Source organism: Astatotilapia calliptera, chromosome 4, assembly GCF_900246225.1.
Source record: "Astatotilapia calliptera chromosome 4, fAstCal1.2, whole genome shotgun sequence".
NCBI lineage: Eukaryota > Metazoa > Chordata > Actinopteri > Cichliformes > Cichlidae > Astatotilapia > Astatotilapia calliptera.
In genome coordinates, this window is record NC_039305.1 from 8,472,334 (window position 1) to 8,596,357 (window position 124,024).

Sequence of the window (124,024 nt, forward strand, 5' to 3'; positions counted from 1 at the left end):
CTGAGCTGCATCACAAATAACATCTCTCAGTCAAACAGGATATCTTCACAAGGGACAAATATATTCTCTTTTATTTATTATTTTTTTTAAATCTTGCTCGTGTTGAATATTATGCATGTCTACAAAATGAAAACACAATCTAAGGAAAATTTCACGGAACAACACTATAAGTTTCAGTCACTTCAGTCCACTGATACTGCAGCTGACTGCTGCCGCTGTGGAGAGAAGAGGTGAGATCATCCACTTAGCAGGGTTTTCATATTTGTTGATATTTCTGTGCAATGGAGCAGGGCTAAAGAGGAGAGACACTGAGAGTGAGGAGCTTTTGACCAGTGGCACTGTGGCAAGGAGTGTGGAAAAACCGGCCCACCTCCACCTAACATCCCACTCCTCCCACACACGCCCAACCGAGCTCCTCTCAGTCCTCAGGAGCTTTGCATCCAGACTTGGCTACAGAACCTGGATGTCTTGACTGATGGATACGAAGCAGAGGTGTCCGTGATGATGGAGAGAATTAGGAAAACTAGAAAGCATTCCAGGCTTTTAACACATACACCCCCCCCCCCCCCCGTCATACTACACTTAGTCTGAGTCTCTTCCTGTCTGACTGTCTCTGTGTCTGTGTGTTCTCAGTCTGCGTAGAGGATGAAGCCAGAGAAGGTGCTGTACTTGTTGTTGTTGCCACCGTGGGCTTTGCCTCCATCCAGTTTGATGTACACTTCGTCTCCTGCATCCAGATGGAGGATGACACTGTTGGAGGCGTAGTCATAGTTCTGGTCAGCATCTTGGGCAATGGCACTGGCACGAACCTGCAAGGCCAGGAGCAGATAAACACGTAAAGAAGAGGTAGCCTTCATAGTTGCTAAAGGTATCAGTACATTAGCTTAATGTATTTAGCAAATGCTATGAATCAGGTGTCAGTCTCTCATGCTAAGACAGATACTGTATTCACTCTTACAAGTCTATATTACTGTAAATCTAACCTAAAAGCACTTAGCGCATGTAAGTACTCATATATCTCCAAGGATGTACAGACATTACATTTGCTATTTTGAGCAGGGAATGTGTTTGGCATTTGAGCATAGAAGCTTGTAAGAAAATACACATAGCAAATACAGTTTTGATTACAATGGTGAATATATTCAGGAAACCCCAAGCTTACAGTTTTAAAATTACATTATTTTTAAAGTCAACTTAGATTAACATTTAAAATAAAGCTAGCATCCTCTTCCTGTCTCAATGGTCTAAAGTTCATAGAATTTTCTTTATTGATATTCTGCTAATTAAGAAGCAGAACTGCATTATTTATGACATGGAATAATGAAAGTGCAAAAAAGAGAAGCTTTTTTTTTTATCATAAGAGAGCAATAATGTTTATTCAACAGGAAGGTAATTTATCATTTAGGACATACATTTCGATTTGGTTTCATTTTGAAGTCGATTTTTTTTTTTTTGACAAATATATCTTTTTAATATTGATATTAAACATATAAAACCGACCCAAAACTTTAGCCTCTGTGTCAGGCAGATTTATGGTTTCAATCAAGCCAGGGGTCTTTTGCAGAGCTATTGTTCGACCTTGAAGCAAAATGCGCTCCAAAAGTCTCAGAAATGCAACAACAGGGCTTACTCTGGGGGGTCACAGTGTGGAGGAAATTAGAAGAAACAAAACATAAAAGATGTTTACTGAGTATAAGCAGAAATATCTGATAACTAAGAGGAGTGATGGGAATCGCTGGAATGAGTTTGCATCAAAAAGAGGAAAAAAGAACTTTGTTGTTGTTGTTTTTGGGTTTGCAGCTTCTGTCTGGCCACATGTGTGTATGTGTGTGTTTGTGTCCCTGTGTGCCTGTGTGTTTTGGCACTCTGTCTGCAGGACATTTGGAGCAGTTTCTAAATAACCTGTCCGGGGTAATTAAGACATCCACTACAAACGTGCTGTGTTTTTAAGTGTAGGTGCAGTCCCACATGAGTCTTGAAACAATAGCTGTGGTTTATCGCATGTGTGTACTTGTGTGTGTGGCAGAGAGCTGTTCTAACAGTGATTATTTAAGTAGGAATGAGTACTGCATAATGCTTTTCAATTCAATCCAATATTTATATAGCTAAATCACAACAAAAGTTGCCTCAAGCTGCTGTATAGTGTAAAGTAAAAACCCTACAACGATGCAGAGAAAACAGAGAAACCCCCAACAACCATATGACCCCGTATGAGCAAGTGCTTGAGCAACAGTGGGAAGGAAAAACTCCCTTTTAACAGGAAAAATCCTCCAACAGAACCAGGCTCAGGAAGTGGCAGCCATCTGCCACATCCTGTTGGGGTGAGGGGAGGGAGACAGGGTATAGACACGCTGTGAAAGGGAGCCATACTAATAATAACTAATGATTACATGCACAGAGATGTATAAACACATAGGGAGTGGAAAACGTGACTGAAGAAGAAATACTCAATGCATCATGGGAATCCCCCAAGAACCTACACCTACTGCACCGTAACTAAAGGAGGATTCAGCGTCACCTCATCCAGCCTTAGCTACATGCTTTTTTTTTTAAAGGGACAGTTTTAAGCCCAATCTTAAAACCAGAGAGGATATCTGTCTCCCAAATCCAAACTGGGAGCTGGTTCCACAGAAGAGGGGCCTGGAAGCTGAAGGCTCTGCCCCCATTTTACTTTTAAATACCCTAGAAACCACAAGTAAGCCTGCCATCTGAGAGCAAAGTGCTCTGTTGGGGTGATCCATAGCTATAAGGTAAGATAAGATGGGGCCCGATGATTCAAGAACTTTCTGAAGCTACATTTTAAAGACTAAAATCTTTAGCCTCCCTGTTTTCCAGCTGAAAGGTAAAGAGTGAAATTAAAGGCAAACCAGCTGAATGAAGATCCTAAGTTGGTCAACAACAGCTTTTATGAAAGCCTTATTCTCAATTCTCACTTCAGTCTGGCAGTAGTGCCATGCATTATTTTGTGTTGTTTTGCTTCTAGCACATTCGATTTTAAATTAAAAGAGTGCTCATCCAATTTATTATTACACTCCTACAGTGTCATTCTCATGATGGTCTTTTTTATGTCTGCAGCAGTAGCAGAGATATTGTTTGGTTTTTTTTGGTTTTTTGTTCACTCAACAGAGTCTGCTTCCTTGACAAAAATCTGGCACCAGTTCAGCTGGAGACAGTGGTGTGTTGCACAAGTAGCAGCTAATATAGCCTCGAGCTGTAAGCTTTAAGCAGAGATGAGGAGTGGGCTCAAAGGCTCTAGTATTCCAACTTCTTTCTAACTTCACACCTCCAAATTATTTTTCAGGTTTAAACTTCATTAGTGACACCAGTTGAAGAAACATAAGGCTTTATACAACCTTTTAAAAACACATTTAGAAATTATTCTCAAGATCTGAAAGTGTAAAATTGGCTTTAAACAATGAATATTAGCTCAGAGGAAGCGTTCGCTTTAATGTGGAGTTAACAGACTCATTGCTCTTCTTCACCCTCTTTTATTTAGGACTAGAGTAATAGGCTGGCAATCCTGATATACAAATGCAGACAACCATGTGGCTTTTACAGCTTAATGGTAGAATGATCAGTCACGATGACCCCTAAAGGAAACAGCGAAGAAAAGGAAAAGAAGAAGAAGAGGTAGGATGTTTTTTAGGATGTCTGTAGCTTCAATTATGCCAAATGCTGAAAATCAAACTTAAGGCAAACGGCAGAGAAGGAAGCAAGAAGTGGATGTGGATTCAGTAAATATACATAAACCGGTAATAGTAATCAACAGCAAAGGAACTGGAGCCAAATATTCTTTTTGTTTTATGCTAGAGAAAATAATGACACAAACACAATCAGCATGTCCTTGATATATGACACATGCCTCAAACAAGGAAGAACCACATCACTGGTAATCTGTGTTTGTCTTTAATCGCTTTCTTTTCTAGACTTAATTGTTATGTACATCACAAAAACATCACAAAAGCTGCGATGTGATGGCCTTTCCACCATAGACCTCAGAGCTGGTGTAGATCCCCATGTAACACTCTGACATAGAGGTGTGCCTATAACAAATCATTTTGTCGGTGTTTAAATGTAAAAAGTCTGTGATCTAAATATAAAGACAAAAAAAAACAGCTTTAATTTTCATTACATATTTACCACATATGCATATTGTCGACTTCGTATCAGGTAAATTCTCCACTATGCTCACCAGCTAATTGTGCAAGAACATGTCTACTGTTTTTTAGAAAACAGCTGCTTCTTACCTGAAATGGCAATAAGAAGGCAGTGTGGGTGAACTAAAACAGTAGATCTGAGGCCAGAAAGCTAAACAATGAACTGTAACTAAGTATAACACTCTGTAAAGCAGAAGTCAACTAAGAATTCTCTGCTTTTTCATTGTTAATTACGCTTGTCGTGGTTTTTAAATCGCTATCGTTTATAATCTTTTTCACTCAACCAGTGTTGTGCTTGGTGTAGAGGACAAAAACAAAGACAAAAAGCAAAACACACACAAAAAAAGTGTAACTCTCTACTTAGCGTCTGCATCGTGGCTCAGTGCTATTAAACAGTTACTAACTAGACAAACGACATCATATGTAATTCAAATGGAGCACAATCGAACAGGAAGATCATTAATTCTCTAGAGATGGAAAAAAAGAAAGCACTGTACATCCTTAAAAGTATCTTGTGGTTAAATAAGCCTATTAAGCACTTAGTCTGGTCAGTAAAGTTGAATCCAAATCAATAGTTCGTGTGCATTTGCAGTGTTTCTTGTGGCTCATTATGGGGTCTCCAAAGTCTATTTCAGGCCTATCTTTAACTCAGTGTCCACAAATCTTTAAATCTGGGATTTTTGAGTGGGAGTCGACAAGTAGCTCAACAGGCATGCCCAATAATGCCGAGAATGCCCAATAATTAGTTGCCCTGTTTAAAGGGAACACACACAACAGGCATATTGACAAATGTTTGGGCAAGCCAGCTACTGACAGAGCTCTCCTGCACAGAAGGTATCACTGGTGCCAAATCTAATGGGGAACCTAAAACAGATTTTCTTTGCATTTAAATGTATAAAATAATAATAATATATAGATTATTTGTGTAATTTAAGTATATACCATTGACTAATGAAGCATTTTTTAAATTAAAAAATGTTTTTCTATTGTCTTTCCTGCTACAACAGCTAATGCTGTCAGCACTAAACTCTTAGCTCATCTTCTGTTGATTTTTGAAAACCTGCTGTTGGAAACATAAAAGTGTGCAGAGGATGTGCAGAGGCGTACCAGTCTTATTAAAATAGCAAATGTAAAGCTTCATGAACTCAGCATTCAGTAGTTTGAATAACTGTTTCATGAGCTCGACCTGACAATTACGTGTATTTATAAAATGATTTAATTAAAATTCTGCATTTTTAAACTTTACATGGTTCAAGATTGAAAAGCTTCTGATAGAAACCACAAAATTCTTTCAGGGAAGCTTTTTGGAGCCAGTAAGGGCTTCTCTGCTGCAGCAATACAATGATGAACAGCCCGGCGTACACAAAAGGCTACAGTGGGTCGTGAAATCAAAAACAGAGGTGTTCTTTAACCGCAACTGTAAAAAGCATTTGAGTCTCAAGATGTCCTATTTAGGACACCGTATTTACAACCTGTTTTGTATGCTGTTAATGCTACATCTTACTTTAGGTGCAGCTACATTTCTGCTAATACCTCAAGAAATAATAATAATAATAATAGTACCCCCACAGTGAGAGAAATGGCTTGGTCAGTATTAACATGTGTGATAACGATTCTGCTATAGAGTCAACATAATGCAAAATCTTATACTTTGTTACTTGCAGATGCGTTTTATGAACTCTTCTTTGCATTACCTTTAGCTCACTGCTTTAAATTCAAGTCAAGACTGACACTTCTTCAGCTTTCCACTTTAAAAAAAAAATGTATCGATTAAACAAATGCTTGATAAAAGACTGTGAAATTCATAATTAACAAGTGAGATAGACGTAAGAAAGGTGGAAAGTTGTGGAGGGCCTGACAAGTTCTCTAACAGCAGTGTGGACAGTGTCACACTAGTACGAAATGTGCAAATAATGTAAAGGCTAATTTTGGATAATGAAATTCCGAGGAGAGGTTTTAAGATCCAGAAGTAATATATGGAATATTGTACATTTTTTTTCTTATTGTTTATCCTCCTGATTAAATCTAGCGCAGCTCATATCGATGTGCAAACAAAACCTCCTGTTCTGATTCTAAGATGCCAGTGTCCGGTGCATAGTAATACGAAATGATATGCAATGAGTGTGCAAAGTCAACACCATCTTATTAGAGGGTTACCGCCTTGGATTGTAGGGGAAGCAGGTGATGATGGCTCTGGAGGATTTGTCAGCTGAGATTTTTAATGAAACTTTACCAAAATATTTGCTTTGCAGGCAGTCGCACAGAAGCGGAAAACCTTTGGCAATGTCACAGATGTGTAATATCGTTAAGTTATTCTCTTTTCTTGCTCTTTAAAGGGCTAAATTTAGGCCATCTTGAAGTAAATGATTTATGGGATTTTTTTTGGGGGGGGAGATGAACAATACAAATATAACGGGTTTTTTTGGCAGAGATGGAATGAGCAAAGCCCTGGTGAAAGCAAACTTCCCTGAAATCCTTGTAGTTCATCCACAGTGATATTTTTGTTTTGTTTTGTTTCTTTGCTCTAATGGTTTTTATCCCCTTCTGAGACTAACTGCCGCAGTCTAGACCTCCTTCGCTTGCTTTCAGTGATAAGCATGCATGAATAAAACCTCTCACTATTTTTGAAATAATGATCAGGGAGCTCCTATTGGAGCTGTTTTTCTTTTTCTCTTTTCTCTCCCCCCCCTCCCGCTTTCACTCCTCTGCACAAAACTTGCTTGCGATATGAGCCAGAGGTCTAAATTCAGGGTATGGCAGATGTATAGCCAGAGATGAGCAGGACAAACAGCCAACTGGCAGTGCGTGACCTTGACACGGAATATGTAGAGGAACTTTGACAAGACAAACAAAGCGTGAGGCCGTAAGCGGCGGCTCCAGCAATGGTAAATGAGGTGTCAGGCGATGTTGTCTTCCTCGTGGCTGCTCGTGCATGTTTGAATCCGTCATATCATCAACATGATGGCCTTTATTGAATAATATTTAAGACAAAAAAAATACAGGGCTGTGCTTGGACTTAATAATACATGCCTGTAACAGTGCAGTTTCTCTTAAATGTGAATGTTACAGCTATCAGTAATGATAGCATTAATCTGAAGGATGAATTTGTGGAACATTATTAAAACCGTCACTCACCCTCAGTCACTTGGGATTTCCTTTACAATCAACCTATTATCTAAAAGGCGCTTTGCATTATTTGCATTCAGCTGGCGCAGCTTGCTGAGTTTAATTGTAAACTCTGTAAAAATTCAGTTTTTTTTCTTTGTCTGTTGTCTGCCACGAGACAGGCCTGAAACATCTCAATGGGACAGTGATCTTACAAGAGGCTTTGTCACCGTGACAAGGACATGTCTCGTGGCTTCTCTGACAGGGATTTGTTGACTTGATGTTGAGCCTCCATTTTGGATCAACGAGTCTATTGGTCCCCTTTTAAATCAAAGTGTGCTGCCATCTAATTGTGTTTGAACATTCCAGCCGTGAACCGCATGCCTAATGGCAGCTTAGATAGCACGCCATCTCTACCGAGCCCTATTCAACGCATTCCTGCGACACACGTGCAAACGCATACACGCACCATGACAGAGCGACACAAAGAGAGACATGCTACATGGAAATGCATTTTTATGCAGCCGCGTGCGCTAGAGACACAATTTTACTAAAGTAATGAGAACAGGAAAGTACGAGGGGTTGCAAGAGAATTGTACTGTCAGAAAGTGGCATGTGTTTACACGTTCATTTGTTGGAGACCTAAGTGAAAACATGATAAGAGAAGTGAAATGGTAAGAGCAGATTTGCCATCTGTCAGAAGCGAGTAAAAAAAGGTCTCCTGAATTAATTTCACCAGCTGTTCTCTTTGTACCTGCTCAACCTGCTTTGAAACGCAGTGACTTTACAGCACAGACCTCTCACTGTTTATGAAATTGCCTACAGTAATGCTTAAGGTGAGTTTGGTATCAGGTGTTAGTTCATTAGTTTATAGCATGTAGCAGCAGTACGTGATACAAATACCGTAAAACCTTTTCCCAGGGCCTGATTATTAGTATTGCAGTTTATCAGTGGCGACAAAGAGGATGAAACTCGGGCAGCTTCTCCTGAAAGAGCCACTGAAAGAAGCCTGTCAGAGGAAACAGTGGTGGGGGAGGAAAAAAGAGGAATGAACTTTGACCCGCAATCCAGCCACTCTTTTCTTTGTTGTGTCTGCTTCATCGCGGTCAGTTAATTACCGAGATACAGCACAGCACAGTCTGCCTCGAGCATCACCACCAAAACCACAATCACTGCTTCTAGCATTGTCTGAAAAGACACTTTCACTGCAAAATTTTCAACCTTTGTTCACACTGAGCCTGTTTTCCACTTTGTTTCATAGTAATCCTCGAGGCACCGAGAGTTTCCTTTATTCTTACCAAGAAAGCTACAAAAAAGGCAAAGTGGGTTTTTGTATATGTGTTGGATGAGAGCGAGAATGTCAGCTTTGTTATGACATGCATTTTTTCGTATAGTAGTCTGTGTCGTTCTTACTGGGCAGTTGTTGATATTTTACCCATACTCATTTTAAGGAGGGCATGAAGTGTTAAACGCGCTGAGTTATGTAGCAGACTGTGAGTCATTTGGAGCCATTGACTTGCTGCTTTCCTGTGAAGAGGGAGAGAATAATTGTGGGTATCGGTGAAGACTGAAATCGGGGGACGTCTAAATGTCAGGGGCGTGAGGAGAGAGAGAGAGAGAGAGATGTTTGCATAAGAGGGCCAGGGGCACTTGTCTATCTCCCATATGGCCCTCATTATAATGAAGAAGCCTTGTGAGTCAACACCATAGCATCCTTGAGTCAGCCAGTCACAGGAGACAATCCATAGCCTATTTTGGACCGTATGTTTCAGATCTCTCAGTACTTGAGATATTAGACATTATCAGTATTTCATGAGTTACTTAATCTGAGATGCCAGCTCAGATGGTCTGTGCACTGCTGAGCTGTAATAGCTCTCTATTTGAGAAGCTCAGTGTAAAATGTTTTAAAAGTAATTGAATGATTACTGACAAGTGGTGGGCAGCTTTCGAGCAACTTTTGAAACTTCACCAATAAATGATAGATTTTCTCTCAGTGCTTTCAGATGACAGCCCGATGTCATCTTGACATTTCCAATCTGTGTGGTATTTCCTAACAACGTGGGCCAATCTTCATTTAATAGCCCTCGCACCTAATTAGGCCAGCTCTAATGTTCCACTCGGCAGAGTGTCAAATCCAATGTCCAATTACACAGCAGATCAAGGCCAAAGGTCCGCCTTCACTACCTCTCAGGCTGATTATAGAAGAAGTGCCATGATATACATCACATTGAAACAGGTCTGTCAGAAGAAGAAAGAAATGCACATACATGGGCACACACACTTCCACACACACGCATAAGGGGATCAATACCGCAGGCAAAGAGGGACTGAGGGTAGCTCACTAAAACCCCGCCTGTCTATTTCAGACAGAGTCTCTCTGTTACACCAGGCGAACGCACAGAGGCCTCTCAGTGCTGAAGTCAGACCACGATGAAGAATAGCAGGTCTGAACATTACCAGAATGTTAAAATCAATCAAGTCGAAGTATTGCTGTATTTGTGTGCAGATAATCCACGAGAATGCAACGATTACTCCCTTTTTTACACTTTAAGAATGAAAATGACTGAAAATCTGCCTTATTTTCTGAAATCTTATTTGGTTTAATTAAAACTTAACTTCTTTGTTGCACCTTTTTTTCTTCTTCTAAAACATATGTCAATAATCGAATCAAGCAGAGCAGACCTTCTCCAGATGGCTCAGCTTCCCTTGTTTAATGTTGGGATTGACACCAGATGCTAAACACAATGCGTGGGTTTCACCTGGATACACAGCAACAAGATAAACAGCCTTGTGCTCATGTGTATCAGAGCTGAAGTCCCACCTGGAGGTGTCTTTATGAGAAGAGATGGGCTGAGGCAAATGGTTTGACTGAGAAATGACATGTGACTGAGATGGGTTTTGGTTAAAAAAAAAAAAAATACAAAGATTTTTCCTATGGATGAGTTGAAGGATGGTTCACTTTAACTTATTCTGTTGTAGTGCAATGCATCACTTGAAAGAACCGAAGAATATTGATGGCATTGTGTTTTAGGAAATCGATCCTGTGATACAGCAACCTGGATTGTCTTTTTAAAAAAAGTTTTTCTTTTTCAGAAGATGAAAACTTTCTGCTCCTTTAAAAACGTGAGCTTCTGTAGACCAGATGCAGAGGAGAGATGGAGGGCAGTGCACAGTTGGGGTGGGTTGAGGCTGTGGGTTAGAAAGGAGGGGCAATCATGCACGCGTGTGTGTGTGAGCATGTGCGAATGTGTGTGTATGTAAGGAGGAGACTGCTGCGGTAATTGCTAGGGAAGAGCCATGTGCACGAAGGACGTTGAAGCTTATTAAAGGAGGAGACAGAGTGATTATTCACTATGGTCCTCTTGAGAGACTGACGCTGAAGTCATTGCTTTTAATTAACTCTGAAACGGTTTTGCGGATTAATAACAATATTAAGAAGGGAACGGAGAGGAAAAGCGCAAACACATCCTGGATCTGGTTCAAGCTTTTTAATTACAATTAAATAGACTCGATGGCACAATAGCACAATAACTATCTCTTTTCTGTCCTCTTTCTTTCTTCTCCTTTTACTGCGTCTATTCAATTTATCTTCTTATAGCTGCTGCCATGTCTCTCAGGATGTGTCCAAGACAGGTTGTAGCAAAGCATTGATTTATTGGAAAGAGTTTAGGATCGGTTGGGATATTTGGCACAAAAATAAAAAGAACATGCAAAGAAGAAGCCAAAAAAAAAGTGTGAGAAGAGGAAGCTGGAAAGTGAATAAAGTGTGCTGTGCTGAAAATAGATTTTCCTTTTGTTTGTTTACCAAAAACTGCAACTTTTTGCTCTAGGTTGAAAAGTGTCAAAGTTCTGGAGACAGTGTTTGGATTCCACTTGGTGCCCTTTGCCAAGTTAAAACACAAAGTGGAAGAAGCGGAGAAGAAATAAAGTAACCTCTGGATGCTTATGTTCGAAACAGCTTGTAAGAACCCCAGGAGTAGGAGGTGCACATGCTGGAGTAAAACAGTTCTGCAAGGCCTGGAAACCCACCACTTCAATAACGCCAAAAGATGATAAAATACTAGTATTGTCTGCAATTCCCTGGCCTCCCCTATCCCAACTCACAGTGTAGCTTTTTGCTGCCTTAATGAGCTGAGTAAAGCACCAGTGTGACTGTAGGAGTTTCAGTTTGACTCTGAACACTTCAGCAGAGATGTAGCATAAGTTGCCCAACATTTATAACTATTCACAGTCATTTACACAAACTAAGTCTCTAGGGCGTCCTCCATCAGCCAAGCAACCTAATAAACACCATGGAAGGACTGAACATTTATGCATAAGCTGTGCATAGGACACAGGAAGACAGAGAAAGAGAAGCAGTTACCACTTTATAAACATTACGCGGGTCTCTGGTGATGCACACTGTGCGTCTAACTTAAGTACCTCCACACCCTCCTCTTGGGAGCACAATGAAGCGGGAACAGAAGGCGTTTTATAGGAACATATGTTCTTCTTCCCCTATTATATATCAATGCTTTTACACCCACCCAGAAACATTACTGTTGAGTGAGACATTATACTGTATATAGAAGGCAAATGTTGTAACTCTTTTTTTCTCCCTGGGCTTGAACTTGGTGAGGTTAAAGGATTTAACCTCTATCTCCCTGGGTGACACAGTAGTTTCACACCAAATCTTATTTCATCTCTAAATCTCACATATCATGACCACAGTACTTGTTATTGAGCACCCCATATTAACTATTGCATATTTACATTTTTTAAACAGGTCACTTAACATTATAAAAGGGAAAAATAGCCATTATATGTTTTATAGTATTTAATAAATGTGAAGCAGGTCTTTTAAATTGCATTTGGAGACTGAGTCTCAGAGGATCAATCTCATTGCTGTGTACCAGGCTGTGAATCACTGTGAAATTCTGAATGTGGTCCAAATATAATACATTTCATGTGACTTGAAACAAGTGTTCTCATATGATGTTAATTTAAAGCTGAAATGTCTGTCACATTTCCTAAACGATGAATATTGTGTCTCAGTTTGGGTAAAGTATTCTGACCATGCATGGTGGCAAGGAATTAAGTGCAGCAGAGCTTGTAACGCATCCAGTTTCAGCCCACATTAGTAAAGCATAATAATGTGTGAAGTGCAATGTGAAGGTTATTATTTTTATTATTGTTATTTGCCATGATTTCTTCTCCTATAATAGAGATTTTATTGTTTCGTGTGCAGGTTGCAGGTTGAAAGGTGAAATCAGGTAAAATAGATCTGTTTTTATAAACACGAATATTAATTTCTTTACTGCAAATAGTGCTTTTTGGTGTCTGTGATTACACTTGCAGCAAACTACAGTGTTTGATATGGGCTCAGCCACAAGCTGGTTAAGCAAAAGAAAGAATAACTGTAGCATGGCATCCGATCTGCTTACAGGCAAACCATTTTACTGAGCCGTTTTGAAGATAAGAGATCTGACGGCGGGTGGGAAGCCTGATCTGGTACGCATTGCCAACCTGAGAAGACCCTCCGGGGCGCACAATAATGTTAGCTCCCCATTAAAATGATGCATCAAAGAAAGCGATAATAGATCATGCAGACGTCCTAATGCATTTAATACGACTGTAAAGGCAGATGGATTGGTCCGCGGTGTCCGCTAAGCTACCACATGTAATGTACAGTTAATATGTTGTAAGCGAAATTTCACATTTCCCCATCTGCTACTTTCACTCACAGCGACTATGAGTATAAAGTTATGTCGCAACAGAATGTTATAATAATAATATTATTAATAATACTTACAATAACCCTCCCTACTGACATTTATATGGAGTATAATTCGTCCTCCGAAACTGATAAAATGAAAGTAAAGCCCTCTGGAAAATTCAGCCTTGTAGGTTAAAAAATACTTTCTACTTCTGCAATTTGATTTAATAAACACTCGAGCGTTTTCACTCTAAAACAATTTAGATACTCAACTCCTTCCTCACGTTGCTTCCACTTCAGGAAAATCGATACGCACGATAGTTTTTTCCTTTTTCTTTCTTTCTTTCTTTTTTTTTTTTGCTAATTTTACAGTGTACAAGCAAAAAGATCGGTCGCACCCCACGCTCAGTCCACACCGTGACCGTCCTCTAGATCGCGGGACGCGGCAGTGTCAGGACGCATCATGCAAAGAGGGGACGCACTTGCAAACGGTCAACACATCTTTATCTCTAGGCGCGGTGTATGCCACAGCTGCGCGCTCTAGGCTTTAGAGGCGGACGACAGATGCCCAACTTGTCTCGCAATGTCACTTTTTATATGCAGGGTGTGTCATGAAGCTACTTCTTTAAGCAGGAGAGCCACAGAGGAAGCGGGAGAGGACAGGAGAGTGAGCATCAGAGGAGTCAGATAGTCTTACGCTGAGAAAGAAAACTCAGAAAAAGTTTCAAAGCACTAACCTGGCCATTCTTGCAGAGGTCTGCCCACATGCTTGTGCCGTCCCCTCCTCTCATCAGCACATGGTAGATGAAGAAGTATGTACCCGGTATGCTGCAGATGAACTTGCCCGAAATGCCATCATAGTTGTTGCCCAAGTTGGTGACCACATCATCAAACTTGAGGATCTCGTAGCCTTCGTGGGGATTTTTAAGCCCTGCATAGAAGGCCACCCGAGGTACTGTGCTGTAGGTGGCTGTGCTGATAGCTCCGTTACCCCCCAGACCCAAAATCCCAGTCCTTCCTTGATCTCCTCTGTCACCAGGAGGTCCAGCTGGTCCTGGTGGCCCTGGTGGCCCTGGTTCTCCCGGCGGTCCAGGTGGTCCCGGCTTGCCTGGCCTGCCAGGCTTCCCCTGTGGGCCCTGCAGTAAGGTGGAGGGTGGAAGCACATTGCTGTGGTCACTCAACGCCTCTGCCTCAGCCTGAAGACCGGTGGAGCTCGTGCTGCTGGCTGGAGTGCCTTTGTTCATGTAGGGATCACACACCATACGGCAGGTTCCCAGCATCTCATAGTGGCTGGCATCTGTACCCACGGAGCTGACGAGCACGGGGATGAGCACCACCAGCACCAGGACCAGCATAACCCCTACGGCAGCCGCCACCAGGGTCTTCCTCCCGATGCTGAGTCGGGGAAGAGGCTGCGCTGCCAGCGTGGGTCTCCCGGGGGCGGAAATGGTGACTGCTTGGTGTGGGGAGCCTGTCACCGAGGAAAGGGATCCACAGATCCCAAGAAGAGTTGCAAGAGGAGCGGCGAGTGTGTGAGGGTGAGACAAAGACCCACATACACTTGATACACCTCACTGCTCCACTAACTCACTCTAAAGTAACCAAGCAGTCACTCACACACACAAAAAATACTTAAGGAAACCCAAACATCCACACGAAGACATTCAGCACGTACTTACAAACACAATCTGACTTGTGAGAAGAAGCAAGAAGGATGCAGAGCCCAAAGGAATGGAGTGAGAGACAGAGGGAGCGAGACAGAGAGAGTGAGTGAGAGAGAGAGAGAGAGAGGATGATGAGAGTGGGTGAGTGTGAGAGAAACAGAGCAGTCACTGGATCTCTGTGACTGTGTGTCTGTGTGTGTGTGTGTGTGTGTGTGTATGTGTGTACGTATAGTGAGTTAGTGGAGCCGGATTCTCAGGCTTGGCTTTTTATACGGCAGAGCAGCGGAGCCTCCCCCCTTCCCCTCTGCTCCCCTACCGAGTGAGGGGCTGGTGTGGCTACGTCCCCTTCTCTCTCTCTCTCTCTCTCTCTCTCTCTCTCTCTCTCTCTCTCTTTTTTTCTCTCTCTCTCTCTCTGGCTCACTCAGTAGAAGGACTCTCATCACACTGCATTTCTTTCAGCCACGCTCCGAAACCACAGAGGAACCATAACAACCCCCTGACCACCTTGCTCCCCCTCTTTCAACCTTCTCGTTCCTCCTCTCCTTGCTTTCCCTCCTTTCCCCACTTGGGATGTTGTTTCTCACTCCTTTGCTTTCTCCTCTCTCTCATCAGCATCCAGTCTCTAAAAATAAAGATGGAGCTGTGGAAAGCCAATCTTTTTTTTTTTTTTCCTGGAGGTGGGTTCTAAAGATTCATGCATATATGTGCAGACACAAGACAACATTTAAGTCTTCCATGCCAGGAAATGCTAGCAGCTTCTCAGGAAAAAAAAGGTGCTAATTATAAAAGTTAATGCCAAGAACAGACCAGTGAGCCAACAGAATGACCATACAACCACACATGTAACCTGTTCTTAAAGGTTTGAGTGTGTTTTTTTTTTTAATGATCTCAGTGGAACATCACATGTCTACCCCACTCTTCGGGGCAGCCGGCATTGATGCTCCTCTGCTGATATATTTTTTTTCTACTCCCCTTCCCCCTGTGTCAATAAGACTGTTTCTCCACCTGAATGTGCTGACACCATTTCTTATTTGTGTCTTTTTTTAGGTATCGATTTCATGGTTTTTATCAAATTAAGGGTCCTTGTTGGGAGGAAAAAAAATCCATATGCAGCAGTGATGTCATTTGTTTGACATTTTCATCCCTTGGTGTGATGAATGGTAAAGTAAGAAAGCAAATGACAAAGTTGGTAGATGGCAAACGTAGTCATCATGAAATGTGTGTTTGGGTTGCAGCAATTTTGTTTTGCTTGTTTTTGGTCAACTTTAAATCAGAACACAAAAAGAACTAATATGTGATGGATGGAGAAAATCTGGCAAGTCTGTTCATGCAAATGGAAAGCTATGAAAAATAGGATTCATAGGATTTTACAGAAGCAAGCGTAAAAACAGCAGGGGTGGGCTTATCCCTTTATATCTAAATGTATCTTTTATGTATTTAAGCCAATGCAGCTAATAGAGTAACAAAATGCATTTAAAGTTCAGATCCAGATCAAGTTGACTGAATTGAAAACATGTTACTATTATAGGTCTCATTGATAAAATGGCACAGTATGCTTTAAAGTTGCAGTAATCCAGCGTTCCCATTTTTAGATTATTTTTGCCGTGGCATATGCACACATATTTGGTTAAGGTCAAGTTTTTTTTAGTACACCAGGTGTTTTTATAGATAGATTCCACTAATCTGTTTAAACTTGTGTTAATTAGTGAAATCAGCCCATGTGGTCATTGGTTGGAAAATATTTCCAGACTCTTGGCTTTCTCAGCGTTGCCTATTTCTGGCTTTGATAGGACAGTTTGTTCCTGAGCTGGACTGCGCTCTTGTGACGGATTGAGATGGATCAATGAGCAGGATGCCTGACTATTTGTCATCACTACACTTGACATATCACCAGTTATTTTGCTGTATTTCTGACTCTTCATCATCATTAAACTTCAGGCACAAACTTATGGCATCACCAGTTGGTTGTCTAATTTATCACAGAGCAGAAAGCGTGAGACATATCCAAATAACTGGCACACCAGGTGCACCTGCAATGCATATTTGGCTGTTTTGTTCTATTCCTCATAACAGACATGGAGTTTGCCTATATGACGAAGTACACAGGGCCTAAATTGGTTTTGGGGTTTGCTTAAGGGGTCATTGTTTGTTCTTCACACCTGCCGGCTGTAAGTGACAGTCAGATCACTGTGCCCCAAATCTCTAAAGCTCTGCACCACAGAGATCAATGCACACTAGAGAGGACAAACAGAATGCTATAGTGATGAAAGAGAGATGAGAAAGACAGAGAGCCAACCAGTAGCGATGGGAGCAAGAGGTACAACATAGGCGGGCACTACCTGCTGTAACAGCTGAAATATCTGTCAGTGGAGCTGGTTTGTTTTGCATGATTGCATATAAAGAGATCATCTGTAGGTGTAATTAGAGGTGAAATTCAATTGAATGTTGCTGACATCATGCTTTGAGACCTGAATAGCAGTACGACAGAGAGATAAGTCAACTGAATTTCTTCTTTTTTTTTTAAAATTTCATAGTTATTAGTTGTTTAACCCTGTGATTTCTAAGTCATTATTGGTCGTGACCATAATCCTATGGTGTCAGAATATATAATTTTTGTCTTTTTTACTAATTTGTTCTCCATAGTCTGTAAAGTCTATGAACTGAAATGCATCTAAAATGTCAAATTGTTTTTCCAAAATTGACTTTTCACATCACTTTGAGGTTAGAGTTTAGAGGTAGGATTTGTGTCATCACCACTGACGAGGTTAGTTGTTGTTTACACTTGGATGTTAATCAGTGCTTCACTACCTGGCTAACTTGGAATCCTTGGTTGGGGTCTTTGTGGGGACTACTGGGTGACATTAATGTTCACATGGGCAAAGACAATGAAACCTGGAGGGACTGCCTTCCTGATCTGAACCTGAGTGGTATTTTGTTATGTTTGAGTATAAAGATATTTATAAATGCGCTTGGCAACATGGCCCCCTAGGCTGCAGGGCGATTAAATTTGTATTTGTCCAATAAGGTCTGTGGCTGTATGTCCTGGAAAGTTTGTTGAAGAAAGGAGCTGAGCCGTCAGATGACTTTGATGCCGAAGAAAATGCCAGGCAGGCTTGGTGCACCCAAGTGTGTAATGATGGTGTACTGGGTGAATCTGCAAAGCCTGGAACTGAAGATCTTCAACTCCCACATCTGGCAGGATATCAACAGCAGCAACTCCTGAATCCCAAAAGTGGAAAGAGAGTGGAGCAGGAGGTTAAGAGCTAGATTAGGTTATTTACCAATTAACCAATAAACATCAGAATCAGAATCATCTTTATTTGGCCAAGTGTGTGCACACAAATAAGGAATTTGACTCCAGTCTGCATGCAAAAACAGAAACATTTTTTTCTATCTTTTTCTAGATATTAAAAATTCAGGGAAAGTGAACCAAAATAGTAATGTTAATGTTGCCTTTGAGTTTTTCAATAACTAGATTTATTAATCTACATTCTCACTTGCTCACAAGATAATCCAAGTATTTTTTTTGACCTGGTTTATTGGAGGGAGTGGTTAGCACTGTCACTGAACAGCAATATAGTGCTGGGTTTGAATCCACCAGCCAGCTGGGGCTTGTCTTTGTGGAGTTTACTTGTTCTCTTGGGTATTTCTGGTTCTTTGCTCAGTCCAAAGACATGCTTGTTAGGTTAGGACTGGATATTCTACACTGGTAGTAGAAGTGTGAAAATGAGTGGTTGTCTATTGGTCTGGGTTAGCCCTGCAGTAGCCTGGCAACCTGTCCATGGTACAAACTCCACCCTTTGCCCCATGATAGCAAGGATAGGCTCCAGTCTTCTTGTGCAACCCTGAATTAGATGAGTTGAAGAAAAATGGATGGTTGCGTTATTGGAGTAAATGTCAGAGCGCAAAATATATCAAAGAATGGTGAAGACATGTTTAAGTATAACAAATATACATGTAATAGAAACAAATGCAATAAATAAAAATACAGAAAAATATGAATGCATTTTTGTGTAACCCTGCTATGTTACTCTGAAAGACAAAGGGGTTATCCTTTAAATGTACAGCATGCTTTTGGGGGTTTTTTGGGATGGGGTTGCACCGTTAAGTGTTGTTAAAAGGAAGCACAAACAGGTTTTGTACTGTACTACTGATCGAACTGTGATGAGAGCAAAAGCTTTTGAAATTTGAAACGTGAGCAGATGCGAGGACATGGCAAGAACAGGAAACCAGAACCTCAGTAGCACTGCGTCCAGACATCAGCCACATCCAAACACACCTCAAAAGCTTTTAATCACTTTGTTGTTCTCCCTGGTTACAAAGAGATGGGGAGGAAGAACAAATGTGTTTCCAAGAGTTTCAGAAGTGCACAAGGGAAAACCACAAAACATGGAAGAATAAAAAAAAATAAAAAAAAGACTTTCATGGATTTTTTTAAGAGTGACGTTTAACAGGTCAAAGAAACAAAACAACATCACAAACACACAAGCAAACACAGTAGATGTCTCATCTCTAGTTGAGTTTGTGTCTCTGATTGCTTCCCTTGTGTTGCTCCTGGCCGAGGCTTATCAAAGAGCTCCTTTCATAAGTGCCAGGATCAAGCCACTGCTGTGACTGCTTGGCACCCACTGAGGTGGTTTGGAGATGGGGAGGGGGTGTGAGCTTCAAAACATAGGCAAGGCAGAGGAAGTCAAAATTGAAGGCAGTAAGTGAGGGGGAAATGGTGCATTTGTGCATTTGAAGGAAAATGGGAAAGGAAAAAGGCTGATTTTAGGGTGGGGACATAGCTTCTGCAAAATGCCTGGAATAAGTGTGTGTGTGTTTGTGTGTGCATACAGTTTTGTTTATGACAGAGAGAGAGAGAGACGGGAGAAAGAGGGCAATCTTTCAGTCAGGGAGGAGTTATTTTATATATGTGCTGACAAAATTAATATGTATTTGCTTTAAGCTTTCTCTGCTTCTGTGATTTCTTGCTGACGCACACTAGAATGCACAGAATATCCAGGTGAATGCAGAAACAGTGAAGGACATGACTCCAGAGGAAAAGAGCAACACACACACAAATACCCTCGGGCCATGTGCTCCTCCTCACTACAGCAGCTACAGTCCTCACAAGCCCGATATCTGCCCTGTTTACTAAACCATGTGACAGCATCGCATTTTTACAAGACATAATAACTGACTTTGCAGACTAGAGCTCATCCACTAATTGGCGAGTCAGTCTGGTGTTCCTTCATGTTGGGGGCTCTTGTTTGCACGATAAATTCTGACACAGAAGTGATTATGACATGTTGTAACCACTTTGCATGTTATGTCACACGTATAGTTAAATCAGCCTTTTTGTATGCGCTTTTCAGTGCAGTGGGCTGATTATTGTTGCATGCTCTGAAAGCAAGATTATGAAATATTTACTAGCTGATTACACTGACACACATCACCATCCAAGAGTAGAATACTGTACAATTTAGACATTCAGGTTGAATTTTGTCATCCATAACTGTGGGTTGATTTTTAGCCTGCTTATATATTGTCTATTTTCTCTTTTTTACTTGACTGAACAGCAAAGCTTCAGGCAAGTTTCATTTATATAGCACCAATACAACTAAGGGATGATTTAGGGTCATTCATTCATCTCTAACTATAAGCTTTTTTACAAACTTGCTACTTCCTATGATCAAAATCAAAATCTCATAATGAATTTGATTGGTAACTGTGTGTGTGAGAGAGATTCATTTGTGCATCCTCTCAGTCTGCCCTGCATGCTGCAAGCTTGTTGTCTGCCTTGACTCCTCTCCCTCAAGGCTCCCAAATGATGAGGTGACCTTTCCACCTCATCCAGGACTGCAGTGTCACTCACAGCATGAACTGAAAAGTCATCCTCTCGCTAAACACCTCACATCGCTCTCTGCTTTCCTCCTCCACTTGCATCTGATTTGAACTGTGCTTTGCAAGAAAAGGTCAGAATTCTCTTTGGAAAATTACACTTATACTTAAAACTAAGCTAAGTAGAGTGGCAGCAATTAGTTGTTAAATGAATTACTATTGATTCACTAGTGGTAATAATTACTTTTTCCGAGCATTAAAAAAAAACAATTTCCAGAGTTCATGACCTGGTGACTCAAAACAGTCCATAAACCTCGTGGTGAGCAGCAGTAATGTACAAACTGTTTTCCCTTAGAGAACCGCGCCCTGTATCACTGTGAAGAAAAGAAGCATTCATCTGGGTTAATGCAACTGACAGCATGAAATTATTAATGGTGTCCACTCTAACCGCAGCTGCAATCATCGCTAGCTACATTCTTCTTTTGGTTGAAGGATTTAGACAGTAGAAATTGTGTCCTGAGTGTTGTTTGAGTGCTTTTTAGATTTAACGTAGACATGTGATGATTGTTTTGTGTTACTTTCTCTCTCTGATTGTTTTCCTTCTTCTTGCCCAACCCAGGGGATATCCCGGGGTGGCTTCCTTCATCTACCCATTGAAGACAAGAGTCTGTCAAAATCTCAGCTGGAGTCCAGCAAAGACTCTCTGTGGTCTGGTTTCGCTCCCAGCATGGCAAAGCTTGGGCAGAAACTCACAGAGGAATATTCTGTTGCGAGGGAAGAGTATGAGGCTTTGTGTGAAATAGACAACTTCCCCACAGGTGAGATAACAAGAGAAAAAAAGAGCGTTAGAAGCGTTAAAGTAGCAAATTTCCTGTGTTCTCTGCATTTGTTATCTTGTGATTTAGCAGGTGTATGCAAGAGTGAACAAGTGATATCTTAAGAGGTATTAAATGTTTACAGTTGGTTAATGCAGCACCAAAACTGTTGTTTCTGAAACTATGATTGCAACAATAAGATTGTTTAAGGTTAAATGAATAGTGTGACATTTTGAGGCATAGATTCTCACGCTTACTTTGCTTCTAATCATTAAGCGAGATGATTATTAGCATTTTAATCTCTGTGCAGTATCTACAAAGCTTTAGCACCACTAACAGTGGGGAAAAGCTTCCCTCATTCTGTCCAAAGGTAACAAAGTCTGCTCTTCTTCAACGCTAAACCTCACTAATTTATTGTTGTCATGTGTTCATTTTACATTACCTGTTGAATTGAATTCAATTTTATTTACATAGCACCCAATCACAACAACAGTTGCCTGACACAAGAGCTAAAGAAAATAATACACAGAAAACATCAACAATCATATGAACCCCTATGAGCAAACGCTTTGGTGACGATGGGAAGGAAAAACTCCCTTTTAACAGGAAGAAATGTCTGGAAGTGTCACAGTTACTTTGCTTTTTTCTTTCTATCCATCAAAGATCATATGTCACGTCTTTGGTATTTACTGTGCAGAAATATATGTAGTATTTGTCGAGTAACAAGCAGTAAGTCCCACAAGACAGGAGAATTTACTGACCATTTACCAGCTTGTAGTTTCCATTTTGCAGTGATTAAACACAGCTCTCAAGAGGAAATTTAGCAGTAACCCTCACACTCGCATGATTGCAAATAGAGACTATATAAAAGATGAATGTTTCCATCAAGATGCTGCCCAGTGGTTTGCTAAGTCCTATTTTTGTAGTCTTTTTGAAACCAGAAATCACAAAGTGACATGTCTGCACTTCTGAATGAGTTTTCCCCTGCGGTGTAATGTAAGCCTGCATTTCTGGTACACAGTGCTTGATTTGTTTAATGACTACAAAAACAATATGCAGAGTTTAACAAGAGGCTATCTGCTGGACAACTTCTTGACCAAGGAAGTTGCTGCTCTGGAGAAAAATCATGCAGTTTTGCACATAAAACCCTAGATTAAGCAGAAGGCACAACATCTTAATTAGAGAGGTTTGAGGAGCTGGCAGATGGGTTTTGTATTTGGCATCGGAAGCTATTCCTCACTCCCTCCAGTATTTATGGTAACTTCATAAATGACACAGCTCTATAGAAGCCAGTTTTTGGAGATTTCCATGGAGTGGTGTATTTTCATGTTCACAGTTTTTCTCCCCCCCTCTTTAATGCCTCTGTTCCTAACTAAAGTAAAACAGCGCAAACCCGAAACAACTATAAATTAAACATTATGATAAATGCATCACCTTGTAATATTATTATTAAAACAACGGAATTATAACACAATAACGGCATCCCTCTTTTAGCACAACTACAATAATTCTGCAAAAGTACACTAAAGGTCAAGGCTCTATATGGGAAACAGATGCATAATGAAATCACCCCATATTTCACTGCAAACCCACTGAGCCTGCAGGAGAAAATCGAGAGATGTGTGTAGGCACACTATGTGTGTGCTTTGATGGTAGAAGCAATAAAGCTGCTGGTAGAGCATCTCTTCATCAGCAAAAAAGGGACTAATACTGTACAGGAAAGCATATGATTTATGTAGAAAATAAACTAAAAGTAATATATCTGTGACTTCACATACACAGCGCTTATATTTTGTATAAAACTATATGATTTTCTTACAGTGGGATGTCACATGGAGTCATCCTCACTCCTTATTCCCCTCCCCACTATGTACCTTCTTGCCTCTACCCTTACCCATGAGCCCTTAACCTTGAACCTCTGACTCCAGCTAGCTATTTGAGCCACCCTGAAGCCGCTGTCTCAGGGCATAGACTAGCCACACAGCATTAAGTATTGTGCAACAAATATGCATTTAAGTGTATGAAGTCTAAATGAATTACATGTGTCACGGTGAAAGTTTCTGATGAGCTCTGATGAGGACTCTGTCCTTTAAGCTTTTATGTCAGCCAGCTCAGTTATATATCTTATTGCCATCAGGCAATAAATGGTACTATAAAATGTTATGAATAAGAAAATAATTAAAAAGAATGTCGCAGCAATGCATCTTAAAATAATTAGAAATCCATGATTAGTAATGCTGTAGCTCCACATTTCAACCAAATCTATTATTAATTATTCATAAATTAGTGTGGGAAACACATATACAGGGTATTTACATATACTGCGTTTTGAATGGCGTTTACTCTGGGTAAATTAAAGGAGTACCACGTCCAGCACCTTCTCAGCAGTAAGTGCTGCCCTTGACCTTGTAGATTTCCTTGTTATGAATCTGCTTACTGGAAGAAAAGAAAATGTTTTCATCGGACTGAGCATCTTTTCCTGTGAAATTTTTCAAAGTCCATGAGTGAACTGACCACCTGAATCCAAAAAGCAGTACAAATTTCCCCCACGAGAAAGAGGGAAACAAGACAGAGTGGGAGAGAAAAGACAGAGAGAGAGAGAGATTGAGAGGTGGAGTGCAAAGGGGAGCAACCCAAAAAGCAGTAGTAACCTCGATCCTACCTCTGTACAGCACGGCAGTTAATTTAAATTCTGCAAGGAGACAACTCATAAATCACCTCCATTCTGACTAATGGCTTCTGCACTGAGGGAAAACTTGCCTCTCTACCTGGAGACTTTCTGCATTGCAAAAAAATATAGGCTACATTCATTTTGTGTGTGGTGTGTGTGTGTATATATATATATATATATATATATATACTGTATATGAGCGCGTCACTCAGACAGACAGTTTTTGAAAGAGTCAGCAGCACGACTAACCCCACCACGTGAGCAGCTATCACTGGAGGCAGAAATCCCCCTGTGCTGGTCCATAATTAGCCCCCATAACTGCCTGACGTCAGAAGTATGTGACATAAACCTAACCTTGGACTGGATTCCAAAAAATCACCCTGGGTTAGCACACAAGCACAGCTCACCCAGATTTGTGAGTCATGTGAGTCATAAAAGCTTCTATAAATGTGCTTTTTAAGTGCTAGTACTTCAGAGATTTCGAGATGTTTTTTTTCCTGATTACTTAAGAGAAAATGTTTCTTTTGCTGTGTGTTTGTGTGATTTTGCAGTAATACTGTTTTTTTTTTCCCTTTAAGGTCCAACAGAATTACTTTAGATTTAAAAATAACCATAAAATTGTAGTTTTTGAAACCCTAATAACAGTTTCTTAGTATGAATATTTGGTTTCACTTTTCTGAAAAGATTTGAGGGATTTGGTAGTCTCAAACTTGCCCCTATTTTCGTGGGGGTGGGTGTAGATGGTCATAATAGGCTTGCATAGTTGTTGTTTAATGCTTGGTGGTGGCATCCTTCGTGTTTAGGGAATTGTCTTTTCGGGCGGTGATCCTGATCGCATTGTGTAAATTTACAAGATAAGCTGACAGAGTTTCAACTTGCAGCTGACTGAAGTCGATACACAACTCTCCAGACACATTTGCGAATGTTTCCGCTACAATAATACTCCCTTGCTCAGCTCCTACAGTCAATGCATCTCAATTTCCAACAGATTCTGTTTTTTTTATTTATTAGTAATTGCTGCTGTTCCCTGTAGCCGTTAGACTCAAGCTAAGATGATGTGAAAGTTATAGTCGTGTCAATGCTTTGTGTTTTTCAAAAGGGGAATAATTTTAGTATCTGAGAAACAAGGACGCGGAAAACAAAAATTCATACTTTTGCACTACTTCAGTTTGGTAGACAATTGTATACTGTATGTGTGTGGGGACACAGTGATGTCACTCACTTATGTTGGGGATATCCTGGCCAGAGTGGAGTAGACAGGGTGGGTTGGGGACAGTACATAACTTCTTGCTTGGGGCACGCGGTCACTTGCTTGTTTTTTTAGTTGGTTCACAATTTCCTGACAGCAACTGCCCTTTGCTCTGGGATGACACACAGTACCTTGGGGCCATGATTGCTTCTTTGTTGCTCCTTCATGAACTGTCACAACTCATTTGAGAGTTCAGTGGAATGACTAATTCAAAACATGCACCAGTCTTTCTAAATACATTTGTTCTATGATATGTCTAGACATCAAATTAAAAGACTGGAGTTGTTGTTGCAAACAAAAGCCACCTCGCTTCCCTTTATTCTTTAGTTTGGACTGGCACCTACCCAGATCTGGAAATAGCTTTTGTTCAGTGACACAGTATGGTCAAAGCAAGTGGAAAATCATTATGAAAATTCTCTAAACACCATTGATGGACACACACGCGTAGGCCATTTCATCAGGCTTGAATATCCATTGAGAGCCCAGTGGAAGATTAAACAGTGTTTTGTAATTTGTTACACTCTGTAGGCATTTAGTCTATACACTCCACATGAAATTGGGCAATTGCTTGTGCAGTGACCTGGAGTAACCGGCTGCAGCCTGCTTCGACTCTTATTCCATCCCAGTAACATGGGTGACCTCCAGCTGTGATTGGGACCACTGTTTCCCCTCGTGGTTAATAAATGTGCTTTAAAACTCAGAGATACGCTTTCCTTTCCCCACCTTTCCCTTTAGTCTGTTCACCTCCTGCTCCCCATTTTAACCCCCTTTTCTGGACTGTAGCTTAGGCAGGCACAGTTTACAGCTGGATTCTGACAGAGCTTTAGAGGAGGTTTCAAGCTGTCAGTGATGACACATAGCTAGGCTTTCCAGTGCTCTGGACCACAAGGGTACAGCTTTCTTACTTCCATGTCAATCTGTGGAAGAGACATATGACTGTGTCCTTAAGCTCCGCCCAGTTTTACCCACAGTTAAGGACCCTTACTGCCTTAAGATGACCTGGTATACTCTAGCACTCTTCAGTTTAAAACAGCTGGTCTATGTGCGACAGCCTAATGACTGTAGTAGCGGCTCATTGCAAAGAGCCCTTGCACTGCTTACCCATCCCACTGATTAATAATGACTATGATCAATCATATGTGAGACTTCACTGCAAGACTGCTAGATCACATGAGATAAGAGCCAATACATAAATCCCCACTAGCCATGCAGGTGCTGAGTTGTTCTGTCCCACTCAGAAAAACAGCGGGAAAGGCCTGTCAGGCAGCACATGGTTCAAGGTCATGCTTTGCATCTGAGTCCTCGCCCCTAGATTTTTCTTATTGTAAAATCTATTTTCTTTCTTTCTAGCTTTTTAAGTCTTGTAAGTATTCCCTCTGCTCTCTGAAGCCTTGGTCCTGTAATCCAATATCATTAGCCTTACGAATGGAAGGCTCTCTGCGTGAATCCATTAAGAAGGCTTCTCTGTTACTCCTTCTCTGTAATCTCTCTAACCCCGTGGGATTAATCACCCACAGAGAACAGAAATCGATCCATTTAATCACTAAAAGATGTGACAAAAACACTATAACTCGCGTATATGGTGGGAAATTATTGGCCAGTTGAAATCCATTGGGGAGAGAAGAGAGAAAGCCTTATAGAAAACAATACTCTGTTGCACCTTAATCAGGCAATCATTCCACTTATTTGTGCTTTGTATTTATACAAACAAAGGAAACCTTCTATTGTTTTTTGGGAAACCAACAGTGACGAAAGTAATACCTAAACAAATTAATGATTAAGAATTTATTTTAAAGCCCAGACTGCGAGTTTGACCATGAAACACCTGTCTTATTGTACAAACGGACAAGGTTTTCATGTAGGAGTAAATCATGTTTAGTGCCACTCACTTTGCTTGTGTATCTGCATGTTCAGCAGATGTATTTTAGAAATTAGGCCAGGGTCTGCTAAGAGGTATTGTAACATTTACAATTTGTTGATGCCTCTATGAGCCTATAATGATAAGGAATGAGGGTCGTGTGGCAGTGTTAACCCACTAATAAAATCTGCCTTCCTTTAAAAGGTGTTAGAAAACCACAATTACCCCCCTGACATTTTTTACTGCATGATTTATGAACTGATTATTGCATTTCTCTCTCTAACCCTTATTCTAGCTGCGGAGTAATAAAGGGAAGTTAAGGGGCAGTATTGATCAGGTAAAAAGTAGTCTTTGATTTGCCATAGATATGCAGCTGGAGAGGAGAGGAGAGGAGAGGAGAGGAGAGGAGAGGAGAGGAGAGGAGAGGAGAGGAGAGGAGAGGAGAGGAGAGGAGAGGAGAGGAGAGGAGAGGAGAGGAGAGGAGAGGAGAGGAGAGGAGAGGAGAGGAGAGGAGAAAGCTATTGATGAGTTTTTCCTCTCCCACGGCCCTCTACCATGCAGCCCCTGGCCGTCTGGACACCCGCCACGTGTGAACAAGCTTTCAGCTCACATCATCTTCTCCACTTCCACCTATAATTGGCCATATGTGTCACTAGCACCCTGCTGCTGCTGCCACTGCTGCTTCTAGAAGGAAAGAAAAGGAGATCACAGCTTTGACAAGGTGATTGTTGGATGGCTCTTGCTTTGACGTATCAGGTAAGCCTTGTCTTGGCAAACATTTACTTTTGAGCCTTTCTATGACATAAATTATTAGATACATGTTGTGTCACAGCAGTTGGCTTGATTTTAACTGTTGCTTAACTCCTCTGGTGGTAAAGTTATCTCCATATTATAGCATAAAAATAACACACCGAGGGTTTTTAAGTTTAAGTTCTTGTCCTTCACATAGAGGCTGGATATAACGAGACATTTAAACTGTCTCAGGAGGATATTTCTAGAAGCGCTGGACAGAAAATGTACAGTAGATCATCAGTCGGCCAACAACTGAATAAGCTGAATGCATAATACCCAAAAGTGGCCCATGGCATGTGGCATTCAGTGAGCATTCATTAACCTTTACAGCAGCTGCAGGAGTTACCTGAATTAAATAAGGTAATAATAAGGTATAGTGTTAAGATAAATAAGGGTAATTGAATCTATATGGGCCGACTTAAGCTCAAACAACAGATATGCTATTTTTTTTCTGGTGTCTAAAATGCATTCTCGCTTAATTGGCAGCAAACCTATTAGTGATGCCAGAGAGGAAGAGGGGGGGAAAGGTCAGAGTTTGGATAAGTGTCGCTCTGCCGTTGTCTAAAAGGCAAATGTCACACCATAGCAGGGAGGCTGCGGAGAGAGGGTGGTAAGTGAACAAGCTGGTAAAGTGAGTACAGAGAGTATGGTTAGGGTGGGGAGAGGAAAGAGAAGTAAGTGGAGAGGAGAGGTGAGGAAGCATCTCTTCTGAGATGCTACAAGGCACATGTAGATGCTAAGTGGTGAATGGGGATAGGGAACGTGCCGAACAGAATTCCAGAGCAGCCACAGGGCAGCCTGGGGTTTTGCCACAGGGGAGTTGGGAGGCAAATTTCATGTGACAAAAAGGCATTCACAGTAGCTCTAATGCTCTTTTCTTGGGGAAGACCACTGGTGTCATTTTTATCACGTGCAGTCTTCACCATCTAGAGTTGTTCAGGAATTGATGATGTCAAGCGCAGTTTTACTTTGGATTACAAGCGCAAAAAAGAAAGGAAACAGTCCTTGTGACATGTAAACAGTTAGGAAGCCGCTCTACTTGTCTCAGTCTCAGCACTTCATTAATTCATTAGACCTAAATGAACATGTTAGGGCTTGTATGATAAGTCAGACTTGCCTTTAAGTTTTAGCTTTTGAAGCAATTAACAAGCTTGATAAAGAATTGAACTGGTGCCCTCATAACAGGAGAAAGCTCCAAAATTAAAACAAAGCAATTACCCATATAATTTTCACTGTCACTAAAAAATAACAGTTAACTGTAGCTGTTTTTTAATATATAATTTTTTTTATAGCCAACAAGTCCTAAAAATAAGTTGATCCTGTGGATTCTTATTTTTCTGTACCTTTGAGCTCCACTGGTCTGTCATATCTTGTAGCTCCTGCAGTACAGGTTTCAAATCGTCTCATTCACCGGAGCTTCTACACTGCACTGGCATTGCTGAGTGGTGGATACATTGCTCATTGCTCTGCTGAATCTTTCACCCATACAAGTACATTGTGTGAGTATATCCCATCCAACTCTTTCTTCTTGTGAATTACACATACACATAGTGATCATGCATCTCCAAAATCATCAGGACACCAGAGTGTTGGAGTCCTATTGAAAACTGCAGCGCTGATGCATAAACATTGCCTACACTGGAGTCTTCACAAAGAAACCTTATCTCACCCCACATGATAAAAGTCACTCCTGGAGTTGTTTTAGGAAAAAAAAGGTTTTAGAGAGCTGAAGTTCTGTTAGGAAAATATTATGCTTTGGGGTTGTGCGGCTTCTTGTGGCAGACGAAATTACACCAAAATATCAGCAAATTTGGTATCCGAGTGCGATGCAGTTGGTAGAGAAATTGAAACTGAAAGGAATCTGGCTTCAACAGCAGGACAGTGATCCAAAATGCACCTCATAATCAGCAAATTCACTACAGGAAGAAATGCAAGCTGTAGCTTTTCCAGTGGCCCTGAAGCTCCCCTGATTTGAACCTTACTCTGTTTCTGTGGATATATCTCAATTATTTTGCACACAGGAGATAAGCAAATTATTTCAGAATTTGAAATAATCTGCAAGGAGCAGTGGGTGAAAAAAGTGGGTGATCTCACACGCCTGGATGAAAGCCAGCGGAGATTTTTTTTAACGATGTTGTTTACTTCCCCCGTTGTTGTCACATAGATTATATCATAAACCAAGAAGTGTGATAATGCATAATCATTTAGAACAAAAGTAGCAACTAAATAGTCGCACTTCTTTGCTTGTGCAGTGCTTCAGTACAAATATCTGTCTGTAATTTTAAATTGAGATGTTTAATTTTCAAAAAAACAAAGGGGTAGTCGAAACTCCTGTTGGAAAATTGCAGGTTCTGCATGACAAGCTAAAAGGGGAGAACAAATAGTTAAATAGTGATATCAGTAGGATGCTTTGATGGTTTGACACAGTTTATTTGTGCCATCAATGGCCTGTAATCACAGAGCACACAGCAAGTCCTTTGAGCTCCTCAGAGAATGATGAGTTGTTGTTTTTTTCCTTTGGTGCCATAGCAGCAATTTTCCCTGTCTCTGACACATCACAAAAGCATGTGGTATGAGGGATGTTGTGATGTTATGCTTGTTTCTTTCTCTCCCTTTTAATCTAGTGATTATCTAACAGGCTACTGCCTTTAACAATGGTGATGAGACATTTCACTGAAGCATTCTGAGATTTTATCTTCAACTTTTGACACAGGATGTCAACAGCATAGTGTGTGATATGCTGGTGTGCACAGTGTCTAACTGTGGAATGCCAGCATCCTGATGTCTTGTTTAGAGGACATATCACATACCCATGTGACAGCTATAACTGAATTCCCCTCTGGGTGCTTTTATCTTCTGTTATTTTTGTTCATTTTCTGTATATCCACATAAAACAACAGTCATACTGCGGATACTGGGAAAAGACAATCAGGCAGTTTTAGGGGCATCAATTTAGCAATAGAAAGTCTTTGATTGTCAAATCTAAATGGTCACAAGAACTGAAGCAACCATAAACTGCACAGATTCATTTCTGAGCTGTCTGATATAAATAAAACTTGGATTAAAAAATGTTTTGGTCGTTTTTTGTTCAATAAATGTGTTGGGGTTTTTTTTTGTGGTTTTGGATAGCAATTTATTTACCTAATCATTATGTGCTCTATAATTAGCAAATACGCTATATTTCTAGGTTAAAGAATGAGTGATGATTAGTGTGAATGTTTTGTCTTGCAGATGTAAGTAGTGTTTTTTTCTGAAATTACATGAATGAAGATAAACTAGTGTAAGGTTCACAAGACTCAAAAATGATAGATTATAGCCATTGTGTTTCTTTTTTTCTGATTCTGAGCATGAAGGTTCAAATGTTGAGGAGTTAACCTTGGTAGCAAGGGTGGGGGGGTTCAAATCTTTAAAAAAAACACAGGACCTGATGTTTTGCTTTGGATATTTTCAGCCCCTGCAGTTTCTCTGGTGGCAAACAGCACCTGAGAGTTGCCAGCATCACAGAAGTGGAACCAGGCCGAGACATCGGGGAAGCCGAATGAGGTGGCTCCATCCTCTTCTAAAGGAATGGCAGAGGAGGGCACTGGCACAGCGTCTGGCCTCATGACTTAGTGAGGCACATGAGACCACTGGAGTCCGACAACCATCTGGTGTCTGTCATTGAATTAGATTGACACCATGATGAGAAACATGGAGGATTTACAATGTATGTCTGCGTCTCTGTCAGTCTCTGTGCATCAATGGCTTAGGCAAAGATTGGCAACCACCGCCCCCCTCCTTCCTCTCCTAGTCTTCAAATACTCCCACCCACCCCCACTCTCGCTCCTGCTCCTCATCCCTCTCTATATATCTCAGTCTGGTCTGAAGATAGACGAGAATCTGCTGTGGGATTATGTACTGCGAGCTGCTAATAATGTTGAAGAGCCTCCTGGGCTCTCACTCCCGAAGCAACGGAGCAATAAAACCAGAAGCTGGGAAATACATGGCTATTTAATAGAAACCGAAGCTTCTGAGCTATTTACAGGTAGCCTTTCTGCTTTAGTTTTTTTGCATCCTGCGCTTGTCTGCCTTGCCTGCCCACCCGTCAGCCACCTTGGAGGAGACCTGGTACCTGCTGTTCCTTGCTCCCTACAGCCTCCCACGCCACTGCCACAAACACGCTCTGCTTGCAGAGGCAATAATGCAAGAACCGGTGCGAGTGCAGTCATTGTGATTGTTGTTAAAAGTGACACTGGGTTATGAAGCATGGAGCAGGTGACAAAGAAAAAAAATGATGGTGCTATTCACAAAACAAGGAGAAAAGGGGCAGAATAGAATGCTCTCTTCATCACACTTTGTTGTTTGTTGTGCTTAGTGATGCTGCCCAGTTTCCCAACTATTCAAATCTTGCCATTTAGTTTGTACCATCTGTCTCACACCGAAGTCAGAATGGGTATGGGACACAACAGGGCCAGTGTTTTGTTGTCTTGTTCTATTTATTCCTCGATAATGAGAAATCAGCAGAGGAACTGGCATGGTGCTTGCTGCCACACATATACACCCATGAAAGTCTTCCTGGGCCATATGGCTTGTCTACAGGGGGCTATTTGACTCCTCTGACTCTGTGGCACCAAAACCACAGATCTTGATCTCTTTTCTTCAGAGGCGTATCATGAATGCACTCTTATCACGCATCCTCACTGAAACTGAATAACCTTTTGTAGTATTTCCAGTGGATACTCATCTCCCTGCAACTGCTTAGCCGTGAGTGACAGGTGGCTTGATTGTCAAACAGCAGCATAAAAAATCAGTCAGAGGATGTCATGAGAAAATTATTGGGACGTGCTGTGGGACTTAAATTGTCATAATTGTCCTGCCTCATTGTGGGACACTCTGTCTATGCAATTCCATCTTTAGCCTCATGTGTGTTCATTGTGTCATTTCTTCAAAAGGGAAAACGGCACCATGTGACTAATTACGCACTCTTGGAATGTTTGAAGTGATACAGATTGAGGATGGCATGCAAGCAATGTTTAATTCACCATCCCCGCATGAAGACTTTTAAATCTAGAGCTTGCTTGACTTTGCAGCAGCAGGCTCTGCCACAAAAAGGACTTACTTGTAATCCCCAGTGTCACAAACAATAATGTGCACTCTCTCCCACAATGGTTTACAATGGTTCAAATGTGGAAAGGCACACTCACTGCAAATCATATGCACATTTAATTAAAGCTTTACAAAAAAATATGTAAATTCTGAGTTTAGTAATTGTGGATAACTTGAGAAGTTGCTACTGTACGAATGTGCAGTGTCCCCGTTTCAAAACATAAGAAGACTTTCGACTTCAGTAGGGTCATGTCACAGAAGCTAAATCCATCTTTATTTACAGTTTGTGCTCTCAGTTTATTGTCTTGCTTAAAGCTGGGACACAAGCTGGTGTGCTCCTGTTAAAAATGAAGCAGACCTTATGATTCAGCATCTGGTAGAACTTTAGCAGTAATAACTTGAAGTAATCTCTTTCTGTATGACTTCATCGTCTGTCACATCATTTTCCATTTCTAAAGAAACTGAAGTAAATTTCTAAAGATTGTGGCCCACTCTTTAGAAATTAGCCTTAGTTCATTGAGGATTGCGGGCATTCTTGCTCGATTCTTTTCTTTTTCAGCCATTCTGTTGTAGCAGACGAGCTTTAACTGTTAAACAGATGGCCTCACATTTGACTCTAGAATACTTTGGTATACAGGAGTTCATGGTTGACTCCGTGACTGTAAGGTACCCAGATTCTGTTGCTGCAAAATGAGCAAATCACCCCTCCACCACCATGCTTGACAGTGAGGTATTTGTGCTGATGTGCTGTGTTTGATTTTTGCCAAATGCGGTCCTGTGCACTATGGTCAAATATCTCTAGTTTGTCCTATGTGTCCAAAAAACATTCTGCCAGAGGTCTTGTGGTTTGTTCAGATGCAACTTAGCAAAGCCAACCCGTATTGCCATGTTGTTTTTAGAGAGAAGAGGCTTTCTACCGGCAGCCCTTCCTCATGGAGGCCAGTAGGGTCTGAGATGTGTTTTATTTGCAATTTCTTTGAGCATTGCATCGCTGACCTTGGAGTAAATTTGCTGGGACATCTATTCCTACAATAATGCAGTGGTGTGTTAACACATACATGAATGGTCCAGTAAACTGTCAGTGCATATTTCAGTGCGTATAGACATGATCATACTTCCTGATGATCAGTTAATGAAGTGCATTTGCTTAACTGATAACTTACTGGCTACTACTAACCCTCTTAATTCCCATGGAAACAGTAAAAGTGTACTTTGTTTTTCACAAGACAGCACAGAGTGTTGTGATGTTGTGTTACTGTCCAGCTATGATTACAGATGCTCCATCTCCATTCACTTTTATTTTGTTTTCACTTGATTAATTCATCAGAAAATACAACATAAAATAAACAACTAAATTTGATTTTTGACTTGAATTTGATTTTTAAGTTTTAAGTTTCATTTTTGTTTTTGTTTTCATTTCTGTGATATTGTGCCAAAGTAGATACAAGACAGGGCTTTTTTCACATGAAAGTTACTCATGCTCACTCTCATCGCAATACTCTAATTCAAAAAGCCAAGCCAGTCACAGTTTATTTATAAAGCACTTTAAAAACAGCAACTAGTGATCAAAGTGCTGAACACAGGAAAAAAAAAAATTAGAATTAAAATAAACTGTTACATCCTGTGAGGCTGTGGGAGTGTGTGGGTGGGGTGTTTGCCCGCTCTCCCCGCCTCCTCCTCTCTTGCCACTCCTACCCCCTCTGTCTCTCTCACTCTCCTCTCTCCCCAGGACACAGCTGCTTTTGATTAGCCTCGTTTGCCACCTGACTCCAGTCAGCAATCACCTCTGAGGCTATTTAAACTGGGGATGAGCTATGAGCAGGGTGTTTTTTTTTTCCCCCCTCTGTGGCGCTACACGGTTTTGTGTTAGGTTTTGGACAGACAGCCTCCTTCTGACTAGTGAGTAGCTGGGCTTGTGGGCCCTGAGAGTGTCTCCCCGTGGTGAGGGGTAGGGTAGGAAGTGCCTCCCTTTTTTGTTTGGTAGTCTTCTTGTCTTTTGTTGCTGCGAGTGTTTCCTTTGTTTCTTTGGCATTATTGGTAAAACAGCGTTGCTGGCTCTTTAAGTTAATGTCGTTTGTAATAAACCTATTAATATAATATATTAATATAGTTTTATTACAAATGATATATTTGTAATAAAACTATATTAATACAGAACAACTCTGTCTGTTTTCCTTTTCATTCTGTTTCCAGACTCATTTGTTACTGGTCCCCTCACTCACATGCCTAGACCCTTTCAGGGGGGAACATAACATAAACAAATAATACAAAATGAATGGAATTAAAATGACAACAGAAAATAAAGGCATCAGTACAAAACTGGGTTGAAGTTCGGTCATTTTAGAGCTTAAAAACAGAAAAAAGAATTTAGAATTGAGCTCAAAAATGGACAGAGATAACACCGACACACAAAGAGTTACTGGACAGTAATCTATCCAAGTGTGATAAAGTCATGGATTACTGTTCAAAGCCTGGAAACAGGCCGAAAGTTGAATAATGCAGTGGGACAGGTTTTTTAATCAGTGGAGGGACTGTCACAGTCAACACAATAAAGCCTTCAGCTCTTGTCCTCCATCTTCCAATATGTCTGTCTTCATCATAGCCATAAAACATTAAAGAATAATTTTAGGAATATACAATGTTACTGTTTAAGCTTTAACATTTTAAAATAGCACTTCTGTAAATCAAAGTCCGTAGAAGCTCTTGAGTTTGTGCTTTGAGTGTTAATACTATATATAATAAGTTACAAGATGATTATATTATGAAACTTACAATCTTCTGAAATCTTTATAATACTAATAATTACAGTTGCATGCTACACTATATATAAACATTATATATAGGGTTTCAGAGAAAACCTTCTTGTCAAACAATGTAACTCTTCAGATTCAGAGAGGTCTCAACAGGCTGTGGTGACCGTGAAAGCTTTCACAGACACTTTAAATCTAAGCCAGATTTGAAACTTGAATGGTAGCTGACAGAAAAAAATACATTTTTTTTCTCCTCAACCTTGAACTAAAAAAGGACAGCAGAAAGGACAAGTACTGAACAATGTGCAAAAGAAAAAGAAAGATGGTGTTCGAAATCATTGGAAAACATAAGGTAAAGAAAAACATACTCCCAGCAAGCCTAACATCTTTTTAGCCACAAAATCTTTATCAATCTCTGCACTAATGCTTTTCCAGTATTGACTTTAATTACATAGTATATGGAACTTATCAATGATCTAATCTTTTGTATAAGTAAAGGTACTGGGCTACAGCTTTTAAATTTGGAATTCAGGTGATTACAGTTCCATTGCTACATGTATATAAAAATCAAGTATATATCCATGCAGTCTGCCATACATATTTTTGTAAAAGAATAGCTCACTCTAAAGAGCTCACTAAAATGGAGCATGATACCGTAATAGCATACTATCCCTGAAACAAGTCAGATCGTCAGTTTTCTTCTCTCCTAGATATTCCACAATCAGCTGTAAGTGGTATTTGATTTGATATACCTTTATTAGTCCCACAAGGGGAAATTTCGGCGCCATCTTACCCTCCGACCATACATACATTACACAAAACATCACATGGGGAAGACAGGTCAGAGAGGTATAACAATGGAAAATGCACCACATGAGGAAAGATGAGGAGAAAAAAATAACTCCCCCCAGACTGAGCTCCAACAGGGAGATCAGTTTGAGAACAGAGAAAAAACACCTCTGCACATAGCACATGAAAAAAAACTCTTAATACACCAAAGAAACACATGACAAGCAACAGGGGTGGGTAAAGGGTGAGAGACCGCCGATTTAGACAGTACATCCGGGCCTGCAGCCTGTGCGCTGGTCTCCTTGATCCACCGTCAGCATCGTTAGGGAATAAGCGTCGAAGGCGTTTGGAAAGGGAGGGGGGATGAGTGTGTGCATATCAGTGTATATGTATGTGTGTGCGTGTCCAGAGTTCAGCTGAGACAGTGTCCTTCGCCCTGCTAGGCTAAGTAAACAGTCTTCCAGCCAACCCAGGTAGCCTTGCATAGAATGGGAAGGAACAGTCAAAACACAGTCGTTATCAGGGTGTTGTTGTTCAGCTCCAGCCTTGTGACCGCAGCTGGCGCCGAGAGGGTATCCGCATGAAGTGATGGTGCTTTTTACTTTAGTGCGAACAGCTCATATGAATTTCAAAGCAGTTCTACAGTCCAACACTGGTCTCTCAATCTCCCGTTGGAGAGCTGCGAGCTTCGCCATACTTGCGCTCTGTGATGTTGTCATTTCTTGTGCTCAAGGAGCCGATTCTGAGAACTCACGACAGTGTGCCTCCCCGAGATGTCATACAATTTGCCCGCAGAGATGTTATTCCGAGCTAGCCCTTCCGAGATGTAATCCAGTCTGCAGTCAGAGATCTTATTCTGAGTATTCACAGCAGCCGTAGCCTTTCCAAGATCTTATCCATGCTGCACTCAATGAGCCCATTTTGAGAAACTCATGCCTCTTCCCATTGTTTCAATCCCAGCGGGCAGCCTTGTGGGGTTTGAACAGCCGGTTCTGCTTTCTTAAATCTTTGATAAGTCAGGGCCAAGCCAGCTCCGATCCGCCAGAACCCTGTTACCATGGTTCCGAATAGGTAGATATCTTCAGCACTCAGGCTCACCCAAGCCCAAACTTCTCGTTGAGAAAGGGGTGTCAATTGCATTTAGGGACCAGTTGATCCAATCCATAATTCCTCTTTTAGGTTTTACAGAACAGACTGTGAGAGAGTGTTCCAGGGAAAAATAATACAAAAAACACGAGACTAGACAAGGACATAAGAGGCTAAGCAGGGAAGCTAAGGAAGAGGAGGAGGAGAGGAGAAAAGTGCAACCGCCTTCGTCAAGAGCAGAGCAAGGTGGAAGCATTTAGGAACCATTTAGCAACTCGGGCAAGAAGTGGCAAACCACATAAAGTTACAGAGCAGGGTTTGCCAAGTGCTGAGGCAAATAATGTGTAAAAGTCAGAATTTCAAACCTCCTCTGGAATAAACATCAGCATGAAAACTGTGCACCGGGAGTTTCGTGGCATGGATTTTAAGAAGTCTATTCAATCCCCCTGGACCTCAATCTCTATAAGATATATTTTCATTTAAATATGACTTTGATTCTGTATGCAAAAGATACAAGATTTTGTATGAGAAGTTTTTTTGGACACCATTTCTATTCAGTAGAGTGCTAGTGGCCGGCCACATTTGAGCAGTCTCTTTTTTGTTTTTACACTATGTAACTAAAAATTCAGTTTGGAAAGCACATTGTTGGCCATTGTCTGGTGGCAATTTAGCATTTTATTAGCTTTCTTTTTCTTTCAGCTGCACTGGCAACCACAAGATATTGGCAGTTTCCCAAACTCAATGAATGATGAATGTAGATGCTAATGTCAAAATGCCCCACATCTTTACTCTGTCTATAATATTTCTTAAAAGAACATAAAAGGATGATTGACTTTATATGAAGTCTATCATCCTGTCCTACCCCTCCACGAATCGCTACTTTATTATGGCTACGGAGTTTGTGTGACTGAGTGTGCCCAAGTGATCCCAGGAGCCATGTTGCTCCAGATTGGGAAGCAGTCAGGGCACGGTCACAGGAGGGACCCTCAACTCCAGGCCATGTTTAAAACATGATGGGAGTCAAACATTTACATTAGGCATATCCGTTTTAGGCATATCCTACTGGGAGAGTGGCTGGGTAGATGGAGATCTGGGCAGATAAGACATGGATGGATGGATTGTCCTCCCCTATTTAGAAACACACTGCATCAGATGTCATCCCAGTGGTCATCATTTCAATTTATTATTACTTAATGGGGTGAAAACGGTGCAGTTTTTAAACTAACTGATAATTTTTTTTGTTTAGTACTCAACTAAAAAGAGAAAAGGAGAGTTGTTTTAGCCTAACAAACATTATTTTCACTCCCTCACATCTGGAAGAGTCCACATCCCAGTAGGGAGCCACCTCAGGCACAGCCATGCTGAGCAGAATTTCCCAGCAGGACCAATACCATCACAAACAAGGAGCGAGGCCCCACAGAGCACACATGTGGAGAGAAGGTCACAGACCGTGCTGAACCAGCTGAACACAAACAGCATCATCCACCCAGTCCAAAACCACAACTTGTAGAGCTGCACCCGGTTCAGACTCTAAAAAGTCCCCTGGTGGCTCCATGCCTGTCGGGGTTTATTATTGTTATCTTACTGCTGTTTGGCCTCATGCTAACCTAATAAAAATGTATGGAGACATTTCAGTCCCATGAAATCTATTATTCCAGTAGTAGTAGCCCATACTTCTAAGTTCTATGTGATATGTTAAACCGTGTTATCTTGCATATATTGTAGCCTACTTGGACATATCACAAGCTGCAGCCACTTCAAGTTTAGCCCAATATCCTGAAAGTATGGAAACCTTACGACCTAGAGTCACATTTAAAATTGAGAATATTCTATTGAACAGAGGTGAACAGAGGTGATCAATAATCAAACAAATCACCACATCTAAGATTTCTTTAAATGTTATCATCAGTGTGACTAAATTGTGCAATTTCATCAAGACTGAACAATTTAGTAAAAAGCACCAATTTCATAAACAAATGGTCAAAATGTAACAACAACACATATAAGTGTTCTAACATCTGACACCACTATCCAAAAGTTGTGATTATTTCTCAGTTTAAAAAAAACCACTGTCACAAACATGATGACGTGATAACACTGTTAGGTATATGGAATATGCGAAAAACTGCTTTTCAATAGTTTTTGTATCTTGTGAATTTTATTATTTGCTTATTTTATTCAGCGTTTTAGTGTTACTTTTGTACTGATTATTTAATAGGAAGAGTTTCAAGACCACCTAAATCATGGAGACTCTCCATCTGTAAGTCATGTACCAGTGACCATGCTAAAAAACAACCCCCCCAACAATACCATACTGTTTTGTTAACCTATATGTGTGTGTTAGTTTTATACCTTGTTCATATAAAACTTATTCCCATTAGAGTAAGATTGCACAGAGTGAGCATGTTAGCAAGTATGTGTGTTTTCTGCTCAGCACTAAGCATATCTAAGCAGGTGTTAGGTGCAACTCTTACAGTGGTGTTATACTCAACCCACTTGCACTCAATATCTCTAGTGTTATCTTGCAGGCAGCGCTGTCATTTGATGTGGCCTAGTTTGCTTTTTGTTTGTTTTTTGTTTTTTATTAAAAAAGGTTAAAATCTAAGGTCAGCTGTGTCCTTTTTCTTATTAAATGCAAATGTGCAAAAGCTTCTTTCACTCCATGGTGCAGGTAAATAAAATGAGAAGGTCCTGCAGCTTGACAGCAAAGAGATGAAAATCTACTCAAACATAAAGAATGCTGATTTGTGAATGTTTTACATCCAATCAAGCACCCCTCCTTTTTTGTTGAGCCATGTTAGACAGGTGGTGCTGTGTGCCGTTTCCTGGGACTGAGTGGCATTTTAAACTGAACTCGCCATTCTTACCTGCACCTGTATTGTGTCTCCAGAGCAACTGCTTTTCCATTTAGCACCTGACAATATCCAAGCTTTCTATTCATTTCCCGTCTTTCAGGCTGGAGGAAATGAATCACTGGGCTGTCAAGGAGAGGCACAGGAGCAATAACAGAAGTGTGTGAGAAAAGAAACTTTGATATGTAAGGTTTACTCACTCTTTATTCCTCATGGACCCTTGGGGTATGTTATGGGACATCACACTGTTAGACTCTGGCTTCTAAAGCTAACAGACCTGCAGGTGTAATTTCATCTGCCCATCTTTCTATTCCTTGGCTCTGCTTCCCACTTTCACTCTCAGTTTTTGGCATATTCTCTTTCTTTCACACAGGCTGCCTAACTGTCTGCCCTGTGTCACTTCCACTTGCATCACAACCATCATGGTGATGATTCTCAGCAGTAATGTGGAATAAAAAACATTTCAGAAAGAAATTACTCCAATGATTTTTCTTTTAAAAAGAAAAGAAATACAGATTACATAAGTGGTAATGAATAATGATAATCTCTCTCTCTCACACTCACACACACACACACACACACACACACACACACACACACACACACACACACACACACACACACACACACACACACGCACGCCATATGGCAAGTCTTTCAACCTTCAAACTTGGGTCCTCTTCCAGAGACTTGAGGGTCCAAGTTTGAAGGATATCTTTGCTGTTCCTAGCAAGAAAACAGCTAAGAAAGTATCCCCTCACACCATTGCACAAAGCAGTAATGCTATGCGGGACACAAGACAAGATGGTTCAATTTTTTTGTCTTGTTTGTACCAGTTTTGACCCTACCATCTGAATGTTGCAGCAGAAATCAAGGCCCAGATCAGGCAACATTGTTTTTGTGTTTTTAGCTGACAGACGTGGAGCAAAGTGTGGCCTTTTGCTGATTTAGCACATATGCTTCAAGCAAACTGTTTTGAATTCAGAGATGCGCTTCTGCATTACTTGTAACTAGTGGTTATTTGAGTTACTGTTGCCTTCCTGTCCTATCCTCAAAACTCTCCTCTAACTTCAACAGCATTTTGACTTAAGGAACCAGCACTCACCCTGGACATAGTTGTGCAGGAAAATCCCAGTAGATCAGCAACTTCTTAAATACTCAGAACATCTCGAACAACCAACCATGTCACATTCAGACCACCTTTCTTCTCCATTCTGTTACTCTGTTTGAACTTTAGAACTTCAGCAGGGTTCAGATTAAAAAGTCAGCCTGAATTCCAGATGCCCTCTGGTTATGACAGTTTTCCGAACATGTTTATTTTTTTAAACGATTCACCATATTATGTATTAGTACAGACTTACTTGTGGTTCCTGTAGTTTTCAGTAGTTTAGTGGGAGGTAGACTCTAGCTACCAGGCTTCTCTGTGGCATCGGGCCAACATGGAAGTGCCAAAAACTGCACTGTATCTGAAATGGACACTTTACAGCCTGTTCCAAAGACAAATCAATCAGCTGCACAAAACCCTAAAATCAGTGAGTGATGATGGGCACATTCACCTTAAATTCATTGTGTGTGTGTAGAGACAGCTCACATTTTGAGACTAAATGTTGTCTGTCATTACTCTCTCTGCCTTACTGTAGGTTTTTTTTTTGTTTTTTTTTATGTATTACTTTAAAAAAAAAATGCTTTGACTCTGAATGTGGCATGGTTAGTGGTGCAGTAAGAGCAGGATCAGGTGACCCTGAACTATGCCTTAGTTATTCTATACAGGCTTGGGCCACTACCAAACCAGTGATGCAATGAGCACTGCTCCCCTACTCTCTCTTCCACTCTCCATGTTTTTATGTGCTTCTTTGGCATATCATTAACATCTATTTCCTGTAGGTTTGCCTTTGTTGTTTCTCTATGCTTTTTTTCTCTTTTTGTTTTCTCTTCACTCCAGTTGGTCACCATAGACAGCCGCTCCCATGAGCCTGGTTCTGCTGGAGGTTTTTCAGTTCTTAAAGAAAATTTCTTCCACCACTGTTGCGAAGTGCTTCCTTGTAAGAGATCATTGAAAATTAGGTATCTATCTATAATGTTGTTGGGTTTATAACTTACTATATAAATTAGTGATGTAGTGATTTGGCACTATATACATAGGCTAGTTTAAGTCCCCATGATAATTCTGTCATGGGTACTTTTACTTTTACTTGATATCATGGCCGTGCAAATAAATAAAACAACAACAACAACAACAACTAAGAAGAAATCAAAACTAACAACAGTAATTTGAGATAATGACAATCAATTTTTGAGGCATTAAAATCAATGACAAGTGAACAGTTTACGTTTTTATTTTTCTTGTCTCACTTATTTTTCAATGTCATGTCAGTCTGTGTTACTACTATAAACTACATATGGGTCTTGTCTTCAGACGTTTCAGTATCAATCTTTACCCAACAAGACTACAAGAACCACCCACTACAGACCAACTTGCTATTACAGCAAGTGACCATTCATGCCTGCCACTCACCTAAAGACAACACTGACCACTGACCACGTCATTACAACGGTTAAGTTAATGAAAAAGTAGTGTGTAAAATGAACCTTATTATGGTCTAATTGCTGATGTCTTAAAAGAAGACATATATGAAGAGGCTTACCCTGTCTCCAGACCCCAATCCTATAGAAAATCTGTAGAAGGAGCTGAATCATTGAGTAACCAAGCAGCAGCCAAGAACCCTAAAGGATTGAGAGTTTCTGTGAAGAGGAGTGGGCTAGAATCCCTCCTGAGATGTGTGCAAACCTGGTGACCAAATACAAAAAATATTTTGCTTGGGGATAAAATATGTATTTCATTCAGTGACATGCAAATTAATAATGTTTATATAAAGCATTTTTAATGGCCTTTTGGTTGATATCTCTCGCTATTAAAATGATAGAACCATAAAAATTATTTGCAAGTTAGCAATCTGTATTTGAGATGATCAGTGCATGTTTTCAGTTTTATGCTGATGACATATAGACTAACGTATACCCTGGTATGTTAAATTCTCGTAATAGCTGCCTTTGCAAAGTTTCAGACTGGTTATCAAATAATTTCCTCCACCTGAATTCAGGCAAAACTGAAAATCTTCTCATTGGGTCGACTCTCACTGCTGAACAGATTCTGCTGTCAGTCCTTTTAAACCTGTACCAAAACAAATCTTGATGCCTGGTTTATTGCCTGGTAAATTTTGAGCAGAATATGTCAAGAGCACCAGGCAGAGTGGACTCAATGGCAGGATTTAGAGAGTTAAAGTTCATTTATTTACAGTAAAAAAAAACACCCTGGTGACATATACAGGTCGTGATGGGGGGAATAGGGATCCAGGGAAAGGAGCGTCCAAATAATCCAACTCTTCTCACTCACTGAGCTCAGGCAGTTTCTCCAAATACTCCAATTCAGGGAAGGTCTGTATACGAGAGGAAGAACAATGAGATTATTGACAAGGGAAAAAAGACAAGGAAAACAGACTAAACAAGCGAGCTGAGGCTTTACTAACAACATAATTCAACAATCCAGCAAAGAATCATCCCCAGCCACCACCTTAAATACTGGCCTGCTGATGAGCTCATCTAGAACAGGTGGCTGATTCCCGCAGGTGTGTTAGCCAGAGGCAGGAACCCACAATGAGTCCTTCTCATGAACAATGCAGGCTGTGTATAAATCAGTTATCAGACTTTTAAACAGAGCGAAGCGATATCATTCTCATTTTTGCCATTTTTATACTTCTCATGTTTTAGAATTGATTTTAAGATTTTACTCATTACTTCTACGACCCTTTGTGGCTTTAAGCTGCATCTGATCTCATTGTATCATATGCACCAGCACGCACCTTAAGATCCTCTAGCACAGGTCTTTTGTCTGCTCCATGGGTTGACTGAAAACTAAAGGTGACAGGGCGTTTGCACTCAGAGGCCTGAGGCTCTGGAATGATCTGCCCAAGAAAAACAGTTCGGCAGATTCAGCCACTTCAAGTCTTACCTTAAAACATATTTTTTATAAGAAGTTTTGCTTTTTTCTGTTTTGAGTTTTAATCTGATGAACAGATGTCCCTAGAATTTCACTCTAATATTAGTGTTTGTTCAGTGTTTGTTGTTTTCTTTTTGTTTAATCTTTGTTTTATTCTGTTTCTCCTGTGGTGGTTTTGTAACATTTTTATAGAGCACTTGTCAAAACCAAAGTTATTTCAGTTATTGGGTAGAGTTATTACAAGTTGGTAGTGCTTAACATTCTCTCTTCTCTCTCATTATTTTGTTTAGATTTATACCTGCCTGCAATTACATGTGATTACAATTATGCATAATTAACTATAATCACATATAGATGTAGTTTGCTATAGTATTCTGTCTTATTAAAAGGAAGTTGGATGTTAGGTCCCCTGTTTCTTGGATAGCAATAACCCCAGAGATCACACACCTTTTGACAACCAAAAGAAGAGTATGACACTGGAAAGACTCAAGAAAGGAATCATGGAAAAAAAAAACAACTAAAAGACACAGGTCATGTCACGGTTCTGGGTCATTTTGACTCAACATTTTCTGTTTCTTATACTTTGGTGTTTTTCTAGATTATGATTTATGTTCCAATTCTTGAGATGTGCTGTTTTTGCTTATTATTATTCTAGGTTTCAGTTTGGTTCTGGTCATGAGTTTAGTTTGAAGTTAATTCTTCTTTAAGTCTCTGTCGTCACTGGGTTCCATGTGTTATATTCTTTCAGTCTGCCTCTCAGTGTCAAGTCTGCATCTTTGTGATTTGTTTCGTGTTTCCTGTTTTATTTTGATAGTCCCAGTCTGATGTCAGAGTGTTCAGCTCTACTGCTCTCTTTTCTCGTTAGTCTAATCCAGCTGTGTCTCCCTCCTGTTTCCCATTCCCTGATTAGTGTATATAAGCCCTGTGTTTTCCTTTGCTCTCTGTCGCATCTTAACGTCTGCTCACCCTCAGATTCTGCTATGTGTCCCATTACCTGGTTTGCCTACCTGTTAGTTTATTTCCCCCCAGTATAGTTAGTCTTCTGTTCAGTCTGCAACCTGCAATAAAGCTGTTTATTTTGAGTTCACCTTTGCCTCAGTGAGTCCTGCATTTTGGGACCTTCCTCCCTGCCTGCCTGCACACAGCCATGACAGGTCAGACAATATAAGAATTTAAAAGTTCGTATAGCATAGGTACAGCAAGTTTGAAGTTTTATATCAAAGTGTCCTTTAAAATTAATCTTTCTGTTATGGTTCCACTATGGAAGTCACTTCCTACCTTTGCATGAATATTGCAATAAAACTGCTTTGAGTGTGTCTTTCTTCATGGTAGGATGAGCACAGAAAGCATGTATAGTCAGGGCCACACTGTAAAAGGAAAGGAAAAAAATCCATAAAAACAGTAATATATTAGCAGCTGGGTTATAAGAAAATGGCATAAAGAAATGGAAATTTATCATCACAACAAGTGCAGACTACCAATGTAGTTTTTATGTTAAATAAAAGGTATTTACATATGTAACACAAATGAAATTACAAATGTTAAAACACAGTTCTAATATAAGTACTCAGGCTTAAAATTGCTTTTAAGTTGTCAAAGGAGCTTGCAAAGAAAAGCGTCTGGACTTCTTTAAGTTGCTTGAAGACATTTCACCTCTCATCCGAGAAGCTTCTTCAGTTCTAAGGTCAAATGGTGGGGAGTCCCAAATTTAAACCTAGTGGGAGTATCCCCCCAAAGAGGGACAAAAGGACCTCCTGATGATCCTCTAATTGCCTGAGCCAAGGTGTGAAAATGGTGTGGGTCCCAATCAGCCAGGGTTTCGGGTGAGCTCATTGTGAAACCTGTCCCCACCTTATCATGCGAACAATTTTAAGTTCTTGTTCTTTTATTCTGTATTTAATGTAAAAAAAAAAAAAACCCACAGAAAATCTAAATACAGTATAATGTCATAGTTATTATATTACACTGTTATTTACAGGTCTTATTAAGTACATATTGACTGATTAGATATGATTCCACATAAAACAGTGGCATATTTAATGGACATGAACCCTTAAAGAATTGCACTTAATGAATTATTAGCTTTACTTTGTATAATGTCATAATAGTGCAATTACACATTACTATATTTAATGTAGCTGTATTTGTCCTTAAAAACAATTGCTTTTAACTATATATATATATATATATATATATATATATATATATATATATATATATATATATATATATATATATATATATATATATATATATATATATATATATATATATATATATGTATATATATGTATATATATATGTATATATATATGTATATATATATATATATATGTATATATATATATATATATATATGTATATATATATATATATATATATATATGTATGTGTGTATATATATATTAGGGGTGCAACGATATTCGTATCGATATTGAACCGTTCGATACAGTGCTTTCGGTTCGGTACGCATATGTATCGAACAATATAAAATTTTTAATTTATTTTATCAACTTTCCTTCTGACGATGCTGTCTGTGTTGAGCGCTCAGTGGATCTGCGTTCGACTACTCCGCCTAGGCTGCACTGTCGAGCCTAGGCGGAGTAGTCGAACGCAGATCCACTGAGCGCTCAACACAGACAGCATCGTCAGAAGGAAGAGCGCAGGGCAAGCTAGCGAGACAGAAGTTAAGCTCTCCTTGCAACATGGACCTTCCCCCACCCTCATTCAGATCTGGCGTTTGGAATTATTTTGGTTTTCATGTGACGTATGACCCTGAAGGTAAGCGAGTCATGCACTAAAGTAAAACAGTATGTTGGATGTGCCATGCAATGCTCAATTACATGGGTGGGAACTAGTGTGTTAGCGCAGTTAGCTCGTTAACGTGTTGGCCGTCTAGCCCCATGCACGGGGCGAACGGCGGTAGCTCGTTAACGGAGATTTGCCGTGTTGTGGCGTTAAGGTCATTTCAACGAGATTAACCTGAAAGCACTAGTGGGAACACAACGAATATGACTGCACATTTACGCCGACATCATCCTAGTGCAAAGACAAGTGGAAGCAGAAAAAAAACAAGCAAGCATGCTACTAACTTTAGCCGAGTCATTTAGACAGCTGTTAGCACATGATTCTCCTTATATGTTTAATATGCTGCTGAGAATATAGCCCAGAAGAAGCGGATAGTATAGCTTTTATTTTGGAAAGAGACATTTCTCTGTAATAAACTCTCTTTTCCAAACTATAAGGCAAAAAGAAAGTGCAGCTTTATGGTTTCATGGACAAAATAATTTCTGTGGCTGCAATATGACGAGCTAAATAACCAGGGCTGCACATAAGTGGTCCGCAGGTGCGCATTTGCTGTCAAAATAAAAAACACGCACAAGGGTTAGGGTTAAATTTAAAAACTGTACTTTTGAGTTAAAATATATATTTATAATTTTAATAAATGACAAATTAAAAATGCATGAACATTTTTTTTGTATCGAAAAAATATCGAACCGTGACACCAAAGTATCGAACCGAACCGAACCGTGAATTTTGTGTATCGTTGCACCCCTGATATATATATATATATGTATGTATATGTATATACACTTGTGTGTGTGTGTGTGTGTGTGTGTGTGTGTGTGTGTGTGTGTGTGTATATATATATATATATATATAGTGTGAGAGAGTAAGAGATAAACAGTACAGTTGGAATAATGGAAACTGCACATTTAAAGATTTAAACATCTAAACACTCATTGCACATTGCTCTCGCTTTCCCTAGACAACATGTTGGTGTGAGTTTTATTATGAAGCCTGGTGTTTCACTTTCTCAGGCTCTCACCTCTGTGATGAAACTGATATTTTAAGGTCTGCCATCTGCACAGGTGCCAAAACAGCCTGGGAGTTCTACTGGATGTCTATGGATCAATCTCCTATTCCCGAGGTCCCTTCTGCTAGGAGGATGGCCCGTCATAGACATTCTTTCTCTGTCTCTCTCTCTCTCTCCCTCTCTTTTTCTCTCACACACACAAACACTTAATGATTTTTCTGAAGTGAACAAAACAATTAAGTAAAGCCTCCAGTCCTTCAGTTAAAGCTCAGAAGCCTGTAGGGAGGTTTAGTGGAGACTAAAAACAATCAAAGAAATCAAAAGGTAAGTGAGTAAAAAGGCACTCCATGTTTATTCTCTAGCCTCAAGCACCACTGTAGAGGTTACCTCTGAGGGATCTCATCATGTTCTTTGAACACCTTTGTTCTACAACACAAGCACAAGCTGTGAATAAAGGATAAAGATCTGTGCAACTTCTAGACATATCTATCTTGCACTTAATTTATCTTCCTTGCACCAAAAGTTTTGTAGGCCACATTTGGATTTTGCTGTCCCTTTTTTCTCTTTTTCCAAGATATTAGTTCATAATAAAATCTTAACTTAGTTGTAAGAATTACAATTACAAAAATATTTTTATTAATAAGAGAAATATTTTTTAAAATTATAAACTAATTCTAGTGCTTTGTAAAAACTTATGTTGGCACATTGCAATTTTTTTCTAATCCCAGCGTAACAGTCATATCAATGCTCAGCAACAACATTTGGTTTGAATTTGCTTGTCAATATCTATCACTCACTAATAACTGCAGCAGCCTCTCTCTATTTGGTAAGCAGTATGCTTAGATTTTGTTGCAGCAATACTAAATGAAAGACATCTGATCGTATAGGTAACTGCAGAATCTGAGATACAGTGGGGCAAAAAAGTATTTAGTCAGCCACCGATTGTGCAAGTTCCCCCACCTAAAATGATGACAGAGGTCAGTAATTTGCACCAGAGGTACACTTCAACTGTGAGAGACAGAATGTGAAAAAAAAATCCATGAATCCACATGGTAGGATTTGTAAAGAATTTATTCGTAAATCAGGGTGGAAAATAAGTATTTGGTCAATAACAAAAATACAACTCAATACTTTGTAACATAACCTTTGTTGGCAATAACAGAGGTCAAACGTTTACTATAGGTCTTTACCAGGTTTGCACACACAGTAGCTGGTATTTTGGCCCATTCCTCCATGCAGATCTTCTCGAGAGCAGTGATGTTTTGGGGCTGTCGCCGAGCAACGCGGACTTTCAACTCCCGCCACAGATTTTCTATGGGGTTGAGGTCTGGAGACTGACTAGGCCACTCCAGGACTTTCAAATGCTTCTTACGGAGCCACTCCTTTGTTGCCCGGGCGGTGTGTTTTGGATCATTGTCATGTTGGAAGACCCAGCCTCGTTTCATCTTCAAAGTTCTCACTGATGGAAGGAGGTTTTGGCTCAAAATCTCACGATACATGGCCCCATTCATTCTGTCCTTAACACGGATCAGTCGTCCTGTCCCCTTGGCAGAAAAACAGCCCCATAGCATGATGTTTCCACCCCCATGCTTCACAGTAGGTATGGTGTTCTTGGGATACAACTCAGTATTCTTCTTCCTCCAAACACGACGAGTTGAGTTTATACCAAAAAGTTCTACTTTGGTTTCATCTGACCACATGACATTCTCCCAATCCTCTGCTGTATCATCCATGTGCTCTCTGACAAACTTCAGACGGGCCTGGACATGCACTGGCTTCAGCAGCGGAACACGTCTGGCACTGCGGGATTTGATTCCCTGCCGTTGTAGTGTGCTACTGATGGTGACCTTTGTTACTTTGGTCCCAGCTCTCTGCAGGTCATTCACCAGGTCCCCCCGTGTGGTTCTGGGATCTTTGCTCACCGTTCTCATGATCATTTTGACCCCACGGGATGAGATCTTGTGTGGAGCCCCAGATCGAGGGAGATTATCAGTGGTCTTGTATGTCTTCCATTTTCTGATGATTGCTCCCACAGTTGATTTTTTCACACCAAGCTGCTTGCCTATTGTAGATTCACTCTTCCCAGTCTGGTGCAGGTCTACAATACTTTTCCTGGTGTCCTTCGAAAGCTCTTTTGTCTTGGCCATGGCGGAGTTTGGAGTCTGACTGTTTGAGGCTGTGGACAGGTGTCTTTTATACAGATGATGAGTTCAAACAGGTGCCATTCATACAGGTAACGAGTGGGGGACAGAAAAGCTTCGTACAGAAGACGTTACAGGTCTGTGAGAGCCAGAGATTTTCCTTGTTTGAGGTGACCAAATACTTATTTTCCACCCTGATTTACGAATAAATTCTTTACAAATCCTACCATGTGAATTCATGGATTTTTTTTTCACATTCTGTCTCTCACAGTTGAAGTGTACCTCTGGTGCAAATTACTGACCTCTGTCATCATTTTAAGTGGGGGAACTTGCACATCGGTGGCTGACTAAATACTTTTTTGCCCCACTGTAGATATTGGCAGTTAATGAGATGGAACTACAAATAAGAAGTTCCTCATCATCTGGGAGCCCAGCCAGTTTACTTCTGGTCCTAATTCAAATAGCTTGTTTTATGGCTGTTTCTCAGGCACAAGCATTTTCCCGCTATGCAGCTTTTTCACTTCGCTCACCATGATGCAATGGTGTTATCCCGACTATTTCAAGAAGAAATGCACACAAGACAAAATAAACTCAGCCATTGCCTAAGCAGCCTGTTGATGGAAGGTTTAAAATACTACAACAACACACATTTAATTCGACCACATACCAAGCTATTTATGACATTTCAGGACTATAATTTTTGATATCCCAGCCATCTGTCTGCTAGCAAATTTGAGACTGCGGTGTGCCTGGCAATTGCATGTTCTTGGTGGCTAAGATTAAGCACTTGGTTTTTTGTTTTTTCATTTAAATTGGTATTATTTTAAAACTTGTTACAGTAGTTACAATGTGTAAGAGATTTACATTCACCATTTGTGAAACAACAGAAAATGTCTGTTCAAAATCATGGTAGAAGTAATTGTGTAATTTAAAGTAAAAATGAAAATAAATGAATAAATACAGTGGGGCAAAAAAGTATTTAGTCAGCCACCGATGTGCAAGTTCCCCCACTTAAAATGATGACAGAGGTCAGTAATTTGCACCAGAGGTACACTTCAACTGTGAGAGACAGAATGTGAAAAAAAAATCCATGAATTCACATGGTAGGATTTGTAAAGAATTTATTCGTAAATCAGGGTGGAAAATAAGTATTTGGTCACCTCAAACAAGGAAAATCTCTGGCTCTCACAGACCTGTAACGTCTTCTGTACGAAGCTTTTCTGTCCCCCACTCGTTACCTGTATGAATGACACCTGTTTGAACTCATCATCTGTATAAAAGACACCTGTCCACAGCCTCAAACAGTCAGACTCCAAACTCCGCCATGGCCAAGACAAAAGAGCTTTCGAAGGACACCAGGAAAAGTATTGTAGACCTGCACCAGACTGGGAAGAGTGAATCTACAATAGGCAAGCAGCTTGGTGTGAAAAAATCAACTGTGGGAGCAATCATCAGAAAATGGAAGACATACAAGACCACTGATAATCTCCCTCGATCTGGGGCTCCACACAAGATCTCATCCCGTGGGGTCAAAATGATCATGAGAACGGTGAGCAAAGATCCCAGAACCACACGGGGGGACCTGGTGAATGACCTGCAGAGAGCTGGGACCAAAGTAACAAAGGTCACCATCAGTAACACACTACAACGGCAGGGAATCAAATCCCGCAGTGCCAGACGTGTTCCGCTGCTGAAGCCAGTGCATGTCCAGGCCCGTCTGAAGTTTGTCAGAGAGCACATGGATGATACAGCAGAGGATTGGGAGAATGTCATGTGGTCAGATGAAACCAAAGTAGAACTTTTTGGTATAAACTCAACTCGTCGTGTTTGGAGGAAGAAGAATACTGAGTTGTATCCCAAGAACACCATACCTACTGTGAAGCATGGGGGTGGAAACATCATGCTATGGGGCTGTTTTTCTGCCAAGGGGACAGGACGACTGATCCGTGTTAAGGACAGAATGAATGGGGCCATGTATCGTGAGATTTTGAGCCAAAACCTCCTTCCATCAGTGAGAACTTTGAAGATGAAACGAGGCTGGGTCTTCCAACATGACAATGATCCAAAACACACCGCCCGGGCAACAAAGGAGTGGCTCCGTAAGAAGCATTTGAAAGTCCTGGAGTGGCCTAGTCAGTCTCCAGACCTCAACCCCATAGAAAATCTGTGGCGGGAGTTGAAAGTCCGTGTTGCTCGGCGACAGCCCCAAAACATCACTGCTCTCGAGAAGATCTGCATGGAGGAATGGGCCAAAATACCAGCTACTGTGTGTGCAAACCTGGTAAAGACCTATAGTAAACGTTTGACCTCTGTTATTGCCAACAAAGGTTATGTTACAAAGTATTGAGTTGTATTTTTGTTATTGACCAAATACTTATTTTCCACCCTGATTTACGAATAAATTCTTTACAAATCCTACCATGTGGATTCATGGATTTTTTTTTCACATTCTGTCTCTCACAGTTGAAGTGTACCTCTGGTGCAAATTACTGACCTCTGTCATCATTTTAGGTGGGGGAACTTGCACAATCGGTGGCTGACTAAATACTTTTTTGCCCCACTGTGTTTATACATACACACAAACACACACATAGCAAAGGACAACCAGTGCTAAATTATCACAAAAGAGAACACTGCACAAAAAACATCAGATTTTGTACAGAAAAACAATATTCTCAATAATATTCTCAATTGCAGTAGAAGAAATAGAAAAAACAGCAATACAATAAAGGCAGGTTACAGCTGGCCCACCAAACGTAATAATAAAATATCCAATTTTAGCTCAGATTTGAGGAAAATCTGCTTATAAATTTTTTGGCTTATGCTTTTATATGTGATAATCTTTTCTGGAAATCATACAGAATTCACCAAAGTCTAGTCGTTTCAAAACAAACACAAACACATGGCTAATAAACCTCCAACATGCAATTATTTTTTGTTGTTGCTGTCTTTTCTCATAATGCAAGTCTGGTTTGCTACTTGCCAGGAGTTCTTGGACTGAACTATTATATTTTTAGTCTCTATGAAAAAAAATCTGTTAAAATTCTGTTATTCTCTGACCATATGGAAATGTATTTCTGTTACCATTATAAGCTGGGGCAATATAGTAAAATACAATTGGAGCTAGAGAACCACATGATTATTGCTAACTGGGGACACTGATGAATGAGTTGTTCTGACTCATAACTGGTTTTGATGTATTTAATACCACATGTCATTTATTTCCGTTTTTAAAACAGAAATAAATGACCTTTCCTTCTGCAATGCACCTAAGCATGGCCCTGTGGGTCCATGTCATATTTATACCAAAAGAAATTGTTTTCATCTCTTCTTAATTGCAAATCTAAAAGCTTAATCCTGTCCATCGTTGGATGGGTCACAGGTCAAACTGGAAATAACAACTTTTCCTGTGTGCACAGCACGTGCCTTGGACTCCTGCTGACCCCATTTTAGAGCAAAACAAGACCTGCCGATCTCTGTGTATGCAGCATGTTTGCAGTATTTGTGACATTTTGGGAAGCAAGCCAAAGCAGGAAGAGTTAGACTGAATGCTAAAATTGCTAACTTATAATAAAAAAGGATTGCTTACAGCCAGAACATGCAGATGTGTGGATATACCTGACAACAAAACCCCTCTTCTGACAGTCTGAGCTTCAATGTGGCGGCAGTGTTTTTAAACAGAACTTTGTGCAATTGTACACAGAGATTACAAGTTCTTAAATCTTAATTTGGATTGGCTCTGGTCATCCTTATCCTGATGTGTACACGCTCTGTAAGAAGAGTTCAGGGTGTCTATACCAATGACACCCTTTAACTTTATGGTTTATTCCACCAGTTTGTGTCCCTAGCACTAATGTCCAATAATGCGGTGATGCTGATCAGCTCATTTAATGTTAATAAATGACAAACTGATTAATCATCAAAATAATGTTTACTGTACCACTGTGAACACTACACAGGGGGCATTTAGGCAAACCCCAAGCCAGCCAAAAGATACAATCTCTCCAGGATGTCAAGCGTCTGTTCTGTCTGCAGGTCCCAGAAACGACATCTGAGATCTCTGTCCAGAAGACTGCAGTCCTAGGAGTAAATATATAGAGAGAGATCTTATAGTATTAAAATGACACATCTGATTCAAATATTAAAATTTGGCCAAAAACTTCAGTTTGCCTACCAGCCTGGCATTGGAGCGGATGATGCCATCATTCACCTCCTACATCGTTCCCTCGCTCACCTGGAGACCGCTGGAAGCACTGTGAGAATCATGTTCTTTGATTTCTCCAGTGCCTTCAACACTATTCTTCCCTCGGTTCTGAAGGACAAGCTGGAGAACTCTGGAGTGGACCATCACCTCACTACCTGGATTTTGGACTACCTCACCGACCGACCACAGTATGTGAGGACTCAGGGCTGTGTGTCGGACAGGGTCGTCTGCAGTACGGGGGCCCCACAGGGAACGGTTCTGGCTCCGTTCCTCTTCACCATCTACACTGCAGACTTCTCCCACAATTCCACCCAGTGCTTCCTGCAGAAGTTCTCTGATGACTCTGCAATAGTCGGCCTCATCACTGATGGGGACGACAAGGAGTACAGAGGACTGACTCAAGACTTTGTGGACTGGTGCCAGCTGAACTACCTCCAGATCAACGCCAGTAAAACCAAGGAGCTGGTGGTAGACTTCCGCAGGCACAAGCATTCTCCACTGCAACCACTGAACATCCAGGGTATGGACATTGAGGCTGTGGACAGCTACAGGTACCTTGGTGTTCATCTGAACAACAGACTGGACTGGACTCATAACTCAGACGCCCTCTACAGGAAAGGGCAGAGCAGGTTGTACCTGCTGCGGAGACTCAGGTCGTTTGGAGTGGAGGGCCCACTCCTGAAGACCTTCTATGACTCTGTTGTGGCTTCTGCTATCTTTTATGGTGTGGTCTGCTGGGGCGGCAGCATCTCTGCTGGGGACAGGAAGAGACTGAACAGGGTGATCCGAAGGGCCAGCTCTGTTCTAGGATGCCCTCTGGACCCAGTGGAGGTGGTGAGTGACAGGAGAACGGCGGCTAAGCTGTCATCCCTGATGGACAACATCTCCCACCCCATGCAGCAGACTGTGACAGCACTGAGCAGCTCCTTCAGTGGGAGACTGCGGCACCCACGGTGTGGGACGGAGAGATTTCGCAGGTCTTTCCTCCCCACTGCTGTCAGACTCCACAACAAAGACTTTAACTGAACAAACACACACATCCACACATGTGCAATAACACTAAGTGCAATAATCTTTTCTGGCATCGTTGTATTTTTACTCAGTTGTATATAGCATTCGTATTCTATTTTTATCTTATTGTATATTTTTATTCTATTTTATTCTACTGTATATAGTATATTACTTTATTCTATTCTGTACAGCTGTGTACTGTATTTATTCTTATTGTATTCTAATTTTTGCGTCATAACTTTTGCACTGTCCACTTCCTGCTGTGACAAAACAAATTTCCCACGTGTGGGACTAATAAAGGTTATCTTATCTTACCTTATCTTATCTTAATTTTGTACCTTAAACAATTACAACTATTAAAAAATTCTTCATTTAAATAGGGAGTCAATGCTTCAGTCTCTCAGTGACAAATGACCTTGGCACAGAAACAGTGTAGTAGAGTTAGACCCACTCGCTTTATCAAAGCCACAAAAGGGAAAGGGTTAAGAGAAATAACCATGGAAACACTGAGGAAAAGCCATCCATTGCTTTTTGCCCTTTTAAATTGTCAAGTAATGATTTAGGATAAGGTAGGGTACTGGACACATTCTCTTACAGCTAGGTCCTATCACCTCAGGAAGAGGCAAAATAAGACAGCTGGGAATTGGGAGGAGAATTCAGAGGAGGGGTTGTGGGCAGAGTGTGGGAATACAAGGGGAAAAAAAATAAATCCATATCTGTGCCTGGATGCATCTGTCCAGCCTGTCACTCTGAATTCATCGTCAGTCAAAAGCAAAATGTCACACCTTTCATCTGTTCACCCTGAGCTGCGGACTTTTAATTGCTTGGGTTGAACATAGTGAGATCGAAGTGAGGCAGCAGCGGGGATGAGAGCGAGGTTTACCAGGAGCAGGAGGGCCAGGTGAGGGGCGATGGCAGCCAGCAACAAGACAAGAAAGCAATAAAACTGATAAATGATGCCAAGACACACAGATACTGAGACCCACCACCACCACCCGCTCTTCTCTCACAGCAGCCCTTCTCACAAGCACACCTCTCCAGTACCAGCTGCACCTATAACACCACCTACCCACCCTAACACCCACCATCCCTCCGTCTCCTCTAGAGAACTGGACAGCTCTTATTGAGCACTCGTCTGTTTACAGATCAACGCTTCCCATCGGGTTTTGGATCAATAAGATTATATTTCTTATAAAGCAGGATGGAACAGAGGAAGGTGGGGGTGGCAGGAAGGACGGCACAGAGTTGTGGGCATATGAGTGAAAGGGAAAGGCTCAAGCTGTCAGAGATACTGCATGGGCACAGCTTGTAGATGCAGTGGCAGAGCCACAATTTGGGGAAATAGTAGGGTTTAGGGGCGAATGGAGGTGGGTAGGGAGGGGGGTTACTGAAGAAAAGCCAATACCTACAGATGGGATAGAGGATGGGGAGCTTATTGATCTCCTGTCTGTCTTTTCTTCAGAAGATCAGTGGCAAACAGAGGCCCTGGTGTTTATCATTTAGTCAATGCAAGGATGAGGACACTCTGCCTGAGGATATGGAAATGGATGGCAAACTTTACAATATGGCATGCATTTGTGATGCAGATGTTTTTCCAAAATGTCTTTGAAAGATAATATGAGTGCACAGGGTGAAGGTCAAGGTGGTTTACTTCTTTTCAGAAACAGCAACAGCATTTAGTATTCATGTTTGTTAAGTAGAAGGAATGTAGCAGAATGCTCAGTAAGGAAAACACATTTGTTTTCACTTTTGTCTTTTGATGTGCTTTTTGTGGGGGGGGGCTTCTCTGAGTGGTTTGTGATTGAAATGAGTATCTGTTTGTGTTGTTCATGGTGTATGTTTCTGTGTGTATGTCTATCAGTATTGAAATCTATTCATGGGTAAGTACATAAAGCATGCTCTCCAGCTAAAACTAAATCAAGCCAAATGTTTAATTTCCAAGAAGACAATTGATACATGGGTCAAATGTAGAGATTTGAATGCCAAAATGAGATGGAAAGAGGTTTTTTGAACAATGAATGATGAATATGGTGAATATATTTACATATTTTGAGTGATCAAATGCTGGAGTTTCAAACGTTTAAGATTAGTCAAGTGCTATTTTGGTAAATGCATTAAATTTGCACGGAGCTTTCGGATGGAAAGTGAGATACAGAGAAACGAAGCTCTTAATTACTGGCAGCTCCCCAGAACCAGTTTAGTTCTTGCCTGTGTTTTAGTCATTTTGATGTATATTGTCTAAACCTGCTTCTGAGCTGTGTTTTCACTTCCTTGTCCCCAAAAGGTGACACAAATGTATTCCTATTCCACACAGTGCTATTGATTTTTCTTAGGTGGGGGAATTAATCCGCGCTGAGCGCAAATCATCTTTGAAGCTGGCATTTATTCCCACTCTCACCTCCTGTGCAACACCCTGGATGTGTTTTATCGCGTGGTAATTTGCGCGGGTTGATGCACTGGCATGCTCTGTCAACTTAAAGCCCTGATCTTCAGTCTTGCCCTCTTGAAAACACACACCAGCCTACATAAACATGCGTACTTACTCTCATGCATGCACAAACGCTAACACACATACAGATTAATGTCAAGGTCTTTCCTATTTAGAATTCTAAAACATTATACATGCAGATTAAAACCACATTTCCTCATGCAACTACTCTGCTGTGGGATGTTCTGTGGGCCTGTCCCTTTTATTTCCTCCCCTCTCTCAAAGTGGCACCAAATGTAATCCTCCTTAATGGATGTGTAATATTTACACTTATACCATAATCGCTTAAACATTCATTTACAGGGCCATATTTGGTTGTTCGTGGCCCTGACAGCCTATTCATCAAAAAGTAAATGTGCAGAACCTCGCGCCCCCTGCAGCAATCAATCAATATGCTCTTCTCCCGGCTACCATCAGTGCAGATACGTCTCAGGCCAAAATTAATCACTGTGAAGTTTGCATAATCCCCCTCCAGTTCCCCTCAAGCCATTACCTCACGTTTGAGAACCTTTACCTTTGAAGACCATTTTGATGACTGAAGGGATTAATCAGAATCTCCCATTCTCAAAACGGATGAAATTGTAAGAGTTTATGCAGTGAATGACATGATATATAAAAAGGGGGCATTTATATTCAGCGATTGAATCTGTAGCTTAACTGATTGTCTGAAGTTTCATTTGAGAAAGTGCGCATGTTTTACATCACAAAGGTCTCAGCCTTCCTCTTTTGAATTATGGAAATTGGGAAATGACTGAAAAGTATTCTGATTTTTATAAATGTTTCTTCATCAGATTGCCTGCTGGTACAAAATATTTGCACAGAAAAACAAGGACAAATAATTTGATGTTTCTGTTTCCTTGTTTTGAATGTCATGAGAATCTTACAAAAGATTGCTTTTTTACCTTCTTTTTTTAATTTTAGGCAGCCTCTACAACAAAAATGTTTGATCTCGAAATGAACGTTAAACTATCACCGTGTGTTGTCGACACAATAAATATATGACCTTACAACATTTAATTCTGCTCCTACATGAAACAAAGCACTAAATATAAATCTTTTGTTGACGACTGTTTAAAAATCTGACTGCTTCAAAATAGTGTACAAGATGAATAACCCGCAGAAAAACGATTTCATGGATTCTGACCCAGTTTAATCACACAGCTTTAGCCTGATTAGCCAGATGACAAATAGGTGACAGCAGAAATGATATCAGGTTAACACCAACAACAAAATAATTGTATAGTACCATATGACTTTACTTGCAAAATGCCAAAAAAGGAAATCTCCTATAACTCAACCTGTATAGTGCAGGGGTATATATACCAAGGCTGTATCCCTTACCCTGTATGTTAATCTCTCCGATTGATGCTATATAATGTAAGATATAATGCTATATCTTACAAAACATAAAGAAATACGGAGACTTCAGGTTAAACCATCTTTAAATTCCTCTGTATTGTCTGTTTGGCAACTCCAAATGCAAAGACATAGAGATGCTGAGAGAGTCTGTAAATATACATGTGCAAAACAATACAAAAAAGAACAATTACACAGTTATTGATGGTCATATTCTCATATATGCCTAATTTACACAATATTGATGTTTAAATGGATATCAAAAATCCATGGATACCATGACACCTCGAAGCGGATACTAAGCATTTATTAATGAACTTGTCAACAGCAGTAATAGTTATAGAAATTATTATCTTTTATAACCGCTTAAGATGTCTTGATAGCTTCTGGATGAGGGTGGTTACATCCTTCAAATGATAATCCACTCCCTATCAATGATAACAGAGGCACTAAAAGTAAAGTGTATTTTAACTATTACTGATAAATATCCGGATCACACAATATTACAAAATTTAATGGTGACTGAGTATGTTATGTTTGCCTCAGACCTGGAACAACACTATGATTTAATGCAGCATTTCCCCAAAATAAACACTGCGGTGATTTGCCCTTTTCATTTGGTCCCATCTGGTGCTGTATGTTTACATAGATTTGTAGAATCAGAGTTTGAGCTCTCAAAAAATCTTTAATGTCCTCTCCGGTTTGTGTCTTCAAAAAGATAACGTTATGCAAATTCATGAGAAATAATTACATATCAGTAGAAGATATAAGAAGTATATGTATATGTATTTGAACAGTATATTAATTTGCTCTCTTACATTGCAGACAGTGATGTGGTTTCATATTAGTGCACTTAAAGTGATACATAAATATAAGAAATGTGAGGAGCAAAAAAAAGTGACAGCCCGTGGGCTGAAAGTGATTCATTAAAGAGGAAAACACTTTTTTATACATGTGGTAGCTTAGGGTGGACACTGTTTTATAAAGTGAGTGGTCCTTAAAGTGGCAATAAGCACTTCATCAAGCAAACAGTTATCATCAGTTATAACAGCAGACATAAAGAGATTAAGACAGAACCAAATTGTTCCCTGAAGAGGGAGAAATGTCACTAATGTTACACATCATTAGAGCTGCAAAGTATAGGCTGTGCTGAATAAGGGGATGGAATGTGAATATGCTCATAACTCATAAGACATTAGTGTTTAACTGAAGCAAAACTGGTCTTATTTTGTTACTTTTCAATTACTACATAAAACATTTAAATCTTCTATATGATGAATGATAACAATAAATCGTGGACAATGCTTTGTTTCTCAATGATCAAAGAGCAAGAATGTAAGCACCCTTGCATGTTGCAGTTTTACACCGATGCTCAAATCTACAGTCACACAAATCTAAAATCGGTCTGGCACACCTGCCAGTCCCAGCAGCAGAGGAGCAATTTACAATGATTTTTGTTTTCACACATCCTAAGTGGCCAATTCTGCATCCCAGAACTCAATAATGTTGATATCACATTTGGAAGTGGAAGAGTGATTCTGGGAAGAGGTCAGGACAAAACCAGACATCAAGCAAGTCGTAGCTTTGAGTCTGAAAATGGACATAAAACACACAGTTTTTGGCATTTACTTTACTTTACTTTACTTATTAGACTCTCCTGACACAGGTGACTGAAGAAGTCTGTCCTTCTGCTAATTTTGAGGGTTTCCTCATTGTTCTAATCAGTCATGAAAATTTCTGGCAATTGCACCTGATCAGAAGACTAATATCACATAATACATTAGGAAGCCTGTGGAAGTTTCACATCTGTACACAGAATATTACATTCACAATGTTTTTTTATTAATGATATATTGATGTTGTCATAGAAACAGTTGTTCAACCACATCCCTGCCCCTGTGCATTCATTTTACTGTATACTAAATTCTCATCTTGTTTTAGACTGGCTAGTCCGCACATACCACCCGGCTGAGTTCCTGTCTCGGTTGGCAGACGTCAGATGTCCATCACCTGGGTGATGTTCATCCCTGAGGATTATGTTACAAAATCCTTGAACCTATGGCAACTGATTTTTTTGTCTATATTGCATCTTGCATATACTGACTGTATTGTTGCTGCTGACTGCTTAACACTTCTGACAAAACTATGATTGAGTCAAAACTTAATTTAACCAAGGACCATTTGCTTGAGCTGAGAAAAAAAAAAACTAAACAAACAAACAAAAAAAACATCAATGGGGAAGTGCCAAGAACTTCAGTTACTTAATTGGCCATTTAAGGTTGGCTACAAAAGCAAATGAACCCTATGGAATTAGCTACTGTGACATCAATATGCCAATGTATCACTGTGTTAGGATACTGCATGTTTGTTACCATATATGGATGAAGGGTGATGTGCTAATTTATCACCTAATGCTAGCGAGCGTGGTTAGCAACCTGTATTCATAAAGTCATATCATCATCATTTGCTAAGTAACTGACTAATAAAACACTAGATTTTAATTCATCAAAAGTGGAGTACAAATTTCTTGGTCTATATCACACAGGAAGTTGTAACATTAGTCAGCTAATCCATTAAACATCTCCCAAAAGGCGCCAACAGCACACACAGTGAAGAGCATCAGTGTAATGGCTCAGAGTAGCACAGATGACTACTAGCAGACGCTGATGGACTCCAGCTGCCTGTGTCAGGACACCTGTCAATTAATGAGGTCACACTGCTAACGCACCTCCAAGTTGATGAGTTATAAAATAAAAATTAACATCACACTAAACATAATTATGATCAAGAGGGAAACTATCAAGCATCACTTTTTTTGTAAACCATTTTTCCTACCATGCTGTTAATATGTATTTTAATACTGTAAAATTAGGCATTGTAACATGTGCTTCTTCTGGAATTAACTCCCTTTTGAATCCTCAAGTGGCCATTAGAGGATCTGCACTTCTGCTAGTCCATGGAGCCTTAATTTTTTTAGCCTCAGAGGTTGCCTTTTGCTCAATCCACATAGACTTGTAAATTGAAATTACTAATTAAAAAATAATAATTAAAAAAATTAAAAACTTAACAGTTCTAATGCAAAATAAATCATCTATTTCTGGATGCTGGAGGTATGAGTGTAACTGTTTTGGCTGGCCTATGTGGCAAAGAGCTTTGCTTTCTCTGTGCCCGTCCAAGAGTTTTATGTTGTTGCATCATCAGTCAGCAGATATGTGCGTCTAAACAATGTACCTTTACAGCTTATGAGGCAACTTGCTAACAAGCTGATAAGTTAGAACGCCACCCTCTCATGCAGACACAGCAACATCTTCTTCATCTTCTTTTAAATGTCATATCTGGTAAGTCTTGCAGTCAGAATCAGCATCTGAATGGACTGTTGTGCCAAACAAGTACAAGTACCTCGGGCTGTGGGTGGACAATAAACTGGACTGGTCATGCAACACAGAGCACCTGTATAAAAAAGCCCAAAGCCGACTGTACTTCCTCAGGAGGCTGAGGTCTTTTAACATCTGCAGGAAGCTCCTGAGGATGTTTTACCAGTCAGTGGTTGCTGGAGTACTTTTCTATGCTGTGGTGTGCTGGGGGAGCAGCACAGCAAAGAGGGACTCATCCAGGCTGGAGAAACTGATCAGGAGGGCTAGCTCTGTGGTCGGCATGAAGCTGGACACTCTGGTGACAGTGGCAGAGAAAAGGACACTAAAGAAACTGCTGGACATTATGAACAATGCTGGGCATCCTCTGCACACGGCCATTAACAACCAGAAGAGTCTGTTCAGTGACAGGTTGCTTCTCCCCAAGACAAGAACTAACAGACTTAAAAACTCCTTTGTCCCACACGCCATCAAACTGTTTAACTCCTCTCTGGAGGGGAGAGGGAGGGGAAACAGGAGGACAAAGGAGGGGGAACAACTAAGCTGTAGTGCCTCTTCACCTCACTGTGCAATACCTTTTGTGCAATACTTTTGTAAATAGTCAACAGTGCAATAGACCTCAATACTCGAAATATGCAATTCATTCACTTGTATTTTTATTTTTTATTCCTATTTATTCTATTTATCCCCTTCGTATATTTTATTTATATTGTCTCTGTATTTATATATGTGTGTGTGTGTGTGTGTGTGTGTGTGTGTGTGTGTGTGTGTGTGTGTATATATATATATATATATATATATATATATATATATATATATATATATATATATATATATATAATATTCTGTAACTCTGAAACTTCTGTCGGTGCTGTGCTTTTTGGAAATCGAATTTCCCAGAGGAACCCACCCGAGGGATTAATAAAGTTCTATCTAATCTAATCTAATCTAATCTAAACAAATTCAATTTTCCAAGATGAGCTATATAGTCTCTCTATAGGCTCCTCTTGTTTGTATTTTTATTTTAATTCAATTTTCTTGTCTTTATTTATTTATCTATATCTTTTATTATTTACAAGTCCACGTGTAATATGGCAATAGTAAACAAAAAGGGAGAGAAAATAAGTGAAAAGATGCAGAAAACAAGCAGCACTTGACATGGTAACTTCCGGCTCAAACAAACTTAACAGGACAGTGGCCAAAATCCCAGCACTGAGCTTCAGAATTAAGAGTAAAACCCAATGTGTGATATCGCAGCAGCTACAGCTTTGTTTTCTAGTTATGATCCAAACATGTTGTACACAGATGCAGAGCATTTTGAGAAAAAACATATAAACATGGAAATTACAGCAAAACTTGTACACCATTTTCAGCTTGAATGTACCCCTGCTGTCAAAAGACACGAGTCAGTCTTTGTTTGATTTAGTCATACGGAGGTCTAAAATGATTACATTTACATTGCAGTTGAAATGTTCTTGTCATCTCTGGCACACAGGTTGTTGCACTTTTGACCCAAATAGAGGGCTGGGGAACAGGAAATTGTTGCAGCTTGTTGCCTCCTTTGTGCCATGCACTTCACTCAGTTTGCCTCATAAACACTAAATAAGTACAAAATGGAGCAGTTATGCGACAGGAACTGATGCTTTTGAATAGACTTTGTACTTACCTCAGTTTACTTGACGTTTTCCAAATACTGCATTGTACACTGGTACAAAAAGGAAGCAAAAGTGGTATAATTAGTGCCACAATACTCAAATATCATTATTATAAGGTATTTACCTTACAACATAAACCACCCTGAGGCAACTGTTGTGATTTGGTTTGATTTGGCGCTATATAAAAAAAAGTTAAATTGAGCTGAATTAGAACTCTAACAGTTCACCAACCAAAGTTTTTAACAATTCATGATGTCATCTGATGCTTTTTTGTGTTGTTATTTTTTAATTGTGTATTTTATTTTATTCTAATGCATTTTCTTTATTCCAGTGTTCAACACTTTCGTCAGTGGTTTTCTGTTGGCTTAGCTTGGCACCCATTAAAATCACATAAAAAACTGAAAGTCACTTTTTGTTATGATCCCCGCTTTATTTGAGTCCATAAATATTGTGATATTGTTTGTGTGGCTGACCTATTCCTATTTTACTCTTCCAGCTTCCCACTGCAGTTGTTGCTGATTGTAGAGGTGTAGCTACTGTACTACTAAGCTATATAATTTCAACAAGGTGTTGATTGTGGCGCAACCTTTACCGCTGTACATGATTGTGTTTCATAGCTCAGCTATTTTCAGAGCAGTAAAACTTCACTGGTGACAACATGCTGACATAACATTTCACTTTACATTTTAATCAAGGCTGAATGGTAGAAGAGTAAACAAGCGCAGTGATGGACACATAATGTTCAGGAGGACCTATTAAATGCTGTATTTGTTCAGTGTCTGCTGAGATTTTTGGATAATGATGGCTTCTGCTGCTATCTATCATCCTCCAAAATAAATGATTAATAGCGTCAGTCCACTGACAGTCACTTTTCCAACATAAAACAGAGTGAAGAAGGAACGTAAGGGATGGACAAAAACATGTGTGGCGTGAGGCTGAGAGACTGCAGCCGCTATAATCAAATAAGGCTTCGTCTTCAGCGTGCATTTATCTTTGTCATCATAAGACTTTCAAAGGCTCAGCAACTCACGACTACTAATGTTCTGCCTTTTGTCACATCCCCAATTGCCTTTTATTAACCATTCTCCGAAAGATAACTCGGTGTGTTTAAATTTTACAGACCTACTCTGGATGTGATCTAAAATAGGTCATAATACAGGATAAAAGATCTCTGCCTTTAGCCTCAAAAGTGTAGCTAAAAAGAGACAGTACTTAGGGCTGTATATTTACTTATAAGTATTTACTTATAACTGGGATTTTCCTGCACAATCATTTCTAGGATTTACAGAGAATGATGCAAAAAAAGAGAGGGTAAATATCCAGTGAGCAGCAATTCTCTGGGTGAAAATGCCTTGTCAGAGGAGAAAGGCCAGTCTGTTTTTTAATCTGATAGGAAGATAATGCCACACAAATAACCACTCTTTACAACCAAGGTAAGCCGAAGTCTATCTCTGAATGCACAACACACCTAATTTTGGGCAGCAGCACTTCTGTCAGCTAAGAACGGGAAACTGAGGGTACAGTTTGCAAGAGTTCATCAAATTTGGAGAGTGGATGATTGAAAAAAAGTTATCTAGGCTGATGAGTTTCAATCGCTGCTGCAGCATTTGGATGGCAGGGGCAGGGTTTTGTGCAAACAACAAGAATAAGAATAAACGCATGAAAGCCATTATCCCTTATAACAGCCATTCAGACTGGTGGTAGCAGTGTGGAGGATATTTTAAGTCCCAAGTGAGCATTATTTAAATGCCGCAGCCTATCTGAAACCAGTATTGTTGCTGACCATGTCCATTATTTTATTACTAAATATGCCTAAAATACAACAAAGTGTAACAAATGAAGAGGCCAATAAATGCATACTCCTAATAAGTGCATACTCCTTCCTAAAACAACACTCAAGATCAAATGTTTCATCTAAAACATTGAGACTGGCCTGAGGGTGGCAGCAGAGGAGAGGTCACAGAAGAGTGTTTCCCATGTATCGTGGTCATTTAATAATAAATCTGCCATGTGACAATATATTACTTTAATTTGGATGAATTTGAGTTTATTTGTTATTCTAGTGTCCAGTGTGGGAACTTCAAACATGTTACTGTGATTGGTTATATAAACTCATTAATATTGTATTCTCTTAGATTTTTAGAATTGTAAGGTATATAATATGACCACTGTTTCTTTCTTATTTTCTTTTCACTGCTGTTGTCATGGGACATTGAAGGATATGCTAAATATATTAATGTTTGTCAGCGATTTTCTGCCACGGTCACTGGCTAATCATCAGAAAGCAAACATTAACTTGAAGAGTGTGTGTAGTGCAAATGTATTTTTGCAAATGCATGTTTGGTGCCATCTGGTGACTTCAAGCACAGGAGCTGAAGCATTTAAATCAAGGGCCGGGCATCTGATAAATGGAACACAACAGCTGCCATATTACTCGAGCTGCTTGGTGGAGTAATGAACACACCGCCAAACAAACTTATTCTGGAAGATCCCCGTGCCTTGTGAACTTATGGAAAAATATAACACTGTACTGTATTGTGTTGTGTTGTTACATAATGCAGTGTTTTTGCTAGTTACTGTACTGGAAAGAAGGAATTAACTCCTCCTCTATTCCACAGTCTGGATGGGAATTTAGTGAAACGAGCTAAAAAAGTGTGTAAAAACTGCTAATGATGTTTGGAGGTTCCCAAAGGAATGTATCACGAGTCATCACTTGTGAAAACAAGCAGCCAGTTGAGTAATCCCCAGTGACTGTAGCATCAGCCTAAGCAAGACAGAACATGAAAAATATTCCACAAGCTTTGAATAGTTTTACTAAATTCATTTTTGGGGATGGAAATGGACTCATAAAAGATGGGGAAGACTAGAAATTCTAAAATACAATTTTTTTCACTAAATCTAGTAAGTATTGACATAGAAAATAACATGTGAGATAAATTTTAAACTGCAGAGGAGTAATTTTGTATGATTTTGCTAAAATATGCTGCATAATAACAACCTTATTGGAAATTTGATGCTAACCATGTAGTAAAAAATTTGCACAGTAATGTTTTTATTCCCCTGAGTAAAAGTAGAGATTACTGCTAAATCTTGTGATCATGTAATATTAGGTGCTTGCTTCTTTGTGAGATATGATTTCTCACAGTGGATGGGGTACTTTTGTTTCACGATGGACACGCCTGTGCTTGTGTTAGCACAAGCACTGTGGAGGTGTAATCACACAAGGGAGACGCTCTCTGCAAGACCTGAGAAAAAGAAGTTGACGCTGCTGTCTGGCACAACGCACATATTTTTCTCTAAAAGGTACCTAATTATGCTTACTTATAATAGGACTCGAACTTATTTCTGTCTTGGTTATCATCTGTAAAAACAACGTTTCTCTTGTTCTCGTATACTTAAGGTATACTCGTTTTCAAACACGCCTACGTCATGTTAAGTTAATTCTTATGAGAATATTATATTTGAGGAGAGATATAAACCAGCTTTTTGGAGGTAATTAATCTTTTCAGCAATTAAATGTGTTGCTGCTAGCTGGTGAACTGTCAGTGGGTATTGTTCTAAGCTTTCAATCCTGCTTCTCTTGCAGTCAAGATGCCAGAAACAGCTGAGGCTGTGTCAGCCACTCTCACCACCAACAGAAACTGCACTATAGAAATAACCAATGTCAGCGGTAGCTACTGCCTCATTAACCCCAAGTAAGTCTGCAAATGTCTTTGTCAGTTTAACACTTGTAAAACTGATTAATTGAGAAAATAAATGGATAGCATTTAGGGCCAGACCTGAATGGCTGAATGTTTACTTCATAAAACATAAATCAATGAATGACATTGCAGGAAAAACATTGTGATGAACAATGGAAACTTCACAACATTATACATTAAGTTCACTAAAATGCTGCTTCTAAGCTCTTAAAAGCAACAACAAGTGACATGTCCTGCAATTCATAATTAGGTTTGGCTGCCTAGTGTTTGTGAATCACTGTTATTAAAAAAAAAAAAAAAGCATAACTAAGTTACATATATGTAATTATTATTTTCTTTTGCATAACAGCCATGTATAATTTGGGGGTCACCACAATCTCCACCTTGTGTTCTTTCTAATAATTCATAAACCTAAATTTCACAAGGAGGGCTCAATGGCACTGCAAGCAAAATGCAGTGCACCATCTATTATAACATTAATAAAATATTAGTTTTATATAGCCACCTACTGTATTTCTCAACAATGTAATATGGATTTCCCCCCCTCCGACCACAAAAAGGAGAAAAAAATTAATAAAACACAGCAACAAAATAAATATAAACAATTCATGTCTATTGGAATCTGTGCCATCCTTCTACATTTATCTAGCTGTGGGAAGACAGGCCATATTTTGGATGGCTGGTTTTCATGTGTGACATTACTTTGCTGAGAACATCCACCTATCCATCATGCAGTGACACACACTGCCTCATTGCACATCGCATGCAGGTACACTCACTGTTGCTTAGAAGTCCACAGTAGTACTCCCAGTCACACTCCATCCATCAGCATAAGATGTTTCACCCTGGAAAGCCCAACACTCAAAAAGTAAATTGACAATCTCCACAAAAGTTACAAAAGTGTGTTTTTTCATCAAAAGTATGAGAAGTGTGACATAAAAGTTGTTAACTGATTAGTAGTGACGGTAAGGATTTATCTCTTGCTCTAATAGGGTGTACATGAAAAGTGGCTTCTGTCAACACCCGCCCCAGCCCACGATTCGTACCACCAAGACAGAAGTGTGCTCCTTCACCAAGGATGACAACACTGCCACGGGTGCCGTCGGCATTCTAACCTACGATTTGTTCCATATGCAGAGCCGGGTTTGCTCCGAGCGCATGGCGATCATGTTCTCTGTGCCTTTTGACCACAACCTGTATAAGAACCAGCTGGCCATGGGTGTGTTTGAGCAATCCCGTGCTTGTGACAAACAGCTGTATGACCGGATGTATGATGGGAAGGATCTCAGCAACTTCACCCGCTCTGAGGCAAATGGCTGTGGGCTGGAGTACAAGGCAACATATGTTGACCTGAGGGCCACAATGTCTACTGTTGGAAAAGCCATGGTTAAAGTGGAGCTCTATGATAAAATGGGTCATTAGTGTGCAGTCTACTGGTGTTCTGCTTTTCTGTGTTTTCTTGTTTTTCTAGTCGCAGAAAAATAAACTTCATTTGATTTGACGACTCTTGTCATCCTAAAAAAAAAACATTTAGGAGAAGAGGAAGACTGATTTTGCTGTCATCTGTATTTTGTGTCTGCTGAAAGATATCAATATCTGACAGCCACCTCATTGATTCTCCATTAGCTTAGCTCTTGGGCTCATGTACACGGAATACTCTATTTTCGTTTATTATGGTAATAAAGCATTCAGACCCAATGCTTGTGCTACTTTGAGTGGGATATGTTTTCATTCATATGCTTTCATTATTACTGATGAACTGTAATCATTTTTTAATCTCTTATCTGGATCCGTCCAATTCTAATGAGCAACAACAGATGGAAGATGTTTTTTTAATTTCTACAAAAACAATATTGTTCTTCCTTCGCTGTTAGACTCTCCATCTTGCTTGATTGTGTGGTATTTGGAATGCAAGAGTTTCAGCAAGATACTAAGCAAAGTATCGCTCCAGAAATGTCTGTCCCAACTTGTTTGATCTGCTTTTTTTACTGTTTCACAATACAAGAGGAATGACAGTCCCAAAACACATTCATGTCTTGTTATTATAGTCTTGAAGGGCTCACCTCAGTGGTTGGGATCCAATGGGAAATTGTTGGAAACTGTTCAATTTAGCCACAGGCTAGGGTGTGGCTGTTTCATCCCACAGGGGAAAAGAGTAATATTTGTTCTCATAGTCTTCTTTTCGTGTGGGTCGTGTGTTTGGAAAGAGGGTGTGCTATCCTGTATTTAAGCAGGGTTGTACTTCAATTGGGAGGGTTTTCTGAGTGATTAATATATCCTTGGGGGGGAAAAAAAGAAAAAGAAGAAAAAGACAAAAAAAGGAAAACCAACCAGCAACTTTTACTGTTTTTGGACTTCAAGTACTAACAACGCTTCTCAGCAGGTAAGTCACTTCATTTAGGGAAAATACATTTAGAACAATGACTCTCCTAGCTCTTATAATTTGTAAGATATATAGAACTTTGATGAGGCTTTTGTTTGATTTCTTTAATGTATCTGTTGATAAAATGAGTGATCATGTTCTTTCATTTTCACTCTAACTTTATCACTGTGTAGTACTAATTATAAAGTACTGTCACTGGAGTGGTACACTCTGTTAAAAGACTGCAGCAATTCTATGTTCTCTTGTAAAATCTCATTAGCCTGTGAAATACACTATTTTTACGCAGTGACAGTCGATGTGTGCTTTTGAAGGTCAGCGTAATGATATTAGAGTACATCATCAGAGATGAGGTCGAACCTGAGTTCTATATTGTTATAAGTTTATTCCTATGATTCTCACTGCAGTTAGGAGGAAATAAACATCCATGTTACAGGTATGAGCTGGTTGACATTTAAATTATTTTTTATTAGATCAACAGAGCTCGCAGCCACTGCAACATGACAGAGACAGCTGAAGCTGTAGCTGCTGACGTGAGCAGCAAGAGAAGTGTGACCATCGAAATATCAAATCTCGCTAACAGCTACTGCCTTATTAACCCCAGGTAAGCCCAGCCCGTGTTGTGACTTTTCGGGCTTATATGAAATACATAGAAGACCAAAAAAAAAAAAAATGTTGAATGCATTTTTCTATTTGTGTACTAATTAGGGTATACCTTGAGAATGGGGATGCATACAACCCACCGCAACCTACAGTGCGCCCTCTAAAGACAGAGGTTTGCACATTCACCAAGTCCAGCAGCAAAGCAACAGGAGCTGTTGGTGTACTGACCTATGACCTTTTCGAGAGGTCACAGAATGACTTCGCTGAGACTGTGGCTCTCATGTTCTCCGTCCCCTGGGACTACAACCTGTACAAGAACTGGTTTGCAGTGGGCATCTATAAAAGGGGCCGTAACTGTGACAAGGATTTGTACAAAGAAATGTACTACGAGAAGAATCAGCATGAACATGGGTTTGTCAGGGAGGAAGCCACTGGGTCAGGAATCAATTACATGGGTAACCGCCTAGATATCAGGGCCACTATGTGTCCTCTAGGCAAGGCTATCATGAAGGTAGAGGTGTGGGATAAGCTTCTTACACCCATGGGCCAGCAGGCATATTAAAGGGCCCCTTGATACCAGTATTTTTGTCATGTTTCCTGACAGCAGAATTCATTCTCTGCCTTCTGCTTCTTCCTGGTAGACTGTTTCTAATACAGCAGGCATTGTTGCTGACATGTGTCTGTATACCTGGATATTACCCTTCAGTAAATCTGCTTAAGATATGAATTTAGTTTGTTTATAAATTCACCCCCCACCCTCCCAGCCCCCGATCACACACACACACACACACACGCACACACTGTATAATCACAGCTTCTCTCTGTTGCAATAGCATTCAGTTTTAAAATGGAATCTTTAGAAATGGAAATCAAAGGATGACTCACCGGAGGATGAGGGCATATAGCTTAATGAAATACGCTGAAAGCTTGTCTGTATTTACCTTGACACTGTAGTCTGAGGAATAAAATAAACCTTTTTTCTGAAGCTATTTGTGTATGACTGTCTGTTGACTGAGTTTAGAAGATGCAAAGGGTTTAAAAAATGAGATTTCCAAAGCATGCGCCATGTGCTGTGCATTTATAAAGGCTTCATAAGGATCAATCTGAAGTGGGATTGATATAGACAAAAACAAAGGGTCCTGTTTCTTTTTGGGTGTCCCCTCCCCCCATGGCTGAATTCTACTTCGTCAAAGTCTTGGTATCACTTGAAAAACAATTGTATTATTTATGAAATTGTAATAGCTATTAGCTATGTTACGGCTAAATTACAAAATTTTCTGTAAAATCAAAGCATTCAATATCTCTAAAAACATGCAACGCAAGTCTGCGTTACTGGTTAGCCAAAAGATCATTCAGTATGCATGCCAAGTATCCTTGGGATAGATACTGTATGACTGGGTGAATGAGGCATGTTAAGTGCTTTGAATGGTCAAGTAGAGTAGAAAAGTGCTATTTTAGAACCAGTCCATTTACTGTTAATTTGCAGTAATAACTTGTAATGTAAGCTCATTACTTAATCTTTACGAAGCAGTAAACCTGAGATAACTTACATCTGCTTTCTTGTGATTATCATCTTGTCAAGTTGGATGAGATTTGGGTGAAGACCCTATTTTTGTAACTTGTGATACTTACTAAAAGCTTATAACTATTTAATTGGGTAGAAATTACCATCTTGTTGTGTAATGTCGTCATCAGATTTTATTTTCCAGTAATGGCACAGCCAATTCTTTGAAGAGACAGTCATTAACCTTAGGGAAATTTCCCTGTGAGCTTGTCACAAAGAAGGCACAATATCTCCTCTTAATTCACATCTTGTATGAGGTTATTATAGGTTCTGCTTATTCCGTCTACAATCTCAATACTGCCTTCCTGATTCTGTTTTCCCATTAGATTTATGGTGGTTTCGCCGTATTAACAGTTCAAACCACAAAGAAGCTCAGATCAAAGGTTCTGCACTCTGTCACCTTTGCATTTGCATAAAAGCCAAACATAGAAAAGAGGCATAACCTCAGCATGTTTAAGCACAATCCCTGAAGCACTGTTGAGTGACACTGGAGAAACGAAACAGTCCCTATAAACAGATGGGAACACTAACAAGAAACTTTTAGGTGTTTTTTTTAGGTATTAACTTAAGGACAAATGCCTGCACATTCCTTTCAAATTTTCCTCTTCAATCTCTCCTTAGCATTTACTATACCTGTGCACACAAGTACACATTTATTATTTGCATCATACTGTTTACTGCATGTGTTTGTGTAAGTGTGCTCCAGTATTTGCATCTACATTAGTATGTACAGTATGTGTTTGCACCCTTTTGTGGTGAGCATCTCTTAGTCTGGATACGCACCTGCGCCTGCAGATATTTCATATCAAATGCATTCTTTTGTGCATTCTTTTGTGCATTATGCGATTTGTATTTTGAAGTGAAAAAAATCTTTGGAGAACAGTGCAAGATTAGACCCTTAAGCAAGGAAGAAAAGATATGAGAATTTTTTTTTCTAGGTAGATAAATATAAGAGGCTCAGCATTTGAGGACTGAAACAGATGCTAAACACGAGGGAATCTGACTACTTTTCTGATAAAACCTTCTGTTCCAATCCTTCCCGGATGTTAAGAGGCAAGGGAAGTGAATAAAAGCACGAGAGGAGCAAAGTCAACATGTCTTTTTATGAGACATATATCAGCTGATCACATTTAAACGACTGCAAGGTTCTAGTTACAAACACTACAGGAAGTTGAGAAAATTATTTTTAAAGCACACAGCAACTCAAATAAAATTGGAAAACATGGGAAAATATAAAAACTGTTATTTATTTGCATTTTTAGGAAGCATTTTTACTTTATAATAGCATTTTCTGCATTATTATATCACAAATAATAATTATTGAATTCATTTCTGGCACTACTAATATAGTGGCTACATTTTTCATCAATTTTCACTTTATTTTTAGAAAAAGAAAAGAAGACACATGAAGCTTTGGAAAGGAGTGGCTTCCTTTCCATAATCTCCACCTGTTATTTCCTGTGTCTATTTAACATATTTTTTGATAATTCATTCTTAATATTAAATTTCAGCTTCCAGTTTATTTTGTTTTACAGTGATTCTAATCGCCAACAGTGTTTAAGAAATATATTTGTCAATCTGGTCGTGCAAAAGAAATTTCCATGATCTAAAGTTTGACCGTGGGCCTATACCTCTGTGTAAAAATCACCCAGGTTATAATCAGCTGCATAAAAGATATTATTGCCCCTTAAAATAAACAGGCTTCTACTTAAAAAGGTTAGTTTTTCAGCATCGTCAACAACAGAATAAGCTCTCAAAGACTGCCATCTAGAGGCCTCCTACATATATTATCTCACACAATTACCTGCTCTAAGCATTTTAGAGACAGCTGGGGGAAAGTATTTGGGTAAAAACCTTTTCTAAACTCTACAGTTTGTATACGACATTCATAATATAATATGTCCCATGAATAGCTATTTCAAATTCTTGGTTTTAAGAGGTAAAGCTGGCTTTGTGTCCTTCAGAAACTGATTACTCCGTGTCTCCTTCTCCTACCACCAGCTACAAACATGTCTTGACATCCAGCAGTGTCTGGTACACTTTGATAGTTTGCTGTGCATCTGACCTGATGTGTGTCAGGCTGGTACCCAACACCTGCAGCCCCAACTCTGGAGCTCAGTTTCAGGCTTCAGTCTCAGTTAGGTTCAGTTTCTGTAAGAGTGGGGGAAAAGGGGGAAGGTTGGCTTACACAGACGTGCTTGTTTGTTTTGTTTTCAAAGATTTATGCGGTTTATATTTCACAAACTCTTAATAATTCCTTTAAGCTGATACATGAAGGTCAAATGTCATGTTATTCCTGGCAGGGAACTGTCATACCATTTTAGTTTGTTATTTTTGAATCTCTCAGCATGTAGAGTGACACAGATGTGTATCATGTAACAATACCGATAGCCTGAAGGAAAACACTTAGGTGTTCTTTATTTTCAGAAGTTTTACATTAACAAAATCATTCTTGATGCTTTGAATCCTCTAAATATTTTTAATCTTGTAAAAAAGGATAGCGATTTGAATTTGAAACGTTCAGCTTTTTTTTTTATTAACACTAAGCATATTCATTTAAACTTGAATTTATCCTGTCAGTCGACCTACTTTCCTTTTTATACCTTTAAGAAAATAAAATTTCAATGCAATAACCCCTACATAAAATTGCTCCATAAAGTAGCTAGAATTGATATTTTTATGCAAAAAGCATTAAGAAAGGATATTTGTAGTGATGACCTCACAGAAAAAAAATAGTTAAAATAAGTGAAACCAGGCTTCCCTTCACACTGAAGCATTCCCATGATTCCCAGCTCATTATTGGTTATCCTGCTTGAACACTTGGTTTTTTGACTGTTTGTTTTTTTGCTCAGAATTGCTCACAATATCCAGCTGTTTTGAATAAAAAGCACACTTATTGTTTCTGCCCAGGGCAAATTGGCAATTAAAGTAGCAGGTTTAGTGAACAATGTTCAGTATCTGCTGGATACAACAAAGAAGGCGTTTTCTCACAAGTTTGCAGTATCAGCTGAAAAAAAAATGTGTGTTTACAGTTCATATATATATATAATTTGCTTTTTCAGGGATAAATGTCTCAGGTTCCTCATCAAACTGTTGATCTGCAGGCTGCTGCAGGCCTTGCTCCTTTTCATCATCACTGGAGAACTGATGTTTCTGGCTCTTTTCATTTTCATTTTCAGCTGGCAGTGAAACAAGGTTATCCATGCTTCATATTTCTTTGAGTTTATTCTGACTGATCTAGCAGCCGTTTTCATGTCAAACCTAGCTGAATGTACAGTCATCTGCTGCCAGCATGGTGTCAGCCAGCTGAAGGGTCAGCTCTGACACAGCAGTACCAGCTGCCTGGCTCTCACACAACAAAGTAATTACTCATGTCACACTGAATGACTCGCATCAGTGGGTGCGATCTTTAATTTTCATCAAATCTGGACAAACTCCAGTGTGTATGTGTGGCAATAATCTAGCAAGTGGGGAAAAAAACATGTGTCATGCAGAAAAAGTTTATTAGGCATCAGGACATCTATAAATCAAATTAAATATCACTAATTGATCAAGAACCTGATATAGGCTGACTTAAGATTCTCCCTTTCATCAGTCATACATGAATCCCCAGTCACACTATCAAGGGCACATATGAAAGCCTGCAGCAGTTGATAGATGCCCTAACATGCCCTCATTCCAACCACACTGCCAGATCACTGGGGTATTGCAGTCATGGGTTCCCATAGTGAGATGATCCAGAAGCACCTAACAAAGAGCCAAAACTCAACACCGTCAACCAGGTGCACAGCTGAGGCTCACTGGTCCCTCCTACTGAGAGAGAGGGGGGCAGTGTATCTTTTTTTTGCTCTAAAAAGTTTATTTCAGAAATACATGTTGGTGTGTTCATGGCTTTTCTATGAGAATTAGTTTAACTAGAAACTAATTCCAAAACAAGGTTAGGTTTGATAAAAAGGCTGTTTACATTTTATGCTCTGTAAAATCTAAATGCAATCAGAATGTAATTATTTGAAAATATCTTAAAACAAGAGTTCATTCACAATGGAACACAGAAAACTTGGTTTAAACTGGGAGATTTTACAATTTCATTAAAAAAAATATTAGCTAATTTTTCATTTAAGTACAGGAACATGTTTAGAGAAAGTTGGAACAATGGCAAAAAGTTCTGGGAAAGTAAATGGTACTAAAAAGAATCAGCTGGAGGAACATCTTGCAGCTAATTAGGTGAATTGGACACATGCGACTAACATGATTGGGTATAAAAAGAGCATTTTAGAGAGGAAGAATTTCTCAGAAGTAAAGATGGGTAGATATGTATAGTAATTTCTGAATGTATAGGGGTGGAATTAGTAGCTTACACATCTGGAAAGACACCTTCAGTGCTGAAAGATATATACAGGTTTTAGATTAACATATGGTCCCATCCCATTTAGGGATTTCAGTGCAATTCAGGTAATTTTATATAGTGCCACATCACATATTTGGTGATTTGGCACTATATAAAAATTTGGTGATTTGGCACTGTATATAGTGCCAAATCACAACACCAGTTGTCTGAAGGCAGTATATGCTGCATTCTGTATCAACTAAAGGCTTTTCAATGAGCCTTTAGAACTCCCTGATAATAATGAATTGCAACAATCCAGCCTAGAAGTAATAAATGCATAAACTAGGTTTTCAGAATCACTCAGGGATAGGATATTTCTATTTTTAGACATTTTGCGCAAAATGCAAGAAGGCAGTCCTTCTACATATTTGTTTAATTTGCATATTTAAGAACATATCCTAGAGCTGAGGTAATGCCATACAGAGCAGGTATCTGGTTGGACACCATGTTTCTATGATTTCTAAGGTCAAGTTTTATTTGAATTTAGAAGCAGAGATTAGTGTCACCCAGGTCTTTTGTCTTTGAAACATTCCTGTAGTTTAACTAGTTGTTGTGTGTTTCCTCTGGCTTCATGGATGGATAAAGCTGGGTATCTTCTGCATAGCAATGAATATGTATGCCGTGTCTTCTAATAGTACTGCCGAGGAAAGTATAATACAAATAGAATTGGTCCCTGCACAGAACCTTGTGGAACTCCGTAATTAATCTTAGTGTGTGAACAACACTCCTCATGCGCATTAACAAATTAGAGTCTATTCGATACATATGATTCAACCCACTACAACTACGATTTCTGCAGTAAACTATTGTGATCGATTGTATCAAACTGCACTGAGGTCTAGCACGACAAGCATAGAGATGACTCCATTATCATAAGAAGAGTATTCATAACCTTACTAATGCTGTCTGAAACTCTTCAAATTAACTGTTTCTCTGCAGATTAGTTAACTGTTTCACAACTACTCTTTAAATAATTTTAGAAACAAAAGGAAAGGTAGAGATGAGCCTATTAGCTAAGTTAGGTCAAGTGTTCCTTTTTAAGTGTAAACTCTTTTTGAAAAGTCAAAATGAGCTAATATGTTTCTTAAAATATTGCAATCAAATCATTGCATTTTTTTTTACTTAAATTTTTCAACTCAAAACAGGGTCCCTATGAAAATGCATTTGGATCAGCCGATTTATACTCAGCATATTATCTAATAGTACTGTGGTATATCTAAGAGGTTGGAGAAGAAACTATTGACCTCATACACTTGAAACGATTCCTGTTGAAATGATAGTTCGTGGCGCTACTACAAACCAATCCCAGATCCCTCAGAGAACATGTGTTGTTGATACATATTTAATATGTACATGCCTCTAAAAATAGAAACATTCAGAAGTATGTCACTATTTTTCTTTGTTTTATTGATGTGATGGGAAGCATCTCCCTTACTAAAGTGAGACACCCACAATGTCTTCCAGGAAGTTTTGATTTTGTTATGCTTTTGTTTTGAAGCCCATTAACCACTCTCTTTTTTGAGGTCAGCTTCCTGAAGGCCTGATTCATGGAGTGCACACACGATTACGGCCTAATGATGCTCACCTGAAAGGAGTTCTCCAATTATCCACTGCTAGTGGGTTAAACCATCAGATGAGAGCTGAGGGTGGGATCGGGCTGAATCTTCAATTTGGTTTGATTTAGTTAGTTTGCATATTATTTAGCTGGGGTGTGTTTGTAGTCAGATATATGTGAGCTGTGTTAAAATAACTACAGTATTTGTCTTTTGTAGCTGGACTGTGTCAGGGGAAATCTTTTAAATTTTATTGGTGGTGGTATGACCTGCACCTATTTAAGGAGGGGTTTTCTGAGCAGCTGCATTGGTCATTTTTTAGATGTGTCACTGGTGAGCGTGTTAAACCTCTGTATGTGTAAAAGAAATATATTCAGAGCTCTGAGCAATGACTGTTTTTTCCCATTTGGTCCCCTTCACATTACCTTGCGAGCACTACATATATCTATTTGTTTATATGGTTTGGCTTGTTTGTGGTATTTTTATTACTGTTTTAAGCCATTAAATAGCAGCTTCATTGCCCAATGATATTGATCATTGGGCAGGTGGTGCCTTTAGTGCACTTGTATGTAGTTCCATGCACTTAATTGTGCCCATTTGCCAAAACATGCTGTTCCAGAAACAAAGGATTAAAAACCCAACAATGGGTTAACAGAGCCAAATACTGTCAAGCCTTGGATTGCTGTGATAGTAGAGATGAAGAAAAGATTATTAACAGGCTCCACTGTGTACAGGACTTTTGTGCTTAAGTATTTTCATGAAAAAATCAGTGTTTTTTTCCTTTCTTTGTTTTTTCTTGTGTTGTTTTGATAGTGGTGTCTGTGTTCAAAATTTACTTGTTTATGTCTGTTTGTCAGTTTTTAATAGAACCACCAGAGGGCAAAATTTCTTTCCTGAAACATTTTAAAGCTCATGTACAACTATTGGCCCTTTGTGTATAGAATGTATGTTAATATTTTGTGATTGATAAAACATGACTGATGTTGATTGCAGAGTGTCATCTTGCGCAATGGCACCAGAAAATGTATTTCCTGGCTCTAACTATAAGACGTAACGCAAAGTTGGATGAGATCAGAAGGGGGTGGGGAGGGTGAGAATGACCCGACATCTAGAGAGGAAGAAGGTCACTAAACACATTTTCCCACCCAGTCCTGCCAAACACACACACATAGACGCACACACAAATGCAGGCCCACCCTGTAGTGTTTTGTGTGCCAGATGAGGGCGTGATACATGACTGTTGTCACTGCTTCCTTCACTACCTCAGCACTTGAAGAGCACAGCAACTGCACTGCAATATACTGATCACTAAAGAGACAGTGAAACACTGACTAGAGCAAAAAGCAAGACCATCTGCCTTACACACAAGGGAAAAGGGTGTTTAATCAAATAGCTGCAAAGGTGAAAGGGTAATTTCACAAGAATGGTACTGTATTTACAAGTCATAGTAAGCATACAACTGTAGATTTATTGGTTTAAAATATAAAAAATAAAAATGCATACAGTTCATGGCATGAGAGCAGGCAGGATGTACTTTCACAGTAAGTCCATGAAGTCCTGACAATAGCAGAAATACATAAGAGTATATAAATACACATTTTTGTTCTAAATCTGAAAGCACTTATAGTGGCTTTATTGTCATTCAGGGCTAAAGATAAGACTTTTATCTTTTTGTCATTGTTCAGTGTTTGTCACAATTCTGTGCAGGCAACTTAAAATGTCTTTTGTCTGGAGGGAGATACGATTTTCTTTTAACCAGCTTCTCATCACATGAGTATGAAGATTACTTACAGTTAATAAAAACAGGCCTCGACCCTTTGAACAATTTGTGTGCTGTGACTTGAATAACTAGATCCATGCATATGGTTAACTTCTTCTCCTCCCTACACATACACACTATTGAGTGTTTAGGATCTTTGTCAAAGATCAGATATGAACATCTTTCTCCTTTTCAGAATTAAAAATCATTTAGTTTCTAAATGCTGTCTTCATAAATATATTTTATATTTTTAGGCTCAAAGTTTAACAGCAAAAAAACTAACAAAACATTGTCTATGAATGCAAAAGCAGCTCAGTAATAAACTTTACCTTGTCTTTCATCAGCCCGAGTGTCTTGCATAAAACAAAGTGTCAATACAAATTTTGTTTCTACTTTTACAAGCTCCGGAGCTTTCGTCAGGCTAATCACAAATATTGGGTTCTCCAGTATAAATGAAATACTGTGAGCAAACAAGAGATGACCAATGCTTCAAGCAACGGCCAACTCTAGTGTCAAGTGGTTTAAAACAAAACATTTTTGTCACAGTAAATGAGATACAGTATAGTACAGAACATAGTTTCTGACGGTGTTTGTCTGTATTAAGAAGTATGTCACCTAAGAGAAACAGCTGTGATGCCACAGAACACTATCTCTGAGATAGTGCCAACTATGTCTATGTGGCTAATTTAAGTTGTGAAGTGCAGAAGATCTAAAGATTCAGTCTCTGCTGAGATGAAAGTGTATGAGCAGTCTGTAAACAAGGTTAGGGGAAAAGAGAGAACATAGCTGAGCAGAGATTTTAGGTTATCAGGAGTTGCCATCCCCATTTTTGGTCTTAAGTACCACCAGGCTAACCATGACAGGGATCAGGCAGATGGGCGTGATGACCAAAGCAAACATGATGGCAGGTGGTGGGTCACTTAGCTCATCTGTGGGACAATCCTTGAAAAAAAGGGAATGAATGTCCAAAAAGGTCTGTTCCACCACACGGTTGGGCCATGGGATGAAGTATAAGTCACATATGTCTTCTGTACACATGCTTAGGTTGCTGTACCAACTGAATAGAAGGAGAACATGAAAAGTAAATTAGAAATTGGCATTTAAACAAAAAACATTCATTTTAAATATAAATGCACCCTACTTACCTGTTTACCTTACTCCAAACGCACCAGTCGGTTTCGTTCAGTGATGCCATTGCAAGCTTAAAACTTTGCACACAGTAAACAGCAAACATGTCGGAGAGGCAGCCCATTCCATCTGACTCATCTTCACAAACTACAGAGCAGAAGAGAAGAATCAACAACAACAAAAAAGGGGGGAAAGGGAAAAAGAAAGTGGCTTTAAAAATGAGTTGTACATAAAACAACTTCTGCAAGACTCCCTTTATCAAATTATATATGAAGATATATGATTATGTATGTTTAGAAGGTTATGCCACTTACCAAACTGTCCAGTGGCATCTGAAAGAGAAGAAAAAACACTTTTTAGCTTAAAAACATGTACATGAAGCAGTAAGTCTCTCCAAATCTGCCATGTAAGCCCTTCCTAATTCAGTTCATTAAAAAACGCATCTGTCCAAGCAAATCGGAGTACCATGGGAATTTTTAGTCTACTTTAGATAATGAATTCTTTCCACATCTCTAGCACAGAGGCAGGCACTTTCATATATAAAAGGGAGACCACACACTCACCGAAGAGAAAGGAGAGGAATAACCCTATGAAACCAAGTGCTCCCTTCATGTCAGAAAAAATGAATAAAGGTGTGTTTTCCCCAGCGTATAACCATGTATAAAAAACCAAAACTTCTTAGACTTCGCACAGCGAGGCATAACAGGAAACCCGACAGGATGGAAGAGAAGCAGTGCAATCTTCGGTTACCAGATGTCCAAACAATGTTACCCGCGGTTACCAGATGTTCTTCGAAGATCTGTCTGATGGCCCTGCGCCTTGGCAGCAGCTCTCCCCCTCTCTAACACATGTTTCTTTAAAAATTTCTTCCGCTTTTAAAGGGGTGGAGGCAACAAAGATTGTCCTCTCCATTCTCCCAAATAAAAGGGAGCACACCCAAGCTGGGGCTGGACTCACATCTGAAAACCCTTTACTCTTTAACTCTTGTTCTGCTTTTTAGTCTCAGTTTCTCACAGTCGAAGGCCTGGCCAGCTCACAGCATGTGATTTATTTGCCTTTTGGGCTGCCTCTGCCAAATAGGAAACATAAGTAAACATTTAGGACTTAGCGTTTCGGGGTGGATGTAATCATGACTCTGCAGGGTGTGCTCTGCAGACAGCCATGATTTCATATTTAGGTTAATTTGACCAAACCTGGAAAGAGTTGTTTGTCAGAGTTGACCAGCTGTTTAAAGGGCCAACTATCGTTACGCGTGCATGCTAGTAGGAAAACATTCTGTAATTAACGCTACAAGTACGGGAAATCTTGCTCATGTGTGTGATACATCTGGAAGATAGTTTCTCACTGTCCCTACTCACCACTTAAAAAAAAAAAAATTGTGTGCAAGAGAGGTGCTTTCACTGATTGAATTAAAAATGAAATCTATGGTTTAGGGTTTCTCACAACCAGCTTGTTAATTTATGACACTAAATCCATATGTTCGGCCTCTCACAACATCTGTTTGCCAAGCAACCTTTTGATTTAGTAATGACATCAGGAAATGTGTTCTCTTTTTTTTTTCCAGCGGGTGGGGGGCTCAGAGTTGAGAGCACTGGCAGGGGGAGGAGGGGGACAGTCGGGGGATACAGGGAAAAAAGGAAAAAAAGGAAGGCACAGGATGAGGAACAGTGAAAGGGGCGCTGCTCCAATGTTCTAGTTGTTTCACAACTCAGAGTTCATGCGTTGATCACAGACGTTGCGTGGGGTGAATGACGAACAAATTTAGGAAGTCGAGCCAGGTGGGGGCTGCTCGTGATGAGGTTTCAGTTAACCTCCAACCCCAAACCATTACGGGCCTCATGTCCACTGACGTTGACCCCTTACTGGTAGAGACCTCCCCAGGAGTTTGTCTTGGATTCTTATGGTAATACACAAGGACAAATCTTGGCAGAAAAAAGGATCCCTGAGTTCTGCTTTTCTGGTTTGTCAGTTCCAGACCAGGCAAATAAGTTTAGAAATGTAATCCAAAGCAATTCCTCAGAGGACACAATTACATAAACCCTATTTGGAACTGTAAAAATACAAAATCTAGGACATATAGACATAGATGTATAGCTGTCAGTCTATAATAAAGTGACAGAGAAAATGTATGCACTTACTAAGAGTCATCATCCTGTCTGTTGAGTTAAACTCTGCAAAGAAAGGGTATCAGTTAGTGAGCAGTCATGCATGAATTTTGTTTCTTCCTTGGTTTGTTGCTTATTTCTGTAAATGTACTTACCTACTGTTACTGTCGGACGCACAGTTACCTTTTCTTCACTTTGACATACCACTGCTGTGCTTGCTGTAATAAGAGGAATAAAATAAAGACCTGAACACTGGAATATAACTGTTGATTTAAAACACCACAATATTTTATACGTGCAAATAATCTTCTATATGTAGTTTGCAGGCCTGACTGGGGCAGTAAAGGAAATAACATGCCATGGTGAATGAACAAATGAGTGCATCCTCCCTTTGTCTAGCCCTTTTCTAGGGAAATCTTAATGTGTTCAACTCAAAAGCTCATCCCATGTGATCACGGTCTTATTGCGTGAAATAAATAAGTAATTGACTGAAATATTTTATTTATTAAAGACTCGTGACAACTGCATTTAAAAAAAATGCAACAAGATTCATAAAAATATCCTCCTAAAGTAAAAAAAACTGATCCAAGACAAATCAGTTGTCTTGGGCTGATCATAATTACTCTGTGACCCTTAATCCAAACTGTTTCAGTGTAAAACTCAGTCATGGCATTGACTAAACTCCTTACTAAAATCTACTAATTACTAAAAGTTTTCTTTGAATTCTTACTGAGAGGTGAGTTCTTGGAAAAGTTAAAAGATTAAGTCAGAATAATAAAAATTAGGATAGCATAAAGCCTTTACTTACCCCAGATGAAAAAAGGCATAAAAACTCTGAAATACATAACTAAGAATCTGGTGAGTGTCATTTTGCCTAATGTTCTTCTCCTCTTCCCTGATGGGTAAGAATTACATATCTCAACCTTTTGCAGGAAGGCTGTGTAAAGCAACAGGAAGCCCTCATTTCCTAGTAGGGGCGGACTCACCAAATGGGGCAAAGAGCCTCTGATAAAGTTAGGACTATTGCGGCCCATTGGTGCAGGACTATCAATCTCTCTCTCTCTTCATCTATTTCCTTAGTTTGTCCCACCCTCTGTTTTCAGGGGCCACACTTTGTCCTGTTTTTCTCTTCCCCACTTTCTGCCTCTTTATTTATCATTGCAAGCAGAATTTTATTGCAAACATGGTTTCCAGCTGCAGGAGTTTCTGATCAAATGCAAGTTATGTTAGACTGACAGGATACATGCTGCTGACAAGTCGCTTTTCATGTCTTGCATAAATAAAGATTTAGAGAAGTAAATGTTTTAAGTCAATTATTTTTAGGAGAAACACACAGGGTTGCAAATCACAAAGAAGAGATACTTTTTTAGCTTATTGTTCAGAAATATCAGACAAAGTTTTAATGAATCTACAGTTAATCTACATTTTTTTAGGTTATAGATTCATATTTCATTACTGTGGAGCAACTGACTAACCGTGGGTAAAGAATATCTATCTATCTCAATAAACCTCTGTGGTAAAGAGAGGTGGCTGGAATATCCAGTATGAAATTGATGCGCGTCACTGAGGGATGAGTACTCTTTTTCAGCTGCTAGGCTTGGAAGAAATCCAAGTAGCAGAGGCCAAAATTGCTTCCACATTTCATTTCAGTTAAAAGAGGCCACTGTTTTACATGTAATGGACTGAACTTTAAAAATCCAGCATATAGAAGCTTAAATATTGAACTTGGAGTGTGAACGAAGTAGAGCACGAAGCATATTTGAAATGTAAGTAAACATTTACTTTGACACGTGTTCTACAAAAATGAATGCTTCTACAGTCACTCGCTATTTCAAATGGCTTTCGAAGTCTCTGTTTTATTAGCTACTTTGTAAATCTTTTCATCTCCAAGGCTTTGTCACAGATCATAAAGCCTGCAGCATATCTGAAGAAATGTATCCCAAATAGAGATGCCAAGATCAACACGCGCAGTTTACGTGATACAGAATTAAAAACTTCCTGCTGATAACAGTGTCCTAAGCTCATCTTCCTCTGTGTGTTTGCTTGTTTGACAGTTTAGTATCAACATGGCAGTGGCTACTTCAAATATCACTGTGGATATGGCAAACAAACTGTATCTGAGATACTTTATGCTCACTGAATGCATAAATCATAAGCAGGCATGCGTGCCACAAACAGCACAGCCAGGGAACAGAGGGGATCAACGACAACAGCAATCAGACAGAAACACAACGGGTCTGTTAAGGCGATATAAAGTTTCATTTCTCTTAATCCTACTTTGATGTGTACATATGAGTTCATGTGGCGTCCTTCCAATAAAAAAACAGCTAAACAGCACCATCTTGTGTCTTGCAGGTGAATAATTACTGTGTCTGCTTTTGGGGATTTTTTTGTAATATCTTACAAGTAATAAACTATAAAATGAAATAAATGGGAGCTATAAATAAAATACCCTGAGGGTAAATATTTTTAAATATATTTGTATACTTTGTATTTTACTTTTTTCTTTGTGTTATATCCTGAGGGGATGTGTTAAAATTCCTCCCGTGGAGAGCACACACAACATCGACCATATTTATCAAAGCAGTACTTTCAAGGACTTTTATTTATAGCAAACCACTACTCGATTGCCTGCACTTTCAGCTTCTTATTTGGCATTAAGTACACACACTAATTGTTTTATATTTGATTGAACGTAAATATTTGGATCTATTTAAAGTGATTGTAGCAGATTAACTGATTATCTCTGATTTTAATTTTATACACAAATCAGAATCACTGCCTCCATAGTAATGTGACTATTGGTAATTTATCGTAATTACTTATAGTGTTAGGAGTTAGCTTGTGTACATTAAATCAAATCAAGCCAGAAAATCGCATGAGATCAACTGTTACCACGTGAACCCTACGTCCGGTTTATGTGTGATGTGTTAAATTAAACATTTCCCTTCGAAAGGGGTGTGACGTTTGGCTACTTACACATATGCAAAGATTTAAACCAATCTGCTTCATACAGAGGTTAATATACTTCTCTGTAAATTCAAGTCATTATGCTTTCTCATATCGCTGCTCGTCAAATCAAAGTCCATCGAAAACATCATTCGATTGTGTTTTCAGCTTGCTTGCAGCAGCTTGCTGTATAGTGGGTTTTACGTGGGTTAAGTGACAGCATCAGTGGCGTGAATTCCTTCATCCAACCCTCTATCTCTGTGTGTCGGGCTCTCCCTGGAGGAGAAGAGCTGAACAGCAGCTGAATTGGTTTCCATTTGACCCCAGTACATTGGAATGTCCGGAAACTGTGTTCCAGTGTCCAAGTATTTATTATTTTTAATTCGTAGGCTAGACAGTTACTTCAGCTCTGTGGGCAGGCTGAATTAATGCATCCGTTTTCAGGTTCTGTGAGAAGTTTATTTTGCGTTTATTTTTTTTTATTTTATATATATATATATATATATAATTAAATACCCGATACTCCTATAAAACTACGTGTATTCATAATGTGTATTTAGGCCATTTTATTCTTTTGCTCCTATAGAGTGGAGCTATATTTAAGATTATGTGATTGCACTTGCTCTACTATCAAAACCCACAGAGTGATCTGCCTTCACGCATTTAGATGGCGATCTAGCACTCCGGACAGTTGCATCAGTTCCTGTGTATGCGTGTAAATGGCGGTGCTGCGGCTGCTGCACGCTACTTTTTATTCCCAGGACGCAGAATAGTAATAAATCCTCCTCTGCTTGGAAAGGCTGTGATCATAATATAGACGTCACCCTCCTGCTCGAGTGGATCAACCAAGCCAAGTGCGCAGTTATTTGTAAGGTACAACAACAACAACCTCCAGCACCATGCCCATGGATAGAGATTTCTCGGAGATCCCCTCGCTGCGCGGAGATGATAACTGCGTCAGAGCCATAGCAAACACAGCCTTGAATTGCTCCGGATCTCTCTACTAAAAAAAAAAAAACGAGAGAGAGAGAGAGAAAACAGAAAGGGACTTGGTCGCGTTGCGGGCTGTTGTCGCAACAAATAGGACACGAGACGTGGATTTAAAGGTATTTAATAACTGCGACACTGGATGTGGAGATCTTGACGTGCACACCCGAGCGCTAGTGTAACGTGCCGTCATTGTGCTGTTCGGTCGCACGTCTTTAGAGTGTTCTACATTTAAATGGGTACTGTGTAGCTCTCTTGGCACGGGGCTGCACTTACAGGACGTCGCGGACTTCATAGCTTCATGTGTCTGAAACGTGTGCACGTCTCGTAGCCCCCAAAAATCAAGTGCAGCAGTTTCCCCGAGCTCAGTTTTACCTTCGTATTTATTTTTAATTCCGTTTGAGTTCAGACGGGGAAGTTGATGTTCAGCGTGGCGATTATGAAACACAGAAAAACTGTACTACGCACTTTTCTATTCTGCTTTTCTGAAGTGGCACGCCCACTCCTGTGCAATGTGGATGCCCCGTGCTATTAAATTCATGTGCTGTATTCATAGATGCGCACACTGTCGCGCTGTATGCGCATAATTCAGTCAATTTCCCCCAAGTTTTGCAAAAAGAGCAGAAGCAGTCTACCAGAAAAAGGCCCGTAAAGCACTCGAGGAGGCTTTTTTTTTTTTTTTTTTTTTTGCATTAGACGTCTGTTTTGTTTTGCTAACAGATGGGGGCACTCTTTCAGAGAGACCATCGGCGAGGGTGAATGGGGAAATGTAAGGGGGTTGTGAGAAACAGAGGGCGATAGTAAGCCCATTAGTACTATAATAAGGTAACTGAAATGGACTGCAGCCATATTACATCAAAACTACTGCCTATAATAGATTTAATGTAATTAGTGAAAGTAGTTACTGTGGCAGAAAACATGAAAACAAGCCTAAGTTTACAAACGTAACTTATCTGAATATGAAAGTGGAATGTTTTGAAGTTGGGCCTGTTTGTCATATGCTTTCCTTTTATTTTTAAACAGTCATGGAGGAAAGTGCTGCAGCAGCCCCTGGCACCGGTGTTGCCCCATCACTTCCAAGACCTCAGTCTTCCTCCTTTATCCCTTCTCGCAGCATGCTGGAGTGGAGACGGAGGGTCAAGTCTGAGTATATGCGCCTTCGCCAGGTCAAACGCCTTAAAAAAGCAGAAGAGGTCAAAGTGAGTCACATTGACGTCACACAAGTTCAATTCAGATGTTCAGGGGTTTTTTTCAGGGTCTGTGAATGAAGATAAGGTCGTAGCTAAATTTGGCACAAGACATCTTTTCTCTTGTGCAATCAGGGTTTTGTGCAATGGTCTCTAACAAATAAAGAGCAAAGCTTAATTTGCATGTGTGACACTGGTGTGTCTTTTGTATGCAGTTCTCAATGCGTATGTTATGTTAATAGTGTGTATGTCTTGGTCCTTTTTTCTCTTTTTTTTTTCTAGACCCTTTTCATGTCTAACAGGCAAAAGATTGAGCAACAGACAAATATCCTAAACACAGAATGGTCCAAGCTCCGGATTCAGTCCATCCCTCTGTCAACCGCTAATGGGGGTCTGGCCACGAAAAAGGTGGGTGGGTGGTCTGTCAGAGAGAGATGGAGAAATTATGGGGCGCTGATCTAGCTTTAGTAAAGCAGGCATCCCTTATGCTGTAATGCAGTGTCCAGGGTTTGAAACCGCTCATTCCCTTCTGTCACCTTTCTTGTCTTTTCTCCACTGTCCTATCACAATAAAGGCTAAAAGCACCCCAAAATATGCAAAAAAGAGAGCGATGGAGACTATTAAGACAATGGCTGGACACATGATTTGTACTATTATCTGAACCTTGCGGTACATCTTCTTATTCCTGTCCAAGATGCTCTGGCTAAGCTAGAAGTTCAATATATTTTTATAATGTGAATGTGTTGTGAGGAAATCCCTTCTTGAACATCATTTTGAGATCTCCTCATGCCTCCCAATCGTCTATACCGATTCCCAACTGGATGGGAAAGAGACGTGTGGTAGAAGTGGATCGCATGACAGTCTAACAGTCTGCGGCCTTGTGGGAGCTTATAATACATACAGCCTGATGGTGTAACCACATCTTTCTCCTCCCGCATGCTGTCACGGTCGGCTGTATTGTGTTAACTGGTTTTATTCCCCCTGCTCAGAGTTAAGCAGCAAGTGTGTAGTTATAAAACGGCCGAGTGCTGCAGCATATTGTTCTGGGATCTGGTGATTCTCAAGCCACCTCTGGTTATCTTACAGGTGTGTACAGTGGAGTTTGGCTTCCCAGGATTCAAAACTCAAGCCATTGCCATGAGACCACTGTCAACAGTAGCTGGAATCCCCTTTATGTACTCCTGGTCCCCTCTGCAGCACAACTTTATGGTATAAATAAAACACAATTGTCATTGATACAGTTACAGTGTCATATCACCCTTAGAGCACCCTGAATATAATGTGTTACTAATTCATCTGATTCTAGTTATGAGTTAAATGGAAACTGATAATGTTCTGCTCTTTTCTTATTAAATTCTCTTTTCATGGAACTTTTAGGGCAGCTGAATAAACTCAGGAACATATGTTATCGAGCTATAACATAGGAGTTTGTTCCACAGAAGTTACATTTTGAAAAACATATCCAAAAAACGGGGGTATGCTCACAGAACACTCTTACAACAGAACTTTTCATTTATTTTTTTCAGTCAGGCCGTGAATAAATTTCTGCTAACAAGTGTGATTGTCTATTGCTTTTACAGTTTTGGTCCCTCTGAAGCATCTGCAGTTAAAGACTTGTTTTAACCAAAGTTTGTATGTTCTAGGTGGAGGATGAAACGTTCCTCCACAACATCCCTTACATGGGCGATGAAGTGCTGGAGCAAGACGAGGCTTTCCTGGAAGAACTGATTGACAACTATGACGGTGTTCATGGTGACAGAGGTTTGTGTTGAATATTATATGTCCCTGCAAACAAGAGACATATTAAAGGAAATGCAGCATCAAGTGTCTTAGTAAGGTAATGGGTCACCTCGTACCGACAGAACAGCTTCAGTGTATATTGTCAGTGATTTTCTTTGAAAATCTTTGAAACTCTGCTGGTGGAATTGGATGTCATTCTTCAAATTCTTCAATTCTTTCCTCTGATTGTTTTTGATTGGGGTGGGGAGTACTGTCTGATATGTTGGTCCAAAAATCTCCAGTAGGTGTTAAGTTGAAATTTGGCGATTTTAAGATTTGCATCCTTTTCGTACTTCACTAATCAAACAGTTCAGTGGATAGGATAAAAGGGATAGCATAGAACAACTGAATTTTGATTTTCAATGATCCTGCACTTTTTAAAACCAAATAGACTTTTTGCCTTCTTAATAAAAAAGTCAAGAATCACACATTTAATTGGTGATAACTGTCGGTATGACATCTCGATTGTGTTCCAGAGGGAGGGTTCATCAGTGATGAGATATTTAAAGAGTTAGTGGACGCCCTGAGCCAGTATTCTGACCACGAGGAGGACGAAGAAGAGGAGGCCTCAGCAGGAACTGTTGGGGACATGGCAGGGAAGAAAGAAGAAGAGAGGGTGATGAGGAGGAGCTCAGTGGAGGGCTCGGAAGAGAACAAAGCTGGATCTTTGGCATTTGTCAGGAGGAAGAGGAGAAGCACTACTGAGGGTGAGTCTTCAGCTTGGCGCATTTGTGTTTTCAGATGATGAGAACAAGAAAAGTACAGGCTCATGCTGTTCGTGTCATTGCACTATACACCTGCCACAAGGTCGCCCTGCCACAGCAGCTCTTGAGCTGACGTTGTTTGCCTTAAAGCTGCCTCTGTGTCCCTACTGTGTGTGAGTGAACCCATTTGTCCTTTACACTGATATGGCCCAGCTCTAATTACAGAACTGAATGACCTCATGCACCGAGCTTTATGGAAAACTAGGCTATATACACACTTAGTGACAGTTCATTTGAAGCACACCTGGGCACACTGTCATTTAGAGACTGATTCACAAATACATGTGTAGAAGATGGGAACGTGAATCAAAGATAATGGTAAAAGAGATGTACAGTGTTCTTATTACATCATTTTTTTCTCTTTTATCATGTTTTTTTTTTTACCAAGTGACCTTGAGAATTGAAGGAACTTTACCATTGCAACAGAACATATTGCATAACCTTTGTTTGTGAGTGTGTATCAAAACCTGATGTCTGGACAAACCTGGGTGATTCACATCACATGTCTCCCACAGTGAAGGACATGTCCAGCAGCAAGAAGATCCCCAATGATAAGATATTTACAGCGATCGCCTCAATGTTCCCCTACAAAGGCACCACAGAGGAGCTGAAGGAAAAGTAAGAAAAGTGTAGTCTATCCGGGGATCTGTACGCACAATGCCGGGCAGTCTGTTGCTTAGTGTTCACCATGGAGACGAAAGCTGTCAGAGAGGAAAGTAATAATAGTCGCTCCCTGTCAGGCTCTCCAACTCAAAGGGGTAGTTACATCAGCATCTGAAAGAGCTGTGCTCAGAAAGAAAAAATCTTCATCTTTGTCCAGCACTGTTTCACTAAGTTAAATGAGCGTCAATAGTGAACCACAAAGAAGTGACACATCCCGCTGAAACTTTTCATATGTCCTCCACAGGTACAAGGTCCTCTTGGAGCCGCCAAGTCCAGTGAAGCTACCCCCTCTCTGCACCCCCAACCTAGACGGACCTTTTGCAAAGTCTGTGCAGAGAGAGCAGTCGTTACACTCCTTCCACACACTCTTCTGCAGACGCTGCTTCAAATACGACTGTTTCCTCCACCGTAATAGCTTCTTATATATTCTTTCAAAGTTTGAAATGTATATATTAAGATTATAGTGTTCCTTCTGAGTTTTGAGGGTAATATATTTATTATTTCTGAGTCTTTTGTTTTTTTTCCATGAAGCTGCTACTAATAACCACATAATGAAAAACAGGGGTCAAAAATTTTTCTTTCTGTTGATGAAGCTTTTCATGCTACACCCAATGTTTACAAGAGGAAGAATAAGGAGATCCGCATGGAGACTGAGCCATGCGGTGTAGACTGCTTTCTGTTACAGGTATGCCCACAGTTGTTTAACTGATGCATTCATGCATTCTCTACACATTAGAACTCCCTATGTTTTCCTCCTGATCATATTTTAAATGTTCTACGTCTTTTCTCTTGTGAAGAAAGGGGCTAAAGAGTTTGTGGATCAGAATATGTTGCGGTCACAGAAGTCTCGGAGGCGACGGAGGCAGCCCCGTCCAACCAGTTCCAGCTGCCCTGGACCATCTGGCTCTGCTGAAGAACCCAACAGTGACCATGAAACCACCTCCTCCTCAGGTGGGGCACCTTCTCAAAATGTCACTTACTCTTGAATGAATGAATGAATTTTAAAAAATCAGTTCATGTGTTCTTCTTTCTGGTAGCAAAAGTCTTTCTTCATTATGAGTTCATGCAGTATAGATAGTGTATATATTTTAATTCGTTTCTGAGATCCACCCCCCAGAAGGCTGTCCACCCTGTCTAACCCTCTTAAGGAAAGTGAAATTTGGCTAGAGATGACAGCTTTCAAGCCACATCCTCTCTCCTTTCCTTCCCTCTTCAATCTCCTCCTAATATCAGCTCTTTCTTGCCAAGAAAAATAAACTAGCCATTAGTTTTGCATGCTTCAGCCTCAACATAAACACATTGTTCCCTCTCCACCTCACTACTTTTACTGCACTATATTCTTTCACATTTCTACTGATTTCTTCATGCAGAGAGCAAGAGGAAGGAAATAAGCGCACACACCCCTGGCTGTTTTTCTTTCTCTTATTCATTCTCAGGTTGTTGCTGATTTCTATCAGTTCCTTACCAGAAGCCTGTGTTAGTTTTGGAAACTCCTGGTACTCAGGCAGTGACTCAGCAGAGTCTCCCACATGTGTTGGGATAATGTGGAAAAAGCAGATTGTTGAGCAGATTAATAAAGACACTCAGCGCTGGAGCATGTGGCCACAGTAATGCTCCATGCAGTCTGTTGCCTGGCAACATGCGCTGTCTTGAATTGTGGAGGCACGAGCATCATTGTTGGATATCCAAAACCCCAATCAAAACTCACAGTCCCTTTTGTGTCCATTTATATACAAAGACGGCTTCTAGAAACAGCAGCTTTTATGTTTGTGCAAGGTTAGAGCACCTTTTATTGCATGATTGCGGATAAAAGCTGTCACAAACTTTGCCAAGACCAAGTAATTTAAAAAGTGCTTGCTTGTTCAGATACGTGTTGAGTAAAAAAAAAATGTGACAAAATGCTTTCCAGCTAAATCCCCAAAATATGTTTGTGTATGTCTGTGTGTAAAAAAGAGGGGAATTCACGGTGCCAGACTCCCACCAAGCTGCGTCCAGGAGATGATGACGGGGAGCAGCAGGCGTGCTGTGTCGTCCAGTGGAGTGGAGCAGAGGAGTCACTTTTCCGGGTGCTACACGGCACATACTTCAACAACTTCTGCTCTATTGCTCGCCTCATCGGTACAAAGAACTGCAAGGAGGTAAAACATACAGGCACATACAGGTGTTCACTTGTTTTGGTTTGAAAGTTAGTGTTAAAACTACTAAATATTAGTCACCACTAATAATTGCACTTTATTTCAGCTTTATCTTCGTTCTGTGTCCAGATAGGATAGCTACATTAACCGCAGTGTACCGGTAATTAGATTTCAAACTATGTAGTTGAGAGTTTATAACATGTTTTGCCTGTAGCAGCAAATGTAGCCTGGAGACATGAAGCCTCAAGCAGAAGTGAGGAGCAGTGCACAGAGATTTCTTGCTAACTCTATGCCTTTGATTTCCTTTTCAAACTTGCCTTTAGAGCAGCTTGACTCAACTGACATCATTTTATACATTTTGCACAGCCCCATCATAACTCACAAATAGCTTTGTTAAACAGTTTCAGTCATATGAACCAATGCACCAGTAAACAGACATTAAAATGTAGCTTGCTTTATAATGACAGTACAGATGCTTTCATAAGAAAATGCAAGGAAGTATAAGTAAAACAGTTCTTAACCTCTTTGTAGACTACAAAACAAAAAAGAAAAAGAGAATCTCAGTTGTGCCTCAGTTGTGCCTGATTACCTCTCACATCTGTTGTTTACTAACTATGAAGTGTGTTTTTTGTAGTCTATGAACTCAACTAAAACTCTCTAAAACTGATTCATAGTTGTTTTTGAAATAAAGTACAAACCATACTTGCGCTGCTGATTTCTGTTGCGTCAGTCCAAGTATAATAACGTGCATCCGGTGCTTGTGGTTTTATGGTGTGGATAATTGGACTTACTACAGAGAGAATTGCATATGGCACCATAAAGAGGAATGCCAACCAGATGTGACGTCTCTCATTTTCCCTCATGATGCAGTTGTTCAGACATTCCCAGCTTCCCTTGGGCTGTGCATGAGAGTGCTCTGTTGGGAACATTTTGCTATTTTAAAAAATTAGATTTCAAAAGTTTTTATAGTTGTGCATTTATTTAAAAAGCGTCACCCTTGATATCCAACCCTTGTATCCCCTCTTGTTCCATGGCCAAACAAATCTGTACTGGGCTGCTAATATTCTGACTGCCCCACCCACCCACTGCTTCTCTGAGGGGAAATGCTGAAACCAGCTGCATTATGTATGTGTACATCCCAGGAAAGAGGCCAAAACTGGGTTTTAGCAACCAGAAGTGGTTGAGCATGTTTTCACACAGATGCATGTGAATGTCTGGTCTCTGCAGTCGGGTTTTAGATAAGCAGCTTGTTTTGAAACTTGGGTGCCTTTGTTACTTTGCACAAAATAATTGCAGAATGTCTTCATAGTTGTTTGCTTGCACGCTGAACTTGCAAGATGATATGTCGTCCACGTCATTGTCATTTCCCAAAGGTCTATGAGTTTGCAGTGAAAGAGGTTCTGATCCATCGTGTTCCTTTGGAAGATGGAGGCATCTCCCCTCAAAAGAAGAAAAGGAAGCATAGGCAAGAACTCAACTGTTATTATCTTTTCTCTGACTTATTGTTTCGTCTTCCGGAATAGGTGTGAAAGAAATTTGAGCTTTTAGCAAAGAGGAATAAAGCTCTCTAATATATTTAATGCATATTACAGGTTGTGGGCAAAGATTCAACTTAAGAAAGGTATGTATAACTAAAAAAAGACATGGTTTTTACTTCATTATGCCTTCTGACATACAACACAGCTTACTGTTCCAGTCTGAGGGCTTTGTCCTCTGTTGTTCCAGATAACTCATCCAATCAAGTGTACAACTATCAGCCATGTGACCACCCCGACCACCCATGTGACAGCTCCTGCCCGTGTGTAATGACCCAAAATTTTTGTGAGAAGTTCTGCCAATGTGAGCATGAGTGTAAGTGTTAACTTTTTTATTCATTTCATCACAATTTGTGGCTTAATTCTACCAAAAACACAATAGCCTGCTTGACCATGCGATGCTCAAAGAAGATTGTTTGTTATAATCACATTTTCCACTGAGAAGCCGTTTGCCAGGCCACAGTAGAGCAGGGCAGCAGAATGTAAAACGATTTTGCAGTAGTCTGGCAGCGGTCAGAGGAGAAATTGTCCTCTGGCAGGGATAGGTGGGTGTCTGCTTCACAGAGAGCTGCATTCACAATGAGCTATTTGCTGCAGCAGCAATGCCCCAGAACTGTGTTTTCTTAAATGGCCACATGGTGGAGAAATGCTTTTTCTGTATGATGCCCTCTGGAGAGTTGATAATAAAGAGAGAGGATAAGATTAAGCAAACATTTTTTTCTGTGGTCTCGGAAGAGGAGTTTTTTCTGCTTGATTTGTTCATCTGTGCTGGTTTAGTCACCTTTTCTCCTCCCATCTCCTGATTACCTCGCCTTTTCCCGTAGCGGCAAAGAGCCGGGGCCAAACAGGAAGCAGGCCCTAGTTCCACATGTGCGTGCATTAAAAACTTGGAGTGAAATCAAAGGGATGTGACAGGCTCTGTGCTTGATATATAACATCGTCTCCTGCGTCAGTATGAGTCAAATAGCTCGAGCTAAACGGCGCTTGATGATACAGAAGTATAAAATCCACTCGTGGTGGGAATGGGAAGCGATAGGCTGCCTTGAGCAGCCTTAGTATGGACAGGTTTTTTCCAAGCTTGGGCTATTGGAAAGACATTTCCGTTATTCTTGCTTGAGCCTTCCACTCATCTGCCCTGAGGGTGTTATGTTACACGCCTCAAAATTGTATTTCAGCATGTCTGCCAGCAGAGGTCTCTGATTAATGAACCTCTCAGCATTACTCAACCTCTGAGCTCCTCTTCTGCAACTGTATTTCGAAATTCAGGGTTGTTTTTTTTTTATTGAGTTTTTTAATCATAATGATATTTCTTCACATAATGTAGTATATTTCTGGTTTACTGCTAACTTCTTTATAAAACATGTCAGCAATTCCCCTTTCAAAGCAGCTCTGTGTCTAAACGTTGTCTAGGCCAAAACCGCTTCCCAGGCTGCAGGTGTAAGACTCAGTGCAACACTAAACAATGTCCCTGCTACCTGGCTGTAAGAGAATGTGACCCAGATCTTTGCATGACGTGCGGTGCCGCAGACCACTGGGACAGTAAAGTAGTCTCCTGCAAGAACTGTAGCATCCAGAGAGGCCTGAAAAAGGTACACTGGAAGATGTGGCTGTTTAAAATTTTTAAAGAGTGAAATTTAGTGGTATTAAATAACTCAAATATCATATGGTGTTTTTAGCACCTGCTTTTGGCTCCCTCTGATGTTGCTGGGTGGGGCACGTTCATCAAAGAGCCTGTTCAGAAGAATGAATTCATCTCTGAATACTGCGGAGAGGCAAGTCTGTGCAGTTTAGTCGATTTTATTTTCAAATACATCATCCATGCTGCGTGCTTACAGTGTTATTTTTCCTATATGTGTGCATAAGCAGCTGATCTCTCAGGATGAAGCAGACCGACGTGGAAGGATTTACGACAAATACATGTCTAGCTTCCTTTTCAACTTGAACAACGGCACGTATTCCCCACAGCGTAAAATTCTAAGCCAGGCGTACCACTGCAGTGTATTAAAAAACCCATAACATACTCTGTTTCTCTCTTTAGACTTTGTTGTGGATGCCACACGAAAGGGGAACAAAATCCGCTTTGCAAATCATTCAGTTAATCCCAACTGCTATGCTAAAGGTCAGTGAAGGGGGGGTGGGGGTCACTTTGCTTTACTATATGAATTCAGCAGCTTTATAAGAGTTATTTTGTCTGATGTTATATTCCCTGCCCTTGCAGTGGTGATGGTAAATGGAGACCACCGCATTGGAATATTTGCCAAACGAGCTATCCTTCAAGGAGAGGAGCTCTTCTTTGATTACAGGTAGAGTTGAAGGCCCCTTTGTAATCTCCAGCTTCAAGAGATAATGTATACAAACTCACACTCTTCATACTGTTTCCTCCCACAGATACAGCCAAGCCGATGCCCTCAAATATGTGGGAATAGAGAGGGAGGTAGACTTGTCTTAGCTTCATCGGCTGCCTACCTTCAGAACTGGTCCTTAACTCCTCAGCCACCTACTAATGCTTCTTTCCCCGTCTGCAGCATCACATTTAGCTGACAAATTTCTATCAGCAGTCACCGTCTCTGCCCTCCCTGCTGCACTTCCAAAAATAGAAAGCCCCTCCCCGCTGTTTGCAGGTGCTCATGCGCCACAAACACTGTACCACCTCCTTCAGTGACAGCCATTAGCTCTCCTCCTCATCTGCTCAGACCCATCCGCCTACCTGTAAAACTGTATCAACCAAGCTTAAACTATTTAAAGTGGAAATACTATTAATCCCTATCACTTACTGTACTGAGAGCATCTCAAATTTTTTATTCCATCTCGTCAAAGCAAACAAAGCCGAAATAACCCATAGCACAGTGTGTAACTCTCAGCAGTTTTGTTACTGTACTTATTGACTGGCTTTTCTTTGAGAATTCAGTATGTAATGCAATTTTTTACAGTGTATGTAATGATGGTAAATGAAATGCATGTGACAAACCATCCATTAAACATGTTAGATGCAACATTAGCTTTGGACAGATACTGTTGTTAACGTGCAGTCATGCAGTCATGCAGCTAGCAACTTCATCCATCTTTATGGTAAAATAAGTTATTGTGCATTTATATCACTGTTCTGCAAAAATAGGCAACCAGACGAGAAACCGACTGACTGAATGTAACCTGTAGATGATGGTGAAGAGATCTCATTCTGCTTTTCATTTTAAACATTATCCTATTATTGGTACTCAGACTGGCATGCATACGTCAAGCATTTATCTTTGTGTTTACAACAGCCCGATACTCTCGCATTTTGCCAGGAAAGTAAGTCACAGAGTAGATGTTTCCTTTGCAAATAAATAAGTGCCAAATGATTCCAGGAAGAAAAGTGCTGAAACAACATGGCTGTGTTGCGTAACAAAGCTGTGTTAAAGGTAACCAATGAAGGTTATGACCATTGAAAAAGCAAATTTGTTAGTGTTTGACCAAATATTAAGGCCCCCCACATGTGAATGTAAATGATCCTTTTTCATTTGTTTTTCTTTATTTTTTTATGTCCACACTTGCCGTTTGGTCTGTTCTTCATTTATAAAACATTAAAAGCCCACTTTGAAATGAGATCTTTCTCAATAGAGATGAACAAAATGGAGTTTAATGCTGTGTACAGTGTATGCCTATAAAAATAAAAGTTTAACTTTATACATTAAAGATGCCACCCTAGTCCTTATCTGTGCTAAATGCTCCCTACATTGAAAGCTCGAACAACACATTGATTTCCTTCAAGCTTCATTTATTGAGATGACAGTTTGGCTTTGCCTTGATTTACACAGTTATGGTCATTTACAGTGAAACTATTACAAAACAACCTCGAGCAGAGAGAACAGAAAAATAATCTACACTTCAAGGTGATCAAAACATAACTGTAATCTTCATTTCTAGAATTTGTTCCAGAAGGATTTAGTTTGATGTTGCAGAGAAATCTAACCTGCCTACTCTTCACATGATTTCAGACATGATATCACTGTTCACAGGGTGTCTGCAGATTTTTAAGGCCTTTATAGACACTAAAATCTCTAAGTGCTAACAGAACACAATACACACAAATCACAATTCCTTTATGAGCCTAATTTAAGCCCCTTTAAATCTGCTTTTTTTAATCCTGTAAATTCTGGCATTAATCTGAGCTTCAACTCATTAAACAATGCTCGGAAAGTTTGACATTTTAAATCGTCAGCACATACCCTGTCTTAGATAACATCCAGCTGGCTGACTCCCTCTACTGGACGTTTAACCTACCCATTTCTTTTCCTCCATTATGAGGCTGCAGGATGGTCCCTTCAGGATAAGGTCATGTGATGCCTGTGCAGATAGGAGCCATACTGAACACTGTCTCACTGTACTACTGTTGGTGCACTACAATAAGTGAGCTGAATAGTTGGCATGAGTGCACGTTTGTCATTATTTTAAGATCAGGTTGTATCTTGGTGGGATCAAATGTAAATACACAAACATTAAAACATCAGACCACACAAACACACGCTCCAGGGACCACATATGAATTAATTAGTGAGGTGCAATAATGTGACACTGCTAATGCTGAATGCTTACAGTCCATTTACCAATGAATACAGTGAGATATATACATTTATATGATAAAGAAGTCGACTCTTTGCTAAAAGGCAACAAAGCACATTTGACCCAAGTTTGTTAATGTGGCGATTGTCCAAATAACAAAAACATAAATCATTCTTCGATCGTCACAAACCATCAGTTTCACTCTGTTTGCTCACTTTTCACTCTCATTCGTGTTAATAAATTACATTCTGAAAAATAGAGCCTGTATTTGCCAGTTTTGGCCGAATCTATACATGTTCATACATTATTAGCAAGTCGTGCCTTTACAGTAATTGCAGTTTTTACATCTACTGTACATTCTTTCACTGTACAATTTCGCACAGTCCTGTCCATCTGTAACGGAAGAAAAACCAACAATGTTGAGTTTTGGAGGTGTATTAGTGCTACAGAGAACAAGTACTGTACTTTCTTTATCCTGAGCATTCTAAAAAGCTACAATGAATAGTTTTACTTTCAGTACTAAGCAGTCTACAATAAAAACAGAATAGGTCTTCAGTGTAGTGTCTGCTCATACATTACACAGTCTGAGGATATACATTCAAACCGTTCCATTTGACTGTAGCTTTTCTTGTACAAACTGAAGGAATTTTAAAAACAAGTCACTTGACACATTATTCATATAGTTACGTATACACTCATTGCATCCTACTTGCTATTGTGCATTGGCAAAATAAACTGAGGCATTAACATTATTGGTGGCTGGAAGAAGCTAATATTATTGCATGTTACTGCAAAGTGCGCTCATGCTCTACATATGCATAGCTGATATGTTGCAAATGTGTTACTTTTTTCATTGTTTCCCACATACACGATAGTGCTTTAGTGTACACAAGGAGCTGCAGTGAGTGATGATAGCCCTAAGCTTTGGTTGCACCACAGATCAAATGATATTTCATCTTGCCAGAGATGAAAATTTCATGTGACTGTAGAATTTTCCACTTTTTCACTGAAAGCAGCTAAACAAGCAGCAGTAGCAGTGATGACTTTGTGGTCAGCTACTGCACTACAATATCATGAAAAATATTTTAGCATTATGAGCTAAAAGAAAAAGATCAGCATTTACATTTTTGTGGTCCTCTGTACATATGTTATTGTGCGTGTGTGTGCGTGTGTGTGTGTGTGTGTGTGTGTGTGTGTGTGTGTGTGTGTGTGTGTGTGTGTGTGTGTGTGTGTGTGTGTGTGTGTGTGTGTGTGTTTCTATGTGTGCTTCCCATATGGCCATAGCAGCTTTTCCCTGAAATTTGTTTTCACTGAAAAAGAAAGGATTGTGGAAGGACTTACTGTATACTCTTTTTGTTCTGACACTCTTGAGACGTTAGAGACTCAAATGTCTGTAGCACCAACCTATTGGCAGATTGATCATAATATGCAACCAGAAGTAAGACAGAAGAAATAAGATCTAGTTCACTCTGTCCCCGGCAAGCTTCATCACTTGAACTTTTTTTGTTTTCATTCTGCAGTACACCAACAGCCTGTTAGCTCCTACAACCAGAGGTACTGTATCTTCAGATCATCACATTCTCATGTCCAAAGCCCCCATGGTTGAGAATGTGTTTTGAATCTGAGCATACTGTAATCGGCAAAGCTGCTGTCTACTGACACTGTATATGTAATGCAATGTTATAGGCTTCAATACAACAAACACAAGCATATGTACCTTGTAGAATCTATACGTATCATCTCAAAGCTCATCATCACAAAGCTCCATGCTTATCAGTGTATTCCTTTTCGGTTGATGCTTCTATTTTTTTATCCATGAACACCAGTTTTGTGTGTTGATTTTCCTTGCACTGTTTTAGTTCCGCACTTCAGATGCTCTTACTGTTTAAAATCGAAATGGATTATGCACTATGGTGTCGATAGTGGTTCCAGAAGAGATTGTCAGCAAAAGGTATATTTTGGATGGCATAAATCTATACAGTAGGTTATTGGTAGTTTTCATCTGTCTTAAAAATGGCTCAGAAAAGAAATCACTCAATTAAAGCCTAAACACTTAAATCTGATGTTCTAATTAAACATCCTTTCCCACAGTGTCTAAACTAATCCCAATCTGAATAAGCTATTATGGGTACTTTAGATCAAGCTTGCTCAGATGAGGCACTTCAGTATTTCATCCTGCAATACAGTGTGAGACTTGTTGGCTACTCATGCAACACGGGGCTTGATTTGAACTTTGAACCCAGCAAAACTAGACTTACCAAAATACATACTATGTAGAGCACCAGGCATCATATCCAAATCAACTGGGCAAAGGAACAGAAACCAAAATGTAAATAAAAAAAATCAGGAAACAAAAAGAATAGAAAACTTAATATAGGTATCTGTGGTTTTGTAGATGCTAATTCCCACACTCCATCCCCCACTCAAAACCCCAACCACTGTCCAAGAGGTTCTCTGATGCTAGTCGCTCCTGAACTCCTCTTCAATTTCTGGGAGGTTCTTTTTTTCTCTCCTCAGAGTCTCGGTGAGGGGTCTGGAGCTACTGGGGGACTCCAGGTTTTTAGGTTCATTGGTATGGTAACTGCCCTTCTGCTGATAGGCATACACATAGATGCTGTACAGGCCTCCAAAGAGCAGCAACAGCGCCAGGATCACAATAACTGAAGGACAAGAATAGGAGTCAGACATTATCCACAAGACCTGGAAGAAAAAGCTGCTCCAAGAAATACTGATGACAAGCAAGTGTTGCTTGACACAAAGATAGGTACAACTTTCTTATCTTAACAAGACAAACTGTTGGAATAAATTAATTTAGGTCTCATGTCGCCTATGATGACATAACACGCTTTCTTTCTGCTGTGCCAGAAGTCTGTGATCTAATTCTGTAACATCTTAAGTGTGATGTTTACATTCTGCGCATGTGTGGTTTTTTGGTCTCTCTGAACAAGAAATCACTGCTCACACTAGTGATTTAATTAGTTAGTGTGATTTACTGTGAAAGGTCATCAAAACATACAGAAAGACAAAAAATATAGGGGGTTATCTGATTGTTGGGTTTTCTCTGTTCTGTTTGTATCATTTGGGGGTTTTTACTTTACAATATAAACTGCCTCGAGGCAACTGTTGTTGTGATTTATAAATACTGAATGCGCTCTCACTGGAATTAGACCTGCCTTTCGAGACATTCTTTGCTGGGTTTGATCTCTTCTTCCTCTTTTTTCGCCTGTTCCTTTTAGGGGACGCAATGGATTTACCTCCATCTTACCCGATCACCAGCATATTCTCCCACTATAACTCTCTGCATTTCTTCCTTTTCTACATTCAAAAATCTTTTTCTGTGGTCTTCTTTTTTTCTTCCTACCTGACAGCTCCATATTTAACATACTTTGTTCAGCATACACACTCTTCTGCACATGTCCAAATGATCTCAGCCTTGCCTTTCTCACTTTTATCTCCAAATTGACCTGTGCTTCCTGTCTTTTTGTTATTGCTGCACTATACATGATAGCAGATTGCACTATCATCTTACAAACCTTCTTTTTCACTCTTGTCACAAATCTCACCTGACTTGCCTCTACCCACTCCATCTGGCCTGCACGCTCTTCTTCGCCTCTCTTGCCTTCCTCTCATTCTCATTCTTCCTCTGTCTTGCCTCTGCTGACTTTTATTTCTCTGCAGTGCATACCTCCATCTCTATAGACTCTTTTAGGCCTGCTCCCTACTCTCAAATACAAATCACAGCATCGTCTACAAACATTCATGGAGGCTCCTACTTGACCTCATCTGTCAGCCTGTCCATCACTATTGTAAACAACAAGGGGCTCAGCGCTGATCCCTGAGCTAATCCCACCCCCAACTTGAACCCATCTGTCACTCCTACCGCACACCTCACCACTGTCCCACTGTCCTCATGCATGTCCTGCAACACCCTCACATACTTCTCTGTCACTCCTGACTTCATCCCCACACACTTCTGTCATCTGAATAACCGCCTTCCACTCTTCTTCCTCTCCATACATGTCCTCACTTCCTCCTCAGTAATCCTCTGTTGGATTTGATACATTTAAAATATGATCTGAAATAGTGCACTCTCTGAAGCAAGGTCTTAGTAAGCCAGAGGAAATTTTCAGATAGCTAGAGGAATTTTCTGAAGATTGGAGTGACCTGATAAGCACTTTGTCCTTAGTTCCCAAGCAGCTGCATTTAGAATTTGCTAAATGAATATGGACTTTGAAGATGGACTTTCTGTAATCCAGCTGTAGCAAAGGCATAAATGAGTTTTTGCATCAGATTGAAATGACATCAACTATAACTTCAAGATGAAAGACCATATTACAAACATGGTTTTTCATCTTAAAAGAGAGTGCTTGTAAGTATTCAGAGACCAGCTGTACATGAGCTTTTAGACCAACCACATTTAATATTTGACAATTCAATGAGTGCAATCGTGGCATTAAATTGCCTGTAGGTGTGTGGAGGTTTTTTGTCGCTCAGACTGTTTGCTGTGTAATGAAATGGCAAAACATCAACAGTGTTTGCCAGCCTTTCTGCCAATAAAATGTTCTCAGCGCCTTAGGTTCATAAACACAGCAAATGGTTACAGAGAATGGTCTGTGAAGTATAAAAAAAGATAACTTCTGATGTTCTACAGTATTTCTATGTCTCTTGGAAAGATATAGAAGGGTAGAAATGGAAGGAAAATCAACATAAAGTGTCCTAAAATGGTGTTGAATCCTTTCACTAAAACTTCATTGTACGTTTACCTCAATCTAAAATGAGGAAGACCGTCCTTCCACAAGATGTATGTCGTTCTGATTGCAGTGACTATTCCCTCAAAGAGTAAAAGGGGAATCTAAATCAGGCTGACTAAATATCCCCCAGAGCATAACAGAGCCACTGGATCATTCACTGTAGAGCTCGAGCATTCGGGTCTTATTATCTCTGTGAACGCTTTTTCTGCCAGTAGAGATTAGCATTTTATTTCATTGGTAATATTAAAACAGGAGGTGTAATTTCTGAGTCATAACCATTTTATCTATGACAATATATCAGACAGAGAAGATGTCTGATATCTGGGAGGGACCTTTGTCAGCATAGCTGAATGTTGCATTAATCTTTAATGACATACTGATGTCCAGTATTAGCATAATATCTCAGAAGCAAAATGATTTATTAAGCTAAAGCATCTATCAATGATGAACAGTAAGCTGGGGCCATGCAGACTAAATATAGCTGATCCGGTAAAGGTCTCAGACAGGGATGGAGCAGGGAGTCTCTGTGCTGCAGTTTAATCCTGAGACTCCAGCCTCTCCTGCTCATCAGGGGGACCTGCTCTAATTTTTTTTTCATCTGTGATACTATGCTGCAGGCTGCTCATCTGCTCTCAGTGCATGTCCTCCACGTCCATGTTCTCATTATAATATTCATGTTGATTATATAACAAATACCTTCTATAAATGCATATTGAAAGCAAGTCAGCTGGCATTGTTATTGTTATGACAGCTTATATCTCTGTGTTGCAAGTACGGTCCAACACTCATGGCTATTAATTATATATATATATATATATATATATATATATATATATATATATATATATATATATATATATATATATATATATATATATATATATATATATATATATATATATATATATATATCAAATAACTCATACATTGCACTAATTTTCTTTATTTAATCAGTATACCTGAATGCACTCAAATATAGACAACACTATCATTTGGTATGAACTGAAATGCTTGAAAAATACTTATTTACTTTACACATGTTTTGTTTTTCCACATATAATGAAATTCTGCCTTCAGAAAGAATAAACCACTGAAATGCTCCTGTCAGACTCTGACAACTCTGCTCTAATTTTGGATTAGAGGATTTTAGGAAAAACTAAGAGAGAATTTGAAACAGCATTTGTGTCATCTGGGGCACGAGGAAAAGAGTAAAACAGAAATGAAGGAGATGAGTGGTGCTTTAGATTAAATGAAATAAACTACTAAATGTCACATTACACGTTTTGTACAACTTCAAGATAAAAATGATTCTTACCTGTTATCCAAAATAGACCTAGGTCATCATGGATATAAATATACTCTGTAAGAGAGAGATGCACAGTTCAGGAAATGAACAGAAACCAATAATGCCTTTATTTCATGAGAGTTACACTTTGAAAAATAAACTTCTACCTATTCCAGTAAACCAAGGGTCGGCCTCCCATGGTACATAACCGAGGACAGGAGGGAAGGCACCACAAATAGACTCAGAGACATAGCCGTGCGTCTGTACTGGAGGATCTGTTTCGTTTGGACGGAACAGGGTCTTCAGAGGTGCATAGACATTATATCTGACCCCAGATATGCAGCCTATGAAGCCTGGAGCATTGTGCCTCTGGATTTCGTAGTCAATGTCACCAACCTCTGAAGGAAACGATACAGAAATTAAACATGAGATGAGGATCTGATTAAACAAAAAATAATTTTAAAAAAAAATCCTTGCAGCAAGATGTTATTAATAACAGATCGTTAATAAGCCTTATACCCATCACTCTGCCCAGGAACATGGACTTTGGAGAGTCAAACCTGGCATCTTCCACCAAGGTTATCTTTTCCACAATAGGCTCCATGTAGTCCACCTATGGATAGAGAAACATTTGTTTTTACACCTCAAAGGGACATTGCAGAATAAAAAGACACCACTGCATTCCTATAGTACGACCAGCATCAATGATTATAAACAGTTAACCAGCTACAGATAAAGCACTTCCAAATAAAAAGCACTATTTTTAAGACATTCTCTGACGTGACATATGAAAGTAATAAATGTGAGGCTACCAACCTGGCTTTTATCAAAGGTAAAGATTCCAGCCTTTTTACCTGACCCCAAATCTAATCCCCAAATGTAAAACTATTTCTTGAACATTTGTGTAGATCACTGTTCTTATAATTTGTAGGAAAATTCTGCTTCTCTTGGGGAAGTTCAGTTAGTTGGGTATCCTTAAGTAATGTTCAGAATTACGAGACATAATAAATGATTTCACAGAAAGTAATCTAAACCACAGATCACATTGTACACAGTGGGAGCAATGACAGCTTGAACCTGGGTTTTGATGGTTCTGTTGTGTCTGGTTATGTTCACATAGTGAGGGAATCCATCTGCCAGGTTTCTGTGAGTCAGCTGGTACTTGTGTGTTATGACTCCCAGCTTATACCTCAGATCTACACTACCTGAGGGGAGAGGCAAGAGAGTAAATCAATAGCATACAGTACTGTTTTGCTGAATAACTCTAACAAGTGAATAAAATCCCTACGCTCTCCTAAAAATGAGGTTATGTGCAAAGTTACGGCTTTCCCATTCTCAACAAATATTGTTTCTTAGTTTTCCATACCATCAGTCTTGAGGACGACAGCGATGTAGTCCTGGACGAAGGAGCTTATGTAGAGCAACACGGCTGGTGTGTGAACAGTGCTAAAACTGAACTCTATGTCATCTGCTGTATCGTTGTAGCCGAGACTGAAATTGTCGTAGTGCGGGTCAATCCAGTTGGCCCACGCTGCTTCATCTGATACTGGCTTCTTTCGTATGTTGTACCTCATCCATGATCCAATCTCAAAATAAGCTCCAATATCTTAGAAAAATAATTATTAGATTTCAGTCTGCATTTCATTACATTTACTTTTGTTGTGCTGAACATAACTTACCTTTATGGCAGTAGAAACCATCAAAGGCTGTATTGTTACAGTCACAAGTATAGGAAGCATATCCCTCGATACACTGCCCGCTGTTTCGACATGGTATGGTAGCATTAAGACACTGTCCAGTACAGTTCCTCCTTATGCCCTGTTCTTCGTTTACTTTCCCCTCTAAATCGAGAGGCACGCCATTCATCCGCAACCCTCGAAGGCAGCCCAAGAAAGGTCTCAAGGTACGATTGGCTGAACCTGTGACAAAGAACACTTGTATCAGTGGCTAGAGGACACATTAAATTGATTTAATTTGTGTCATTTTTATATTTTGAAATTTCCAAGTACACCTCAGGAAACCTACCTACAATGAGAGGATGTGTGAACTTCATGGTGATAAAAGTCTGAGGTGGGAAGCGTTTGACTGCCCATGGCTGATAATCTACCTTAATCCGAGCCAACTTCACGTTAAGCTCGGCCTGAACGAAATGCCACTCGTTGTCATTAAGTGGCACAGGAGAGTGTAGGGTCGCATTAAGGATGCCATCGCCAACCATAAATACAAAAGCAAGATCCTGGGTGGCTGGAGGAAAAGAAAAGATACAATTAGCAAAATACTTTTTACAAAATGTACAGTTCTAATAGGATAAACTTGAGAATTGCCTTCTAACAGATGAACCCACTCACTATTGAGCTCTATTCTTATAAAGTTTCTAAGATGATCATCAGAGTTCTCCAGGAAGACACAATGGTCACGGTAGGTTTTGAAGTGGAAAGAGATGTCAACAGTTGTTTCAGGCCTGAAGGTGGGGAATGTTATGTAAGTGGGCTTTGTGAAGGCTATGGTGTTCCAGATGTTTCCTGTGGAAAACATTGAAATAAATTTGGAAAAAAACAACTCAGAGCCCCTTGATACACTAGAAATGAGCATATGTGTTTGCGAAAGCCATAATATTTAATCTCACTGTCGCCATGGCAGCGGAGTGGCCCAACTGTGAAATGTGCTTCTGAGCCGGTCCTATTGGTGTCCCCGACCACCACCCTCCTCACAGGCAGATGGTCTCTAAAGTCCAAGTAGCCTTTGTCCGAGTACCTGAAAAGCCACAAAGAAAACTATTAATGTCAAAGTCACAAGGTAAACACGTTCAGCGTGTTCTTCTCTCACCATTGTCTATAGTCAGCGTCGCAGTTGCACTGAAACTTGGGGTCGACGCAGGTTTGATTGACAGCACAGCCGCATTTTTGGACTTCTCTGAATGTCCCACCCCAATAATAATGGCTCTGATTGTTGCGACCAATCCAGTAAGTGAAAGGCCTTCCATCTATTTTGAAAGAGAAATTGAATCTGTGTTTGAAACATGAATTCATTTTCAATATTTTCTTGCTTATTGATCATCTGCACCCTATTAAAATCTGTCTCATCCTACTTACTGGGTGTATTGAGGATACGGGACTTATAGCACGAGTAGTCTATCCACTGTTCACAGTACATGGAGGTGTTTGCAAGAGCAGTGACTTCATCCCAGGTGGCATTCCAGTAGTTGACATCTCCTATATATGGCTTGTCGATTGAACTCCCAATCACCTTAGTACCTTCCACTCGATCACTCAATATCACTGTCCAAGCTTTATATGCTGCAAAAAGGTTTGATAGATGTAAGTCAAATCAGAAAAGGATCAAAGAGAATAATGGGGGGAAAGTAAGGAACATGATGAAACACTAAAGAGAAATTTACTATATAATAATATCTTCCTCTATAATAATATGGAGGAAGCAGAGGATGAAAAGTTTTACAAGACAGATGCAAAGACAGCAACAGCTGGATCTCTCTTGATATATAAATCCTTTTTTAAATTTACCTTGAAACTTCAGTGCACATTTCTCATTACCCTCACATAATAGCATGACTTTTTTTCTCTCCCTCTTTTCGCAATCTACAGATAAAACATCAAACACTGAACACAGTGCTGCTGCAGCCATGCATTATTAGCAACAATGACTACTTACATTTCATTTTGCAGTACACTTCAAATGGTTTCAATGGCCCACTGAGATCGGGATCAATGGTGTAGTTTCCAGACCAATACTTGCCACTGAGTCTGTAGGCCTCACATGATTCTTTATAAACCGCTGTTTGGGGAAATAATGGAGCAATTTATTATAATAAGGAGTATAAATAACACAAGCAAGGTGTTATTTATTTAAGAAAGTGTTGGCGTTTTACAATTATCAGCTAGCACTTACACATGTGACACACTTCTCCTTTATAGCCTGTATTCTCACACAGGCAGATGAAGTCATCCCAAGACTGGATGCATCTACCTTCGTGCTCGCATGGATTTGGAGTACATCTGCAGACAAAAGAGATTATTATACTAAGTTTTTGGTTATTGAAAAAGTGAGCGACTTACATAAATAACCAGTGTTTTTTTTTCACCATCCTATTCTCCTTTTGTGATATTTTTGTCCCGCCAAGTTCCTTTAGACAGAGTTTATGAGGTCAAGTTACTTTTAAAAACCAGACACACCAAACAGTTATGTCTGACAGCAATGTGGGGCCAAGTAGTCCACAAACATTACATATGGGTTATTAATAAATATGATAAATGATTCAGCATGACATACACTAATAGCTCATTATTGCAGTGCCGTATTAGTATCTTTTTAATTAAACGGAATCAGTCAGGTTTCCTGAATGACTGATAGTGTGTTTCACCTGTCAGTGATCCCACAGGTGCCCAACAGCAGCTCGGCATATCTTCCCCACTGTCGCATCAGAATAATGTCAATATCGAGCTGTTCGTTGTCTATGAAGATATGCTGCATGCAGCCATGGAAGCGATTCAGCTTGGTTTCACATTTCCTGACTGTGTTATTAGTTTTCGGACAACCTAAACGGAGGAAAGCAAATTTTGTAAGATTTGATGAGCACAGATTTGATCTATTTGATCTTTTTGTTGTTAGCAGTTATCTGAGAAATCGACTCACCTCCAAAAAAGTAGCGGTCGCCTGTCCGAATAGTGAAAGGGTTGGTGATCTTTAGTGGTGAGCCCTCCTCCTCATCAATAGTGAGAGTTAGCAGGTTGTCTCTGGCTGCCAAATCAACTGAATGCCAATAACCATCGTTTAGTCTGTATCCTGTGGAACAAGACGAAGCCCTTTGTGATGCTGTCATATTATGTTATCAGTACAGATATGTACAGTTGTTTTTGTACATATTATCAGTACAAAAATCACATGCATAATGCTAACCATTCTTTCAGTTGTCAGGTAAAGGTTGCCATGAATTGGCCATATAGAGTTTAGGGGCATGTCTCTACTATGGAGCTTTCCTGACCCTCCATGCATTTACATCCATAAGATCTTAGACAATGATACTGTTTTGTGATTTGCCTGTGTATACCACCACTGTGGATTTCAAACAATCAAGATGTGATGCATTAATAATCTTATTTTAACAAAGTCCCAAAAAGTTGATTCTGTTCATCTGGACATAAAGTTTTCAGTGGAAGAAACATTTCGTCACTCATCCAAGTGACTGCTTCAGTCTCAGCTGACTGCAGGTTCCCCCACCCTTATAAAGAGTAAATTTGCATATTGACTGAAACTAGCACCACTGGCGAGCAATGGGCTGAGAGGTCTGTTTCTTGATCATTAATATGTGTCTGAGAAAAGCCTACCAGCAGCAAACTGAATTTTCTTCTTGCCAGGCTGGAATATAGTGACATTGATCTGTCCCTCGCTCAGACCCAGCTCAAGAGCACCCAGATCATCAGCAAAACGTGTGAACATCAGGAGCCCTGTGTAGTCCCATGAGCGGAACTTGAACTTGACAAACATGCGGGGCCTCCTGAAGAACCCTGGCACCTGCAGGTAGTTATTGGGCCCAGCGAAGGTCATTGGTTTCAGCAAAATGTCACGGCAGGTAAAATGCATCTTTTTCTAGATGGAGAGAGAACATTGACCTCATTAGCCACACTGAAATGAATGACAGTGTTTGTGATTAAACTGTGAACATAAAACAGACAAATTTGGGTGAAGCTTCAAATTTTAAAGGCGATTACCCAAAATGATGATGTTGCTATATAATGGATTAGAGTTATCGTAGAGCCCTACCCTTCTTGGTATATGGATGTCGGGATCTTCTCTCTTGGCCTTGTCGATGACATTGATGCCATTGATGAAGACGTTTTCCATACAGCCCGCGAAATTTGGTGTGGAAGGGAGGTGAGGCATGTTTTGCTCTATTACTCCTCCTACATAGATCTAAGCATCGGGTATTAAGACAGTCAGATACCCAGCGCATTGTCCTACATTCACTAATATTTCTGCAGTTAAAGGGGAATATATTCCAGACAGTACCTGTTTATCTAGATCCAGATGAGTAAATTCTCCATTACATATTGCTGTCACTGTCTGACTGTCCACTGTGAGGTTCACCTGTCGACCATAACGTTTGATTGTGACATAGTGCCAGTGGAGATTATCAAGAAGGCTGCCAGCGGTCAGTGTAGTCCGTCCATTAACTTTGTGTACATTACTGCTTCCTGCAAACACAGCATGGAAGGAACTGAATAAAAATGTTCAAACCATGTTAAGATATTTGGCATAACTGAAAGACCTAACTCAACAACCTAACCAGCAATACCAAGATCCCTACCGTGACACTTCGGCTTTGTTTCAGGTTATCTCTGAGATGGATGTTACTCTTACAAAGATTTTAGTTCCTGGTTACAATAAATGCAAAACAATTTTTAATGCTGGTTGTACCAAGACTGATGTGCAGGTAAAGCCGGCCTTTCTTCAGCTCCAGGGTAAAGAGGTCTCCCTGAATCCCTTCACTGTGCAAAAGAAGGCCATCCTGCTCCAGAGTCTTGAAGTTTATGGCAATGTGGTCCTGCAGCGTACGGGACTTTTTTTCAGGATACTTGTAGACCACTGAGTCATCTCCATTGTACTGTAGCACATAGGAATCTGCAACAAAATTTCAACCTGATTCAGTTTAAAAGAGTAATGTGGCAAGTATGCTACATGGCTCCTGTCCTTGAGCTCCTTGAAATTGTTTGGCACTTTAGCTTGCGTAATGCATTCAAACAACTGAAGAGTACTGAGAGTAGTCGCTTATGAAAGAATATGGAACTAGTATAGCACATTTGGCATGTTTTAAAAATATAGTTAAGAGCTATGGTTAACTGCTGGATGTCAGTTAGAATCAGGAAATCCATGTTGAGCATCCTTCAGTCATTTTTACCATAAGGGCAGCCAAACAGCTCCAGTCTCACACCAATCTTCCCCCCATTCTCTGTGTTCCATGCCAGAGGCAGCAGACGAATATGTTTAGCGGTAAAGGCGTAATGGAAGACATTCCTCTTCACCTGATAATAATTCCAGTTACCAGGCAGCGTCTGCAAACAGATGAGACAGGAGAAGAGTGGAGAGTTATTGAGCCACTGCTATGGTGTTAAAGCCTTATTAAGAGGCGATGATGAATTGATGATGAGATTAGCTTTGTCAGTGATAATATTCTGTGCTGTCTTTGTTTTTCAGCCTGTGGCAATGAATATAATGGAACACCCACTGAATCCCAAATCTGCCATAGAGATTACATTTGACTAGTTAATCCTCGACTCATCCCTTTTATGGCTTTCATCCCACCACGGCCATTAGGGCCCAGTGACACCTACAGAGTTGCCTCCTTTCATGATGTACGGCGTCCAGGAGTCTGGTCGATCTCCGTAGAGCAGAGTGTATTTGGTGACCCAGTCATATGAGTTGAAGGTCCCCTGAGTGGCAACTGCCACCAGTCGGTACTTCCTGCCCAAGTCTATCTGCAACCATGGCTGTCTGTCCCTTGGGGAAGGGGACCAGCCACTGCTGCCTGAGGGCATGAAAACGAAAGATTTGATCAAATTTGTCAAGAATCAAATAACTGGAAATACAACTGTGACCTTACAGAGCTAACCTTAAATCTTACTGGAATGATTACACAGTATGCAGTGTATGCTACTACTTATCAAACTGTGTTTGAAATACCTGCATCATAGCTGGTAAACACTCTATTTTACCTGCTAGTTGCTAACTTTGTTAAAAAAAAATAGCTTCCTTTGCTAAAAGAAGGTTCAATCAAATTAAAAAATAATAAAACATGATTTTATGTTTTAGTCGCAGGATTTTTTAAATAAATTATATCATATTCTCTTCATTTCCATTGAAAGTATTGTCACCTTAAGATAGAGTCCCTTACTTTATGGCTTATAGATAGTGGATCTGAATGGAAGTACTACGGTGAATTTGTGCTGTGAATCAGGTCTCAAATATAACTAGCATAAAGTTAAGGACTGGCTCTACATTACAAGAACTTACCATATAGTTTGGCAAAATTGGCAGAGTACAGAAAGTTATATCTGGAAGAGGCCAGGAAGGAGGACGCATACAGCCCAGAGATGAGTGGATCGGCACATTCTCCTGCAGTGAAAACAGGGACAACACCAACGTCAGAAGGTGTTTTAAAAAGGGGCTTTTTATAACGATGCATCATTCGAAATGAATAACAACAGCAGGCACTCCTGCACAGCTAGATAAGAAAACTCCACTTGGAGATTAATTAGCGGTTACTGCATTCTCTGGGAGACACATTTACTCGGATTAATTCAATTAAATTCAAAGCAAAGCACTAATACCTTTAGTATTGTTTTGTTTGTTTTTTTGCAGATTAAAATAAACACATGTTAACTATAATAATAATAATAATAATAATAATAATAATAATAATAATAATAATAATAATAATACGTTTATAATATAATGTCAATTTTCATTGTTATGCTGATGACACCCAGCTCTACATTTCCTCCAAACCTAATTCATCCCTTCTGTCTTATGGAGATGAGATCATGATTCTCCTCTAATTTTCTCAAACTTAACAGAAATTAAACAGATCCCTATCTATGCGATCTGCTCCATATTACCACTAACTTCCCGCTCTCTCAAATCTTCATCTGCAATTCATCTTGTTGGTCCTTCTGCTTGTCTTATCACTACGGGGAACAGAGCTTTCGGTCGCTCTGCTCCTCGGCTCTGGAACTCGTTTCCTCCTCTCATAAGAAATATAGATTCCCTTCCCTTATTTAAGTCACAGCTCAATACACATCTTACTTTTTTGTATTTTAATGTATTTTAATCTACTGTTTTATTGATATCTTTCTTTTCTTTGTAAGGTGACCTTGGGTTTCAGAAATGCACCATCAAATAAAATGTATTATTATTATTATTATACAGACATATATATATATATAATATTTAAAGAGAGAGAGCGCTGTCATGCTGCTTTGCTATTGTACATGTGGTTATAAGGCTAATGGGGCCATCACGCATCTGCTCAGACTTGCTCCCTGCTTGAGGGCTGTTAAAAGTGACCATAATTCTACTTAATCTTGCTTCTGTCGTGGCTGGGGATAAATGGCTGATGCCCTCACCTCCAGCTGTAAAGGAAACAGTTTCTCATTTTACGTGCCAAAATATGCTCCTTGAGACTCTTAAGACATTTAAAATAGATAAACCAAAATCCTGGAGCAGGTGCATCAATAAATAAATAAAATGTTTTAATCTTGCTTATGTATAACTATTATTGAAATGGAAGAAGCTCCTATCTGACCTTCCACCAGTGTCAGTATAATCCTCTCTTAAATGTTTGGAGTTGTTTACTACTAAACAGGAGTTTTAATCATTGTTTTACATTCGTGGAGGTCATACAGAAGAAGGCATGGCAACCAGCAGCTAAGGACAAGGCATGTTAGCAGAGTTAGTATACTGACTGCAAATGGAGCTAGATGAGGACAAGTGGAGCACAGTCTGAAATTTTAAACAACTTTAATGAGTTCTGTCCACATCTCTCCAAGGGCATGCTGCACATTCAGAGGGAGGAAATGTGCTGAATAAGGGAAATATGACCTTGACTTTCTGATTCAGCTTCTTCTCTAATGGCTTTCTCTCTCTTTGTGATACAGAAATGCCTGCTATTCTGCAGATAATCAATAACAAATCTCTGCTGCATTACTTTACTGCTGTGCTCTAAAGCCATTTCAAGTGAACCACACCCTCAAATGTCCAGTCCCACAAAAAATACATATACTTTGAAGTTTTGAGATGCAATCACATAAAAAAAAGCTCCTTTTCTATTCGTAGCTTGAGTAATTACTTCTTTAACTTCTTCAGTTACTAGTAAATGAAATGGTGTTTGGCTTTAACAGCTTCATCTTAGACTGCATCAAGGTAACCTAGGTCACACAGCTCCTCCTTTTTATGAAAAGCATGTCACGCACTCCGCACCCAGACCTATTCACTGTCTCACTTCCTTTCCCTCCTTTTGATACCACTCTCTTTATCTCCACCCCAACTCTAAAAACCCTCCAATCTTCCGTGCTTTCACTGTATCCCATTACTCTTGCTCATCATCATCATCATCATCGCATAATGTTCTCTGCCTTCTCTGCCTGTCTCTTCCCTATTGGGCGTTGTCATGCTGCAGCAGTTAGAGCATACCTGAAGCCTGTGTACCCTGCTACTTGTGATTTTGCACCCCTCCTGTCTGTGCACCACACGGGGTAGTCTATTTCTCCGTTTATCATTAAGAGGCTGTGGAGAACAGCGTAGCTGTGTAGAGCTCTAGCACCACTCATGCTGAAATATCATTCTGCCGCTAGTGTGGGTAGGCCTGTCTGGGCTGACACATCGTTTTTGCCGGTTACATACAGTATGCAGAGGCACCTCCTTTGACTGACGCTGCTCTGTGATGCATGGCTGCTGACGATTCACACAGCAACCCTGTCTGAGTGAAGGCATCCACTGAATGCGGGCATCTCCAAACATACCAAAACATACTGCAACAAAGCAGCACATAAGAATGGCAAGAAAGGTTTTGCTAAATTATTCATATTTGGGCAGACATCACAGTGGGTGGTGCCTGACTACCAAGGACCAAAACTACAAACACTACAGAATATCAGAGTTCTGCTGAGACTTAAAGTTAAATCTAAATGACTATTGCAGCTTCTTTAGATATAAATTCCCCTCTCATGAACCAAACAGTTAGTTCCTTGTTATTCAGACTATAAGCTTTAGATTTATTCACATGTATTCCACCTTCTTATTCCTCACACACACACACACATACACACACACTCTCACTTCAGAGAGCGAGTTTCAGCCTCACCCCAGGATGATTTAGTGGGGTGAGGCTCTGAGATCTAAGACTCCATTTTATTCTGGCACAGCTCCACTGTGCATGTCTCCACAGCAGACCACAGGGCTGCATTAAACTATCATCAGAACTTTTGTAGATAAAACACAGAGACATCAACTTATTGATTGGAAATCAGCAAACGAATGCACTTGACAAACATATTCAGCTTAACTGGTTTCTCTGTTCATCTTCTGCAGTTAGCGTGGCATCACAGAGAAACTTTCTCTTTTTCTCAAAATAAAAAAAAAATAGTTCCTGTATAGCAAAGTTATAATTTCTCATAAGGGGATATCTCAAAGGCATATATCAATACTACAATGTGGAACCATTTATGTTCTCAATAACCTAACAACAACACATAGATAGATAGATAGATAGATAGATAGATAGATAGATAGATAGATAGATAGATAGATAGATAGATAGATAGATAGATAGATAGATAGATAGATAGATAGATAGATAGATAGATAGACTAGAGGTAAGTCAGTATCTGAATTTCTGAATTTCACATTCCAAAGTGACAGGAAGTCATACCTTAGTCCATCCTCCATCTTTCTTACCTAAACTAATGAGCCAGTATCTGGGAGTGTGCGTTAAAGAAGCAGTGAAGACTCTCTGAGGTCATCTTGACAGTGACATCACACATAACGCTTATCGGTATCCATTCAAGCTCTGGTGAATGGGTCTAGGTGGGTGTTTAGCCTTACCCAATTTTAGCCCCAAACATACCCCCACAAACGTATTCCTTATTCTGTCACCTGCAAGACAACTGAAGCACTTCAGCAGTCTTATAGCAGATGTTGATTTCCCATTAAGCTAAAAGCGAGATGCAGCGCTTTCTGGGCAGCTCATGGACACCTAGGTTTCCCAAAAAAAAAAGTACTGCAGTGGGCTGGTCCCGGTCAGGACGCTGAGCCCTGCTCTCTCAAACGTTGCTATTAAAAATCGCTCAACCGATTCTCGCCAACAAGAAGATACACTGTGTGTGTATATTATTATATTTGAATCAACATAAACAGCACTGCGCTTTTAAAATAAAATAGAGTTGAGCCCGCACGCTGCAGAAACTTGCGTGCAGGCTGGGAGAAAGCACTGCAATGCAGACAGTCCAGTGCAAAGGGGGATCGCCGTGCGCACCTTATGCAGGACCGACGTGGTTTGCTTCAACACTTTTCGTGCTTTGAAATGTTCAGTAGCCAAAAGAAAGCCGTGAAAATGAAATCGTGTCCGTTTAACACAATGCCCGGTTTCGTCGCAGCGTGCGTTGCCCTTCAAACATCCCAACATCTCAGGCTACATTTTGCCCTCCAGTGGTATTTTTCACTCATCAGGTTATCGCGTGTTAGAATGCAACTTTTTCGTCAGCGTATGATCCGACACTAAACAGTCTGCAGATAATGCATGTATATACACCCTGAAATATTTTAATCATATTCTAGCAAGCGACAGTAGATGAATAATTGCTGTTTCACAAGACTTACGTGATGAGCAATGTTGAAACCCCCAAAACAAGAGGCATATGCTCAGTGTTTTGCAAGTCATCCTTCACTTAGGACACGTTTATCCACATATGCTATGTTAATTAGATCGTAGATTGTTCTGCAGCATCCTCTCACCCCCCCTTTAGCCCAACTTTAACTCGCGCTGCTCCAACTCCTCTTCCCGGGATCTCGGGCAGCCTCTACCGGGGCGGGGACGCGCATCGGTTGCTGGTGCTGATGCTGCGCTTCGCCGAGAGCGCGCACTTTTCTTTTATATCCTTTTAATGGTTTTATTTACATGACCGTAATGGAATGCATTAGCTCCTGTATGGTGGCAATCAACATGCTTTTCAGTTTTCTGCATAAGCGGTGCGCTTGCAGGCAGTTCAGACAGGATTCAGATGGGTCCCGTACGCAGGAGCCTGGATTTTCAAATGCAGAAGAAATTTGATAGGCGGAGAAAAAGAAACAAAAAAACTTTTAAAATCCGCAGCTGTCAGGTGTTCTCCACAGCAACTAAGAATACAGTGATTTCAGTCCCCAAATCAATATCGTGAAGCTGGTCAAAGTGATCAGTTTTCAATCAGTTTTCGATTAAATATCAATGTTCTGAATATTCATTCCTCTTTTCTTTTCCTTTATATTTCATATCATCCTTTGGCACTGTTTTCATGGCTTCCACTTGTCCGGTTGTGCCCCGTGTTTTCAAGGGTTTGGTTAAGAACGCTTTCTCTCCGGGAACGCAGACGTGAACTTCTTCCAAAAATAAGATGACGCTCAGTAATATCCTTTACCAGCAGCAGAACCGCAGAGTTGGCTATGACAATCACATCTGACCAGTAGGCTGCACTGTTCTGCTTGATGCTCGTGTGACCCTTGTCCAGGTATTTCGTGCAAGTGCAACCCTCACAACAGAACAGGTCATAGCCTAAGGATGCCAGTTGTGGCTGAACTCAGATTCATCCCTGGAGACTCACATGCACAATGGAGTGGGGGCGGGGTGAGAATGATGCGGAGGAGAGGGATTTATGGCGATGGGTGGCACACTGACCACAAAGGGGGGGGGAGGCTTTGGGATTAAGAATTGGGTTTATGGGACGGCAGTGCGTCAGTGATGATGTGAGATTGAATGCCTTTATCGTGGGATTTACGTGTTTTCAATCAAATCAGATGGTCTGTTTGTAAGCTGCAACTATTTTCACTCCCGAAATACCGTAAAAGTACAGAATTATATCTGCAGAGAGAAGACAATGGCAAGCAGGAGAAATTGACACGGGAGAGTAAAATAGGACATTAAATCAGCACCAGAAAGTGGCTGCAAATAGTCTCCAGGCTTTGCATATGGATTTGTCTAACTGACAAGAGACAGAAAGCAAAGTTTCTACAGTCAAAGTAGAAATTTCTTGAAACCCCCTACTACCCCAAATATTCAACTGAGGTTTTAAAGTAGTGGATTGTACAATAATCAGTAATATTTTACAGATGTACTTGTTTCCGATAAGATGACCTTAATATTGAGAGGAAAATAAAGAGTTTAACACCCTCACACAGCTTGGATAATTTATAGTTCAGTATACTGTAATTTATGGTAAGGCAGCAAGCAAAGAGGATTACTTAATTTCAACGGGCATTATTTTAGATATAATGTGGTGCATGCAGTAGATGCATGCAGCACATCTGCACCTAGCTTATAGATATGGCTGGCTGGAGGCCATCTCATTCTCTAATTACCTTTTATATTTGACCTTATAGTGACCTTAGAGAGCTGATGATAGCCTAATGCTGGCTGAGGTTAAACAGTTCATCTGGATAAAACAACTCAATGTTAAAAGTGATAAATGATTAATATGACCAGTTCGTGGTGGACTTTCCAGATAATATGTGTGGGGTTTTTTTGGAGGGGGTGTTGTGATTCTCAATGGTTCTCAATGGTCACGATTAAAAAAAACTATTAAAATATTTTAAATATTTTGTTAAAATGCTCTTAATTAATCCATAATAGGGAAAAACTCCACTTCACTTTACATTTAGTTGTTACCCCAAGTAATATACATTACAACTCAGGTAACAGAAAGAGAACTTAGACTTATTTAATTAACGTGTATTTTTTTTAATGTGCTCATGTGCAGCATTTTTGCAGGTTAGGTACAGGAGCAGTTACACAAGAGTAACAGCAAAACTGCACAATTCACCACTAGATGTCAGATATGGCTCATACTTGGGTCGCTGCTTCTCACAGTACAGTGGGTCTGCTCACATTACAACACTTGAGCAGCAGTTTTGCTGGTTGCCATCCAACTATCTCACACAATATGTTTGTTTTAACTCTGTTTTGCAGGTCTTTCGAAACATTTCATGTTGTCAAAAATGTTCAAAATTCTAAATTCTAAATGAATAAAAGAGGGAGCTTTCATTTTCTAAAATTAACCTGGCACACCTTAAACCATACACAAACAATTATTTATAATAAAGACGTAAGAAGGTATTTCCATAATCGTGTATACATCAGTCTCATGCTTTTTTTTCTCTTTTCAATTCAATTCAATTCAATTCAATTCAATTCAATTCAATTCAATAAAACTTTATTGATCCTGAAGGTTGACCCCGAAGGAAATTGAGTTTTCCCATTCAACCTGAATCACAAAATATTCTCTGTCTTTAAAAAACACACACATGCAAAAACAAACTGACAATTGGAGAACTATGATGGTCTTGTTTCTCACAAAGCCCTGGATTTTAAAATAACCTTTTGTGCTTTGGGATCGCATTTTACTGTGGTCTGCACCCATTAGCACAATGTGTATTTTCCATAGGGGTGCCACTCCAGAATAAAAAGGACATGTGCTATAAGGGTACGAGGGTACACTGTCGAGCCCATATCAGAGGGCATATAAACACACATTTACGCATAAACAAGGGTCATGCCTAGATGTTTCCAAGAGCTAATTTTGCTGACCTGTTACCATAGAATAACACTGTCATGAGGATGGATGGAAGGATCTGGAAAGGTTTCTATGGTAAGTGCTGTCTTTATTTATGTGTAGCTGATATGTTAACGCAAAACAGATGTAAATAATGCTGATGGTGTCTGGTTTTCAAATGTTTGCCAGAAACCTGATAATTCAGCAAGATAGTCAGACACTGATGAGACAGGTGTTTATTTTTATCCCAAACTATGGGAACCTGGTGTCCCTCCATACTGGTGGGTAAAGGGCTGTAAACAGAGCAATTAAAACAGCTTCCTTTCAGGTGTCCATACACTAGTATGACCTCCTGCTGGTGAGGGCCAATCCCAGCTAAAAGTGAGCCCAGCGGGGGATTTGCAAACTAGTACAGGGGTCCTGGAGGCTCTCCCCCAGTGTTAGCTCAAGACAGCTGCCACAACCTCTTTAACCACTCACACCAAAAGTGGATGCACCAGCTCAATTAACAAAACTAGAAGCAAAAGGAAGCACTCTTTGTCCAAAGTAACAGAGCCCATCATCTAGTCTTTGCAAAGCTCAAAAATTTGATGTTTTTTTTTTTTTGTTCTTGTTAAATCTGTGCAAGCACCTCAGTTCAAAGAAAAATGTGGTTTTTGAGAGGTTGTGTAGAAGCTATACGTGCGTTCTGGGAGAATATAGTTGACTTGCAACTTGATTTTGCTAAGAAAAAAATCTGTCAAAGGGTCAGCAAAGAAAACTTGTTATTTTTGGCTTTATCTCTTTTCTAAGGATTAGAAAAAGTAAAGTAAAACAGTGATTAGTGAGCTCTAATGGTGCTGGTGAGTAGATGTGGCTGCTTTTGGACAGAATCTGACTAGTGCGTTCCTCCATGTTTATAGTTTTAATGCTGTGTAAGGAATAATGTGGCCATGGAATCATGAGAGTGGTATAGATTCTGTTGAAATTTCAACAAGCAAAATGTGTTACACAACACTTTTATGTCCTGTGTTTGAAGTATTTGAAGTATTTATTCAGTATTTCAGTATTTATTTTTTCATGCAATCAATCACCAGCAACACTTCAGACACAAGCTGTGCAGTCCTGTCAAAGATTCAATGTCAGGGGTTTCCAGGTCAACCCAGCATGCACCGTGTACTATACTTAGCTAGGCTGATAGGACCCATGTAGAACCCTAAACACTGTAGTTCCACACTTGATCAACATTTACATTACCCCTTTAAAATCCAATTCTCCTATTGTTTTGTTTTTTATATATATTTTCTATTTATAGGTCTTGTAACCTTTCTGTATTACTACAGTATCTGTATTGCTTAGCAAATACCGTATAAAAGACATAGCACTTGAAGATTAGAGTACATGTGGTTTATATTCTGTTTTAATGTACTTTTATTCCTTCACTTTGAAAGAAGAAAAGGACTGATGCCAAGGGACAACATCTGTTGCGCTCCGTCAACCATTTTTGCACAAATAGTGACCTATATTTGTGAATACACACACCTGCACATGTCTTCAGATTTGATTTAAATACAGACAAGACAGGTTGGTATAAACACAATGACAAGTCCACAAAGACAACAGTACAGGCTCCTGCATTGGGTTTAAATACCATGAGCAGCTGTGGCCTGAGTTACATGGAGTCGAGACACTTTTGTTTCTGATGTTTGCTGCCAACACGGCACACACGCAGAAGTTCACATATAGGCACATGTATAGCCTCAATGAGTGATACACACTCCTTGGCTGTATTTCCCTCACGAAGCAAACAAGCCGCAGTATTTAGTCTGCCTCCCAGTTTGTTTGCCCACTGTCTTTTTTTCCTGTGTTGCACTGCCTCGGGCTTTGTTTAATCTGAAACTGTCTGTAGTAAATGACAGTTGCAGCTGGAAGGATGATGAGTGAGGATGAAAAGGGTTTATGCCAAGTCACAACGTATAAAGGTGGTCAGGTTGGCTAACCAACAATGTTTCTGTGCTTTTTTTTAAAAAGTGGCAACTGAATGCTTCTCTCTTTGGCTAAAAAACACACCGGAAAATACTCCAGTAATTGCAATAGTGCAATTGCTAATTCTCAAGGCCTGTTTTTCTTCAACGTTCTGCCGAACCCTCTCTACAATACACTTTGCTATGCATGCACACACTCTTTAAATATCTGACTAGACATGCAAAGTGTGTCCTTCCCTTCCACAGCTCAGCTCTGTGCTCCAGTAAAGTACCTTTGGCAGTGAGGTTACAGAACAACTTGTCCCCTCAACGCTGGGCCCCACTCCACTCACAGCTTCTAGGTGGGGTGGGGGCTAGGGCATCTGATGGGCAGCCAAAGCAAGGGAGGGCTATTTCTTGCAATGTAGTGTATAAAGTAGCCTATTTAATACTAAAACCTTAATCACTGGGGGGAAAAGACTGAAATATCCTACCTCTTAGGATCATAGACTGCACTGCTTCCTGTTAAGAAACATCATTAGTTATGAGAGATCATTAGTTATGAATATAAATGGATGCTAATGA

At 39.9% G+C, this 124,024-nt stretch overlaps 6 protein-coding genes across 9 annotated transcripts in view; 3 read left to right on the forward strand and 3 right to left on the reverse strand.

The window, feature by feature from the left end:
- Positions 1-14,523, reverse strand: part of c1ql1l2 (complement component 1, q subcomponent-like 1-like 2) — a 15,526-nt gene extending 1,003 nt beyond the window's left edge. Inside the window, exons 1-2 of the mRNA XM_026164400.1 lie at positions 13,695-14,523; positions 1-809 (exon numbers count right to left, since the gene is read on the reverse strand). The exon at positions 1-809 is cut by the window's left edge and continues 1,003 nt beyond it. Of these exons, the coding sequence (XP_026020185.1) occupies positions 630-809; positions 13,695-14,312 (798 nt within the window). The 5' untranslated portion in view covers positions 14,313-14,523 and the 3' untranslated portion in view covers positions 1-629. The remainder of the gene's footprint in view (positions 810-13,694) is intronic.
- Positions 14,524-67,541: 53,018 nt separating this feature from the next.
- Positions 67,542-69,841, forward strand: LOC113020435 (bryoporin). Its single transcript, XM_026164403.1, has 3 exons — positions 67,542-67,734; positions 68,018-68,126; positions 69,125-69,841. The coding sequence occupies exons 2-3, from the start codon at positions 68,023-68,025 to the stop codon at positions 69,552-69,554; spliced, it is 534 nt and encodes a 177-aa protein (XP_026020188.1). The 5' UTR covers positions 67,542-67,734; positions 68,018-68,022; the 3' UTR covers positions 69,555-69,841.
- Positions 69,842-70,239: 398 nt separating this feature from the next.
- apnl (actinoporin-like protein) lies at positions 70,240-72,104 on the forward strand. The gene is made up of 3 exons (XM_026164402.1): positions 70,240-70,515; positions 70,986-71,116; positions 71,221-72,104. Exons 2-3 carry the CDS (start codon positions 71,013-71,015, stop codon positions 71,675-71,677), a joined length of 561 nt encoding a protein of 186 aa, XP_026020187.1. The 5' UTR covers positions 70,240-70,515; positions 70,986-71,012; the 3' UTR covers positions 71,678-72,104.
- Positions 72,105-79,982: 7,878 nt separating this feature from the next.
- Positions 79,983-84,611, reverse strand: ramp2 (receptor (G protein-coupled) activity modifying protein 2). Of its 2 annotated transcripts, XM_026164404.1 has the most exons (6): positions 84,420-84,611; positions 83,767-83,829; positions 83,645-83,677; positions 81,821-81,838; positions 81,524-81,653; positions 79,983-81,435 (listed from the first exon to the last, which is right to left on the reverse strand). In XM_026164404.1, exons 1-6 carry the CDS (start codon positions 84,478-84,480, stop codon positions 81,186-81,188), a joined length of 555 nt encoding a protein of 184 aa, XP_026020189.1. In that variant the 5' UTR covers positions 84,481-84,611; the 3' UTR covers positions 79,983-81,185. The 2 variants fall into 2 exon arrangements, with proteins under 2 accessions (XP_026020189.1, XP_026020190.1); XM_026164405.1 differs by lacking the exons at positions 83,645-83,677; positions 83,767-83,829; positions 84,420-84,611 and adding an exon at positions 82,070-83,232.
- A 2,511-nt stretch (positions 84,612-87,122) lies between these two features.
- On the forward strand, positions 87,123-99,304 carry ezh1 (enhancer of zeste 1 polycomb repressive complex 2 subunit). 3 transcript variants are annotated; one of them, XM_026164406.1, is made up of 20 exons: positions 87,123-87,666; positions 88,571-88,746; positions 89,017-89,142; positions 89,821-89,943; positions 90,378-90,495; positions 90,990-91,220; positions 91,793-91,895; positions 92,185-92,348; positions 92,534-92,625; positions 92,738-92,891; positions 93,894-94,078; positions 95,449-95,540; positions 95,668-95,696; positions 95,801-95,926; positions 97,021-97,199; positions 97,287-97,382; positions 97,477-97,558; positions 97,649-97,729; positions 97,829-97,913; positions 97,999-99,304. In XM_026164406.1, the coding sequence occupies exons 2-20, from the start codon at positions 88,573-88,575 to the stop codon at positions 98,057-98,059; spliced, it is 2,301 nt and encodes a 766-aa protein (XP_026020191.1). In that variant the 5' UTR covers positions 87,123-87,666; positions 88,571-88,572; the 3' UTR covers positions 98,060-99,304. The 3 variants fall into 3 exon arrangements, with proteins under 3 accessions (XP_026020191.1, XP_026020192.1, XP_026020193.1); XM_026164407.1 differs by having other exon boundaries at positions 87,123-87,433; XM_026164408.1 differs by lacking the exons at positions 87,123-87,666; positions 88,571-88,746; positions 89,017-89,142; positions 89,821-89,943 and adding an exon at positions 89,958-90,209.
- A 2,060-nt stretch (positions 99,305-101,364) lies between these two features.
- cntnap1 (contactin associated protein 1) lies at positions 101,365-119,532 on the reverse strand. The gene is made up of 24 exons (XM_026164409.1): positions 118,576-119,532; positions 114,214-114,315; positions 113,535-113,728; positions 113,102-113,255; positions 112,621-112,824; positions 112,213-112,397; positions 111,967-112,116; positions 111,531-111,792; positions 110,839-110,988; positions 110,567-110,741; positions 110,095-110,201; positions 109,858-109,980; positions 109,281-109,484; positions 109,015-109,171; positions 108,815-108,942; positions 108,537-108,710; positions 108,214-108,432; positions 107,868-108,107; positions 107,555-107,794; positions 107,266-107,393; positions 106,708-106,801; positions 106,356-106,586; positions 106,219-106,263; positions 101,365-102,812 (listed from the first exon to the last, which is right to left on the reverse strand). Exons 1-24 carry the CDS (start codon positions 118,634-118,636, stop codon positions 102,613-102,615), a joined length of 3,927 nt encoding a protein of 1,308 aa, XP_026020194.1. The 5' UTR covers positions 118,637-119,532; the 3' UTR covers positions 101,365-102,612.
- Positions 119,533-124,024: the final 4,492 nt, after the last annotated feature.

What these genes read in the sequence shown, in the direction of transcription:
- apnl (XM_026164402.1), top strand. Translation starts at nt 71,013, where the DNA reads ATGACAGAGACAGCTGAAGCTGTAGCTGCTGACGTGAGCAGCAAGAGA. An exon ending in TACTGCCTTATTAACCCCAG is followed by an intron (nt 71,117 to 71,220) that starts GTAAGCCCAGCC and finishes TGTACTAATTAG; the next exon opens with GGTATACCTTGAGAATGGGG.
- ramp2 (XM_026164404.1), bottom strand. Translation starts at nt 84,480, where the DNA reads ATGACACTCACCAGATTCTTAGTTATGTATTTCAGAGTTTTTATGCCT. An exon ending in TATGCCTTTTTTCATCTGGG is followed by an intron (nt 83,830 to 84,419) that starts GTAAGTAAAGGC and finishes CTCTTATTACAG; the next exon opens with CAAGCACAGCAGTGGTATGT. An exon ending in GCGTCCGACAGTAACAGTAG is followed by an intron (nt 83,678 to 83,766) that starts GTAAGTACATTT and finishes CTTTCTTTGCAG; the next exon opens with AGTTTAACTCAACAGACAGG.
- LOC113020435 (XM_026164403.1), top strand. Translation starts at nt 68,023, where the DNA reads ATGCCAGAAACAGCTGAGGCTGTGTCAGCCACTCTCACCACCAACAGA. An exon ending in TACTGCCTCATTAACCCCAA is followed by an intron (nt 68,127 to 69,124) that starts GTAAGTCTGCAA and finishes TTGCTCTAATAG; the next exon opens with GGTGTACATGAAAAGTGGCT.
- ezh1 (XM_026164406.1), top strand. Translation starts at nt 88,573, where the DNA reads ATGGAGGAAAGTGCTGCAGCAGCCCCTGGCACCGGTGTTGCCCCATCA. An exon ending in GGGGTCTGGCCACGAAAAAG is followed by an intron (nt 89,143 to 89,820) that starts GTGGGTGGGTGG and finishes GTTATCTTACAG; the next exon opens with GTGTGTACAGTGGAGTTTGG. An exon ending in CTCTGCAGCACAACTTTATG is followed by an intron (nt 89,944 to 90,377) that starts GTATAAATAAAA and finishes TGTATGTTCTAG; the next exon opens with GTGGAGGATGAAACGTTCCT.
- cntnap1 (XM_026164409.1), bottom strand. Translation starts at nt 118,636, where the DNA reads ATGACTTGCAAAACACTGAGCATATGCCTCTTGTTTTGGGGGTTTCAA. An exon ending in ACCTGTGGGATCACTGACAG is followed by an intron (nt 110,202 to 110,566) that starts GTGAAACACACT and finishes TTTTGTCTGCAG; the next exon opens with ATGTACTCCAAATCCATGCG. An exon ending in TGTCGTCCTCAAGACTGATG is followed by an intron (nt 107,394 to 107,554) that starts GTATGGAAAACT and finishes CTCTCCCCTCAG; the next exon opens with GTAGTGTAGATCTGAGGTAT.